Source organism: Sinohyriopsis cumingii, chromosome 8 (genome assembly GCF_028554795.1).
Source record: "Sinohyriopsis cumingii isolate HCF-2022 chromosome 8, ASM2855479v2, whole genome shotgun sequence".
Lineage (NCBI taxonomy): Eukaryota > Metazoa > Mollusca > Bivalvia > Unionida > Unionidae > Sinohyriopsis > Sinohyriopsis cumingii.
The window spans coordinates 69,800,757-69,917,176 of record NC_142968.1 but is presented as its reverse complement, the minus strand read 5'-3'; the positions used below and the strand labels follow the sequence as shown (position 1 = coordinate 69,917,176).

General features: G+C 37.9%; 1 protein-coding gene across 1 annotated transcript; it reads right to left on the bottom strand.

The window, feature by feature from the left end:
• Positions 1-824: 824 nt before the first annotated feature.
• LOC149793772 (uncharacterized) lies at positions 825-71,123 on the bottom strand. Its single transcript, XM_089967762.1, has 6 exons — positions 71,088-71,123; positions 69,188-69,391; positions 45,323-45,527; positions 42,560-42,721; positions 9,911-9,961; positions 825-7,548 (listed from the first exon to the last, which is right to left on the bottom strand). The coding sequence occupies exons 1-6, from the start codon at positions 71,101-71,103 to the stop codon at positions 7,506-7,508; spliced, it is 681 nt and encodes a 226-aa protein (XP_089823888.1). The 5' UTR covers positions 71,104-71,123; the 3' UTR covers positions 825-7,505.
• Between the last annotated feature and the right edge of the window lie 45,297 nt (positions 71,124-116,420).

The following is a 116,420-nucleotide window of genomic DNA, read 5'->3' as shown; positions in this document are numbered from 1 at the left end:
AGCTTAAAATTATGTGTACCCCATCTTTGCGAATAAAATAAAAGATTTAAGGAATCTAATCCCGAATATTCGATAGAAATATTCACCAGCCCCGTGTACCTGCATGTAATGACATATCCAGTTGCATGTTTTGTTATGTAATCAAATCGACGGAGGGAACAAATCAAAGACTACCCATTCATGAATAGAAGTTTCTCACTTGTAAAGGTGAGGTGAAAAAATAAATACTGACTGACGTAGCGTCAGATTTTAACGAAGTATAAATTACATTGAAACCGAATGAATAGTGAGCAGATCTGCTTCCTTGTCCTACTATTTCTTTCATTGGTACATACGGGTAATAACAATTAAGTAATCGCCTATTGAAAAACTGATGCTATGACAGGTACATGTTGAAAGAATATAAATGAGAATAGACGAGACGTTTGTTCTATCAGTGTATGTGGTATTTGTTTAAGGGAAAGATTGAAAACGAAACATGAAATATTATTATATTTGTTTATTTGTTTGATCCCCATTGCCATAGTAGTAATACTGAACGGCAATATTTGCGATATAAAGTCTATCAGTTCACAGTTCTGACTAGCGAACCATGGGAGGTAAATCGTGCAAGCTTGTCTTATTACCATTGCGGTGCCGATAAGTTGTGATGTGCCTGTCATGATTCGATTTATATAAAATTAATCAGAAAGTGCAAGGCGCCTAAATAAAGGGTCTGTGGCAACTGTCCCCTTGGACTATTGACCCTGGACAACTGACCCACTAGGACCACTGTGCCCAATCCATTTAAGAAGGTGTTCCGAAAGAAAAAGAAAACGCATCCGTATATCCATGGAGATATTTGGCTGTTCAACTTGCCAGCTTTATTTCAATAACATGTTCAAAGTGAACAAAACGTACGAACATTTTGCTTCAAAACACATTGTTAACAATGACATACACAATATTTTAAAACTTATGACTATGAAGACATTTAAATCCATCTCTTATGTGTCAGTTGCACTAACGAGATTGTCCTATGTCCTACATCAATTTATCAGGAAATGGGAAATAGTTCTTACACAAATTGTGGGTGCAAAGTGATTTATCGATAAGAGTATCAGCACGCGATGCCCACAACATTCATCAAGTGTCATGGCAACCAATCAAATTCTGTGTGAGTGTTAATGAGGTCATATTAATGTCTTGCATCAAACTACAAAATAAAAAGGGCAAGCATTGTGGCAGCAAACGGATTGGTCAGTCTGGGCATCTGGATATATATATATATATATATATATATATATATATATATATATATATATATATATATATATATCTTATTTTTTTTCTTCTTTCCAAGTTCAATATCAATCCCCAATCTTGAAATGGCTGATGTATAAATAGTCTGGAATGGTGTTGATATGCTAATAGACTTGCTGTACCATCATGATATAACTTAAAATATCCCTGAATAAATTCATAGAAATCCCGAAATAGCAAATTAGTTGTAATGTATTGATCCGCAGTTTATAATTCCAATGAATATCTTTTCTTTAAAAAAATACTCTCAACTAGTAACTGAAACACAATTAAAAGACTGATTTCACTACATATATTAAAATAGGAATGAATAATTCCAATATAAACAACTTTAATATAAAATAGAAGACATTATAAAAGGACCAGGATAAGGGTCAACGTTCATTTTCAAAGCATTATAAATGGGAAACAAGGTGAGGTCTTTAAATTAAATGTTAGTAAAGAACATAGCAATCAGGCAGATCACGAAGACTCGACGGGAAAGCTAATGTCCTAAACTCAAATCAAAGTAAATACATTTACGTACAAAATAGGTATCTTGCAGTATAATCTACAATCAAAGATACAAATTAGTTATATCATGTTGTTTACAAAACGACCCGAAGAATCTATAACCGTGAGCAAACGCCAAAACACAATACAAATTAAATATACATAGCACCATATAAAATGCGAGACTAAGCTGCGTTAAAGAGATTGGTCCGGGCAGAAGGAAGGACTATGGGACAGACAGATGGACTCGAGCGTTACTATATACCACTGCAACAGAGGTGGGGTATACATATAAAATACCCATTAAAAGAAAGGGGAGAAAATACAAATAGGATTTATGTTGGTGTTTTAGAAATCTGTGCAATGATTTGGTCTAAACTTCAAGTATCGAAAATGGCAAACCTTGGTCCACTTTATATAGGACGGGTTGTCAGCTCTTCCCTAAGTGTATATACTTTTCTAGCACGGAATCTTAGAATCATCTTCAAGTAACTTTAATAAAAATGTTGTATACTGTATACTGTGGACTTTAGAGCTAAAAATTAAATGCATTAACATTTTTCAGCAAATTTACATACCTTGGCAAATGCATTTTCAGCAAATTTACATATATTGACAATCTGGCACACGGAGCTAGGTGAAACGTATCTCTGCACCGATTTTAGTGCAATGAAATACTTAAACATTATAAGAAAATAAAACATTTTTACTAGTTCTTGCGCTTCATATTGCAGAATATTTAGAATTCTACTGCTTGAAGCTTTCTATATTTGATTACCATTAATTTTTTTACCACCACCCCCCAAAAAACACAACGTACATTTCTGCTTCTAAAATTACTATATGCGGAAACAAAACATTGTATAACCAATATGCATGGTAAAGTACTAGGCACAAGTAAGGACAATGGTCATCAAATATCACAGCAAGTTTCTTTTGTTAAAATAAATGGAACAACATACAGCAACCCGCATAAGATTAATAGAAATTGACTTGTAGAGATAACATAACCTCAGCTGACATGCGCAGAATGCATCAGGCGGTGTAAGACAACATTTCTTCTCTTCGTGGTTGTTGGTTCCCGGAATTCGTCCTAGTTGTTCTACCCTGTCCGCAGCCCTGTTTCACACACACACACACACACACACACACATATATATATATATATATATATATATATATATATATATATATATATATATATATATATATATATATATATATATATATATGTATGAAACCACAACGACCCCCTAACAACCACACCCCCGGATACAAGAAGAGGAGACAATATAGCCTGACGTGCCAAGTTTGGCAAATTTACACTTAGCCATAGAAGGGATTCATAGTAACAGACGGACGGACAGACAGTATAAATGATAACGTATGTGTACAGATGAAGTTAAACAACAACGATAACAAAATTAACAGTATTATGGTAAGCTTGCAAAAAGTCTTGTAGAAATCAACCAAGATTTGTTAAGTAAAATCGAGACTAGACCAGCACACAACGTACTAAGGCATCAACAGATAGCTAATTTTCTGTCCAGTTTATTATTTGATCTCTTAAAATTTTGTATTGAAATTAAAAGTATTTGTTTAATTGTCGTACGTGCTAAATAATCATTATTAAAACCATATAAGTTGTATTCCAATATGGCTGCAAATGACGTCATCAGAAATGTGAAGTTAAGTAAAAAAAATAGCAAGTGGATTGTTGAACTTGGGCAAACTCGAATAGAACGGTAACAATGTTATATGTAATTCAACCACTATAACAAAATATTTTTTGGACCTGATTGCAAATCACTTTCCTTTGTAACCGGTGCAACATTAAGTTCAAACTATTGAGAACCGTTTTCAGTTTAATCTGCATCATTAAGAAGCTTGATATATCTTGTAATGAAAAATACAGAACACGTAATAAAATGTTCAGGTCACAGAGTGAAGTTTGCACAACATATAGATCTTGTTATTTTATTTTTTGTACCACATCATAAAATAACAAGGACACATCAAATAATGTAAAATGAAAAATACACACCATAAAATAAAACACCCACATAACATAGTGAACACAACAAAAAGTTCATATAGTAGTCAATGGACATCAAATATTAACACAAATATACGTATTTAATTCACAGCTTATAATAGCAACAACACACGATACAATACGAAAAGCGCACTATATAGTAACAGCTGTATATCGTATATTAATAACGTACACATCGTGTAGCAAGACACACAGCATGTGATAAGAAATGCATATCATATCATAGGCATATCGTAATTAATGCACATCATATAATAAGAAATGCAAAGGTACTTTCAAAACCGCATGAATTGGAAACGGACCACTTAAGACAGATGTGGTATTACATATATACTAGCACCATCCATTTAAGTTATGTCTTCTATATTACCTTACATATTCAAAGCTCTTAAACTAAAAACATTCTACGATCATATCATATGTACAAAAGAATTACAAAATGACAAATATACATGGTTGAATTTGTTATTGCGCTGGAGAGCGATCGATCAATCGATCCATCGATCGAGAGAAAGAGAGTTATTGTATTTTCAAATATTATGGTTTATTGGATAGGAACGTTTACATCTTTTGCAGTCCCACAACACCCTAATAAAAATCAAACAACTGTGTAGCGTATCGAAAGAACAATTACATGTAAATCCAAAGATGGTTCTTAACAATTAAGCCTTTATTTAAAAAATGGACTCTTACACCTTTCCTCAAGGATACTCAGATATCACGAAAATGCAGCGACAAAATATTTGAAAGTATACGCGAAGCATGCCATTTTTAAACATTGGAACAAAGTCCTCACACATTGTTTTTAATTGCCTGTCAGGTACCAATGCTACAGTAAGGTAGCATAACATGCAACCTCTACCTAGCAAACCAAACAATACCAGAGTGAGTCTGCTTTGAGGTCGATGTTTCTCCTATTTCAAAGGACCTCAAGATAACAGTCCTTGTCCAGTGAAGGGTTGTCAATGCGTAAATACCACAAATAACCCCGTCCAATCATCTCATGATCACACAGTTACGAGACCCTAGTTTCTCACACGAAGGTGTTTCTTGTTTCACATTCATGTCACCCATCAATACGCAATTCCAAGCCGTACATGGTACTTCACGCTAACACCGACTCTCGATACTGAAATAAATATTAATCTAACAAAGTTATAAGCGGAAAAGTACATATACACAGCCAATACCCAATGCAAATGTCTGAACAAATTTTAAACACTCAGCATCATTATAGTCTCCGTGGCTTAGATTAATACAACTAGGTACTTTGGTTGCCAGTCATGTTTTGACAGATAAACAGGCAGTACACTTGCGTTAGAAGCAACATGCCACATGAGCATTTAAATGAATAGAAATAAGCAACATGAATCAATAGGAAGGGTCTCGGCCGATACCGCGTTTGTCACCCTGGTGTCAAGTCTGTGTGATGCAGTTGTACTGGCGAAATGTGCCTGGAAACCATAGTTTTACTGGCCTAAGGTGGCGTATATATAGTTTCTACGGCGGGAACTGCTGGCGGTACGGAAACCTAACGAAGAGAAACCATGCAGATGTGCAGTCGATATATATCTGGCAGGTTGTGAGATATGTGGTCTTGCATTGATTAGAGTAAAATTTATGTATAGAAGGGGCACATCGGGCTTTCTAATTTGGGACTGAAGTTGTATGGAAGTCTTTGGAAATTTGGGGCAAACTTCTAGCGGGAATCGCGCCAGGGTTTGACACGCCTCGGTTAAGTAAAGACCCCTAGCTTGTAACAATATGAAAGACTATTTAGTACATTGACAATGTAAATAAAGTGCTTTTTCCAGAATGACACAACGATAACAGGATCAGTTTGGTAAGTACATTGTTTGAACCACCAACCTACTTATTGTGAGCCCATAATCAAATCACTCAGCTACCGCGATGGTAAATATTATGGAAATATACAAATGGAAAAGGAAACTTCCAAGCATGCATACAGCTTTGAGCATACCACCACACACAATCCAGACTATGTATGGTAATATAATAATTAAAAAACAGCATATTCTTGTTTACCAACAAACAAGTTGTGACACAATAGTCATTGACGTAAAAAAATAAACCATACTATAATAAATCAAACAATATTGACACAAACTAATGCACGAAAAAAGAGTGACTGAATTTCTAATTGTAACTGGGATTTGAGAACCATTACATCTGGTACAGGTTAAGGTTCGGTTTGAATGAACACATTTGGTGTACTCGGATCTTTTCCTTGTCAGTTTTGTAAAATTTCATTGCTCTTGAATACGCGAATTGTGTAGGTAAAGCCAATAAGAACATGTGCTTTAAAGGCACATGTTTCTCCTGATAAAAAAAACAGTGACGTTTCCATATCATATTGGTCACTGGCACTAAACAAGCATTAACATATGTAGAGTACCAAGAAGTTCTATGGTATCGCGGGTCCTAAAGTTAGCAATCGGCAAATAAATAAATAAAGCGAAAGACTTTCATGATATTATATATGTCTATTTTTAGTTCTTTGTCCTATATTTAAATGCATTTAAGTTATATTTTTAGTCAGACGATTGCGGGAAGCGGTTGATAAACTGTTCCCATCTCGATTCCGCGTTAGGCAAGGTGCGTTACTCTGATATCGTGGTAATACCGAAAAAATATTTGTAAGATGGCATATACTTGTGCTAATGTTGGGAACTTGACGCACATGTTGCACAAAGTGTAAATTAACTTGAACAATAGATGATTCTTCCATTGCCCTCATCCTGCTATATGTTCCTTCCAAGTACAGAAATTTATCTGCGAAAATGAAATAACGCATCTGTAACTACCTTTGACAGGGAAGGGCGCCATGATTGTCGGTGAGACTGGGCCCAACAACAAGAGCATAGCAGTATATGCCGACCACAAACTATTTAAACAACTTCAACTGTTCCAACAAAAAGCAATAAATCGTTTACAACGATGTTTTAAAGTCAACATCTGTAGGTTCCGAAAGCCAGCGGAAAACAAGCACATTAACATGCTCCACCTTTTGACTCTCATATGCTACCGGAGATTTGATCTCTTAGTTCTTGACAAGTATGGTAATCATGTGATCAGACTCTTGCACGAAATCTTGGAACATTACCAGACGACAAATTGGTTAACCGATTTGTTACAGTGATATGGATTTTAAGAAGATATATATTCTATTTTAGAACATGAGGTATGGCCAATTTTCCAAACAGCGATATTCATCGGTACGTTTTTAAACTCGTGCAGTCGCCAGTAAGCCAGAGATTTTTTCGAAACCAACTGCAGCTGCAAAACTAGTAACTTTTGGTCATTCAGTATACATATGTACATAGATAAATACACAATAGGTGGTGCTATGCAGAAAAATACCTAAAACTTCAGAGCACCGCAAAACCATAGAACCCTTGATATCGTGGGAAGGTACAAGGCATTACATCTTCAAAGAAAGAGCTCTGATTTGTAATACACGGGATGACATGACATTATTTAATAAACCGAATGACGTTTACAATAACATGACATATAATGTATCGTTGACGCTGAGAATCAACCTAACTGACACCTTGATTTGTTTCCCAATTTGAAATAACTTCTCTGTGTCCGATACTGGTTTCATATGCATGCACCTGAACTGTTATCCCATTTATTTGACATAAGATGGCCGCGGAATCTTGAAATCCGGTTGTCTGTAAATACCAACAAAAGAAAAATTTAAAATAAGGAAAAGGAACATAATCCCATACTTAATACAATATATATATATATATATATATATGTATGTATGTATGTATATATATATATATATATATATATATATATATATATATATATATATATATATATATATATATATATATATATATATATATATGTATTCATGTATGTATGTATGTATGTATGCATGCATGCATGCATGCATGTACAACATTTTCACTGACTGTGCCACAAAAACACTAAATCATTTTATATCTAATGCATCAAAGTCCAGCTTCAACATTAATATTATCATCATACATAATATCAGTGGATAATTTACGTCCAATAATCTGAATCTATATTCAAATCCCAATTAATTTCTTACTGCCAAACGCAGAGTATTATATTCATCGGTTTGTTACTATCTGAATTATCGTTAGACTGGTATGATACACAAATACACAAATCACGCATTGTTGGACGTTAACTGGATCCGGATCTATGGAATCCAACCAGTCTTCTTAAAGGATTAACAACTTTAAACGTAATCGGAATACTTCTGTCTTTGAGGACAGAAATGATGTAAATTCACGTAAGCTCAAATGGATAAGACGGATGCACTTCAGAAATATTTTTATTCTCGGTTCTTTCCTGTATGATAAAGCTATTGATCTTCATAATGCTTGAATATTGTTATAAATATTATTTTATTTATATATGTTACTAGAAAATTGATATTAATATCTGAAACAAACATTCGAGGAACCATTGTGATGATTTGCTATTAAAGCGTTTTCTACTAATGTTTCAGGTACTACCATAGTGAAAAAGTATCCAGGGGATAAAACTCCTATCGGTTCTAATAATTTACCTAAATTTGTGTTGCCTCTCTTAATTTATAAACTTGTTCAAAAAAGACCAGGAATATATATACTTTCTAACATTAGTAACATCATACAATTTGTTACTATTATTAATAATAAAAATATATATTTCGTAAAAGAGAATGGTCCCTTCGCCCAATGCATTTTTGGGATAACATAATATGAAAACAAATATAGAATAATTATGGAATGTCATGTATAAAAAATCTCGCATAGTGATACAAAGATGCACAGTCAAAGAAAAGATAAGGTAGAACATATTGGACACGTAGGTCCTTCTGGAACCCATCAATGATTTTTCTAACGTCGGTTGCCAAATGGTTAGGGTCGTTAATATTCTTTTCTAATGGTGGTTGCCAAATGCGGTGGGGGTTTAATATCCTTGTCTAAAATGACCAAGTGATTGCACTATTCACTGAAAAGTGTAAAAAATATTTTTTAAAGCACCGTCTACCAACCGCCATCCAGGGACTCGGAATATCCACATATATACACATATATTTCAGAAGAATACGATTAAAGGAACATATATTTGATACGTCTCTAGAAATAACACAGACAAACGAGCCACAATAACAGATACCGATAAAATCAATCAAAAATATATACCTAACAAGTATTAATTATCGAAGACATTAAGCTCTAATAATGAGCTTTAACATCACGGAAGATGTAGGATAATATAATATTATGTATATATTAAGTTTTCCCATTCGTAATAATGAACTTGTTGACTCGTTTTGGGTGATTTTTCATTGGATGGTTTAGTATGGTGACTGAATACTGCGATGTAAGTCACGTGGAGTAAGTAGTGAAGTTTTGCAGGTATGGTTACATTTGCTTCTTACCGTCATAGTAGAGCTGTGTGGATTATATAATAATGAGAGAAATATGCAGTTATTTTTATTGCTAATTCTTGATTCTTATTTCTTGTGTTTTTCATTTTACATAAGTCTGCATATGTGTTTAATAGTGTGTTTAGATAAAATTCGAGAGGAACATGTATTTGGGTTATTCACTGGAATTACAAAGCGCTTATTTACTTTGGAATGAAATATTAATCTGCGATTATTGTGAATTTATTTAAAGGAGATTTTGACAATGTCATTGCGATAAATTAATACTCTTTGCACATCAGCACATTGTAGGACTTATAATTCATTCAAAACACCATTTGTTAGGGCTTGTTTAGAACATTCTAGGATTATAAGGGATTTAATTCATAATACTGTAAGCACCTGTTACATTTTCATTTCGTAACTTAAAGAATTAAACTATTTGTTAAGTTTTAAAAAACTGTTGGTTTTTGATTTAAAAAACTGTTGGTTTTTGATTTAAAATATTAATCACTTTTTACAAAATTATTTTTGTGCTTCTTTCTTTTACTTAGTTTAATACCATATTATCGTAACACAATTAAACAGCGAACAAGTGAAATACGTTAGCATTCTCTTGTATACGAACTTACATGTCGTTCCAATGAAAAGGGTCATAACGCGTGCCGCTGTGGCCACTGATTCTGTAATGGAATGTTTCGTTAGTCAAGTTAAAATCCCTTCCATATATAGAATAATGTACAAATATTAATGTGAAATATGCAAAGTATGATTCTGTTATAAAATTATTTGACTTTTAGTCCTGCTCTTTTTCTCCTTCTACAATGAATGTCATACAATGTGGATGTATGTCTCAATGCTATATTTGAAAAACATATATATATTTTTTTAAACGAGTAATAAGTACCCTATATATCTTGGTCCCTTAATTACGTAGTTCTGTGAGTTCGAAAAATGCTACCAGATAACATCTTCAAAATTAAAATAAATCCTAAAAGTCCCTAGATCTTATCACAATCTTTAATGTATGCAGAAATACAACATGAAATGAATACTAAAAGTCCCTGTATCTCAAAGTAATCTGTTGTGTATACAGAAATACCCTGACAAAAATTATTGAGTCCCTGTATCTCATGTCAATCTGTTGTGTATACAGAAATACAACAACAGCAACAACAGCAAAATAAGATGACAGGGAACTTTTCATGATTATAACTTCGCTTTGAGCGAAGTTTATGGATTATATTTAGTGACGTTTTGGCTGGAATTCAATATCTGGTATCAAATATGTTCATGGCTATGGGATACATATCCTGCATATATTTGTAAGATATGCTACTCCAACCTTGACTTTTAATTGGTTAGAATACTTCCCAGTAAGATCAAGAGTCGAGTAAAGTATTAGGTCTGCAGACAGGCTTTGGCAAATAAGTAGATGTTAAATGCCTATTTTGCCTCAGGTAACTTAGCGACTTCGGCCCCAACCCTTACAACCCCACACCGGGGGTGGCGTGGGGCTGAAATTGGAGCCATCTGAGATCTTTAAGAACCCTCTGCATTCTACAGGCATACACCCAATTAGAGGATTGGAACATGCACTATATATATATATATATATATATATATATATATATATATATATATATATATATATATATATATATATATATATATATATATATATTGTAAACACTTATGTGAGCACTAGTGCAAGGAAATTGTTTTGCCCTAACTTCTATGATTTAATAGCGATACGAAATATAGTGTCGGCATCGTCGTTAACTAGAGAGACGCAGCGAGGGCAAATATCCGCCTGCTATTGCTCAACCTTGCGTCTACCTGTGAGATCCTGCCTCATCTGGACGCAAAACGTATTTTGACATGTTTGAAAAGTACGCTCTAATTCTCGTCGAGCCTGAAATTCGGCAGGGTGCTGAAATAGACCTATCGGGCTCGGCAAATGAATACTCTTTGAAAATTATGTTTAATACGTCAACGGTTAGCTCAGTCTGTCTCTGTTCTGGCTGCGCGTCCAGCGTTGGCCCAGACTGAATTATGTACATGCAAATCCGGCGGAGTTTTAACTGAGCGGAACTGGCTTAAGAGATCAGTTAGCATATAGCGCGATCAATGAGTTATATTCGCTATCGCTTATCTGCTTACGCTGGAGCAGCTCGTTCAAATGCGTAATATCAAACATTGAGCTCCGCTATATCAAGCGTTATAATTATATTATTTTCTTGTCTAAATAGATTTTATTTTGTTGTGCTCACATTAAGCTTTATAACTATACTCTCTTTTCCGTTTTATTTGTTACCTTGACGGAAGCTCACAAATAACTTTGTTAAAATGTCTCTCTGGCTTTTTAAGTCTTTTCATGTCTCTTGTTGCATGTTTGCCATCACATCCATCATATGTTCTGGCTTCGGTGGCCCGAATCGCGAAGTCACCTGAGGCAAACGTTTCATTTCACATCTACAAAACCCTATATAAATTCGTCATCAAGAATAATGGTCTCACTAACCTGGACAAACGGATACTTAATTTCATACGACTGTTGTATCTCTAAAGCAATCAAATAGATAACAAGTAATCCTTGTGAGTGAGCAGGACAAATTTAGGCAAAGTGTGTACGTACACGTATATGGTAAATAATTAAGAAACACAGTCATACGTCAGTAATCATTAACAATTTGTCAATGTATAAAAAAGCCATCACAGCAAGCGAAAAGATATTTTGCTGTTCGCCTCTACCTAGTTTATATTCATGTTCATGTGTATGCAGAGGCGGCATTAGGAGTACGCGGGGCCTAGGGCCGACCATGACCGCGCAGGGCCAGAGTATCGGTAGCTCGATTGGTATGCTACTAAAACGCTGATTATGTTTAGACTAAATCAACGTTAGCGATTTGGCGGAGAATATAGCTTGACAAACTAATAAAGACGACCTTAGGCCTGAAGCGCGGGGCCCCCTCAAGAGCGGAGCCTGGGGCGGTCGCCCCACTTGTTACCCCCAAACGCCGTTCTTGTGTGCATGTATGCGTGCTTTCCCGTTGTTTGTTTCAGCTGGCAATAGCTTAAAATGTTTCGTCATTGTGACCATGGTAAATGATAAAACTTCCCCGTTGACGATTGGAATCATGTCATCCATTGTATAGTCTGTGTACGAGATATGGATATTCATCTATGTTGACGATATTCACTGTATGAATGGGGACAGTGCGATTAAACTCTGTCATACTGTCATATTGGGGACAGTGCGATTCAACTCTGTCATATATATCGTCAAAAGCGCACAAGAGATGAATATACATATCGCATACATGGACTATACAATGAATAGCATGATTCCAGTCGCCAGCGAGGCTCATACGTTACCATGGTCACACTAGCGAAAATATTTCAAATATTACCTGGTAGTGGAATATTAATTAAAAAACGACTATTCGGAGTTAATATCATAACATTCGCCAACCAAGCGTATATATATATATATATATATATATATATATATATATATATATATATATATATATATATACATATATATAGAGAGAGAGAGAGAGAGAGAGAGAGAGAGAGAGAGAGAGAGAGTTAAAATCACTATGAAACGTTTGTAATTTGCTTCATGAATGTGACGATATTAACTAAGAATAGTTATTTTTCAAACTAATTTGGTAATCTTTGTTATACAATGGCTAAATTAAAGACAAACAATATGGATGATCAAATTTCAACTGAACACATAGATTATTTCATATTTATAGAGACTATTATTTAATGTATTTTGCAGAGGCAGCTTCTGTATGTAAGAGTTTCTAAGGCATAAGTTTAACCATCAAGGAAAAGAACAGTTACTCTAGGTAACGCTCATTGCATCGTACTCATTTTCAAGGGATAGAAGGGAAGCTCCCTCTCTCGATCTGTGACTGATCTCAAGAGTGTAATTTAATGTAATATATCTTTACCGAATGTTATCTTTATATTGGAAATAATTTAATTAGTTTGTCATAATTTTAAATCAAGACCAATGTAATTCACTTTAGCTTCATTTTGCCCAAATTTTGTCTGATTTCACCATAAATTAAAATAAAAATTGCTATAAAATAGTATCATAAAATTACAACTTTTTGCAATAGCACGTAACCTAAAACGAGACAACAGTTTCCGTTGTCTATACTGGATCAATCAATTTCTCGGAGACTCGGTATGCAAAATCTATTTCCCTAAGTGATTTATGTAATCATTGTTTTATTTATTACAACTAAGAAATATACAAGTAGTGAAGTGGGGCACCCTACGTACAATGAAAATTAGCATTACAGGGACCTCTGGGCAAATCTACGTACAATGGAAATTTAACATGGCGAAAAATCGTGGGCAAATCTACGTACAAGGGGAATTAACATGGGAATAAATCGTGGGCCACTTTACGTACAAGGGGAATTTAACATGGGGAATAGAGTTTGGGCTTGTTTAGGGACAAGGGGAATTGAACATGGGATTTTTTTTTTTTTTAAAAATATTTTGAGAAAAAAGGGGTAGGCAATTGAAAAGTCATTCTCTTTTCGAGAAATATGGCTGGCCCTGAAAAGGGCCTTTGGGTTTATGTTAATGTATCCATTAACATAAAGGGCACCGCATTGGTCTTCTTCTTGTCCTTAGGCTGCGTCTCACTGTAGGACCGTAAATCAGGACTCTTTTGAGGCATCCTTGTCTTTCTACGTAGATCCTACGTATCCACAGACTGGTGTTTGTCCTGTGGACAACGGTCCACTTGGATCGGACATACATGGGTATGTCCGTCCGGAACATCATGGAAGACACAAGCGTAGAAGATTGCACATCGGTCCACATCTTGAAGCGACGAGAACAGGTGAATCAATGCACTGAACTGCGCTTATTTATAGGTAGAGGTAGGATTGAAACGGATTGAGTTCATTCACCAATCCAAACACGCGTTACAAAATTCAGTCAGCCCGCATCCAATCCGAAGAGAGTAGTCTGTGACGTCAGTTGGTCTATATAGATTCGCTAGCGCTTGTGTGCAGTCAATCTATGCGACAATGATTCAACATGACGGAAATTCAGAAAACGATCCATTGGGGTGCACCAACAGGGGAGACTGCCCAAGGGAACCCGGACTTACTTTCAGAAGAGGTGAATTGGGATTTTGTGGATTTTCTTTCCTCGCAAGAATTTGTTCCGGAACCTTCGTTACCTTCTTCATTACCGCAAGTGGAGAATTTTAGACAGAGACAGAAAGAAGAATTGGAGAAATTTATACAACGACAAAAGGAAGCGGAGCAAGCTTTTCTCCTACAGCAACAGCAGCAAGAAGAAGAGGAAAGAAAAAAACAACAGCAACAACAGCAAGAAGAAGTAGCAGCAAAGAAACAAGAGGGTGAAAATCAAACGGTCACGGTACTGTTGGACATTTTAGCGGAGTTAAGAAGTCTGAAACAAATGTATCAGACTTCTTTATTACGACCGAAGAGAATACGACCTTCCCGAGCTAAACACGTCCACCCTGTGACTAAGCCTACCGTACCACCCTTAGTGATTTCAACCCAATCATCATCATCATCATCAACGTTACGCAGTCCAGAAGTAGGCCTTGGCCGTGGCAAAGGCTTAAGGCAGTTAAAGTTGATTGCTTAAACTCACCCCTACACCAAAATAAAAAGGCCCTTTTCAGGGTCACCCACATTTCTCGAAAAGAAATACAATTTCAATTTGCCAATAACTCAAAAAAAACCCAAAAAAACCAAACAGTCCATTTTACCCCTAAAGTACGTGTCTTTGTATGAGTGCGTGAGTGTAGCTTCTTATTTTAAAATCAAAACTCAAAGACACTTACCTTATATCATTAATTTATTCTTTTATCCATTTTTACAATCCAATTCACAATTCACAACATAACACTTTAATATAAAGTTCATTGACTTCTTCTTTCTCCTTGTTTAGTCTCTCTTTTTTTTCAATTTCTTCACCTTCTTTTCCTCATTTTCTTCCCTTCTTCTTTTCTTCTCCTGTTTCTTTGCCTCTTGTAAATAGAATTGTCTTATTTCTTCCTCTTCTTCCTCTGAAGAATCCCTCTCTTCCTCTGAAGAATTCCTCTTTTCTTCTTTTGGTTAGTCTCTTCCATCGTTGTGCTCGGCTTGAGAGTGAAATGAATTGTGAAAGGACAAGACACACACCCTTTTATATACGCTGGTCTGCCATGACTATAAATTAGTCTATGGTGTTTAAACTTGAGTCATTTGACGTTTTTCACTCAAGATGAAACGATCCTATTCATTCGAGAAGAAAGAAGAAAGTAAGAGGCAGAAACGTGATCTATTGCCTCGTACCAGAGCTGAAATCTTGGCACAAATTCATGCCAGTGATTTTGAAGAGGACATGAGTGAACCAGAATCCGAACCCTCTAAACCAAGTTCACCACCCTTAGTCAACCCTGAAAAGTACTATTCCATTCGAGAGACGGAAAAGCGCTCCTCTAGAAAATTTAGAACCACGGCTTACACCTACACAGTGAAGTTTAAAGATTTCAAGGCTGACGTACCATTGGAGAAAGCAGAAGGGTTTATCACCGAGATGTGGGATTCTTTGCTCACCGCACTCAAGCGACAATGTCAACCCAAAGAAGACGATCGCTTGACACTATCCATAGATCACGACAGCTTGAAATCCCCTGTTTGGATCGAGTTTAGCAGACCCGCAGAACTAACCCCTTCCAAAGTCATGGACAAGATTCAACACGTACAACAATCTAATGATCAGTTTGACATCACCGATGGTAAAGCCACACTGAAAATGGCCCACGTCTCTCCTCCTCAAGGAACTGGACGCAAAAAGATGTTATTGGTGGACGATCTTCGCAACACCAAAACAAGTCTCGTCCGAATTAACAACACTCATGACCAGATGTGTTTAGCCCGTGCCATCGTGGTGGGACGAACCTATGCCAACAAGAACGACACGGTAGAATGGAAAAGAACCTGGAACACTATTCAACGTTCCTATCGAGCCAAACAACGAAACGAAGCAGAACTCCTGTTGCAACAAGCCGGCCTGTCCAAAGACACACCCTGTGGCATTCCTGAGATGCAAAAATTGCAAGATGTCCTAGCTCCACGCTACACCTTGAAAGTGCACCCTCAAGAAATGCGCGGGCCTCTGTTGTTTCGAGGCCAAGATTTTAAGGACGGAAAATACATTCGTGTTTATTATCACGATGACCATTTCGATACCATTACCAGTATCACCGGATTCCTGGGATACAGTTATTATTGTGAGAAATGTGATTATGGTTATAACAATCGAGAGCAACACAAGCATTGTGGAATGAAATGCCCAGGATGTTTGGCCTCTCCACCCTGTATGAGCGAAGAACCAGTGCCTTGTTCAACTTGTCTGCGCACGTTTGTCAGCCCTACCTGTTACCAACAACATTTGAAAACACAAGGTTCACAGAAGAAATGTGCTTGTCAACTCCTGAAATTGTGCCCTACCTGTGGACAAGGCATACTTACTAATAATGCCAAGGCACACGTATGTCGAGGAACGAAAAAATGTCACATTTGTCACCACATCGTGGACTTGGAATACCAGTGCTACGTGCAAAAATACCAACCCCCACCAGAGAAAGAGGACGGTTACAAGAAGAAAGGCAGTTTCATCTTTTTCGATTTCGAATGCATGCAAGAGACCGGTATTCACATTCCTAATTTCTGCGTGGCTCATCGAGCGTGCGAGAAGTGCATTCAAGAACCTATTTTCAGTCATTGCCCTCACTGCAGCAAGATTCCTGGAGGGCGTGAAAAAATCTTTCGGGGACCGAACACGTTAGCCGATTTTGCCCAATGGGTTTTAGACCCCATCGACAAGACGTGGAGCCAAGAGGACATCGAACGTTACGGAGATTGTCATCGTCATGCCACGGTGATGGCTCACAATTTCTCCGGATACGATGGACAGTTTCTTCTCAGATACTATACGGAACAAGGCACCGAGCGTCCTAAAGTGACTTTGAACGGAGCCAAAATCATTTTCATGCAAGTGGGACAAGTACAGTTTAAAGATTCGATGAGCTACTTGGCCATGCCTTTGAGTCGAATGCCTAAAACGTTTGGAATGACAGAAATGGCTAAAGGGTACTTTCCACACTTTTTCAATACGGAAGCCAATCAACACGCCGTTCTACCCCATTTACCTGAGGCTCACTATTACGACCCCGACAACATGCGTACCGAACAACGAGAAGCTTTCTACGCTTGGTACCAGGCTCACGCCTCGGACCCTTTCGACTTTCAGGAAGAAATGCTAAAGTATTGTCGTTCCGACGTGGACATTTTACGACGTTGCTGTGGAAAATTTCGAGAACTGTTCATGGAACACGGAGGGGTCGATCCTTTGAAAGAAGCTTGCACCATTGCCAAAGCGTGTTCCTTAGTGTATCGATAACGATTCATGCCTGAAAACACCGTGGCTGTCATGAGCCCTCAAACGACCCACTTTGTCAAACGTCAATACTCGGTCAAAGCCCTACGTTGGTTACATTACTTGTGCGACAAGGAAGACAAGTGGATTCAGCATGCCCGCAACGGAGAGGGTGAAAAGACCATCGGAATGTATTCGGTCGATGGCTGGGACTTAGAAAACCCCAAGATTGTGTACGAGTTTAACGGTTGCTTATTTCACGGATGTCCCGTCTGTTACCCTGATCGTAGCACTAAAAATCAGTTTTTGCAACGAACCATGGAAGACTTGTTCCAGGACACTTGTCAGCGACGCCTAAAGTTAGAACAGCAAGGATACCAAGTGGTGGAAATGTGGGAACACGAGTACGATCACCGTATGAAAACCGATCCCGAGTTTAAACGCCTCGTGGAAAGTTACCAGTTCATGGACCCGTTGAACCCGAGGGATAGTTTGTACGGAGGAAGGACCAATGCCACCTGTTTGCTGTACCAAGCCGACGAAGAGAAAGGAGAAGAAATCAAATATTTGGATGTGTGTTCGCTGTATCCCTACGTGTGCAAATATTATCACTTTCCTACAGGGCACCCGCAATTGCTGACGGAACACATCGACCTGGAAAACATTCGACAATACGAAGGCTTGATTAAGTGTAAAGTATTGCCTCCCACGAACCTGTACCATCCCGTGTTACCTCACCATTGCCAAGACAAATTGATGTTTCCCTTGTGCCGTACTTGTGCCGAAACGTGCAACCAAGACCAGCCTTGTCAGCACACCCAGGAAGAACGGGCCTTGACGGGAACCTGGGTCAGCGTAGAATTGTTCAAAGCTCTGGACATGGGATACCAACTGTTAGAAGTGTACGAAATTTGCCACTTTCCCAAGACACAACAGTACCACAAGGGTGATCCCAGTCAGAAAGGCATATTCGCTGACTACGTGGATGCCTTTTTGAAACTAAAACAAGAAGCCAGCGGCTATCCTTCCTGGTGTCACACTCCCCAAGACCAAATACAATTCAAAGAGAAATACTATGAACAAGAAGGCATCACTTTAGACCACATCGAGAAAAACGAAGGCAGGCGATCGTTTGCCAAAGTGATGTTAAATTGCTTGTGGGGTAAAATGGCACAACGCCCGTGTTTACCCAAGAAGGAATATTTGACAGAACCTTTCTGCTACTTCCAGATGATTCACGACAAAACCAAATACATGAAACACGTGGACGTCGTTCGAGAGGATTTGATCTTGGTCAATTACGAAGAAGATCTGGACTTTGTATAAGACGACCCTTTTGGAAATGTCATCATTGCGGCTTACGTGACACCTCATGCTCGCTTAAAATTGTACGAAGCTTTAGAACAGTTAGGGGAACGCGTCCTGTACTTTGACACGGACAGTTGCATTTACATCCATCACCCGAGTCAACAGCACCCTGACATCGAAGGAGACCGTTTAGGAGCCTGGACAGACGAGCATCCCGACGACAAGATTCTAAGTTTCGTCAGTGGCAGTTCCAAAAATTACGGCTACGAATACCGTGACAAACAAGGAGAAGTGCACACGACGTGCAAAGTGAAAGGACTGACTCTGAATCATCGTACCAGTCGTGTGGTCAACTTTGGGGTATTGAAAGAAGCCTTGCAATCGGGAGAGGATGGAAACTTTAAAGTGACCACCTACCAACCGAACAAGATTGTACGTTTACCCACTCACTACATCGTCAGTCGACCCTTGGAAAAAGTCTATCAAATCGTGTACCAGAAGCGAATGCGACTTCCCAACCACTTTACTTTGCCGTATGGACACGTTGGTATAAAACAATGGTTGTAAGAGGATAGTCACACGCTAGAAGGATGACTTCGCCACAGCAAGAATCGAGTGAGAAACCCGATGAGAACTCCAAGTTCAAACCATACCATTTTCCAGTCTTCTTACCTGACTATTGTGATTGTGCCCGTCGATTGGACACGTTTCAGAAATGGCCTACGGATAAGGAAGGATTACCTTCTTCGCATGTTTTAGCTAGAACAGGATTTGTCTACTTGGGACCTGATTCAGGATTGGGATACGAGGTACAGTGTTTCGCTTGCGGACTGAAGTTACGAATGGATCTATATATCTATAAAGATTCAGCTATTCTGGAACATACTCGATGGTGTCCGCATTGCCCTTACGTTTCTATGGCCTTTCCACCCATCACACTACGGTACAATGTTGACGGTACCTTAGAGACGGTACCTTCCGAAACAAGACGTAAAAAACGTAAAAAAGGAAAGATGTACAAGCTGGAGACTGTATTGCGACTAGTATAAAAAGGGGGCTATGGTCAAGATCGATAGTTCATTGTGACTACCAAGACCGAGCAAACAAGATGAATACTTTCAGAGAAACACAGAACAAGTTGTTTAGAAAGGCACAATTCAAGTGTGAGGCTTCGGAAGTGGAATGCGATTGTGAGCCTTGCGATGGGTACGATGCTGTACGTTGTGACCTTAGCGATGCCGTAAAGCATCATGGGAACTTTAGTGTCACTACCCCTATCATGGAAAGTGATGCTGTGCGTGTCAAACCTGAGGGATGCGAAAGCGATGCCGCTCGTCCTCTTGGACATTTTACTGGGTTTCGTTTTAAAGGGGAATGTTCACCTTCACGTCTACCCCCCTACGGATGTCATCCAGCCCTGAGCAAACTCCTGCCCATGTCACTCAACCCTCATCGAAACGAACCTGTGAAAGACGAATATTCGTTTCCTGTGCGTTTGTCGGAATACTGCGACTTTGAAAATCGTCTTCAATCGTTCAAAGGAAAATGGCCTAAGTATCTGGGAGGACCGACCCCCGAAGAATTAGCCAGAGCCGGATTTTTCTACTTGGGCGAAGGAGATAAAGTCAAGTGCTTCAGTTGCGGTGTGTCACTTCACCACTGGGAACCGCAAGATTCGGCCTACGTAGAACATGCTCGATGGTCACCGAATTGTCATTACTTACCCTTAGTGCGACCGAGACATTGAAGTAACTTCTTACCATAATCTGTTCATGGATACTTTACAAGAGAACATTTGTGCTTTGCCTGTGGAGTTGAGAGAACGCATTTATCGAGAGCTGGTCAAAATACAAGTGAAACGTAAGGAACAATTGCATCCGTTACGTCACCGGTGTTTGAACCACTGGTACCTGAATGCTCTACAAGGACTAATTGAGTTGAAACTGTTCCATTGGACAGACATTGATCAACGACCTCCTGGTTATAAAAAGGAATGGTTTGGTATTGACGATTCTATCTACTACATTGTAAACGTACTGCATCGAATTCCAGAGGAAGAGTTAACGAATTACCAACATCTTTCACGCAATGTCAACTTGGTGAAAGAGGAAACTTCTGAACGAAATGTAATGTGTAGTTTAGTGGTGAAACGATTTAGATTCGACAATGAATTAAAACCATGTTTGTGCAAACAGTACATTTCTTGTGTCAGACCAAAGAGGATTTAGTATGACCTATTCATGGATACTTTGCTAGAGAACATTCGTGCTTTGCCTGTGGAGTTGAGAGAACGCATTTACCGAGAGCTGGTCAAAATACAAGTGAAACGTAAAGAACAATTGCATCCGTTACGTCACCAGATCTTTAAGCACTGGTACCTGAATGGTATAAGAGAACTGATTCGTCAGAAATTGTTTCAGTGGTCAGACCTTGTTCAATACTTCCAGGCCCCCGATGATCCACGTGTTGATCATTTTGGTTACTTCGAGATTCACCTAGTACAACACATTGAGGAAGACAAGGTAAAGGATTACAGACATATTTTACGTGGAATCTACTTAGCGGAAGAGGAAACTTCTAAACGAAGTCTGACGTTTCGGTTACAGTATGCAACATTTAGATTCCCTACTGGAGAACGAAGATGTCTGGCTAGAAAGTACGTGTATTGTTTCCGAAACAAAGAGACTATAAAAACAGGCTGCCATGCCACGACTTTTATCGCATGTAATCCAACAGATTCCGTGGAAGGAACTCAATGACCATATTCAAACCGTGGATCATTACCATCGATTATTACAAGAACTGTATCCATTTAATTTGGGTCGACAAGTGGTGTGTGTCTTAGTGACTTGTTTTCTGGGATTTCGTTTACCAGCTGATTCTTTGTGGACTCTTTACGATCAGTACTTACCACCTCAATGGCCTTAAATGGTCACGAAAAACTCCTTTTGCTCAAAGCCTTGCGTTTTCATCTGGATACTTCTCGACCTCAACAGGAAAAAAAGATTCGTCAACTTTAACTACCCAAGACGTGTATGACGATGTGTGTGTAGCTTGTGACTTACATCCCCATTGGACAGATGTCCGTGCCTGGAAAGAATGGGATTTTGAGGCTTGGACCCAAGAAGTGGCCCAGTATGCACGAGAGTTGTTCAAGGAAAAAAGTTACTTTTCAACCCGTGTTAGTGACGGTGCCAGAAGAACCCGTCACCCAGGACGGGACTGTCGTGGAGAGGCCTGAAAGACCCTTTCGGGAGGACACTTGTGTGACCTTACCCCCTACTATAGAACTGGTTAGAACATTACCCAAAACATGTTGTACAGACACTTGTTTTTATTCCACGTTAATGGTTATCATGTGCCTTTTATCCTTGTACTTAAGCCTTTGGCTTTTATGTATTTTTGTCTTTCGTATTCATGTTTGAAAAAAACATTCAATAAACGTGTTCTGAAAAAAAGTATATAAACTCTTGTCTTGTTTGTTTTCGTGTCACATGTGACATTCCTCACACAATGGCTACCTCTGCTGTCTCTGCTCCCTCTTCCTCTACTGTCAAAGTCATCGACGAACACTTAGATCGTGCCAGTTGGGAGGCTTTGTATCTTCGCCATCCCTTTAACATGCTCATTGCTGGACCTAGCGGTTCAGGCAAAACCGAATTCGTCAAACGTTTGATCGAACATAAACATCATTTGATCGATCGACCCCCTCAACGGATCGTGTGGTGTTACAAAGAGTGGCAATCGGCGTACAGCCTCTTGCGAGAAAGTCAAGGCGATTCCATCGTGTTTGTGGAAGGCATTCCTAAAGAAGACGACGGCATCGTCTCTGACTCCCGTCAGACCCATTTGGTCATTTTTGACGACATGTTAGGAGAAGACGAAGAAGAAATTAAACTGTGGTTCACGCGCAAAGGGCATCACCGTAATGCCAGTGTCGTTTACATCCCTCAAAATTTGTTTCAACAAAGTAAAGCCCATCGCACCATCAGTCTCAATGCGCATTACGTGGTCTTGTTTAAAAGCCCTCGAGATAAATCGCAAGTGCAAGTCTTAGCCAAACAGTTAGGAACGCCTTGGCTGACTCAGGCGTACGACGATGCCACTCAAACGCCACATGCCTATTTACTCGTCGATTTGAAACCTACGACCCCCGAGGATTTGCGATTTCGTACCCACTTGTTTCACCACTGGTGCCAAGACGGAGGGCTTGTCCTGTACACGTCTCCGTCCTCGACTTCATTTCACTCCCCATAAAAAATCTATAAAAACCTCAGGCCCTTTTTCGTCTGTCTCACACACAGTGTGAACATGACGTCCCTTCAGTCGCATCTTCCCTTCAAATTGATTCGTGCCTTGTATGGCATCAGTCGAGAAAAAAATCCACAAATACGAGCTCGTGTCTTAGAAGCTAGTCTCAAAGAAGTCTTACGATGGTTCACGGTGACGGCACGTCAAATACTCCAAGGAATCATTCAGATTCCTCATTAAACCAAACGCTTTTTCGATCGAAACAAAGTCGCTTTGGTCCAACTGGCCGATCCCCGCATCGACACTCAAACCAAAAAACAAATCATTTTGAAACCTGGAGGGAGCGGTACTCTAGGAGGGGTCATCCTTCGCTCACTCTTAAGATGGGATCCTAATGCCCCCAAAGTTATCCCCAAGAAAAAAGTCCAACGAAGCCCCAAGAAGAAAAGAAAAAGACCAGGTCCCCAAGAAGAACTTCTTCAGTGGCGGGACCCTCCTCTGACCAGACACCACCCCGGAAAAAGAAAAGAAGCCCCAAGAAAAAGAAAAGTCCACAGAAGAAAACTAGTCGCAAGAGAGGCACTTCGGCCAGGACGCAACCTTACACTCGCAAACCACGATCTGCCACGGCAGTGACTGCGTCTCCGGCAGCCTCACGTTCATCCACTTCTCCATTAATGACACCAAGAACTGAAGAGTACTTAGAGACGTTGATCACACCAAGAACTTCTCCGTTAATGACCCCAAAAAGAACTTCCCCAGTGGCAGGACCCTCCAATTTAGTGGCAGTGGCTGCTGCTCACAAAGTACCTTCTCCCAAAATCAAAGTCCAAGAAAGATCGGGCATGTTACAAAGTTTACTGGATTTGTCCAAGCAAGAACTGGCTCGATTTAGTCCGTTGCGTACCCCTGCACGACGTGTCATGCCTGTCCTCAAACTGATACGACGTAAAGACAATCAGTGGCGACGCGTTCCAGTATAAAAATGGCCTGTGACCAAGTCGGGGGTATCAGTGTTTTTTGGTACTCCTGAAGACTCAAAGATGTCACCCTCCAGAAAACCCCAACGAAAGAAAAGGAAAGGACTCCCACCACGTTTAGTCAAACATGGAGACATGTTATCTATCCTGTCCAAAGCTTCTCCACCTCTACGAAAAAAACTCATTCAATCGGCCTCCAAAGAGGTCATCAATACCGTGTGTGAATGTTGTTTGAACGTCTTGAAAGGCACGATCCCTTTGTCCAAACACCAGAAACAATGTTTAAGCAAACATCGTCACGTTCTTCGCCAAATGGTTCAAAAGAAAATTCCCATTCGTCAAAAGAAGAAGATGTTGGTCCAACGTGGAGGCATTTTGCCTCTCTTGTTAGGCCCCATACTGAAAGCAGTCTTGGGAACCATGTTGGGAGGACTGGTGGGAGCAAGATAAAAAGGCCCTCGGAAGTCCCAAGATCTCAGAATCAACCCCTGACAACCCCATGGAAGGACGAAAACTAGCTTTAGTGCCTTACAAACGATGGATGGAATACCATCGGTGGCAAGAACAACGCACCCCGCATTTACCTCCCAATCCCAATTTGAGCGAGATGTCCCAGTTACAACACGAATTGCAGTCCTTGATGGATCGCCAAGATTTGTCCGAAACAGAAAAATCGCAAAAGTACGGTCAACTCTTGCAACGACTGCAACTCTTTCACCAGAAAGCTTTAGACGAAACAGCTCTACCCACTTTAAAAGATTTTAAGACCTTGATGAAAAGTCCAGCACCATCACCAGTACCAGTACCAGTACCACCAGTACCAGTGACCAAGACAGAAAAAGGAAAAGAAGAAGAAGAAGAAGGGTTTCAAACTCCACCAGAAAAAGTACGCAAGTTAACAACACCACCTACCTCCAGAATTGGATGGATTAAAAAGATGATGGCCACCCCTTCTTCATCACAAGAGAAAAAGAAAGTGAAGACAGAAGTGAAACAAGAACCAATATCCCCCGCTCAGACATCCTCCTCTTCAACACCTATTGCCGGTCGCACACGCAAAGCATTGCAATCCAAGAAAATACCCCAAGAGGAAAAGAGTAGCATCCTTCAAGAGTGGGTGTCTTATTAACACACCACTCAACACAAAAAAATAAATAAAAAATTGAAAAAGTCTTAGCCAGCATTTACTACGATCCCTCCCATCCTGCAGGTTACGCAGGAGTTCAAAAATTGTATCGTGCTGCTAAAACGCGACTGAAAAGTCTCCGTTTACCTCAAGTGCAACGATGGTTACAAGAACAAGCTACCTACACTTTACACAAGCCCATTCGACGCAAGTTTGCCAGAAGTCGCACCCGAGTGGAAGGCATCGATCATCAATGGCAAGCCGATTTAGCCGATGTCTCTCATTTGGCCAGCTACAATCGTGGCTACAAATATTTGTTTTGTGTCATCGACGTCTTTTCCAAATTTGCCTGGGTCGTGCCCTTGACTTCCAAATCGAGCAGCGAGTTAGTGCGAGCCCTGCAACGGGTGTTGAAACAAAGCGGTCGTCACCCTCTTCGATGGCAAACGGACAAAGGCACCGAATTTCTGAACCAAGCTTTCCAAAAAGAATTAAAGAAACGTGACATTCATTTTTTTACCACCGAGAATCCCGAAACCAAAGCCAGCATCGTGGAACGTTTTCAACGCACTTTGAAGGAACGCATGTGGAAATATTTTACGCATCACCACACTCTGAAGTACATCGACATCTTACCGCACCTGGTGCAAGCGTACAACCAATCTTACCATCGAAGCATCGGACGTGCCCCGCAAGAAGTGACTCCCGAGAACGAAGTGTTGGTGTTTGAGCGCCTGTTTGGTACGTCCCCGACGAGGGCTGTCCCCAAGAAAAGTGGAGAGTTGGCCGTAGGAGATTGGGTGCGCATTGGCAAAACCAAACGCACTTTCGACAAAGGTTACTTACCTAACTGGACGACCGAATTGTTTCGCGTCACTGGACGAGTGCATGGCCGTCATTCTGCCGTCTATAAATTGGAAGACATGAACGGAGAAGTGCTCAAAGGAACGTTTTATTTGCCCGAGTTACAACGTGTCACCAAAAAAGAAGACGACGTGTACGACATCGAAAGCATTCTCGAACGCAGAACCCGTAAAGTGGGCAAACGACGTGTTAAAGAAGTCAAAGTACGTTGGAAAGGATATCCACCCAGTTTTGATTCTTGGATCGACGCTTCGCAAGTCATCGACTATAAAAAGAAGTGACCATCATGCCCTTTCACACAGACGCAGCTACGTCGACCACTGCTTCACCTAGTTCTTCTGTGCAAGATTTACAAAAACAACCCTTGTGGGTGTGGTGCGGAGAACGTGTGCCTAAAACGCAAATCGTCTTTTTCTGCCAAATCTTCGTTGTGTATTGTGTCATCGGGGCAGCCATTGCCAATTTGAGTTTGCAACAAGGAGACAAACAATTGTGGACCATTTTATTGAGCAGTTGCATCGGTTACCTGCTTCCCAATCCCTCCCTGAAATTCTCCTCGAACGGGAACCACGGGAACTTTGTGTCCAGTGCCAGTGCCAGTCACCAGTCCAACCACAACCAGAACCCCATTTTGGGCGGAGACACGCCTCTGACGTCCAGTAACCCCTCGGACAGCCACAGAACTCTGGAATTATGAGTCACCAAAACCAATTTTACTTAACCTTACCCAGTGACAGTTCCATGGAGGTGTTTCCCAACAACACGTTGTGCTGTTACACGGCCAAATTACCTCAGGCCATCCCCTTAGATCACGAAGCCCATTGGGAAGTGGCTTTGGTAGAAATGATTCACCCAACACAAATCAAAAACATCACTGAAACTGAAAACACTTTTGACGTCGAAATTCTGGACCCAGCACTGCAGCAAAAGATGACGGGCAGTCCTCAACATAACTCACATCTTGCAAAGGACCTATTACCCCGCAGCAGTGACTCTTCTTCTCCTCCTCTTTTCGTTTATCGCTTTAAAATTAACCCAGGCCATTATTTTAGTGGTCAGCATCTGGTGGAAGCCATCGCTGACAAATTCTATGCAACCTTTGACAAAGTTCTGACCAAAGAAGGTAAACGTGTCACCATCGAGTACCACAAACTGTCTCACCGTCTACTGATCAAATTTGAAAGTGAGGAAAGAAGTATATGTATTAAATTTTGCCCTGAATTGTATGACATTTTGGGTGGAGACCTCAAAATGGTCACGGATACGGACACCAAAAAAATTAAAATGGCAGACATTGACAACGACATGCATTTTGCAAGGTATTTTCGTTACCCGGTAGAACTGAACCAAGGAGTGAATTTGATCTTCGTGTACTCCGATGTGGTGGAGTACAACGTGGTGGGACACACCTCCGTACCATTACTGGGTGTCATTCCTTTCAAAGTAAATTCTGCCACGGCCACTGACGAGGAAGGTGGGAACACTTACCACGTCCACCGCGAATTTGTCCATCCTCATTATTTACCCGTCAGCAAGTCGTATTTGGACACGGTCAACATTGCTATAAAAGGAGACCTGGGACAAAATATTCCATTCACCAAAGGAAAAGTCACGGTGAAACTCCATTTTCGAAAACGGTTTTCTCACGACTCGTAAGTCATGTATCCAGTGTACCGAGGGGTTGCTCGACAGCGAGGACACGGTTTAGGAGATATGTTAAAATCGGCTTTTCGTTCGGTGGCCCCGGTGTTGAAACAGATGGTGACACGCGGATTGCACGCTTTGAAAGATGCGGCACTGACGCAAGGCAAAGAATTTCTCCAAAATGTCATCATCGACAAACAAAACCCTAAAGAAGCCTTCATGAGGGCTGGCAAAAATGTCTTGCTGCAAACAGGTGAAGACCTTTTGGGCCGACGAGACACACCTATAAATGCCCTGCACGCTACCGAGTCAGGCATTCAGCAAGGACAAGGCAGAAAGAGACGACGAAGAAAACACCCTTTCACCAGACTTCAAGCTAGAAAGGCCAAGAAAAGAAGAACCGTTCGAGACTTAGACGTTTTCGATTATTGAGAAAGAACAGAACAAAATGATGCACCGAGAATCTTGCGCTTGTTCCAAGACGGAACTGGATCTGTTTGCCATGCCCCCCACCATGATGACGATGCAAGAATCCCAGTGGGTGGAATTTCACCCCGTCTCCTCATTGACCGATTCCGCTCCCATCGAGTTTGAAATCAAAGGACAACCCGAAGATTACATCGATCTGAATAGCAGTTACTTGTACTTGAAAGTCAAAGTTCTATATAAGGATAATGGTGAAGTAGCAGACACTGAGAATATAGCTCCCGTCAACAATTTCATGCATTCCTTGTTCAGCTCAGTGGACTTGTACTTAAACAACAAACTGGTTAGCAGCAGCATGGATACTTACCCTTACCGTGCCTACCTGGAAAATCTCTTGACGTACGGAATAGATGCCAAGAATACTCATCTCAATGCCTGTGTGCTATGGGAACCTGACGAAGCGAAGGCGTTTGAGGAAACAGATAAAGACAATGACGGCTTTGTGGAAAGACGAAGCAAAATCCTAGGTGGAAAGAGTTTAGAACTGATGGATTGTTTGCATTTGGACATGTGGTTGCAAGAGAAATATTTGCTGAACGGGGTCAATGTCCGCTTGAGACTGAATCGTAGCAGTGCCGCTTTCCATTTGTTGGCTGATACTGCTGCTGGCAATCCTAAAAGCAAAATAAAGGAGGCCAAACTCTACGTACGACGCGTGGAAGTGTTACCCAAAGTAGGTAACGAAATCAGTCAAACGTTGAGCAGAACGACCGCCAAGTATCCCATACGACGTGTGGAAGTGAAAACGTTCACCATTCCCAAGGGACAGCATTCTATGATCGAAGATCATCTGTTTCAAGGACAGTTAATCAAGCGTTTAATCCTTGGTATGGTCTCGAAATCAACCTCCAACGGAGCCTTCGCTGAAAATCCTTTCAACTTTAAACACTTCGACGTCAACAAAATCGAAGTCAGTCGCGATGGCAAGACTTTGTGTACCCGACCTTTCGAACCTGACTTTGATCCCACAAAAATGAATTACTTGAGATCGTACTTGTCCCTGTACGAAGCCACCGGCCAGTTAGGAACCAACACCAGTCACGGCATTACGTACGACGATTACGCAGGAGGCTATGCTTTGTGGGCTTTCGATTTCACTCCAGACCAAGGAAGCGACGAGGGACATTTCCACCCTATAAAATCTGGCCAGATTCGTGTGGAACTTCAGTTTGCAAAAGAACTACCAGCAACAGTGAACGTCATCCTGTATGCCGAATTCGATAATACCATAGAAATCAACAGTTTGAGAGAAGTCATTCTAGATTTTTAGAAGCCATGGAAGACTGTTATCCCTCTTTACCTAGTGGAGAAACTTTAAAGATGGAATGTGAGGAGACCGTGGAAAAAGAAGAAGAAGTGATCATGATGAAATCGAGATGGCCAGAACAAGAAGCCCATTTAGTCTCCTGTTTTGCCAAACACTTGGTCGAAAAAATGACAGAATTGATCAAGAAAAATTGCTATGGATGTCAAAACGCTCATCCCAGTCAAATTCAACACGATAAATGCCTGATGTTGAGTCAAGAAGAAAAATTGGACGAGTATCTGGACGAGGCTTGGAGTCTCATCTCGGACGAAGACGTGTTACACCAGTGGTATAAAGACTTGCGTGAACATTCTTGTCCACCATTAACCACTCAAGAGATCCATCGTATCGAAGCTCTCCTGAATCAGAGTGATGAGACGAAACGAAGAAACGGTTATTTGTCAGACATTTTCAAGCAAAAAGTCAGGATCGAATTGACGACTTATTATTACCTGTGAAGAAGAAAAAACAACACAAATGGATACCTGGGAACTTTATTACCTTTTGAACCACAGTTCGTATACGTCTTCTTGTAATCCTGTTGTCTGTGCTAAAGATGAACTCCCTCATCGCAAACCTAAAGACCATCTAGCTTACGTGATCAACACGGACGACAGTCATCTCCCAGGAACCCACTGGGTAGCCGTCTACTTTCCTCAAGAAGGATGTGTGGAATATTTCGATTCGTACGGATTGCCACCTTTGGAAGACGATATCATTGACTTTATGAGAAGAAATGCTCAGACCACCCGATTCAATAATGTGAAATTACAAGGCACAGATTCCTTGGTGTGTGGACAGTACTGTGTGTATTTTCTGCATCATCGCAGCCTAGGTTATTCCTTAGAACATTTAGTGACTCATTTTGATCCTCGTTCTTCTTCTAGAAACGATGTGAAAGTAGATCGATGGTTTTGTGACCATTATGCTTATCTTTTGTCTCAAGCTAGGAAACGTAGTGTCCATCAATGGCCTAATGATTTCCAACAGTGGAAATCACAATTTCATTCACAACGTTGTCAGCCCTGTTTAAAGTAGACTGTATTTGAAGAAAAAATGTTTGATGTTATCATGCTGGATTATTGTTTAAAATATGTTAGAGTTGTTGTTGGTTAGTGTTAAGTGATTTTTGAATAAAAAATGTTGTGTTTTGAAAAAAATGCCTTTGTGGTTTGTTTAGCTATAAGAATGTTGGATTCATGCTCTTTCATTTCTAAGTATCCCTCTCATGACACTCACTGAACGTTGCGACTCGAAATCCGTGTGGGGGATGTTTTCCTTCACGTCCGCGCTTTGACTTTAAGAACCGGGGGTTGTTTCCAGTCTAACCATCCATTGTCGACTCATCCTCCTACGAAGATGTGCTCCAAACTAGCTAAGCTCAACGAAGCCTACGTGAATTTGCATAGGGTCAGACACAGTCTGATACCGAAGCCAGAAGAAATAAGAATGTGAGAATGTTAAAAGTCACTGAAGACCTGATAGAAGAGCCTGGGGCATTTCAATCCAACTAAGAAACACGAGTGTGTGGTGTGACTATTCCCACTCATGTCTATTAGCCTTTCAGTCAGGTTGTTAAGGACTAGTTAGTCCTACACCTGAGTGGCTAAATTAAAAAGTACTCTTTGAGTACATAAAAGCCTGGGGGATGAGGCTCCTTTTCCTTCCCCCAGGAGTAATTAAAAATCACGCAGTGCGTGAATAAAAAAGTGGTACATGTTCAAAAGAACGAAAACCACTATAATCCAACTAACTAACTAACTCTTCAGAGAAGAAGTGAACAGGGAGAAAGAAGAATGGACAGAGAAGTACAGACTTCAGAGACAGCAGCAGCAGCAGCAACAGCAGCAACAACAACAACAGCAGCAGCAACCTGAACCTGACAGAGGCTTTGTCGATTGTCGTATCGACACCAAAGAGTTCTTCTTCTCTTTCCGAAGAAGCAGACCTATCGCCAGAAAGTCTATCCTCAGAGGACATCGCATTCTTAGAAACTAAAAAAAATTGCCATAGCAAACAAAAGAAACAGCCCTTTTCAGGGCTACCCCAATACTCTAGAAAAGAAATAACGATCCTTTGCCAATGTGTGTAGGTAGAGTAGTGTGAATATAAACGCTAACTCTTTTTCAAAAAATTTGAGGGTATGTGTTTGTGTATAAGATTGTGTGTTTGTAAATGCTCACGTACGTTGGTGTGGATAATAGATTAAGATCATGTTTTTTGGGCTGTTTGAGGTGTGGGAGAGTAGATTTGGGGGGTTGGATTGCTTTGCTTTGCGTATGTGGATAGTCGATTGAAGTGATTTATGAAAAAAAATTTTAGAACAGTAATGGGTAGCATAAAAAAGTGAGTGAGTGTTTCTTTTAGGTCCGCGCGTTGTTTTTTTCTGGTCATGATCTAGGTAAGATCAATTTTATGTTTTTAGGGGGATGTTTTCCATCACGTCCGCGCTTTCAGTATAAATTGAAACTCGCTCGTCAATCTAGCTACCCTTGTTGATTGATCAACACCACAAGAAGAATGAACACCAGAATTGTGAAACTGCTAGAACTCCAGATGCACCTGGAATATGCCAGGCGCATACTAAATGAACTGGCCGCGGAGGCCATTGTAGAAGAAGCAAGAATGAAAGAGGAGGAGGAGGAAAGAAGAAGAAAAGAAGAGGAGGAGAGAAGAAACAAAGAAGAGGAGAGAGGAAATTTCAGAATCCCAGAGACCGAAAATTGGGATTCTGAAGCCACATATCCCGCCTCTGCACTCCCAAGAAGAAAGGTGAAAGGAGACTGGGGAAGAAGATGCGTGTGTGGCGCCAGGCCAGGAAGGTGCCATCATTAAATAGGTGTATCTGGAGTTCAAAAAAAAAAAAAACCAACAGCCCTTTTCAGGGCTACCCAATACTCTAGAAAAGAAATAACGATCCATTTGCCAATGTGTGTAGGTAGAGTAGTGTGAATATAAACACTAACTCTTTTTTTTAAAAATGTGAGTGTATGTGTTTGTGTGTTTGTGTTTGTAAAGGTTCGCGTAAGTTTGTGTGAATAGTAGATTATGGGTTCCTTTATTGTTTCTTAGCGTATGTGGAGAGTTAGTTAGTTAGTTAGTTGGATTATAGTGGTTTTCGTTCTTTTGAACATGTACCACTTTTTTATTCACGCACTGCGTGATTTTTAATTACTCCTGGGGGAAGGAAAAGGAGCCTCATCCCCCAGGCTTTTATGTACTCAAAGAGTACTTTTAATTTAGCCACTCAGGTGTAGGACTAACTAGTCCTTAACAACCTGACTGAAAGGCTAATAGACATGAGTGGGAATAGTCACACCACACACTCGTGTTTCTTAGTTGGATTGAAATGCCCCAGGTGTCAAACCAAGCAGTATGTGACTCCCGCCACGATTGGTCGGCAGCGATGAGGTCACATTAGGACACCCGGTCTTGTGTCATTGACGAAGTGGCCCGCTTTTTTGATGTGGAGAGTATAGTTAGGGTTTTATTATATGAAATGAGAAAGTAGGGAGATGTTTTCCTTCACGTCCGCGCGATGTTCGGTCATGATCTAGCGAACAAACGTATATTTGAGCTCTGATATTGTTGAAAATTTTATTGAAATTACTTCGCAAATGGATACAGTTTTGTTATCGAATATTACACCATTTTGCTGAGAATGAATTATGTAAGGTTTCTGTGACTATTGTTTCAATATCGTTTAAATATATTCAGAATTACATAGATTGACAAACTAACGTTGTTTATTTTAGTGACGTCATTCCCATAACGTCAAGTTTGAAAACTATCTCTGAATTTGCTTGACTTGTTTACTGTTTAAAACCGGCTTGGTGTATAATTTTAAAATTTCTACTGAGTGCGGCCACCACCAACACCAATTAATATAGAAAAAAGGAACAGGACAACTTGTGCAAAGAAATAATGCTAAGAAGAGGAAACGATTAGCAACCCGGCAAGCCGTGAACAAAGGAAGTGCACAGATCTAAGGAACTCTCACAAAGGAACGATAGGAACACGCAGTAAGATAGTAATATATCAGACAAAGGAAATCCAGCCAAGCAGCCCGCCACGCAGCCATTTTGGATCATACCACCTCGTATAAAAGCTAAGTACTTTAGTACAAGGTAGGAAAATTACTAAGCCTGCGGGCAATTAAAACTCTATGCTGTTTACATCTCACTATAATATATTTTACCTTACTTGTACTAAATTCCGTATCTACTCAATTTGCCGCCTATTCTCTTAAACAGTCTCTAAGAAACATACTAGAACCGACTGGATTGAACCCACACATGATACAAGCACCAAATATCATTGTGTGATTTTCAATCATAGAGAATAAATTCGACAAATTACACAACTAACCACTACCTTTTTCTTATAATAACAACTCTAGCTGTTAGCACTGTTCCCGAAAACAGGCACTAGGAAACACACTGATACCACGCCTGGTCAGAATCTCACAAATTACAAGCACAAGCTAACCGCTGTGAGATTTTCCGATTCACGGAACGTAACAGAATCTCATCTCTCATTGTTTCTTCATAACCACAACCACTATTAACAACAATAAGTAACCTAAACCTTATTCAAAACCAAAGTAGGAATGTCTCAATCAATCACAAACAAACTTAACTTTAACACTAGAAAACAAATTCTGAGAAACAATAGGCTTGAAAAGGAAATGAAATCACATAAACCTCCCACCCCTATGACACCAAACCCGCAAATAATCACGGGGAAATTGGATCTCAGTGAAAACTCCAAGCACCTTGAACTTTGCGAGAAGAATCTCAACTTCTCATCCACTCCTGAAAGGAAAGATTTAACAACACCGCATCTAACCACCCCTGAGAGAAATGAACTAATTCAAATATCAGCAGCCGACTTAAGTATCAACTCAACTGTAAGTTTCAAAAACTTACTAGATCCATCGGCAAACAAGGACCTGGATGATACAATACCTATAGAAACACCAATATCGCCACTCCAAAAACAAGACCAGTCACCCACCCCCAAATACATGGTCATTGCACAATCCCCGGAAAAAAAACATATAGCCATGATAATAAGAAACCCACCGAAAATAGGGCCCAACTCATGTAACAAAGGAAAAACTACACCCAAAATGGGGCCCATGGTAACGATAACTCCACCCATTCATATCAGTAACAACAAACCGAAATATCATAACAGTCAGACCCCTGGACCATCAAAACCCTTAACTGAAGAACAATTACTCAGCAGCCGAAACAAAACACAAGCTAACCCAACCACTAAATCAAAACCTAACGTGTGGGATGGCAAGGGTAAAGGGAAGGGACCCATGTTTACCAAGAACAAACCTGCCCCCCAAAATAATTCAAACTCACACCCCCACAAAGAACCAAAGAAACAGGCCAAATTTTCATACCACCCCATAGAACACACACTTTATATCAGTAGCAACTCCAATAAACTGATAAACTTAACTGTTAACAGTCTCACACAGGCCCTCCTTAGGGTTCATCAAGGACAATTCAAAATATTTAGGCCAAACACAAGATACATAATAGTACACTGCAGCACTCGCAGTCAAATGGCCAAATTCCTAGAAATTGAAATTATTAACAACATTAGGGTTAACGTCGAAAGACACAAACAAATAGGGACAAAGAACATAATAACCAAAACACACAATAGCAACCAGACCCTCATGGCAATAAACAATAACACACGAACAAATGACTTAGCCACATACTCCCGCACGAACACCCCCACATTTAAAGCAGTTCTAAAACTCACAGGACAAAATAAAGGGATAAACAATGAAACCCTCACTGCCAAACTCAAAGACAGTGGTACCCCCATAAATAGGGCGTATTAACTCAAAAATCATTTAGGACAGGAAACCAATACAGCGATACTAGAATCAAATTCTCCACTCTCAACCATGATAAGACTAGATCACTCTGGGGCACGCCACCGCCTTGAGACATACATAAACAAACCCAGGTTCTGCAGCAACTGCCAACACTGGGGACATTTCTCTAACAGATGTAGATATACCCAACTATGCTACAAATGTGGGGGAAACCACAAAGATGTATGTTGTAGAACCACACCCAAATGTACCAACTGCAGGGGCCCGCACCTACCTAAATCCCACGAATGCCCCAACACTATCAAGGAATATCAAACCATAGATATCATGAACAACAAGCAAATCCCTTATCATGCGGCGAAAAAACTAACCCCCAGTAATAAAAATTACCACATCATGACCCCAAACAAACCAGCAACTGAAGCAACCACAGCCCAAACACCCAACCTACCAAGGTCAAACAAGGTCAAACAAGATCAAACAAGATTAAATAAACAAGATACATTCTTAATCAAATCCCACAAAGACTCACAACTCCACCCCGAAGAATCAGATAACACTAACACCAAAAACAAATCACTGTCAAACCCGACAATAGAAAAGTTACTCACAGAGATCAAAGCCGAACTTATCAACAACCACCACTACATCGTGGATAAAATAACACAGATAATAAGCATAATAAGCAAAATCGAATCAAATTTGAAGTTAACATAATAACCCTCAACACAAAAGAATCAATAAATGACCACCCCAATAATGGATTATACAACAAACCGGAACATTATAATATGGCAATGGAATGCTAGAGGCTTAATAAGTAATATCAGTGAACTCAAAGCCAAATTACAAAGCTTAGAACACAAACCAGATATTATATGCATTCAAGAAACAAAAATAACAAGTAGAACCAAACAAATACCCAAACTCCCAGGATATGCCCCAGGTCACTTCAAAAATCGAACCACGGGACAAGGAGGTGGGGGTTTAGCCATCTATATAGCAGATAACATCCCGAATGTAACAACAATAACCATAACACCAACCCCAGGTAGCAACGAAGCATTCGAAATTCAGTCCCTCATAATTCATACAGGCAAGGGTCAAATACAAATATTCAATATTTATGACCCAGGGGGAACATCAGGCACAGCTAACTTAATTACTTACAAACAAATAAATGATCACAAACGAGTAAATCAGATCGTCATCTGTGGAGATTTCAATGCCCATAACGAGCTATGGGGGGGGGGGGGGGGGCGGTGTGACGGACAAAAGAGGCAAATTGATTGAAGAATGGACCGCAGAATCTAACTTAGCCATTTTAAATGACGGTACAAAAACACGCCTTAACCCAGAAAACGGTCTCATGTCCGCCATCGACCTCACCATTTGCTCGCCATCAATAACCCAGGTTGCGGACTGGAGAGTGGATCAAACTGACCCCTTGGGCAGTGACCACTTTCCAGTAATAGTCACCCTGCAGATGACGGTCCAATACAACTCGCTAAAAAGAACCCCTAGATGGATATATTCAAAAGCAGATTGGACCTCATTTAATGAAACACTAAGCAAAATAGACACCAAAAACATAGAAAATGATAATATTAATAAATATTACGAAGACCTGATTGATACCATACTAAAGGCAGCCACCACTAACATACCCAAAACCAGTGGTAACCCACATAAACAAGGAGTCCCATGGTGGAATGATGAATGCAAACAAGCCATCACTGATAAGAAAAAAGCCCTCAATAAATTCAAACGCACTAAAAACTCTATTGATTTCACTATATATAAACAAAAGGAGAAAAACCTTAAAAACATAATTAAACAGGCAAAGGAATCAACTTGGCATAATTACTGCACGAATATCAATATCACAACTAGTACCAAACAAGTCTGGGATAAGATTAGATCAATTAGAGGAAAGACAACTAACACCACTCCAAAAATAGCTGGAGCCATTACTAACAAAGAAAAGGCTGACCGACTAGCTCAGCATTTCTCAGATATGAGTAGCAACACCAACCACACCCCAGCATTTCAATTACATAGGGACAAAGTAGAAAGAACCCATAGTAATCTCTTTAAAGACCTCGGTCCCAAAGTCTCGAACCTAAATAAAGACATTACAACTTACGAATGGGACCTAGCATTGAAAACCAAAAACGAAACTAGCCCAGGGGAAGATCAAATAGGATACACAATATACAAAAATATCCCAAATAACATTAAACAAACAATTATTAAATTACTAAACCAAATATGGACCTCAGGCAAACTACCCGATAAATGGAAACACGCAATAGTAATTCCAATACCCAAGCAAGGAAAAGACCCTAACGATATTAGCTCCTACAGACCCATTTCCCTAACAAACAACATTTGTAAGATCATGGAAACCATAGTCACCAACCGACTCAAACACCACCTAGAGAGCAATAATTTAATCTCCGATAATCAATGCGGATTTAGAAACAAAAGATCCACCACGGATCAACTAATACGATTAGAAACCGCAATTAAATTGGCGTTCAACTCCAAACGCAAAGCTGATAGGAATTTAATTGCAGTATTTATTGACCTCGAAAAGGCATTCGACCTTGTATGGACCAAAGGCTTATTAGCCAAACTCAACCACTAAGCCATCACAGGTCGAATGTTTAAATTCATTGAAAACTTCCTCGCTGACCGTAAAATATCAACCAGAGTCGGCGACACCTACTCTGAACCACACACAATTGAAAACGGTACACCACAAGGGAGCGTACTCAGCCCAACCCTTTTCAACATCATGATTAATGACTTGGACACCAACTTAACATCAAAACTAATTGAACTCTCACAATTTGCTGATGATAGTGGATTATGGAGAGCAGGAAACCCTTCCAACCACAAAGTAATCAGCGATATTCAAACAAGTTTAAACAAAATAGGGAAATGGGCTGATAAATGGGGTTTCAAAATATCCCATGAAAAAACCATAGCAGTATTATTCACCACCAAACGTAAATTACAAAATCAGTTTCCCAAACTCACCATCCAAAATCAAGAAATTAAATTCGTAAATGTAGCACGATTTTTTGGAATGCATTATGACTCCAAGCTAAACTGGGGACACCACATAAACGAACTAGTCAAAAGGTGTAATAAAGACCTTAACCTCCTTACAACCCTTAAAGGAACCACCTGGGGATCCAATCAAGAAACCTTACTAGCTTTATATAAATCGTTAATTAGATCTAAACTAGATTACGGATGCCAAATTTACAACTCGGCACCGCAAAATAACCTCAAAAAACTAGATAGCATACAAAGAAAGGCCCTAATTATTTGCACTGGTGCACTACCATCCACATCACTAGTGGAACTTCAAATCTTAACTGGAGAACTGCCGCTCCACCTTAGAAGACAAGAACTCACCCTCAGATATGCAGCCAGGCTAACAACACACCCCGACACACACCCCACCCGGCTAGCTATAAATAAATGCAACATACCTTTTAGAACTAAATTATCACAAAACATACCAGCAGGGAAATTAGTCCATCAATTAGTTGAACAACTTCCTATAGACAAACTCCAAGCAGAAATTGCAAATCACTATGACAAAGAACCATGGATAAATATCAACCCCACGGTTAACACCCTCATTACGAAATATGGCAATAAAAACGAACAGGTACTCAAACTAAACACAATCTGTACAGAAGAAATCAACTCAAAATATTGCAACTACATTAAGATTTACACTGATGGATCCAAAATTACAGAACCACCCAGAACAGCAGCAGCTTACGTAATCCCCGAACTTAACATTAAAGTAGGAAGAAGACTACCTAACCTCTGCTCTATACACACAGCTGAATTCTGGGCCATACTTGAAGCACTCAAATGGATCAAAGAGAACAAAATACCCCAAGCGGTAATAATAAGTGACTCGCTAAGCGTCATAAACTCAATACTTAATAACAACACCAAATCAAGAGAAAACTATCTTAGGCAAACCAATTTATTGTTAAAAATACTGAACAATAATAACTTACAAGTAGAATTTATGTGGATACCATCCCATATTAACATACCAGGTAACGATATGGCAGATATAACAGCTAAACAAAAACTAAACGAAACCACTCACATCAACCTAGATTATAGCATATGCGAACTCAATAGCATATCTAAAACCCTCATTGATAATAAATGGCAGGAATTATGGAACACAAGCACTCAAGGCAGGAAACTAAAAACCATCATTAAAGAAGTATGTAGAAATAGGAAACCACCCAAAACAAAAGGCAGTGAACAAAAATTCATAAATAGAATACTCACGGGCAAAACCAAGCTGGCTAACAGCTTCGGACAGTACATAGGACCACAACCACATAACCCTAACTGCTACCACTGCAGGGTCCCAGAAGACATAGAGCATATTTTTAACAACTGCCATACACTTGAAAAAGAAAGGGCTAAGTTTAAAGTTAAACAGCATAAAATTGGATCCCCTACAACATACCCAGAATTCTTGATGAACACAAACCCCAATATTAATCTAACATTCAAAAATATCATAAGTTTTATACACGAATCCAATCTACTCAAAAAAATATAAGAAAGTAAATCAAAGACCAGTTAAAAATATAACAAATCACTGTTTGGGAATTATGACGGCCGGCTCGGTCTCGTGGGTTCACAGACTGACACAGCCGTTCATAGCCCGAATAATAAAAACCAGTTAAGGACGAATATTACAAAATCACTGTTTGGGAATTATGACGGCCTGCTAGGTCTCGTAGGTTCACAAACTGACACAGCCGTTCATACCCCGAATAATAAAAACCAATTAAGGCCACAAAATATTAAAATAGGAAAATAGGAATTAATTAAAACAGGACTCCATAATAACATACAAACAACCATAAAAACAAGTTTTCATTCCAAACCAATAAGATAGGGAATCAAAATAAATAAGGAATTGATGAATAAAAAAAAAAAAAAAGAAAAAAAAAAAAAAAAAAAAATACTCCTAACCGTCTCCTTGTCTCTTAAACAACATCTGGCTGAACTTTTAAATCAAGCTTCCACAGCTATTTCTACTAACATACTCAGCCAAATCCAGGCAATGTTGGCAGACGACACTGAAGAATTTGAAACTTCCACGCTGGCAGCGGCCCTGGAAGTATCATCATCCAGCGGCGATGAAGCTGATGAACCTGCACCACCTAAACAGAGTGGAAAAAAGGAAGGCTCTGTCTACCGGAATATCGGACTGGGAAAGGCAATTGATGATATCAAAAAAGCGGGCCACTTCGTCAATGCCACAAGACCGGGTGTCCTAATGTGACCTCATCGCTGCCAACCAATCGTGGCGGGAGTCACATACTGCTTGGTTTGACACCTGGGGCATTTCAATCCAACTAAGAAACACGAGTGTGTGGTGTGACTATTCCCACTCATGTCTATTAGCCTTTCAGTCAGGTTGTTAAGGACTAGTTAGTCCTACACCTGAGTGGCTAAATTAAAAAGTACTCTTTGAGTACATAAAAGCCTGGGGGATGAGGCTCCTTTTCCTTCCCCCAGGAGTAATTAAAAATCACGCAGTGCGTGAATAAAAAAGTGGTACATGTTCAAAAGAACGAAAACCACTATAATCCAACTAACTAACTAACTAACTCAATTTTATGTTTTTAGGGGGATGTTTTCCATCACGTCCGCGCTTTCACTATAAGAACCCACCACGTTCGTCGTTGGAACCATTCTACGGAAAAACAGATACAAGATGGAAGTGTCGGCGTTGTTCAATGACTTAAGAAATGTTTACTTTTGGATGATGGATGGAGAGTACACTATTGAAAGGATAGAAAGAGAATGGAGGTTGAGAAAAAGTCTTGACTATGTCAATGAACTACAATTAGCGAGGAAGATGATAGAGGAGATGATAGAGGAAGAAGTTAAGAGATTGAGAGGATTGATTCAACCAGAGTATGGAAGAGTGGGGACTATAAAAGAGTCTATGGACAAAGTAAAAGCAGTGAGATGCTATTTAGAAGAGCTAGAGAAATGGTCAGAGTGGAAGTTCGTGAAAAGGGGCATTGAACAACTAAAGAAAGTGGAAGAAAAGATGAAAAAGGTAATAGAGGAAGAAGTGCAGAAAATTAAGGACAGGTGGGCAAAAGATAGAAAAGAACAAGAGAATAGAAAGAAAAAAGAAGAATACGAGAGACTGAACAATAACTGGATAAAAATCCAACAGAAGTTTCGAGCCATGGGTCACCCGGACTGGATACCGGAAAATGAAAAGAAGAAGAAAAAAGGAATTTGGGGAAAGATTAGGGGCTGGATGAGAAAATGGAGGAAATAGAAGAAGCAGAAGAAAGCCAAAGGCCCTTTTCAGGGCCAGCCATATTTCTCGAAAAGAGAATGACTTTTCAATTGCCTACCCCTTTTTTTTCAAAATTTTTTATAAAAAAAAAAAAAAAATCCCATGTTCAATTCCCCTTGTCCCTAAACAAGCCCAAACTCTATTCCCCATGTTAAATTCCCCTTGTACGTAAAGTGGCCCACGATTTATTCCCATGTTAATTCCCCTTGTACGTAGATTTGCCCACGATTTTTCGCCATGTTAAATTTCCATTGTACGTAGATTTGCCCAGAGGTCCCTGTAATGCTAATTTCCATTGTACGTAGGGTGCCCCACTTCACTACTTATACACTAAATCTCTTTAAAACAATTCAATACAAATATTTCTTTCTGTAAAGTTGCGCATATAAAATTTATAAATGTCCTCAGACCTGAATAAATTGTTTTCTTTCTTTCGATATCGTTCTCCACTGTTCATAATACCTATGCTAAAATTTGGATCAAGTTTTATGCATCAGTTACTTTGAATTGCCTTCTGATAATTCAAAGAAGTTAATTAACATATCTGTGTTAAATTCACATTATAACAAAAGCATGTAAATATGAGCATATATCTACATAAGAAAAGAACATATACTTACATTTCCAACCACTCGTCCAAACCTTCATCGATGTGCCTTGGTGGCTCTGCAAACCTGTTTTCCCAACTGAAGTCGTTTTGGTTACTTGTATACCCAGAATTATAATATACAGTACTTCCTGTCACGTGTTTAGGGCTGGTGCGATAATAGTCAGTATGCAAGCTAAAAGCGTAAAGTTAGCCATTAGATTAAACTAACAGAGTATGTATGCATGTAAGTATGTATGTATGTAGGTAGGTAGGTAGGTAGGTAGGTATGCATGTATGTATGTAGGTAGGTAATTAGGTAGGTAGGTAGGTAGGTAGGTATGAATGTATGTATGCAGGTAGGTAGGTTAGCCGTTTTACAGAACTGGCCAATGTATGGTGTTCAGTCAGCATTAACTCGGGTTTATTTCGTCCAAATTATTCCAAAGGAGAGAATGAAGGTTACAGGAGGGGTAGTCTACAGAGACGATGTAACTCGGCCTTTTTGCGATTAGTGGAGTACTAAAGGGGGAGGGGGTTCTAAGGGGCGGTCCGCCCCGGGTGATAACTAGAATGGGCTCTGGCATCGGGAGAGTTGAAATACCAGCACAACTTTTCAAACCAAATGAAATATTCGCCAAAGAAAAAGTTATTTCCTATTTGCTTATCACAGCACTGTGCGGTTGAAAAATCTGCTTGGAAACATAATACCAAAGGCTTACAAAAATGGTACATACAGCTGCCTCGCTTGGCGCTCAACATTTAGATAATAGTGTAACGAGTGGTCGACCTGGTGTCAGGATAATGTGACTGGGTGGGACATCATACTATATGTCTCCGACATCATGCTACATGTCTGCGACATGATACCCCAGTGCTAGGCATCACTATAATTTGCCACATTGCACACATCGTAGCGATATGACTGAAATATTGTTAAAGATACGTTAAAAATCCAACACACTCCTACACACACACACACACACCTACACACACCCACACCCACACCCCCACACACACACACATATACACTTTAAAATTATTTGTGGGGTGCTAAAGAAAGGATCCGCCCCGGATGCCAAATAATTTAGGTACGTCCCTTACTGCGATCATAGTCTGGTCAATCTGTAAGGCAGAGCTACATCAGCCTGATGGCGTTCAAACTGTCTGGCCAGTTTATACAGAGATAAAGTTACAGGCAGAAGCTCCTTCAGAATTACTTGCTGTTTGTTGGGTGCTTTTTTTTGGGGGGGGGGGGTGGGGGTGGGGGGTGGGGTGTGTGTGAACCAACATGTAGTGTTCAGCTTAAGTTTTACCGATGTTGGCCAAAACATGTTTAGAGGTGAAATCGTCGGGGTTGGGTGGGGTGGCCTTTCCCCTTTTTAGGGTCGACTATCGTTATAGGAAGGTTAGTCTGTGGAGCAGTGATAACTCGGATTTACTACGGTCAGTATCTGTGGCCAATCTGTAACAGAGATAACTCGGCCTTACTGTGTTCATAGTTTGTGGTCCAGATGTAAAGGAGAGATAACTCGGCCTTACTGCGATCATTGTGTGTGGCCAATCTGTAAAGGAGAGATAACTCGGCCTTACTGTGTTCATAGTGTGTGGCCAATCTGTGGAGGAATGAAGGTTACATAGTACCAGTCTATAAAGAAGACGATGTTGCAGAATGTCCGGTTTTCTCTGTATGAATATCTAACAGTAATATTTCTAACTTATTTTCATAGAACAAACCTCTGTTGCTATTAACATATACACATGTTGTTGCTTGTACAATAAGTGATCAGTTAAGAGTAATAACAACAACAACAAAACTCTCCGGTATTTTCGAAATAGAAAAACTGAAATGTTTTATGTTAAATTCATTCTTTTGAACAACGTTATCCAATCATTGCTACAATAACACGAAGTGCACATGAAGTGCCATACCAACTGAAAACAGTGACTGCTAATATACTCTTCGTACAAATTTAAGATTTTAATATTTTAACGTTTAAAAACCATCTTTAAGGAAAGACGGCAACAAATATATGTATCTTTGCTACTCATTTTATATGATATTATATGTGCAAATGGAGCATGGAAATTAAAGAATCAAAATGATTTGAAAGATATTCTTAACAGTGTGAAAAATCGGATTATTTTCTAACAAATATTATATTTGTTAGAAAATAATCCGATTTTTCACACTGTTAAGAATTTTATATATGGTTGTATGCGTAGGTGACCCCAAACCTTCTCCATACATATTATATCTGAAGAAAGAGATTAATGTTAACAAGTCCAAGGGAACGATTGACATTAACAAGTCCAAGGGATCGATTGACATTAACAAGTCCAAGGGAACGATTGACATTAACAAGTCCAAGGGAAAGATTGACATTAACAAGTCCAAGAGGGCAAATGATGTAAAAAAAATCCCCACCACAGAATAAAAAATGCTAATGACTATAAAACATGAAGGAAGTAATTTTGTTTCATTGCCGAATACCTGAGCTTCGTTTCAAATTACTCGTCAAATCCAATACCATACTATCGCCTCTTAAAACCAAGCATCATATTTCTAACGCCTTCATCATCAGTGAAGTCATACAAGGTTTATATATGCAATTACGACATAGGACCACTTTTTATATCTATCGACAGTACAGCTATTACTTTAGCCGGGCATTAGTTTGTGTTTACGCAGTTCAGTACGAATGTGCGAGCATCTGGAAAAACAGCAAATGAAATTGTATATGCAGGTTAGTTATCTAAGGATGGGTTCACCAAAAAATTAAGTAATGGTACTTACTGATCTACCTTTACTTTGTTCTTGTAACGTCGCTGCCTGTTCCGCCAAATAAGGCAGCAACAGAGAGTAAGAAGAGTGATCAGTGCGATAACGGCGATAATAATAACAATTATGATGAGAATATTCATCTGGTTATTGCCACTGAAAATATCGCTTGTTATCCTAGTGACGTTATTTGACGAGTTTCCGCTTGTTTGAGTATCCACTGAAAAGAAAAAGGTGTTATTTACCATGAAGTAACTATGGATATAAGTGACGATATAGCCAACAGTAAATTAAAAAGATTACACAATTCTCAGGTAAGATAATCTGACGTAATGGAATACAGGAATATAAAAGCAACCAACAACTAAACTTTCCTGAAGATGGTTTATATTCTAAAACTTGAACACCCGTATTTCGTTGACAAGTTAATGAAGTTAAAATCTAAATATTTTCTGGCAAAACGGTATCCAAAATTATCCATTAAACAAACGAAAAATCTTCCAAAAGATACATGTAGTGATCGCTGCATTACATAAACTTATAGTATTGTGTATAAACCTTAAAATCCTAGAATGTAATATTCATTTAAAAAATAAATACTTTAAAATCGTGAATGGATCATTGAAAACTAGTGCAATTTCTGAGTTTTATACTTTCCTCAGAGAGATAATAATTTGTGAAATATTATGCGGATATTTCTGGTACTTTAAAATGAAGCAAACCATAAACATTCAGTTACAACAGAACCTCAACTGTGATCTGATGTTTCTAATCATTGAACACTATAACAACCAAAATACGTATCGTCAGTGTAGCATGAAATGCGTACAAAGCATTTCAGTTTTGTATTCCCATGTTCATGTGTTGATTTGGTTTTTTTTTTTTCTTCAAATGGAACTTTCAACACATATTATGCCATAACATGAAGAAGCCATGGTAGCTAAAAGTCTTTCACGAGGCAACCGACCAGAGATCCATTTATTGGTCGATTAATTTTATATTTCGAAAACTAATTTTTAAAGAGCCAGTTAACATAGAGCTGACGCTAAAGTTGCTTGTTTTAAAAACATATGGAAACTATTTAAATTTTGACCAATGTGCACTGATCTTAAATTATGGATTTGTTCTGGCTTTTTTTATATCAATATCTATAGTGAAGCCCCCCCCCCCCACAGTAAATTTTAACGAGCAATGTCTGTATGTGTCTCCTGCTGAAACATTTTTCTTTTTAGCAAGCGATTGCATTAGCTCGATGAACGGCGAGGTTGCTGTCACAGATGCTACAACCAACATGATACACTCCACAAGAACAATATTGAGTAGTGGAGCTTTTTTCTTTTACCTGTAACGAATATAACTTTACACAGTTCCTATCCTTGTGTGATCATGCTGAATTAAAACATCAGTATTTAAAGCCTACAGAAAATTTCATTGTTATAAAATTTAATACGGGTTTTCATCAATTCGTTATGTTTATAACCACTGGACTCCTTTCTCAAATCTGTTTGCAAAATTAAACCTGTCTATCCCTTTATTACTTAACAATTTAAAATTTACAAACGTACAATAAATACTTATCTACACATAGGTGGTATAAAATGATTGCAATTAAGTTATCAATTTATTTGTTTCAAAGTTATTTTTGAATGTCGCATTAGTGGGAATAGTTGTTGTTGAGAAGCTACCGGCAAGCTTTCTCACATACCGATATTGGCTGAGCCCGAGACTCGAACCCACGCCGTCATCAGTGAGTTGCAGTGATCAGTAAGGGTGAGCACTTTAGGCCACTCAGACGCACTGCGCTCCTAGTGGGAAAGAAGTACACAAAATAACACATAACACACGTTAGAAAGAGGTAAAACAGAAGGGGAAGGGGAGATAATATATTTGTAACTTTGAGGCCAATCATACGAATCATGTCGAGAATTATAATGATAGCTGTCATTCAGAATACTTCGGCTATTCATTAAGGAAGCGTCAACCTGGAAAGGAAATAAATGCATCGAACTATTTTTTCATTTGTTACATCTCGGTCAATCCCAATGTATCTTTTTGCAAATAAGTTTTCTGAGATTTTTTCTGTACGTTGCATCGTCAGCATACATCCCAAGCATTGTTTTCTCGCAAAAATAGCTCAGGTGGTGCGAATGATTAGTGGAATTATAGAAAACTGCATACGAAGCAAACGAAATACTGTATGTGTTTAGGAAAAAGGAAAATCCGAAGGTGAAGACGATATGCCAAAGTAGAAACAATGAGTAAGGTTTGCCCATTGTGAAACATGTTAGAATAAACTTGTACATTTGTACATTGCTAATGCCATTGACCCCCCACCCACCCCAACAAAAAAAAAAAAAAATAAAGAAAGAAAAAAACGGAGCAAGCAGCGACGACCAGCCACACCCAGGATAAATTAAAAACGGTATTGAGACTTGAATGTTGAATAAAAAGTGTAAACGGATATAAAAGATAAGCCAACCTCATAATCAATGCCAATAACGCTTACCTTTTAGACATCGGATAGGTTTCGATTAACTTTTATGAGAATACTTGAACAGAAACTAAGCTGAATCTCGTAAACAAATCATGCAGTCCAGCTAATTAAAAGTTCTAAACAAAAATCCGCTAAATGTCAGTTGTTGAATAAATGCAAAGAAACATATATTTATGCGACGATAAAATATTACCCGTTTTATGGCAATACTACAAAACCTGATTTAAAAATGATAGTTAAACGATAGTTCAAAATATTCGCCCCATTTAATTTAATTGATTAAATATTTTTTAAACTAATATTATTTATTTATTTTTAAAAAATGTATTTTTTATTATTATTTATTTATTTATCTATTTATTATTCCTTGTTTATAGTGTTATAGAAGATGAATCCGTATTAAACAGCCATCAGTATAATCAAAACTTTAATTGTTTTAAAGTCTGAAGTAAAGAATTGATTAATAGATTTAATTTTAAAAAGACCAATACCTTTTTCATACGTTTATTGTTCAATTAAAAAAGTCACAGGTACTAAATTTTCTTTTCGCTTTGCTTATCATGCTCTAAACATGTCGATATATATCTGCCCCGCCCCCCTACAATGGGACATGAAAAAAACTCTATATTAAAAATACTTTAAGAAATAAAAGCGATGCATAATCTTATGATGACGGAAAGGGACGGAAAGGGACGAAAAGTAAGATGCAGGTCTGATGTCACGGATTCACCGTAAGTGAGATTATATTGTGGATTAATTAGTACAAATACTCAGCTCTTTTATCTAGTTAAATGTGTTATTAATGTTTTATTAACCTGCACAAAAAAATGTTTTGAAATAGCCGTTTTTAAACGAAATTCTGTAAGGAGAGCCATTGAGCGAAAGTGACGTTGTCATTTTAAACTGGGCATGTTCGATTCATTTTCCGAATAGCTTGCAGCAGATAATGTGTTTGCCTAAATTTGTTTCAACCAATTCTTTTAAAAGATACTACTGCAGGAATATCAACAGTACTATATATATATATATATATATATATATATATATATATATATATATATATATATATATATATATATATATATATATATATATATATAATGCATGTGTGAAAATCAGCTCCCTCCCCCTCCATAGGATATTGCCTACATTGGCCTTACAGTTAACTCTACATAAGGATACAATATGCGAACTAAAATGAAGGACATTAAGTCAATCACTGGACTGTAAACAAAAGTTGTAGTTCAAACTTAAGTTGCTGTTTCTGAAAAATAAGATCAGGGAATATAAACAATTATACTTTACATTCCATTGTTAGAACAATTTTCTGCCAGTTGCCTGCTTAAATTCTTTCTTCGTTAACATATTTGTGGACAAGAACCATCTGAGTGTCAGTGCTGTGTTCGCGCAATCAGTGGAGCGATTAATGAAAGTGTTAGGATCGGTCGGCCTGGTGTGAGGATAATGTGACTGGGTGGGTTATCATACTACATGTCTGCGACATGATGCCCCAGTGCAAGACGTAACTATAAACTGTCACACTGCAGACATCGTAGCGATATGACTGAAAATGTTTTAAAGCTACGTTAAAAAATCCAAATCACACACACACACACACACACACACACACACACACACACATATAAAGACGACCACGACCAATGCTACTGTAGCAAAATGTTCGGACAAGGTAAGCGATAATCCATGTAAGTGATAATGTAGGTAAGTGATAAACTAACTTTTATTCAAGTTCATACACAATTGACTATATACGTGGCGGTAACTAAAATGGGTGGAGGAAGATCCCGGGCAATGCATATGAGTCAAGCGCTAAAGGCAGCTAACGTTAAGTTTACCAATGCCAAAACTTTGGTCGTTATCGCAGACAGGAAACCAATCAGGTCTCACTGCATACCAGTTGTTAGTTATTACTGACGTTTAGAGAAACGGCTTGCAGTTCAATCCGACGTAACGTTATCTTACGTACTTTGCAATTATCCCATCAGTTTAGTAATATTGCAGATATTCCGCACTCTTGGGATTATATAAGTGTATAGCGAATTTGAGACGACCACCAGAACAACAGGAACCAGTAGCAACGACGGAGAACAAACCATTTCCCGGAGATGTCCATTTTTAAAAAAAGGGTTTGACTGAAAAAAAACCCCATGTTAATAACATTGATTCTGGAGCATCCATTTACGCAATAAAGCCTTGTAACGACCCATCTTTTTTCTCTAATTGGACCAAAAATGAAAATTCTATGCTTTGGCTGTGTCTAGATGTTTTTCGCTATTGGACTCTTATGTCCCTGCTGCTGTGTAGTGTGTGAGTAAGTAAATCATTTAATGGCATAAAATAATAATGTGTAACTGCATGCCAACTATGCAATCTTACACAGCTAGTTTAGCTCGAGAGCGATCAGAGACAATTAAAAAATATCTTCCAGTCCGTGATTCTGTCAAACAAATATTACAAGCTCATCAGGAGTCTCAGGTGGAATTTGCAGAAGGTGCAGAATAATTATTTAAATATGTCACTAAGGCTCACAGAAGGAGTTGCAAAGGCTACCAAAGATCTTCTTCCTATGTTGGAGCAAACCGCTGAAGAAACTAGAAAAATAGCAGAACGAACTATAAAAAAAACCCAAAAAGAGTCTACGAAAACATCCATGTGAAATAGCTGCTGCTCAACCAATGCGAGATATACTTAAGGATATTGACAAAGCTCGTGCTGAAATACGTGATATAAAGGATCGTATACCAGAATCAGAACTAAAACAAGCAAGAGTCAAAACTGAATTGAATGATAAAGGACTATATTGAATAAGGGCCATTTTCTGCCCCCTCTCCAAATGTCCTTATATTATGTATAAAGTACATATGAGGTGGTTAACAGTTATTTCTGATATCAGTTTTGTGTTCATGTGTCCGTTGCCATGGTTACAGGGTGTCAAAACACTATCAGAAAATACTTGATAGCAGTCATCTTTTCCATTTACTTCTCATAGATACTGCTTTTCCATGAGCTATTCACTCAGTTTCAAATTTGCAATATGCATTTTTATTATTATTTTAGAGGTTATAAAGCTGTATATATATCAAGTTTAGTTTCTAAAACTATTCCAAAATGGTCCATTGTTGACAAAAATAGAATATCGAACTTATACATCTACTGAAAACTTTCCAAAATACGTTGATAAAAAGGTACTTAATCATACAATACAAAAACTGTTCCTCAGTAAACTGTTCCTCAATAAAATATTGTTTAATATTATTAAATGATATTTAATATTATTAAATTATTTAAATGATTGTTTGATATTATTGAATATGACCGTAAAGGAGGCGTTAACAGGGGCCTATATGTTCACTTCTTCACCGAATACATGGGTTTCTTACCTTAAATGGAAGTGATAAGTGTTCTTTATGTATTTATGTACTTTTATCTTTATATTTTCATGCTATATAACACGTACACTACTGTGTTTCTATTTTTAGAAGAAAAAATCAATAAATTGTCTCCCACACCCCTTGAGGTAGTCTATAGTCAAACTGTAATCTAGTTATAAACTATATATTCATCCGTAAAGATATATGGACATTAATAAGACAAAAAATAAACTATTGGTTCAGCACTTTTAATGAACTTCTGAAATGTGAAATATGTTTTAGAACTAATGGTATTACAGAGTACAAGCAAGAAACAGACTATATGTTTTGTACTCTCTAGACCTTTTGCGTCTATTTTTAAACCAGCGCGGGAATGCTGCACTTCACTAACTGCATGCTGTTGTCTGTGAAATGAGAGGATGTACACGTTTATAAAGAACATGTACCTATAACGAACTAATGGAAACAATCATGTTATTATTCGTTTTGCAAATGCTATTTACCAGCACTTAAGAGTCCGCAAAGATGGTGATTTACATCGTGCAAGATTCGGGGATTCATGGAATGAAAGCAGCTTTAAAGAATTTTTAGGGACAAGTTTGCACATAAACTTCGATGAAAAACGAGTCAAAGTAAGTATTTTTCTACCTTTTCATCGTTTAAAATAACTATATACGACTATAATCTCCCTCTCTCCTCCTCCTCCTATGCACATGTAAGCATAGATTCAATTCTTTGTAGACTCAAAACTGGGGCCCTCGGTGGGGGCAATGAAGAAATTCAAAAACGTATAGAAACATTTTAACGAATAAAATAACGCTATATGAATATGTGTTCATATATACCATTAAAGGAAAGCTAGTCACATTATCTCATTGACTTTTATAAGTTTACAGTGGTTTCAAAGGCAATTTTTGTGCCAAAATATTGTAAGAACTATAATACGTGTAGGCCGAAGTGTTCTCCGTATTCCTACGCAAAAATATTGCGAATATCTCGCCGTAAGGCTTTTTATATAACTGGAGGTTCAGGGACGTGTTAAAAATAAATCTATGCAAGCAAGAGACGACGAAACAGCTGAAAAAAGAAATGCACTCACAAAACACACATTACCTAACGGTAGCAGTTAACCAAAACTAATAGCAAATTCGTTGCCATGGTTACAGGTTGTCAAAACACTTTAAAAAAAGACATGAAAAGTAGTCATCTTTTCCATTTACTTCTCACAGATACTGCTTTGTCAAGAACTATTCACTCAGTTTTAAATTTTGCAATATGCATTTTTATTATTTTTAGGTTATAAAGCTCTGCAAATAAAATTTTATTTCTAAAACTATTCCATATGGATTTATCTTAGACAAAATCATATATATTATAACGTATATGCCCACTATATACTACACCTAAATTACATTGACAAAAAAGGTACTTAACCATAAAATAATAAAAAAATATTCCAACATGAAATATTGATTAACATTATGTAACGATGTTTCATGTTATTGATTTATTTGAATTATTGTTTAATATTATTGAATGCTATTAATATATTTAGGCATTAACAGGGACCAGTATGTTCGCATTTTAATGTGAATGCCAAGCAATATATAATATGCCTTACACTAACACTTTTGTAATTTTTGCATACTTTTGTAAAACATGAATGGTAATGGATAAATGGGCCACCCAAACCACACCCCAAAAATGCATCTCACTGTTATGTTTTAGCTGTGACATCTATAATGGCGAGAACACACTTTATTAATATGTCAGTGAAGCACAATAGTATTTCAAATGAAATGCACTGAATAAATAATTTGTACCTAACGTTAGTAGTTAAACACAATTATTCACAAATCCTGATGCTTGTAACATCCACATCAATCCAACCACAACATTACATAATGAGAGTGATATACACCTGCTATCACAAGGGTGAGAAGATAAACTGTTTCTGTACTTGCCATTTAACCTTTGACCCCTCATAAAGACACCAAGGGAGGTGGCCACAAATTATACAGTAACACTATTTCCAATGCTTATTATACAGGCAACACATCACAAGAAACTTGGATGTAGTCAGCTACACCTTTGCCATTTTCTATAGACCGAACCAGTGCCATGACTGAGCAGTCATCAAAGGTAAAAAGTATTGAAAAACAAACTAGTCAGTAAAACATAAACATAAAAGTCAAAATAATTGAAGAGCATGTCTTAAAAATATACCTTATATTCATTTAAATGTGGAATGTATTATCATTCTCGCTTTCTCATTATCACCCAAATGACATGCCATAATAATATAAACATCTTGATATGGATGACAATTCAGATTATAAAAATATATTTTTACACACACACACACACACACACACACACACACACACACACACATATATAAACGGTACCAGATTATTATTGATGAGGGTATTGGTCGCGGTGTAGCAATCACTCCTCATTTGATTTACCGTTGTTATTTTCACATTCTAGAATAAATGATGCATCCTTAAGATGACAAGTTAGTGATTTTCTCTTTGTCAACTCATCGTTTTCTCATCTTTTGCAGCCCAGAAACCATATGACATTTGACGTATGCACAACACCGTACAACCCGAGCACCAACCTTGCAGGGTCAGTACCATCCTTTGATGAAATCCGTGTAATCGTTAGGCTTGTATTGGATCCACAGTGAATGTGTTTTCTTTCTGGAATGGCGAGACTGGATCTTTTGCATGTAACAGGCCTGGAAAATCCATGCATACCATAACATCATAAAGCCCCTCATCTGTGAGATGTTCATTTGTATAGCTTGGAGCCTGTTTGACTTGATAAATGCCCATACTGATGTAACGCAGGTAATCAACTGAGAGCCTGGGGAAATCAGTCAGTTCATCAGTGGATGCATCCATCTTAAAGTAGATATTGCGCTTATTTAGCAAGTTGTTCTCTTGAACCAGGATTTGAACACTGTTCGGTTCCTTTGCTTTTTCAACCATCCTTCTTGCGGTCTCAGCAGTTGATGGATCCATGTTGGCCAGGGGTGGTCAAAATTTATTCATTAATGCATAGATAATTCTAAGGAAATCACCTATATGAGGAACAAGTGTATTTGGCACTACTTTATCAAAAAACTTCCACTGTTTTACTTGTGCATCTACCATGTGTATTACGCAGTGTATTCAAGAAAGGAGACACTTCCAGGAATTTATCTCTTTTCAAGCCAGTAAGATGGAATTAGTCATCATCAGACAGGGAAGAAGGAACATCAAAGTTAAAATATGACTTTGTTTTAATTAACTCACGCACATTTTGTAAAAGTGAGGTAATGTCTGTTCTTGAAAAGTCTTCAAACTCTTTTGTTGCACCGATAGATTGTAAGGCTTCATTACTAAAGTATGAGTTTTCCAAATGAAATTTGCAACATCTACTGTATGAATTTATAAATATACCACACTCTACAAAAGACTGGGTAATGGCACAGATTGGGACATTAACAAGATGATTTCGATGCCCATGTGGTATTTTATATACAACACAACGTCTGTGTTCTTGGTGTTGATGGAATTTGTAGTTGAATTGTTTGTGCGCTTTTTAAAGCAGCACTTGAAGTAGTTGGTAGCTGAAAATCTGGATCATGGTGACTGACAGATTTCTGTAATATGTACTACGGCAACTAGAGCAAACAACATCATCTTGCATTACAGGCCTTTGCAATAATTCCTCTGTATGCTTTTCTAGAATGCCTGTAAGTACTTTTGTTCTAGCTGATGGTTTTACCCTTTTGTAGCACCAGAAACATTGATATGCTTTAGGCATTTCAGATTTGTGTAGAAATTAATTGAACATTTTGATTTTAGACCATTTAATAAACTGTCACATATGACATAAAGTCTTATATAACACTCATTTATGGTTACTTTTCATTATTTTGCAACTATTCACTTAGGCAATCATATTGATTATATATTGGTACTCGAAGCCTACAACTTCACCCACACAGTTCTTGTAGTGATGTAGCTTGAAACAGATTGTATGTAGAGTATATAAAAATAAACAACTTAGCTTAGTATGTATTAATTGTCATAATTCATGTTTTATATAATAGTTATATTGTGTAATCAGTTATGACGTATAACAGAGGCCAAAATTTTTTACTTCAAAATCACTTTGGTCTGAATATATTTTATGCTATATATGTTTTATGGTTAGTAAGTACCCCCTCCCCATTGTTTATTTCCCGTACAAAAAAAGGTATGTGGGCTACATTTTGTTATTAATTTACTACTGCTGTTATTATTTATTATTACTAGTAGTAGTATTAGTGATATTACTTTTATTCAAGCAAGTTATACTTTGAATAAAAGATTTTCACCTGAAAATTTTATGGCATTTTAGTTTTTTGTTTTATTATACCTGAATTAGTAAGTTTAGAAAGTTTTGAGGTGCTCATTTAATGAAATAAAGACATAATGTCATTGCAATAAATATGCAGTAATTAGATAAGTATATTGAACTAATAGGTATTTTGGCACAGAAGTAATGCAAATATTATTTTCAGTTACAAAATCATAATTAATTGGCTTCCATCGGGACTATGGACATTGTTCCCACTGTTTGGACAGTTTATAATTTTAGCAATTGTTAACTTTTTTAGCGATTGTTAAAAACATCATTAGTGTAGTAAGCAAGTTAAAAAAAATTATGTCATTCTTTAAACGATTATTCTTGTTATGGACGAGAGTATCAGAAAATATGATAAAAATTCAGTATGAAAAAATTGAATGTAAATATACTTGTATGAAAGTTATACTATCTAAATGTGGACGAATAACCGCTTCACAACATGGGTTCCACTACCATTTTTTTCTGAAGCTGACATGATTGGCCACCCTTGTAATGTTCGATTTTAGATGAATAACATATTGATAAAAATGTCACCTTGCCTGAAATAAAAATTAAATTGATTTTTCAATTGTGCATTACCGCTTCGGTGGCCTAGTGGTTAGAGCGTCCGCCTCGGATGCGGGAGGTCGTGGGTTCGATCCCCGGCCGAGTCATACCAAAGACTTACAAAAACGGTACTAACAGCTGCCTCGCTTGGCGCTCAGCATTAAGAGGTTAGTGTTAGGACTGGTCGGTCCGGTGTCAGGATAATGTGACTGGGTGGGACATCATGCTACATGTCTGCGGCATGATGCCCCAGTGCTAGACATCACTATAAACTGCCACATTGCAGACATCGTAGCGATATGACTGAAAAATTGTTAAAGCTACGTTAAAAATCAAAATCACATCACAAAAATCACATCAATTGTGCATTAGTTTTTGGTGGTTTTGCTGAGCTGTTTCCTAATTATTATTTCAAAATAAATTCACAGCTATTGATATTATAAATATTAATTCTTAAAAAGAAAAGAAAAAAAAAATTAACATTTGCAGCGTGCAGGATTTGAACTTGGTGCGATTGGTTTCCGGCATAACTGATCAACCGTTTGAGCTACTGGAACATTAGTAACGATATACGTATATCATGCATATGACAGTTTTTCCAAGCTGCTTTATAGAACAGCAGACTATTAGTAGCTGTTTGCACATTTAATGATAGAATTTTAAAGAATTGCTATTGTTACTATATGAACAAGGACACAGTTAACAATATTTAATGAAAAAGTAGGCAGGTTGTAAACGTTATTTCCAGCAGAAAATTGACAGATTCATTTAGATGACATGTACGGAATTGCGCTGTAATTATGAGTTAACAAACGGTATCGTGATGGAACTGAAGAAAAACCCTTGTTATTAATGTATAAAATAAATATATATGTACTTACCATATTATTTAAAGCATCCTTTCGCCAACAATTGGCAACGTAAATATACAATTACATTTAATGATTAATCCACTTAGTCTTTGTTTATATATAGTTCCAAATGCGCCTTCAGCGCCTCTTCGAAAAATCTTGTTTCCAATGCAATTTAGATAGAGTGAAGAAAAAAAAAAGAATGGATAACATTATTTTTATAAAATCTCAATCGTTATTATTCCCGGAATTTTTCTAATATAATAATGAAGGAAATAATATAGCGCACTCTAGAAATGCGGGTCTAATTGCTCACGCGTAGCGATACTTCGGCAGGTACGGTGCAACAGGGAAAACAACGACATTGACACATAGGCAGCAAAATTCAAGAATTTTTTAATTTTTAGTGATTAGCGCAAACATGAACACATGAGTTATCACGAGAACCTAAAAATTTTAATAAAAATTAATCAATCAGTGTAGATACCTTGTCTGATCAAGCCTGCGCTTATATCTTATTTCTAGTTTCAAGTTGCTCAAATGTAGCATTTTCTCTTAAATTTCCCATACCAAACCATGTTCAAAGGTGGTATTTTGGTATGAAAAAGAAATTTATGTGCATATTTAATGCAGAATAGGTTGATTCATACATCGAATAATACAATAAGGCACAGAGTTGTGATATTTACAAGAATTTTTTTTTCCCCCCATAAAAACGGGGGCAGAAAATGGCCCTTATTCAATATAGTCCTTTAACGAAGAGCATATTTCCTTCATGAAAGATGTTAACGTGGTAATACAACTCCGTTGAAAACCACAATCATATCACCAAGCTCAACGAATCCTGAATTTAACGTCAATTTTCCAACTGCAGCGAAACAAATAGCACTTGCACAATTACAAGTATATTATAGTTGGAGAAATATTAGGTCAAAATCGTTTGGTGGATTACCAGCAAAAGATGCACTGGCATTTTCGTATGAAAATATACCCGGTGTAACAACAGACTGGCAAGTTGTTAGTATTCCCACAGGAAATAATCAAATCGAAAAAATCAACGATGAATTCCAACGCAGAAATAAAAAATCTAAGATAATCTAAAATTGCTTTCACTATTCACGAACCAACATTATCAGTGGCGAAATAAATATATTCATTAGATTATTCAGTCGATATATATATATATATATATATATATATATATATATATATATATATATATATATATATATATCGAAATAAATATATTCGTTAGATTATTCAGTCTATATATATATATATATATATATATATATATATATATATATATATATATATATATATATATATATATATATATATATATATATCGTTAATCCGAACCGTATTATGATGGCCTGAAATAACAACTGTTTATCAAGGACCACTAGAACCTCAACGTGTAGATTTCTCCACAGACGAGAAAATATTTTTGAAGCTTCCAGAATATCGAGGAAAAAATCCGTGGACATCACATGTTATTATGATTAGATATCATGCTTCTGATGGTGAATTAATTCCTGAAATAGTTGAACACATATATACCCATGACGATAAAATGAATCCGATCGTCGATGAAAAATTTATCAAATTATATTTAGACCCGTTAGATCTGAGTTTAGAGAGTCGATCAGCAAACTACAAAATTTACTTTCCAACGCTACACAACAGAACAATGATGATTTCAAATAACAGATCACTTAAACAATACAAGATATACAGCAAGTTAGACCAGACCTTAATTATATCAATAAAACTGTCATTGTAAATATGGTTCGCCTTGGTGATGAATTTGTTGATAATTATACAAAAGCCCGTTATTTCTCAATCATTATAAAATAACCGAAGAACAATTATTATCATTAAAATTTACTGGATTTAGCAGCGAAGAACTAAACAATTTAGTCAACGATCTTATAATAAACAAATGTAAAATATTATTATTATAACAGTAATTATATACCTTCCCTATCAACGATAAAGGTACAAGAAAAATTAAATAACTACTCTATCACAATAGTTTACTTAGACATACATATATATTTTATGATATGGGAAAGTATAAAAAATTATTATTATTATTATAGTAACTGTACACTTTCCCTATCCAAGATATACTCCTCGGAATGAATAAATAACTGCTCTATCATAACATATAACTTTGATACACATATATATATTATGACTGGTGGTTTTGCTACAATATTTACCCTTCAAGATTTTGAAATGAGGGTTGTTTTCTTCGATAAATTTGAATAAAATGGTGAACACACGAGTACTTTTGACTGATTTTACATCAACTTTGTATGACAAAAACAACATAATTAATTAGTTATAACATGAAAGAAGAAAAAATCTGCAGCACTGATGTTGATTTTTGCGTGTGCAAATGTAACGAGTTAATTATCAAACGCAGTAAAACGATATCCACTATCTTTTTTTTTTTTTAAATGCCAAGGAAGATCTGCCGTCGGTAGCGTATGTTACCAGACATGGCTTAATATCGAACTATTTAGCGGCCGCGTATATTGACTGAAAATTAATTTCGTCGATTTCATCTACTGCAAAGACTGGTCTGTTATTTTTTCTTAAATGTACCAGTTTTGCCATAATTACAACTCTTAATTTAGATATAGCATAATCTCTTGGATTTTAATTAATATAATCAATTACAAAACCTTTTCCTATTAGTCCATTAAAGGATTCATAAATAAATTTGTGAGAAAGGTAATTATTTCTAGTCCTGAGCACAAGATAACCAGAATTAATAATAAAACCAATTTGTCATTTTAATCTACAATTTCTAATAATTACATCACAAGACGCTTCATATTCCTTAATTATTGGGTGTTTTACATATTCTTTTTCCATTGCTATGATAACATGTGGAACCAATTAAGAACCATTTACATTTACTTGTTTAGCTCGGTCATTATAATAATATAAAAAAATGTATTAATTAGATGTTACTTGTTTAAATATTATATGAATAAATCTTTTTTATTTGAACTAGACGATGTTGTTTACATATTTGATCTTGATCGAATAAATCAATTGTCGATATTAAAGGTATTAGATAAATCAACGGATAAACATTTTATTGATCGTATTGGCTTTGCCAAGAAAGTATTTCTCGACGATGGTGCAACTCATGTATGGTCAACGTTTAGAGTTATACACGACGTTGGTAAAGGTATTATTGATGCAGCAATGACGATGATCGAGCAGCGAGAATTATTAATTATCTCGATAATCGAACGTATTTTTTGAGAATAAATTAATTGTATCGTTACCTGCAGAGGAAGGCGATGATTAGAGTATACGTTATACACGTGATCCCGTCCTTTATAACGGAGATTCTATTAGGTTGAATAAAAAATCCGGACCAGGAAACTGACTGAAATTGATAGGCCGTATTATGAACGAGCATATCCTGTAACTGCGGTTATTTATGCAATATATCAAATAAATGAAGATCTTAATTCTTGTAATTTAATGCCGATGAGATTTTGCTCAAAAAGTTAGAAAAGAATGATTTATGTTGCTGAACGAATTACATAGCATTTTACAAATGCGATATGTGGAAACAGTGTTACGGATTTACAACGTCTAAAAATAAATGAGTGGGCAATATCAGTTAAATATACAGGAGCAACAATAAATGGTGTTGCTGCATTGGGAAAATACTAACATTTTAAATAATGGTAAGAACAATAACTGGAGAAATTTTGAACGTGTCGAAATATAAATTGAAAGGAGCTCCAATAAATATTATCGATCATGATGCGCATGTGTGGACTTCAGCGGTGACAATATTTCCACCAATTCGAACTGTTAATTTCTATAGCGGTGATATGTTTGATTTTGTCAGAAATATCAGTAAAAGCGATCATGTGTATGTGTGGCTGTTCCAAGTTCCGTTGATGGAAACTATGATCAGTTTATACGACGTAATGGAGATATTTATCGCACATAATCTCTCCACGATTAAATGAAAAATCTTGCATTGAAATATACACTTGATAATGTTAAAGTTGAGCAATTACCGAGTAACCGTTTTACAGTTTTGTCAGTTGGTACTTACTTTGCTCAGAAGGAACATTTATGGAAACCAACGCGATTTGAATTTCTTAAAGATGTTCAGCGCTGTTGTATCGAATACGGGCATGGCGGATTATGGAACACCAAATATGATTATAAAGATGTTTTTTTTTTTTCAATTGATATGGTTGCATGTTTTCCTGGATATTTTCTCGGAATAGGATAATGTTCTGAGTATTTTAATAGATTTGGATATCCACCAAACAAGCTGACCAGAATTGCATTACACGGAACATAACCAGGTTTTGACTTGACTGGATTTGCACGAATTAAATCATTTCATTTTGCCAAAAATCGTCATCTGATTTGTTAAGTCTGGTTTGGCAAACATTTTTTCTGACAATAGGTGATCACCAATAGTTTTTTTAACGTTATATGCTTGATTCAGAAATATTTGAATCAGCAACTGTAGACTAATGAATTATATCATATAGTTCGCAGAAACATGTTTGGTTGCCACAACAACAAAAAATATTCTGATGATGAAAATCCTGACGAGATTGACTATGAAAACAAACTAGCAAAAGGTCTTGGCAGAATATTAATTGATACATTTACGCATGGAGAATCGTATAATCATAAACGACATTGTACAAGATTAATTATAGATGATGCTGAACAAGATTGTATAATTGCTGATACAACAAAGAGAAATACATTTACAAATCGAAGTAATACTTATTTATCAGATATAACTAAATTAAGTAAAATTGATATTTCTACTGATGGTGAGTCACCGAAGTTTACTCATTTAAGATCTACAATGTTGGCGTATGTTTCGGTAAATGTTTTATCGATGATAAACATATTTGCTGATACCGCAGTTACATTCTCCACGGATTCTATTTATATCAATAAAAAATAAAGGATTGTTGGAATAGTTACGTATCAGCGCTAATGCATCGTGAGGAGAATGGAAAATAAAACAAGAAATGATACTTAGTTATTCTGAATCTGCAGACGTTGAAATTTGAAATAAAAAATATTTAACGCGAAAATGATCAAATATTGAACTGTCATCTGCACTATCTGTATTTGATCCTGTGGCCAGACATTGATCCGTTTATCTACACGGACCATGTAGTTCTGGTAAAACAAGGCGTGCGATTGAATTATTTCGTTGAAACTTTGTTAATATGGTTATGTGAACTCCAGCTCATCAACCTGCCAGAGAAAGGAAAGAGCGAGGAATAAAATATCATACTTATCATTGTAATGTTTGGATGAAAAGGAGACATATGGACTCCTAACGAATGGTAAAAACTATATTCCAAAGATTATTATTTGGGACAAAATATGTACGGTGTCACTGGAAACATTAAAAATATTTCTTGATTGGTTGTTGAGAAAAGCTACAGCTGTAATAATGTGCGGCAATCACAGTCAACCGCCACCTTTTGTTGGACCATCTCCGCATGAATGGTTGAGAAATTTCATTGATTATTATGAAGACATAAATGATGATTATAGAGCGCTTGATAAATATTAAAAGAGCTTAAAACATTAATTAGACTACAACCAAATAATACTCAGTGCGAAGTAATACGTACAGTAATTCCAGAAACTAAAATGAATGATTTCTGGAATATGTGGAAACCAGCTGATGTAATAGTTGCAAGTAGACAAATAGTTCGTGAAACACTTCAACAACAATTATATTTGTTAACTAAAGAAAAGTGTAGGGAATTACCAATGCCGTTGTGTTATCGACCAGCAGATACTCGACGGGAAGATATCGACTGTGAATTCCAGGTTCCGGTGATAAACAAAGTCTTGTGTTATATGATGTTATTTTAGTTCCTATCAATGTTGTTGAAAGTGCATTAGCAATAGAAAAACACCATGGACGCTAGGATACGCCAAAAATATTCATTCGTCACAAGGATTAACTATTTCGGGTACTAATATATGGAGTGTTGGTGATCGTATTGAGTGGTCAAGTTTAGTTTTTCTCGCAGTGTATCGAGTCAGAAGAATATTTCAGCTGCTGAGGGTTATTATAGACTTCACAGAAAATAATAATAAAACTCAGGAAACCATTACCGGCAACAACAACGGAGTTGATGGAGATGATATAATAAGAAACAAATTAAAAATAGTGCGACAAAAATAAACGTGACTTTGATTACGATGCTGAATTCATCGTGACATTGAAACAACGACAGATTAATGATTGTGCGAGCTGTAACACAGTAATGTTGTCTCAATATTCAAATGACAATCCCAGACAGTTTATCGTAGACAGATCGTTTAGTAGTCTTGGTCACATACTCGAAAATGTAATGCTGATCTGTCTTGAATGTAATCGACGTCGAGCGGCGCCAGTTCACAAATGTGATTTCGGTGGTAATTGTGTATCCTCAGGAATTACTTGCAATTATTCATGTACAAATCCACGATAAGGAGCAGTTGATTCTAATCTGTAGATTGCAGGTCAGCCTGTGGATCTTAAATTGCTGGAAATGTTATGTGTCGTCATACTTCAAATTAAAGCAGTTGTTCTTTTTTTTAACTACCTTCTAGTTCACCAGGTCCATATAAATATCTTACAGTCACATTACCTAGTACTGGTTGTTTTGATAAGGATTCATGTTGTTGTATTAGTATATGATTTTTGTGATCGCATTAATGGGTTTCATGGAGATTGCACGCGTAATTTCATTATTTAACGCCGCTTTTACACTTGGTAGTCTTGCAACGTATTCACGAGATCTGTTGTACTTTGTTCTGGGGTATTTCCTGCGCATACTGATATCCTAATAACCGCTCAGGAAGTGTTCGATTAAATCGTTCAACAATCGCCTGATAATGATGGATTGCGGAATGTCCTAGTCTAATTTTGACGTTATGTTTTTACATTAGAGATGACACTGCACCAAGAACGTCCTTTCCAGGATCAACATGTAGCAACTGTGGCCATCGTAGCCCACCACGTTGATAAATTCGTTCAAGCGCAGATGAAACTTCAGTTGTTGCTTTAGTCGATAGTGGTTCTGCTTTTTATACCTACCTGTACTATCATCGACAGTCAACGCGTATTTGTATTTGCGTGATTGTCGTCTACCGGTTTTAATAGTATCGTGTGGTAAAATTAAAATATCCGCTTGATGAACTTTATTGGGAGCGCTGACATGAACATGTGCATAATGAATTTGTTTAGGTGGTGGCAAATAAACTTGCCATATTGCCTGTCGTGCTAACTAATTTCTAGCAACAGAAAGTATAACATTTGCTGCCTCAGCAAGTTTACTAATCGTTGATCTATCCCTCCAATATTATTTTGGGCTATAATAAATAGATTCCTTTATTTTAATAATCGGTTGATTATTTACCGGCCTCTAATACTACTTTACCGTTCATCGCAGAATTTACAAGGAAGATAGGATGTTTTTCTCTGAGAGATGTTTTTGGGGTGGAATTTAATGAGTGAATCACCTTCACATCTGCAATATGTCGTTGTTGTAAATCCTTATTTGTATACGCCACAACATGAACGTGGCACGCTTGCTCAATCGCATTTATTGGACACTCTCCAGGTCTTGGTTGGTCTCGTTCGTCAAGTCGGATATCAAGTCGGGTTCCAGCACCACATTAATTATATCCTGTAAGATGTTTTTTTTCCACTGGGTATTTAGCTCATGAAGTAATTTTCCTAATGAAGCAGCGACATGTTTTCCTTGACTTGTCAAGGCAGATAAATGTATTCTTTTTGTACCACATTTCACACACTTGCCTTCAAGTGCACGCATTTTTGTTTGTTTGTTATTATTGTTGTTAATCCACTGGTGGGTGGATGCTCTGCATCGAACACAATATAAATCGATATTATTTATTATATTTGTACAATATGGATGTCATTGATTTTTCAGCGACTCGAAAGCAAGAGCCAGTCAAACATTATTTAAGCGGTACCAAATTTTATCAGAGCAATTATAATAGGTCCGTCTGGATCTGGTAAAACGCAATTATTACTTAATCTGCTAATGAGATGGTTCAAGTGGGATAAATTATATTTAGTGGTACCATCCACAAATGATCAGCGATGCTACGATGTACTAAAACATTTTTATGACAATGCAAACTTGTTGAGTGAAAATGGTGACGATATTGTTGATTTTATCACCGATAGTGATGACGGTCTCGATGGATTTATTAATAATCTAGTAGTGTATGATGATTAAATGCTGGACAAACAATCAAATACAGCTAGAATATTTTTCAGAGGCAGACAGAAAAATACCGATGTTATATATGTTATTCACAAATACCAAAAGTGATCAGAGATAACTGTAATATTTCAGTTGTGTTTAACGGAGTTGATATACATACTCTGTGAAATATTCATCAGAGTTGGTTGTTGTTGTGGGGTTTAACGCCATTTTTCAGCACAAGGTAGGCTATACATGGCGGCCAGCATTAATGGTGGAGGAAGAACCGGTGAAAACATCAGAAAGAACCATCGACCCACGAGAAGCTATTGGCAAGCTTTCCACATACCCATACTGGCCGAACCCGAGACTCAAACCCTTGCATACAGAGGTGAGATGGCAGTGATCCGTAACGAAGAGCGTTTTAGACCACTCGGCCACTCGCGGCCCCCCTAGTAGAGTTGGTGTTTAGGAGATATGCACATGATTAAATTTAGAAAATTTGTTTAAAAAGCGCAATCTACCTCACACGGATTGATTACAATAAATATACATGATGTTCGGTCACGGTATCGTGTAGGTCTTGATAAAAAGAATTGATTAAATAACATCAACAGGCACGGTGTGACCACAAAAAGGTGTCCATTAAAGAAAATAATCTAGACGCACTCAATTCATAGAATTTTCATTTTTCATTTTTGGTCCAATTACAGAAAAAAGATGGGCCATTGCCAGGCTTTATTGCGTAAATGGATACTCCATGATTAATGTTATTAATATTTTTCTTCAAATTTTAGTTGAATCCTTTCTTTTGCAAAATGGACACTCTATGAAATGGTCTATGCGCCGTCCCTGCTGCTGGAAACGCTCGTCACAAAAGGCTTCATGACATCGTGTCATATTTGTCAGCGGAATTGTCAAAAACGTGAAATCTGGTGCACGGTAATTTCTCTGTAACATAAATTTGCTTTGTAAAATAGTTATAAAAGTACAGTGTTAAATTTAAAAGCTTCCAAGCGGACACCAATGAGTTGGACTAATAACTGTGCTCCCAGGCGACAATAACAAGGAAATGATATGAAACAAAAGCGAATGATTTGTATATATTGATCTGCAAATGTTACGGTGCGCTTTTGGGGAAAAGGTAATAAGAACTGTCCATACCACGTTAGTGTACGAGTTCATTGAATCCCTACTGTATTCAAATAGTACAAACTTGGATGTTTGGTGTTTCTTGTTAAACAGTCATACAGACAGGGGTGACGGTTTTTGTATGTCTAACAGCCATTTGGATTATCTTACAATCTTCTCTTAATTTCCACCTGACTAGGGCCGGACTTACGTCTTTTGGGGCCCTGAGCACAGCCAACACAGGGGCCCATAGCTATCAGGCCATGTCCATAGATGTGGTTAGAGTACGTATAAAGAACACTCCCTGTGAAATCAGACGATAATATACGGGGCCCCTTGAGCCCCGGGGTCCCTGTCTATGAAATTAGACGATACTATACTGGGCTCCCTAATCCTTGGGGCCCCTGGCAACTTTGCCCACTCTGCCTTATGGATCATCCGGCCCTGCACTTTACTTTAAATAAGGTTTGTTGCAAATTCGACGACCTTTGAAAAACGTTTTGAGCAGCGCTGATACCAATCATTTCTCATCATGGAAGGACGTTACCATATTGTTAAAATGAACTGACAGATCCGACATACACTATTGGCACATTCATAAATTGTAACTAATATGAATCAGTCATCTATATGCGTGTACCAACCTTCGAAACTGTTAGAATGTCCTGTATCGGATGAAATGGGTTTGTTACAAGTAGTAGAGCTTGCTGAAATAGGGCATTGTTCATATCAGATGAAATGGTTCTATGATACGTTGTTGTGATCGCTAAAATAGGGCATTGTACGTAACAAATTATTATTAAATTACTGTCCAATAACTTACTCAGATTGGGATGCACAATTTGTAGTACCTTAGCTTTCCAAGTTACCTGAGATACCTGCCGTTCTTTACACCTAAATTAAAATGATCTGGTTTGTAAATTGTGGGGTATGATTCATTACATAAATTTATAATTTATAATTTATTCAAGGAATGAGTTTATATTGCATTCGTAACTTTTAACCGAGCTTCGTTAATCAGGCGATTGCGTTTAGAAGACCAATTGTCCATATACGTTTCTTATTTAATGTAATCTAGACAAACGTCGTCATCTGAATAAATTGTCGTTAAAGGATATCCCCCCATAAAATTCAAAGAAAATTGGCAAATTATATTGGGCCATTTTTTATACTTGAATATATACATAACAATTATATATAATTATCTGATCACCCTTCTTTAAACAGATTAACAACTTAAGCAAAGGAAATTAGCTGACAAATTACAGATGAGGAATATATCTACTGATGGAATGAAGAGTTAAATTAATTTACTTGAAGACATTTTATTACCTAAAAAGCACAGTGGAAGAAAGCAGCGAGTGACGTCGTTAGTGTAATTTTCTTTATGTTTTGTTAGAGAGATACCGGGCTCTTTTTGACAAATTCAGTTAAATGCGGATTTAGAAAATGGAAACAGACATGAACACAAAGTGGTGGGGATAACTAATTTATTTTTAAAGAGGGACAGACCTTGAGATTATTGTTTTAAAAATATTCGGACCACTTACATTGCTAAACATATTCCTTATAGCCATCATAGCCAATATAAGAAGCAGAACCTTGCCAAAATCAATTAACGCAAATTAAGAGGGGTAATGTAAGATATATATGCGGGAGACGAATGTAAGATAGTTTGTGCTATACGGAATCAAATACTATAGATGGTGTCATTTTGGAAAGTTTGTCTTTCTTAAAAAAGCTTTTGATTTGACGTTTTGGCATTAACCACAGATTAAACAATAACAATGGAATGCTATAATTTATAATAAAATAAAAACATATATTGTCCAAAACGGTTTGTTGATATGTTAATATTATGGGCCCAAACACGTTGTTCCCAATCTAAACATCTTCGTAAGAAAATCAGACTTCCGGAATTGCATTCGGAAAAGATATTATCCTTAAATTTTGATATTAGCGAAGATAAAGCCAGTAAACGAGATGAAACATTCCTGAAGAAGAAATTGATCCATGTGATATACATCGATAATTGTAGGTTTAGTATATGCCTTTTTCTTGATCAATATATATATATATATATATCATCTCAGGCTTGTATATACTTTTGCGGGGGAAAAATCAGGAATGCAGTAAAACAAGTCCTGTAAACGGAACCTAGAGAAATATTAGAATGTTAGGATTTTTAACATCTGCGCGACCACTAGGTGACACAACCCACCACCCGCGTTTTGAAACAAAAATCACTAGTCGGGCGTCATTTTATACCAGGTCTGTTTGTTCCAACAATATGATAACCAATCAGTTGCTTCGCATGCTTTGAGGTCACAATAATCAATAGTCAACAGATGTACACAAAGCTATTAAACTTGCGTGTATTTTTTTGGGAGGTCGCTGTTTCGAGCCCCGGCCGAGTCATACCTAAGGCTTTTAAAAATACTACTTACGGCTGTCTCGCTAGACGCTCATCATTAGGAGGTTAGTGTTAGGACAGGTAGTCGGTCTGGTGTCAGGATAAAGTGACCGGGTGGGACATCATGTTACATATTTGTGGGACGATGCAAAAGTGCTAGACATCACTTTAAACTGCCACACTGCAGATATCGTAGCGATATGACTGAGAAATTGATAAACTTACCTTAAAAATCCAAATCACACATATTCATATAATTTTGTTTCAATCAAAAACCTGTTTGTAGGTAATGTATGGCACTTGTATTGTCTTGCGTAAAAATAATGTACATGATGTAGTGGAAATTACACAATGGAATCAATATCCCTCAATTTCGACTTACGCTTGCAAGCAGGGATTGTGGTATTCCATCTCCCCGTACTCAGACACTCGATGTACTTGTTTCCAATAAGCTTGTATCCATCAACGCAGGACACAGTTATCTTTGTACCAACAGACCGGTTGAAGACGTTTGGGATGAGTTCAGCAATATTTTGAATTGTTATAAACGATGTGTTTGCAGTAATCGTGGTAAACTCGGGACATTCTGCAAATATTACAAATGAAAAGAAAAAAGTCAAGCATATTCCTTCCTTTGTGTGATTTGTTAATAAATGCTTAATGTTAATGAGCAGGCAAAGGATAAGAAAGACACGAGAGAGCTGACGGCATGTTGGGATATAAGTTGTCTCAATACTCAACTTAAAGTATTTTATTACGAAATTGGCACATTAATTATTTTCTGTAACATATACAACACTGGCACTATAAATAATAATATTGAGGACTTTGTATAACGCCTAATCTTTAGAAGCTCTAAGCGCTTTACATTAGACAACACCTATAAGATAAAAAAATATATAATAATATTATTGCAAAAACGAACACCATGAAATTAGAAAAACATCAAAAAATAAAAAGCATGCTGAGAATATTTAAGTTAGGAAACATTATTAGGTCTTTAAGTTTGATCTTGCAGTCGAAATAAGTGAGTTTTGAGAGCCCTATTGAATGTGATCACTGTGTCATTGCGTCTAAGTTCAGTGGGGAATTCATTCCACGTTGCTGGGCCCTGGTATGCAAAAGAACGCTGTCCATATGACTTTGCTTTCATAGTGAGAATAATGAGTATACTATTGTCAGAAGAGGAGCGTAAGTATATTGAGGGTGTGTACACATGGGTGAGGTCGGATAGGTATGTTTCACTAGAGTCCGACAGTGAAACGTAGCACAGAGAACAAATTTTGTGTTTGATTCTGGATCTAATGTATAGCCAGTGTAGGGTACAGAGCGGCGGGATGTGTGCTCTGATCGTGGTACTCAAAGTATGATCCAAGCAGCTGTGTTTTAAACTTTTTGAAGTTTCTAGAGTAGATACTGAGATGAACCAGACAGAACTGAGTTACAAAGGGGATACTCTGTATGCAACGTCTGTAAATGGTTTGCTGTAGTTTACTGCTCACAAACGTTTACACGCGTGAATCACGTGTAGAAAAATAACAGTATATGCACGTGGCTGTCAGAAAAGTACAAATTACTTGTTTTAATTAAATTTTGTTTCTACATGTCTGTTTAGAGCAATATTTAGTATGATATTTCTGTTAATTTTTTTCTAACGAATGTATGACTTTTACATCAAATGTGTGGCATCGCTATGAAAAATAACGGACTTTGACGAGAATTATTTGTAGCGTACATTGCACAGCATTGCACATAATGCTGAATTACTTTTCATGCGTATTAACAGAACATTTCATAGCAACATTTTATAAGTTTGTAAAGCCATCGCATGGTTTCTTTCCGATTATAAATCCTACCCTAGTAGTCCTACACATATGCGTAGTACGTCCGGTTGCATTTATTTATCGATACTTTTTAAAATCATCCACACATGCGTAGTGGCAGAAAATATAAAGACGATCAAGTGAATGTTTAATCTAAACTGTCAGATACATTCAGCAAAGAGATATCTCACAAACCGAATTCATTCCGACGTACAGTAAATGAAGACATAACAATTGGAGCATGGTACCCGCTCAGTAAGCCTAACCAATAAACAAGGCAGAAGGGCGAGATTTTAATACTTTGAACTAAATCTTATTGTTTGTTTATCGTAAACCGTATACACGTTTCTAAATTTTTGCAAAGGGTTGAACTACTAGGGGAATACACTGGTCAACTTTTATGATTTTTGTTTTACATAATCAATCTTTCTTTTTCTCCAGCAATGCAAGCAGCGTTACCTGTAGTGGCCACCATCCTCTGAAATCTTGTACGGAAGGATGCTTTCTTTATCTGAAAATATATACACAGTCCTCTTACACATTGCATACAAACACATATATGACTGTTTAATTATGTGGTAAATATCACAGTTCTGCATTATAAGTGAAGTGTTGTTACCAAGTTAGATACATGCAATGCGCAGTTAAATTTACCAGGAATATACAAAGTGTCTAACGAAATATACCAGTCAAAAAGCTCGATGTTAGACTCGTCACCGGTTGTTTCGTTACAATAGGTTGACAGTAACTATTAAATAAATATGAGTTGCATGGAAATCAGAGAAATACATGATCTCTTACAAGATTTTCGATGCAATTTTAAACAGAAAGCGCATTTTAATCCTACCGCATCATCGCCTCATTTACCGTTCTATAAATTAGAATTTGTATTTTATTAAATAATGTGAAAATTATTCACCTCTTCCACTTGCTATTACTTCGTAAAGAAGCTCTTACCTGATTTGAAAATGGTATCCAATTTCCAAGACATAAAGAGAAATAAAACTATTTAAAAAACGCAATTTAAACTATATTTCATCATAAACAATGCGAACATGGAAGTTTGTATCTTTACACATTGGTTTTAAGGACCAGCGATTAAAACGTTAATAATTTATATCCATATTTATTAATAAGTTGATCAATTCGTCCGTCAATTGATCTCTAATTGACATCACAAGCCCCTTAAAATACTTTCCCCTAAATACGGTTAAAACACGTGAACAAGGAGCAGCCATAACGCTGATTACATTTATGAATTCTTTAAATAACATGATATAGAATTGCTTGTTTTATTTACTTTTTAAAGTTAAAGCTTACCATGTTCACATACGTGGTTCAATCTATTAAAAGATGCGACCTCACTGAACATGGTCGAGTACACAACATATTGGTATAGCGTATTTTAGTCGCACATTTGTTACGTTACAAGCTGATGTGTTGTAAACCAATAATCACAATAAAGTCAAAACGGCTAGCTACCCTATTTAATAAATGCAGAATGTCATAATATTAACGAAATGTGAAGTGCCTAAATTCATTTTCTTTCTTTCTTTCTTTCTTTCTTTCTTTCTTTTGCAACTCTTGTAATTTCACACGTCAAAGCAGCGAATTTAGTATATGTGTATCTTGCATTTTTTTTAGATCCTTATTACTAAGAATACTATGTCAGCGCACAAAAATAAACAATCTTAAAAACATTAGCTGAAGGAGTGCAAACCACGTATGCGTCAAAGTTTTGGTTGCATTATACGTGTAGCAACAACAATGCAACCACTTCCACTACAACTACTACTACTAAAGAATTGTTGATGGGGTAAGTAATACTAGAACAAATAGAAGATTCTTGGTAGTTAGGTAGATCGTTCAGCGTTATTTCCACCGTTATGTGATTAATAACAAACACAGATGGAACACATCAACATAAACTGAAATATATGGAAATGAAGAATATGTAAGTTACCAGTATACACATAAAGCATCAATAGATGTACACACAACAAATAAGACCAATCTGAATACAACTGTAATGTTATGTGGTTTCTTCGTTCCTTAGTTGCAAAGTGAGGGATTGTTCAGGCCATTAAGTCTCCCACTGAAGGGAGAATTGAGACATGGTCATCCCTTACCCCAGTGGCTCCCAGCTTTATTGGCCCTAACTTAAAAAAAAAATTCTGAGCATCACGACACCATTTCCACGTTTTGATACGTTTTACCATCCTCAAAATAATCCTGTCGACCCCCACGACCCTCTAGAACGTCGTCGCGACCCTTATTTTTGTCGAGAACTTGGGGTTGGGAACAACTGCCCTACCTGGTACGTGGCCTTACTATGGACAAACGATGGGTAGAATCAAAAGTGATGTTTGTATGTGCCAGACACTTGTTATATATTCCTTAACTTGTTGGCGTTATCTATAGATAACTCATTCGTACATTTGTCTCTTTATTTTGCTTGCTGGATAACTCTGTGATACACATGATAATACTTATAATTTCTATCTGACATAGTTGATACTTAGTTGATACATTGTGTTTCAGTCTTTTATTTGATCTGTTTGATCTTAATGCTTGATATGGGGTTCGATACAGCTGCTCAATCCGTATGTTCGTATCACACACACACAGATTCAAACTATTTGGTTTCGCACTCTACTAGCATTGACTACACATCTTCGATTAGGTTATTGTATAACGTGTATACAAAATATGAATATTTTATTTTAGCTGATGTTAATTTGATCAGCTAATTATTTACGGGGTACATCGCATAACTTGGTAAATGACTTACCATCTGAATTCATGGACGGTCGGTGTGTGTGTGTGTGTGTGTGTGTGTGTGTGCTGGAATTTTCGTTCAAGCCAGGATGCTTTTACTCTTTAACTTCCGTATAATTTATTTTTACCTGGGTTCAAATCCAGACCTAGTCATACCTAAGACTTATAAGAATGGTACTAACAGCTGCCTCGCTAGGGGCTCATCATTAAGAGGTTAGTGTTAGGACGGGTGTCCGGATAATGTAACTGTGTGGGGACATCGTGCTACATGTCTGCGGCATGATGCCCCAGTGCTAGACATCGCTATAAACTGTCACACTGCAGACATCGTGGCTGTACGATTAAAAAATATTAAAGCTACGCTAAAGAATCCAACTCTCTCTCACACACACACACATTTATTTTTTACCATCTAATATAATCAATATAATGTATTCCTTTGTTTCCATAAATCAGAGGAAATATATTTTTCAGATTAATTCAAGGATAGAATGTTTTTTTTTCTTCTTTAAAAGATCCAAGGATCTAATGCTATCTCACCTCATAATATGAAACTTAATGATATACGCTAATGTCTCTACTCAGTGCAGGTGGCATGGGTGGGATACATTTTCGGTTCAGTAACCATGTCTTTATGTGATCCTTTCCACTGGCTCATCGAAAACACAAATTTATTGACGCATGAACTAAATGATATTTTGTAGAGTAGCTAATGAACGGATCAAATGTTGTTCTAACGTAACACGTCAACTCTTTAATGCTTTGAAATCTAGCAGAAATTAATCAACCATAAATCACAATACTTATAAAATGGTTGAATTAGTCGATTGGATAAAAGGTACATATATTACAGATTGACCTAGTAATCAACATTGTATGGATATTACCTTGTCGATATTGAATACAATATCCAACAATAATGTTCTAATACGACTTATATGGACATTGTACTGGCCTGTACAGTGTCACTTTTCATATAGATTCGTCCTTTACCACATCTCTGAACATAGATGTCGAACTGTTCGGTCGAAATTATCGGTTAAGGTTATCATGTTACATGCCTGTTTAAAACATTGTACAGGATAATCAAGGCCGTCAACGTTCAAATATGTTACATATAGATTTTCTTCCTAAATTGGTGTGCAATTTATTTTTCACATTTGTCGAAGTTTACATGTAGCTGGCACTACATAGATGAATTTATGCGGAGGTGCCGTAAAGCACTATTTCATACATACATAAAGCAACTTTGAAAGAATCTATTACACAGTGTATGTATCCAGGTATTTTACAGGTAAACGTAATCTGGTCCAATATTTCATCACACACATATATGTGGAGATAATTTCTGGTATTAAAACAGTTAACGAGTTTTGACTGTAACCTATTTTGTACATTGCCGTTTTATGTAATACTGCAGTTGTAATGAGGTAATATGAAAAGGTTTTTAATATATTTTTAGAAACTTTGAATAAAATTTCATCAGCATTTAAATAATATAACAAGAAAAATAAAATAGGTTTAGGGATCATTTCGAATTTATACACGTATCTATGTGTTCGCCATATTTTGGTTGGAGGTAGGTAACTTACCCTCATATTAGGGTGCAGCATATACCCCGACTTATTACCATTAAATGTAAATGTAATCGGGTCATTCCTATTACATCCATTTCAGTATACACAAATATAGTCTCAGTCTAGATTTAGAGCATTTTTCCTTTCTCCTTTTGATGGTAATTTATACATTGTTAGTAGAGATTTAAAGGTGATAGTTTATTCTTTTAAAGTGGAGAATTACGGCATAGATATCTGTATGTATTTTGGTGACAGAGCACAGTGAGTAATTAGGCAGTGATGATGATCCGGTAGTGACACCTGTAACCCAATGAACGGTGCTTTGTTTATAGTCCAGCCTCTCCAAAAAATGCCGGATAACGCATGACAAGAATCTCACTGTGAGTTCATCTGTGAAGGTACATTAGAATTCGATATGATCCATTATCATCTAGAAAACAATGGAAAGTTCGGTACTGTGGAGAATACATGGTAAATTAATTGTTTTACAAAGTTTAAATTGGTATTAAAAGTTTATTATTGATGGCAGACACGTGCAAATTCGAAAGGATGTGTATATTGACTTTAAAATAGAAAAATGAAATTAAAAGGTTTAATATTTACATTAAAAAGGTAAATGGTTAACAAATCATTGCATTTCCCCCCTCCTACAAGCAAAAATGTTTTGTGTTTATACTGAATTTTAGTAATTATTATAAGCATGTGTAATCATACACCGTATCCAAGCTGCAAGGATGAATATTTGTCAAATTCTGCCAGAGAAAATAAATATATTTGAATATCAGAATGAATCATTTTTCAAAACCTACGAAGACATATTTCCGTTTGATCTTGTGCGTTTAGGTCCTTCACACTATTTATTATGGGTCTAAGCAGTAAATGCGTATGTCTTTCATGGGGTAATTATATCAATAACACATATCTACCTGTATGCCTTTCAGTAATTGCCTGTAATTAGTCATATGGTACTTGTTGATAGGACAAAGATGAAAATTCTCTAGTAGACCCTACTCAGGTTGTCTACTAAATCATTGTTAAGCTGTCAGAGAATGAAAAGTGCCAAAATAAATATGGTTCAAAGGGATGTAAGAAGAAATCAAAATAAAGTAAGCTGAACTCAAAATGCATTCCATTTTATTGTTCAGTTTTGTTAAGACATTGCTTGACACAGTGCAGCATTGTGGTCTAAGCTGATATAATGGGATTACTATGGGATATTATGGGATTTCTATGGGATATTATGGGATTTATAACGAGCCTTTATGCACTATTAATTACAAATAATAATCGTTAACTGACACTCGACAGATTACACCAGAAATATTCAAACAGATTGTTTGAAATTAAATTTGTACAACTGATGTTGGGGCCCCGAGTGGCCGAGTGGTCTAAAGCGCTCTCTGTTCCGGATCACTGCCATCTCACCTCTGTCTGCGTGGGTTCGAGTCCAAGGCTTGGCTAGCGTGGGTACGTGGGAAAGCCTGCCAGTAGCTTCTCGTGTTTTGGTGGTTCTTCCCTGGGTTTTCCAGGGTTCTTCCTCCACCAGTTATACTGGCCGTCATGTATAGCCTATCTTGTGCTGAAAAATGGCGTTAAACCCTAGAACAAGAACAACAACAACTGATGTTAACATGGTTACATTCGAACATGAGCAAATATCCATATACTTTAGAATGTTTGGGATAAGAAGTTCACATTCATTACGTCATATAGGATCACACTGTACCTGTAGTTAATACGTAAGGCACGTCTCTGACTGTATGCACTTAAAATATCCCAAATTGTTATTTTCGTCATGAATATGCTTATGTATAGTAACAATTTAATTTAGGACCTTGGCAGAAGGCGGTATTGTAGCATCGGATGGATCACATTCCAGTGAATCATTCACCTTAATAATTGTTAACAGACACTCTTAAAAAACACTAAAAATGTTCTAACATGTCATTTGAATTATGTTTGCTCATTTGATCTTAATAAGTACATTGTACGTGTCCCGCGTATGCAAATGTCAATCCTTATATACAAGTTTTGGGTATCAGCATTTCACGTTTAGTTGATGATATAGGATCCATTGGTACTATTCTGTGATCAATGTGAGCTATCTTGCTTCACTACCCCTGGGGAAAATGCTATCAGTTGTATAGATTCAAACTACTTTTTGTTTTAAATACCATTCAGTATTCAACTTTGCTGTCAAAAAAAATTGATCCAAATATGCCAGGTAACCTATGACAAGAACGTCAACATAAGTTCATTTTATGCAGATACTTTTGAATAAGATATGATTTATTATCACTTGGATAAAACGGAATGTTCACTGCCACAAGTAAATGTAGAGGATGTGTAGTAAAATTAATTGTGAACCAAGTCCAAATAACGTCAATGTCAAACCTTTGCATGATTAAGATGACGTCCGGTTAGTACAAAATTAAAATTCCGGATCTCATCTAGTAACACATGGATCAGGTTTGATAGTAACGATGGAAACGTTCTGGTAAAGAAGATTGTTCTGTCTTTTGATTGGAATATTTCAAAATAAAAATGATGGACGCCCAGCGGAAATTGGGACTATCACGGGGCCCTGATTAATATAGCTGAATCATCGCTGAAACTATTGGGCTGGTTTGAATATCATCTTTCAATAGGACGCACAAGGTTAGAATAAAATGGATGTACTTCAGACTAACACCATATCAGGGGTCTATACATGTACCACTGTTATTATTAATGTATGTGAATGATTGTGTCACTAATATTCCGTTCTGTCTACGACTACATGCTGATAGCACTTTGTAACCGATAACTGTTAAGAAGCCACCCCTGCTGAAAGAATTTTGAGTGATAACCTCTATAAAATCAGTTTGTGGGTTAACCAAATGTTAGAAGATTGTATATCAAACAAAACGGAAACAGTGGCCATATCCAGAGAAATTGAAAATAAACATGATCAAACAATTTTACTGTTATTAAGAATGTCGTTTGTCCTAAACACTGCATTAAAAATATTTGTCACAAACACAGGATGAAATCCTATCTTGGAATATTCATACTAGTATACTAAAAAATTCAGCCTCAATATACTGGTCATTTGCCCAATACCTTATTAATTTAGTTTGAAGTTTATAATTCAAACATGATAGTAAACCATTAAAACTTCTTTACTTCAACATTACATCGCATCTTTTATAGCATCAGAATGTCATATAGCATAACATCACCAATTTTAAAAAGATGATATTGAAAACCTACAAGATGAAGCAGGCAAAATCTTGTGTGGCGTAAGAAAATCTGTCAAATGCTAGAATGTTGGAAGAAAAAACTGGGAAAAGACTCACTGCAAGACACTACAAACACAGAATTATATTATTTTATCTTAACCTTTAACAAACCATGAATTATGGATTCCTACCGGCCTTTGTTTCCCCATGTACCCAGCAGGTACCAAATAGACAACTTTGCTAAGATGAATGTATACCAAAATATGTTGGTTCCCATGTTTAATAATGTTGTTACTGAGGAAAGAGATCTAAATACGCGCGTGCGTGTGTGTATGTGTATGTCATTTGGATTTTCAACATAGCTTTAATAATTGTTCAGTCATATCGCTACGATGTCTGCAGTGTGGCAGTTTATAGTGATGTCTAGCACTGGGGCATCATGCCGCTGGCATGTAGCATGATGTCCCACCCTGTCACATGATCCTGACACCAGGCCGACCATTCCTAAAACTAACCTCTTATCAGCAGCAGGGGGGGCGAATCCGACATTTTGTCCAATCGTTATTTTGCTTAATTAGTACTTTCTGCACTCAGCGGATCCGGTGTCGTCAGCGCCTGGTAAAAAAAAAACGACGTCGTCGTCGAGGGGATCGTCCGGACGTCATTTGGTTTAATTAATACCTTCTGCGCGCCGATCCCAGCGTCGTCAGCGTCCGGTAAGCACATCGACGACCGCGTCGATGTCATCGCCCCCCCTGCTGCTATGATCTTACAAACAGAGTGATCACTAACTCCTCCTCTTGTAGATCAATTAGGTTATTTGACTGATCGGTAATTCTAAAATTAATTCTCGTTAAAAACCGATCATGGCATCGCATATAGACCGGATTAATCGGACTCTCAACGATTAAAAATCCCGGAGGGGCTGTTGGTGAAAATGAATAAAGGATATATCCCTGTTGAGCCTGATTTGATTGCTTGGTATCCACCTGGTAACTCCCTTCGATAACATCACATACTAGATTGATTGCTATCACCGATGCGATATTTACGTTGTACGGGGCAATATGCCTACCATCATCTCCGTTATCGTGTCTGAGGATATAAGTTGATGGGGGGGGGGCGTCCGCGGGTGGATTCTTAGGCCATCCTAGTATGGTTCTTATTGAACTGTTATAAATATCAACCATATACCCCGGTGTGCTTATTTCAATCGTCGACGATAACGTCGGTTCATGAACCGTAATAGCGATTTTTGATTCTTTTCCTGTGATCGATTTTATCCTGCGTTGAAATTCTTTATTGATTTGCTCTATTTGGTATGACCCAGTTGGTATTGTAACCTCCTCCCAGTTTGGGGTCCCATCGGGTTTATTTGTCCGTGCAAAAACCAGCGAGTTATTAGGTTGTTGTCCGTTAAATGCGTTCGCTCGAATATTAGGCCAACTGTGATATATTCGCAATTTTGCCAGCGCTATTTCCTTCACTGGAACCGGCGACGGGAAGTTCACACTGAATTCGGGTTTCGTTGACGTTATCGATATCATATTTGTTTGTACCGGAGTGGTGTTCTCCGCGATCCGTTGAAGCAACTGAAACCCTTCGGGGTTCAGCGACATTATTATTATTCGTTGTCTTTAGTGTCTAATTTCAGCAACCAGGTGGTTCCGGCTTCCAGTTAAAAATCCTCGATTTTTGACATCGCGGAGCTATACAACTGGACCATCGTGGAGAATTCAACATCGGATACGAACAAATTATCAATCGATAATGAGATCAACCCGGATAATTTCGAGTATGCGTCGGATACTATTTGATGTTTTACTGTATACTCGTTGAGTTTTTTCTGAAAACACGATGATATCTTTCTAGTGATTGCGTTGGCGACTCCAGCAACTGTTGTCATCGCGGAGACAGCGATTGGAACAGCGATCGGGGCTATCGTGGTCACCGTGGATAAAATAACACCGGTGCCAGCTACTATACTCGACACCGAGTACACGACCGCGTCGATGGCGGTTATTTTACGACGGTATTTTTTTATTTTTGCACGGTATTGTTCGGAAAGCGTTTTTAAGTTCGCGGAGAATTCTTTTGCGGTATCGAATCGATATTGATGTGACGTCGGTGATACCTCTGGTTCAATTACCTTGGTGGTCATTTTTATTTTAAAAGAGCTAGTGTTTTTAATTACTTAGATCCACTACAAATTCCGCATACCATGTGATGTTTGCCCTAAATAGACTGCTATCAACGGCTTTAATTATAAACCGTTCGATTGTATCCTTGTCGATGATTGTTGATATTGTATTGTTAAACCCGGATGAACTCGGCGATGATATACTGAACTGCATCGCCGAAATCAATGTCAACCGATAAATACCCTTAACAATTGCGGTGACATCTATTGCATTACGCGTAGGAGTCCAATCGAATGATCCGTATTGAACCGTGTATACGCCACTGCCGATGATCCCATGAGGTGTTTTCATTTTTTCGAGTTGCTCTGTCATTCTAGGTAGTCTGTCCTTAATCGCTTCAACATCAGTTTTGATTGTTTTTATTTCCCCTCCATACGCGTCTACATTTTTTTTGTTCGCTTCAATATTAGTTTCGAGTTGCTCTGTTATTCTCGGTAGCCCGTCTTTAATCGCTTCAACATCAGTTCTGATTATTTCTATTCTCCGCAAATTCGCGTCCATATTATTCTTGTTTGCTGCAACATTAGTTTTGATTGTTTCTATTTCCCGTGTAGTCTCGGTCATACTTTTTTTGTTCGCTGCAACATCAAGTTTGATTGTTCCTATTTCATATGTATGCACGTCTATACCTTTTTTATTCGCTGCAACATCAGTTTTAATTAATCCTATTCCCCGCCAATACGCGTCTACATTTTTTTTGTTCGCTTCAATATCAGTTTTGATTGTTCCTATTTCCTGTGTATGCGCGTCTACACCCTTTTTGTTCGCTTCAATATCAGTTTTGATTGTTCCTATTTCCTGTGTATGCGCGCTCATATTATTTATGATCATTGTAACATCAGTTTTGATTGTTTCTATTTTCCGTCCATGCGAGTCTACATTATTTATGATCGTTGCAACATTAGCGCCGATTATTTCTATTTCCCGTTCATGCGCGTCTACACTCCTTTTGTTTGTTGCAACATCAGTTTTGATTGTTTTTATTTCCTGTCCATACGCAGTGATATCATTTATAGTTGTTGTAATCTCATCCAGCTTGGTATTTTTTTTACCAAAGAATTTATCAAAGTTGTCATCGATCCTGTTAACATTTTTTCGCAACGTGTAAAATTGGCCCGACAGCGTTGCAAAATCCAAAATAGTATTCCTTATTGTTGTAATATTCGGTTCGGTTACCGTCGGGGTCCCGAAAAAACTAGCGGTAGTGAGCTGTATATCGGTGATAGATTTTTTCACCTCGGTGGCAGATTTTGTCACCTGCGCGTCGAGTTCGGTCACCGATCTATCCAACCTTATAAAACCGTCTTTGACTAATGTTACCGCCGATATATGTTCACCCGGTTTGAGTCGTCCGTCGCCGGTATACAACGCGATAGTGTCCTCGGCGGCATCACGCTGTCGTGTTAAAACATCATCCAGCGACACATTACTGGATTTCAATTTACCCTGGCGGTCTTGAAATACGACTATTTCACCTGGGTCAACACTGGTTAAATTCAACGTATCGGCGATTTCATCCTCGATTAGTTTTTTTATGTCATCGGTGGCGAGCGTTTCCGTGGATTCCTTCAGCGCCAAAACCGGTCGTCCCCAAATATCAATCATCGTTATTGTAAAAAAAAACGGCGTTTCTAATTAACCCGCCGGGCCTCTACGACCCCACTAGTGTATTCGTTTATAACTACATGAGGTGGTTCTCGCGATGATGAAATCGCCGCGAGTACGTTCAATGCCTCACGGCCACATATCGGTGGGTCACTTAATCGCTGTGTTGGCAACGTGGAATAAAACGCCCGGGCTGAACACGCCCGGATATACCGCATGAACTCTTTCGGCGGGGCTAACCCGTATGAATCAAAATAGACGATTGCACGCGGATCAATCGCGTATGCAACCCAATGAGTTCCCGCTCCGGAGGACCCATCGAGGTTAATTATGCCTGTTTCAATATTCCTTGGTGCCGCCGGTAATTGATCCCTCATAAAAACACCTCTGAAGTTTTTTATCGCTAGCGCGTTTGCGGCGTCTATTAAATCAAAATTAGACATGGGGGTCATAGACTCTTGCGTTAATAAACGGTCCCCGGTAGTCTTAGACCCTTTCCCGAATACCATGAATACGGGGTTCCCGGTAGTCTTAGACCCTTTCCGGCCACGGGTCGTTTTTTTTTGTAGCCTTTCCCGGTTGCCTTCTTTAATGCCATTCCCGCCGCGGTACCAACGGCCCCCAACACCGCCGCCTTAGCCACTGCTGGTGCGGCCACGGCAATCAACGCTGGAATCGCAGCTAACAGCGGAAATATCCCACCGGTCTTTTCCATGTTTTTAATTGCTGCGGCTGAAAAATCTATTTGAACTCCCTTTTTATTCTTCATCGCATCATTGAAATGTTTTATTTGACGCGCCGTCAACGATATCTTATGATTACCACCCGCCATCTGCGACGGCTTCAGCGTTATTGTGGTTCCGCATTGTTTAGCCGACTTTGATCGTAATTTCTTGACTTGACCATCAGTCAACTCTACACTGACGACACTATACGACATTTATTGTAAACGCGTTTGTGTTTTCAATTACATGTTTTCCACTGGCGCATCAACGATTCTCATTCGTCCACCAACACCTTCTAGCAGCATTGATTTATCGCTGAGAATGACAGCAACCGCTCTATAGTTAACATTACCCGGGGCTATATGAGCTCGGAAGTGTATATCAACGACGGATTGTCTCGTTAAATCAAGATGTTCCAGCGAAAAATAATAAATCGGATACAGGTTTTTAAAATCAAGTTGTGATATTTGCAAACCAGTGTCGACGTTTTGATCACGACCCATATACGACAGCAATCGATGATACACACGTGCGATATGGTTGTCGCCGTAATTAAGCTGTATATCCTCGGATGGTTCCTGTTGTCCGTTTATTCTCAGCGAAACATCCCTGACTCCTAATTGATCAAATATCATATGGCTGCGTTCTTGACTGCCCAATCGTTCCCTATTCTGTAGCGCTATGAATATATGACGCGGGGCTGAAACACCCTGTTTTGATGCTAGGTGCCATGTAAACGTATCGGCGACGTTATCCTCTTTAGCATCAGTTGTTACCGCTAGCCAACTCAACAACGATTTTCCTCCCTGTTCCATAAATGCTAACAATCGTGCTTCCGTGGTAACTGATGGAGTCAGCACCGGCATCCACAATGCCATTTTAGTTAAAATGACTTTACCGGCAGCGACGCCAGCAGCATGCCATATTGCATTGTTATCATCGCCCCTTCGCGTCAGGGCAATTGTATGCTTAGCCCCATAGATGACTTTTCTAACATTTCTGCAGAATCCAAATATGTGATGGAGTGGAATCGCGCATGAAAACTTTCGGCGTGGTCCTTGCAACATTCCTACTCGTGCTGCGAATCCCATATTGTAATTATCGTTAAGACTTTTTGTAACAGTGAAATCAGCGTCCGGTTTTGCTCTGCGGTCTGGATTGGCTGCTTCAGCCTGATCACCTGCGATATCTTTTTTCGCCAGCACGTTGATGTACTGAAGATGATCAGCGCTATTAGCGGTGTCCTTCGCAAACATCATAGATGGGCCCGCCGATCTTGTATAATCATCCGAGTATCTCGCTAACCCAATTATCGTCGTTGCAACATCAACCTCGCGTTCTATTGATTCAATTTCTCGCCCGTCAATAAGATATCTGGCGCTCTCAAATAACGCCATGATACCGTTGTTGACGAAGCCAACTCGAACACGATGGTCATCTGCGTATGGTGCATTATCGGCGGCATTTGTCACGAGTTCTCTCTCAATTTCGATAAACGCTTCACACGGCAGAAAGTATTTACTGGTATCTTGGACTTGAAGTTCAATTCGCGATCGTAGGTCAGGTTGCGCTGCATAATAAGAATAATATTGATAATCGCGGACAGAATCATCCCTGCGCACTGGGGCATCCATATCAAACGCGGGATCAGCGGTTCGCGCAAACATTTTATTATTATTCATGTTGATGTTTTCAATTGAAATCCATCAACGTCGTTTTCGTCGTAGACCACTTCCCGCTATCGCGTTCATGAGCGCGTTGGTTGCCGCATCGGCGGATGGCGAAGTCGCCATTGGCGGAGTCGTCGCCAACGACTCTAGTTTTTCTTCCACGGCGTTATTTATTACTTTACTGACATTTGCAGGCATCACTGTCGTTGATGGCATCACCGGTGGTTTCTGTTTTCTTTTTCTCACCAATGACATTAGTTTATCTCGCGCGGCTGAAAGCGCCTTTCCGGCAACATCTCCAATAGCACTAATACCCTTATCACGAATAACATCAATAGCCTTCATTCCTAATTGTTTGGCTAACGGCGCTACTTTTGGGGCCATTCTTGTAAATAACCCCGCAATGGTGCTACCGAGACCATCTCCATAGTACGCGCGGTAAACAGGCAATCGCGAGTTTACCACGTAGACGAGTACTGGTTTATCGTGGTTGTAGTGTATGATCATCTTTATTATAAAAACACCGGTTTTTCAATTAGTGATTGTGATCACCAGTGATTGATCACCCCCTTCCCACCGCCGTGTGGAAAACCGGAATAAATTTTATCAAAATTTCCTGGGGTTTTTGCCCTCGATAAAAATCCGGTTTTTTTCCGGTTTTTTCTTGATTTTTGGTCATTTTTTGTTGCCTATAGTCGTTTTTTTTCGATTTTTCAGCAAAAACATCGATTTTCTCTAAATGATTTCCTGGGGTTTTTGCCCTCAAAAAACGGTCAAAATTGACGCGGATTTACAATATTATATAATTTTGCAAACGGTTGACATGTGTGGCGGGTTAGTTTTGTAAAACATTTTTTACTCTGACCAGTTTCCATCGATGGAGGAACTGTCATAGTTCTTATGAATAATTATTTTGACATTTCCTCCTGTGGAAAACCGGAATAAATTTTATCAAAATTTCCTGGGGTTTTTGCCCTTGATAAAAATCCGGTTTTTTTTCCGGTTTTTTCTTGATTTTTAGTCATTTTTGGTCATTTTTTTGTTGCCTATAGTCGTTTTTTTTCGATTTTTCAGCAAAAACATCGATTTTCTCTAAATGATTTCCTGGGGTTTTTGCCCTCAAAAACCAACCAAAAACGGTCAAAAAATGGCAAAAAACGGTCAAAAAACGACCAAAAACGGTCAAAAAACGACCAAAAACGGCAGAATTAACAAAAACGATAATTTTTTTAATCATCCACGAGTTCGTCTATGAGCGTTCGATACGCACTAACGTCCATGATACCGCCCGTAAATAACCGCTTGCAAATATCAGCGGCCTCATTGATTATTTCCGGAGAGTTATTTCCGGCTCGTTTTCCTCCGATTAGTACCTCTAGCCGTGATATATCACTGAGAACACTGTTAGGACAGGTAACGCCGTAGGATTCTTTGCCAACAGAGTATCCTTTTCCTTTCTTTTGTTTTACCCTTTTTTCAACTTTCTTGTGGAATGCTTCGTAATCGGGACCACCACCACGTGGTATTTCGTCCCTGTGTATCCTCGCTAAATGCACCATTCTTGTCCAATCCTTTAACGACTTTATATTTTTCTCGTAACCGCCATTGATATGCTCCTTATCTCGTATGCTCTTAGCAAAATTGGAGACAGTAAAATCAATTAATTCTTCCTCCCCCTTGCTGAAGCCTCTAATTTGATCCCTTGTGCTCTTCTTAAGTACATTACGGGGTATACTCCTCTCTTTTTCTTCTTCTGGTATTTCTTCTTCCGGTATTTCTTCTTCTGGTATTTCTTCTTCTGGTTCTCTTGCGGTGGCGCCTAGTTCTTCCTCGTCGGCCATTGTAACATAAGGTTCTTGTGGTTCGGTTATAGCGAGTGGTGGTGGCCTCCGTGTTGCAGCAGCCGCTATTTTTGCAGGGAGTGTTTCTAAAGACCTTTTTGTTTGTTCGGTCTGAGCCGCTATCTTTTCAAGCGCATCGAGGACGGGTACAGTTGCCGCCGTAACATCTTTGGTCGCTTTAGTTACCGGGGCAAAGAGTTGTTCGCTTCCAACAGTAAAATCGGTTTGTAGTTGCTGCCGCGTTTGAAGTTGCTCTCGGACCCTGTCTCGTAACGGTATGAACTTTTTAAGCGCCGCTAGCCGCTCTCTGGCTAGCCGAGTAGTAAGTGATTCGCCTACCATTATTGCAATTGCGAAGCAATTTCTAATTTCTCGCCGGAGTTTTCGTCTATAATCCTTCTAATGTTTTTGATCTTGCTAGAAATCTCCCGGCGTCGTTCATAAACACGTCCGAGTTTTTTTCGTATTATTTCAACGGCAGTAAATAGTCCAATGAATGCATTTGCGTCATTGTGGTACAAGTTTTCATTAATCGTATGTTGTAATCGTTTTACAAAAAAGTACTCGCGGGCCAGGGTAAAACGTCCCCGTTTTGATTGCTCGTTAATAATTTCATAATCGGATAATATTTTTTCACTGTCGAGACCATCTGATAATTCAATTCCTTGATTTTTTAATTTTGAAATCTCGGCTAATATATTATTGATGTCTTCGATATTCATTATTTCTATAAAACATCTTGTTTTTAAATAAAAAAAAATGAAAACCCCGCGTATCAATTCCGAAGGTGTTTAATAATTCGTTTTCTTCCGGAATGGACAATTTATTGTCATGGCGACTTCGTCAGCGCCATAGGCGCCGGTGACTTCGTATCTACATATGAAAATCGAATTCTATGCCCGGTCTTTTTTGAGATTGCTGTTTGATATACTCGTTCTGCTACTTTTCGTATTGAGGCGATACAAATGTCAAAGTATCTACTGGCTTCATTCATCGACTGAAATATTTTTTCCTCGTGAGTTGTTGTATCAAATGACTTTACGGGTTTTGCTTTCTTTGGGTATTTACCGGTTTGGCCTTTTTTGGTATTTTGACTCTGCGATACAGCTTGCAAGTTTATAAGAGAATTATCAGTCTTATTATTATTAATATGATCAATCACAAGTCCATTTTCGATTAATCCGTTGAATACCTCAAATACCGCCCTATGAACATGGTACTTCTTCTTTCCGGCACCAAACACCAGATACCCCTGATTACTTACGGTACCAACCGGCTTCTTCAGTTTGCGGTTTCTAACAATGCCGTCGCGAGATGCCTCGTAATTGACGAGCACAGGATGCGGCTGAAATTCTTGGTCCATTTGTATAATAATACTATTTGTCTAATTTATTATTTGGTTTAATTATAAATCTTTCAACGTAGTCTTGGGGGGTTTTGATGACGAAGTCGGCGGTGGGGTCAATGACGGCGTTTTTAATTCGCTTGTCATAATAGCGTTTTAGTTCCCTGTATCGCTTTCCGCCACAATTGATACACAACTGCGATTTTCCTCTTACACCGACGTGGCAAACCAAGCACGGGAGGGGACCAAGAGAACCATTACGAACGCTTTGTAAATGGTACCCGCAGAATTCACCTCTACATGATTTATTGCACGGGGTTGTCGACCCAATCATCAACCATTTGCAGTGATTCATTATACTATATTCTTTCATTTAAATACTTGTTTTAATTATATGGATGAGTTCGAGAGATTAGCAGCAATTAAGCCCCGGAAAAATATTAAGTTCAATTTCGATAGAGTCCTCAAGGACACACCAAAAGCGTTAATAAACGATAGAACCCTGTTGAGTAAAATACGCGATTGTATCGATGAATTCAAGCGTGATGGTGCATCTCATAGTTGGTCAACATTTCGAATTGATGGCGTTGTTGATGCTACCATGAACGACAACCGCGCAGCAACGATAATATCACAACTTGACGGTAAAAGGTATTTCTTCAGAGTAAAATTCATTGTCCGGGTGGAATCAGGTGATTGGATCATACGTGATAAATTTGAACCAGTTCTCAGCGAAAAGAAAACAGTCATTGTTAGCCGCGACTCCAAGCCGGGGTTGTTAACCGGAATTGACAGACCATACTATGAACGAGCGTATCCTGAAACAGCAGTTGTTTATGGAATATACCCGTTAAATAAGAAACCTGATATCGGAAAACTAGCGCCGATGAAACAGTCAACGGGGATAAATTGTGTAGCAGAACGAGTAACAGAGCATTTTACAAATGCGTGTCGAGGAAACAAGTTGACTGATTTACGACGTAGCAAAATCAACCGGTGGGAGGAGACAGTGCGCGAGCGTGGAGCAACCATCAGCGACATAGCGAGATTAGAAACGTCGTTGAGATTTCCAATAACCGTTACAACGATAACCGGTGAAGTATTATACGAATCGAAGTACAAATCAAATGGATCCCCAATCAAAATTATTGATCATAACGAACACGCGTGGACGCCCGCGATCACAGTGTTTCCACGGGATAGAACGGTAAAGTATATCCCGGGGGAATTCCTGGAAGAGAACGGGTTTCTCGCGGAGAGGAAACTATTTGATGCTATCGCTTATTTGTGTAAAAACGACCCTGTATCAGTGTGGTTACTTCGCAGCGCTGATACCTTTGATCAGTTTGTAAGACCAAACGGCGAATTATATCGCACTGAAGCGTTTCACAACAGGATGAAAAAAACCGCCATAGAATTTGAAGAGCATGATGAACAACTGCTAACAAATTGTTTTACGATTCCATCGGTTGCGGCTCATGTTGCAGCGAGGAAAAATGCGTGGAGTCCAACACGCAAGGAATTTCTACCGGATGTACAATCCAGTTGTTTGGAATACTATCACGGTGGACTATGGAACACTGAATACAACCGCGACGCTATGATTTCCGTTGATATGGTTGCCTGTTATCCAGCGAGTTTTCTCGGGTATGGATCCGCCGCTGAGTATTTCAAACGATTTGGACACCCCAGACATGAAATGACTCGTGTTGCTATTAATGGACCACTGCCTGATTTTGATTTAACCGGATTCGCTCGCATAGTATCATTTGAGTTCGCGGCAGGACTTCATCGCTGTTGCTATATTTGGATCGGTAGACACATGGCTGAAAAGAAGTGGTTGCCAATAGCGCTGCTACGGTACATGATTGATTGTAGCATGCTTGTATCGTTGATTGTCAGTGACGCGATTATATCATACCGAGCGCAGACTGAAGTCTGGTTACCAGAACCGGAGCGTCTAGATAGCATAATTGACGAGTCCAAAAAACACATCGATGCCGACGAGGAATATATCATCGAATGGTCCAGGAGGATATTCAACCAACGAAACCGCGAGGCAAAAGATCTCGGTAGAAGAATAATCGGTAAGTTCACACAAGGTGGAAAAAACTGCGATTACAAACGATATTGCTCACGGCTGATTATAGATGACGCAGAATATGATTTCGTAATCAAGGACGCAGTGGCGAAAAATAGATACGTGAACTGCGAAACAGCTTTCTTGTCCAATGGAACAAGGTTGGGTACAGTTGTTACCTACAGCGACGGAGACAGCCCGGCATACCCGCATTTGAGGGCGTCTATGCTGGGTTACGCCGCTATCAATTTATTCTCGATGATAAATAGATTCCCCGACACCGCGGTTAGAGTAGCCGTTGATTCGTTTTATGTTGACGTAGCGTATAAGGAAAACGTAGCCGAGTTTACTAGTCCGGACGAGAGTTGGGGTACATGGAGAATTAAAAATGAAATACGACGCGATTATTCCCCGTCAGCAGATGTCACCGTTGAGAACAATTACCTACGTGGTGATAAATTGTCAGAATGGTCTAATGCACCATCGTGTTCTGATCCAATTTGTAGACACAAGACGGTTTATTTAAGCGGCTGTGGCGGGTCAGGAAAGACGACTCGGGCAATTGAATTATTTCGAACGCGGGCAAGTATAATCGTGCTTACACCGACCCATAGACTAGCGCGAGAGATAAAACAACGAAATGTTGACGCCGTTACTTATCACAGCTTTTTTCGATACAGCGGTGGCGAGTGGACTCCTGATCGAATGGGTGAAAAATTTATTCCTGAAGTTATCATCTGGGATGAGATATGTACTGTTTCGTTAGACGTTTTACAAATGTTTCTTGATTGGTTGCTGCGCGCGAATACAGCGGTGATCATGTGTGGCGACCATGGCCAACCACCACCATTTGTCGGCGAGGGTCCACATGATTGGTTGAGCGGGTTCGTGGACTATTATGAAGAAACCGATACTGATTACCGGGCACTTGATGAACAACTGCGCGGGGTTAAAAAATTAATCAGATTACAGCCGGATAGAATTCAATGTGAAATAATCCGCGAGGTGATTCCGGAAACGCCGTTAAATGAATTCTGGGAAACATGGAGACCAAACGATTTGATTGTAGCGAGTAGAAAGATAGTCAGGGACACACTTCAGCGGAAGTTGTTTACGTTGCATAAGGAAAAGTTTCCAACGCGTCCAGTGCCGTTATGTTATAGACCCGCGGATACACGGCGGCAGAACATTGAAGTTGAAATCCCGGGCCGGACAGAAAAACAAATTCTCGTGCTGAATGATATTGTGCTCGTTGATATCAGCGTCGTCGAGGACGCGCTACGTGCTGATAAATCCTCGTGGACGCTAGGATACGCAACAACAATACATTCCTCGCAGGGACTAACCATCACGGACACAATTGTTTGGATAGTTGATAATCGCATCGAATGGTCAAATCTAGTCTATCTTGCAGTGTCCAGAGTACGAAGGATAAATCAGCTTCGAAGAATTGTTATTGACGAAGCCAGTGACGAAGCCGGTGACGGGGTCATCGATGCAAGCATCATTGATAGAAAACTCTCGGGTTACCGCCAACAGGATAAAAAAAAAACAGCGGCGTTTTGATATTGATGCCGAATTAATAATTGCGTTACGACAACAACAGAATAATCACTGCGCGAGTTGTAATTGTATAATGAGTTGGCGCTATTCGGATAAAGACGCTCGCCAATTTACCGTGGACAGGATCGATAACAGTCTTGGTCATGTCAAAAACAATGTGAGATTGACCTGTCTTGAGTGCAATAGACGCAACGGCGCTAGTTAAGACCACGCGGGGGTAATTGAGTATCGTCAGGTATCACTTGTAGTTGCTCGCGTGTAAATCCGCGCTGAGGAGCAGTTGAATCCAGTCTGTAGATCGGTGGTCTACCAGTTGATCGTGTTATCGTTGATATGTTATGTGTGGTAACACTCCAGATAGGATCAGTAGCTCTTTTTTTACCGCCTTCAAGCTCTCCTGGTTCATATAGATATCTCACGGTGACATTGCCGAGAATCGGCTTGGAAACGCTATTTATTTTTGATTTTCCGGGTATATACTCGTATTTAATCGCGTCGCTGGGCTTCATGTTGATTGCTCGGGTAATCTCGTTATTTAACGCTGCAATTACACCTGGCAACCTTTTGACCCATTCACGAGATCGTTTTTCTTGGATGAATTCCTTCGCGTATTGATATCCAAATAACCGTTCAGCAAGAGTCCGATTGAATCGTTCAACAATTGCCTGATCACGATGTAGCGCAGTATGACCTCGTCGTATCGCGACGCTATGATGTTTCAGCGTTGATAGAACAGCGCCGCGAAATTCACTACCGGGATCAACTTGTAATAGATTTGGCCAGCGCAGAGGGCCTCTTTGATAAATTCTTTCAAACGCAGCGGCTACTTCAGTTGCTGACTTTGTTTTTAACGGCTCCGCTTGTTTGTATCGACTCGCAACATCAACTACGGTTAGCGCGTATTTGTAACCGTTGTCATGCGGCAAAAATAGTATATCAGCCTGATGAACTTCATTAGGTACGCTGACATCAAAGCGCGAGAAGTTGATTTGTTTAGGCGGTGGTAGATAGATTTGCCATATAGCCTGTTTGGATAACCAATTAGCCGCAGTGGCCTTTGTTACTTTTGCAGCGCTTGCAAGCTTACCAATTGCGGCCTTCCCCTTCCAGTATCCTCTCGGAGAATAATAGATGGATTCCATGTTGTTATTATAAACGCTAGCGTTTTCAATTACCAGCGCGAGAAGCTCCGCTTCCAATCATTAATTTACCTTTCATAGCCGATTTTACCAACCATGAGGCCAATTTTTCTTTGACGGATTTATCGGGAATAGCATTTAACGCGTGAATTAATTTTACGTCCGCGATATGACGCTGTTGCAGATCGCTACTTTTGTAAGCAACATCATGAGCATGACACGCCTTATCGATAGCATTTATTGGATACTCACCGGGTTTGGGCTGATTTTGATCATCGAGTCTGATATCTAATCGTGTTCCGGGGCCACAGTAGCTATATCCTGGGAGGTGCTTTTCTCCTGGATACTTTGCCCACGGTGTTCCGGGGAGTTTTGATAACCCGGTTGCAATATCACCTCCTCGCTTTTTTTTAAAACATCCCCGGGTTTAATAGAAATAAATCTAAATTTCTTTGTACCGCATTGTGCACACTTGCCAGTAAGCGCCGATCTGTTATTTCTTGTTGTAACGGTTGTCATATCATTTGTGCCAGTACGCACTCTACACTTCACACAATATAGATCCATAATTTATGTATAGAGACATGAATATAATTGACTTTTCAGCGACTAAAACAAGAGAACCAGTTAAGCATGTTGCAGCGTTACCAAACTCGATCCGGATGATTATCATCGGACCATCTGGATCCGGCAAGACGCAATTGTTACTCAATTTAATAATGAGATGGATGAAGTGGGATAAGTTGTATTTGGTTGCTCCTAGCGTAGATGATCAACGATGCTACGAGGTGTTGAAAGATTTCAACGAGAATGCATCAGCGATCGCTAAAAAAAATGTTATTGAGTTTATTACAGATATCAATGATGCACCAGGTATCGATGATATTGATGGCGACGTTAACAATCTAGTCGTGTACGATGATGTTATGTTAGACAATCAAAAAAACCCAGCTAGGATATTTTCCAGAGGCAGGCATAAAAACACTGACGTGATATATGTCACTCAACGATACACTCAGATTCCAAAAGTAATCAGAGACAACTGCAATATTCTTGCTGTATTCAACGGCGTTGATACACACACGCTACGAAATATTTGGCAGACATGGTGCGGCGGTGACATGGACTTCAATGTTTTTCGAAACTTTTTTAGTCATGCTCAGTCGACCCCACATGGATTCGTAACGATAAATTTACATGATCCTCGGACACGATATCGTATCGGACTTGACCAAATATTCGGTTAGTTGTAAATAATTTTCATTGTAAATAACCACTTAGCAGCAGGGGGGGCCGATGACATCGACGCGGTCGTCGATGTGCTTACCGGACGCTGACGACGCTGGGGATCGACGCGCAGAAGGTATTAATTAAACCAAATGACGTCCGGACGATCCCCTCGACGACGACGTCGTTTTTTTTTTACCAGGCGCTGACGACACCGGATCCGCTGAGTGCAGAAAGTACTAATTAAGCAAAATAACGATTGGACAAAATGTCGGATTCGCCCCCCCCCCCCTGCTGCTTTATCTACATACGATTAAGATTGCTACTCAAATCTCATTATATCATTTCTGATTTTATTTTTGTATTTTCTATAAATGTTCTGAAAATAAATACTATTCATACTAACAAACACTCTCCTATGTTTATAATCGTGCGCAATATAGAGCTGGCAACGCACACGTAAACGGTATGTCAGTGGTATGATGCCCCAGTACTAGACATGGCTTTAAACTACCTCACTGCATATATCATAGAGATATGACTGGAAAATTGTTAAAGCTATGTTAAAAATCGAAATCTCACACTCATACACTTAAGCGGTAGAACAAAAACTTCATTGATGGAAAGCTTTGCACATTGCACAAGAACATATTAGTGGGAGAAATGAAATATATGACTAGGTTTTAAAATATAAGCTGGCGGACCTCCATCTGGTCGACTGACGTCATATCAAGAGTAGCACTAAGCAAGCTAGGTAGCTAGAATCTGTCCTACTTGCTTTCATAGCACAATGATAACCAAAGATTCAGAACAATAAGTACATCATACAGTTATGTTCATATATACACATTGTAATAAGTGCTTCCGTGTGTAAATCTCTCTCTCTCTCTCTCTCTCTCTCTCTCTGTGGGTGGGTGGGTGGCTGGGTGTGTTTCTGAGCGAAAGGCATATATGGTAAACTAGTTGTCCATGTGTATTTGCATTTATATGTCTCTTTTTTCTACATATTAAATATTAAGGAGCTGCAGAAACAGCGTCGGTCTATTTCATCTTTCACGTGTTATTGTTCAGCTCTTATTGTAATGTACAATTTGGTAAGGACTGTTGCTTATAAAGGGACATACGGTATCTCCAGTATATCGAACTTGTAATCGAAAGGTTTTGTATTCGACTTCCGTCCAGGATAGCCGAGGGCACCTGCCTTAGCATGTTCTGGACAAAGTTCTTATCTCCCTTTCCTAGGCTTGGTAACGCCCATTATGAGCTGACAGCATTTGTAAAAGCCAACAAACAGCCACAAGTTTCTTTCAAAAGCCAAGGCTGCTGTTAGTACCAATTTTGCAAGTCTTTGAAGAAAATATATAAGGGCTAGTAAGTGAATAATGAATTGCAATAGTGAACGACGGAACATAAAGGGAAAAGTTCAAATTTAGAAAACATATAACATATGTATTTACCATACCGGTGGCCTAGTGGTTAGAGCCTCCCCCCCCCCTCGGATGCCCGGAGGTCGCGGTTTCGAACCCCGGGCGAGTCATACAAAAGACTTATAAAAATGGTACTACCAGCTGGCACACTATGCGCTCAGCATTAAGAGGTTACTGTAAGGACTGGTCGGCCTGGTGTCTGGAAAATGTGACTGGGTGGGACATGATGCTAGATGTCTGCAGCATGATGCCATAGTGCTAGACTTCAATATCAACTGTCACACTGCAGACATAGTAGATACATTACAGAAAATGTATTTAAACTACATTAAAAATCCAAATCACACACACACACACACACACACACACACACACACGCGTATGTTCTCGCGTACAGTCTGGTTCAACTGGAAATCTACCCAGATCTGCCATCATATAATGCGCCGGTAGATATGGGCCTGTGCCGCTTGTTGTGAGTAATTAGGAGAACAATCAATATAGACCTTGGTATGCCGGCGCATTATGCTACGGCATATCAGAATATTTGCTGTTGGCAGTGTGACTCAACGTGTAAGAGAGTATATACTATTGCAGCAGTTTTAAGCATACACATGAAATCTAAAACACGTGGGTAAAGGAAGGTAATTAACATGCTTGCGAGAAAGAAAACAAAAACGAATAAAAAAAAAACAACACACATCACAAACCCAACTGAAGCAGGAATGTTTTACCTTAAATAAAGCTATAATATTCAAATTGGCGGTGGTGTATCGTTCGAGATTTACAGAGCTATACCAGGTCTCCCCGTTTACAAAAACTCTTACAAACAAAATCCTGTCAAACACAACTTTTATCTGAACAAGTAATAGGGTGATATTGTCAATGACACATTTGATATGTGTATAGCATAGCACTCAACAAATCTCTGCCATTGTAAATAAGTAAAGTCTGTGTTTTAAATTAATTACTGATGGCTTAGTAATCAACACATCACTGTCATTGTTGAATTAGTTCCCGCAATTAGTTATAATGACTTACTTGGGTTTGTTAATCCTTATTGTAACTACCAATCACCTTGACCGATATAGTTGTCTACTAAGTCATTAAGGACCCCGTGTGGCCGAGTGGTCTAAATATAACGACATGCATATAACTGATATTCTTTTGTAATATTAGTTGATGGATAATCACAACACCAATCTTCCAAAGTTAACAGATAAACAGGTTTCCGAAAGATAGTTCAATAGCAGCTGATAATGCCGTCCTAGACACAGTATATAATATGGACTGGAATAGCGAATACGTTTCACATACCTCTAGCTTTTTCGTGGTTCCAGTATTACAGCACAATTCCGAATGACGTAGATGGTAAGTCTCAATCGACAAGGAAGCACGCGGCAACAACCAGTTGTTCTTAGCAACGCATCAGCTAAGCTACAATCGACGAGAATGATGGAACAATCAGCCAAGCGAAGCTGAAAGGTTATGTGGGTAATTTGCATATACCTGTAGTTCATGTTTCTGCCTGTCTTTTATTGACAGGGAAAAAAAATTTATAGTATAGTTATATACTTCGAAAGATCACGCGATACATAACGTTTTATTGACGTTTTTAAACAGACAAATTGATGTAATCAATGAAAAGGCAGACAAGGCCACGGTTGCACAAAACCTTTGCAAATTTCACCTCAGAATGGGACTTAGAAATGTCTTGCTTATGGTACTTAGGGCAATATCATTAATGATGTACAAATGGTGTAAAGGATGCGAATTCAATTTGGGTTTTAAAGTTTAACACAAATAAATCGTTTGCTCTTTAAAAAGATTTGAGGATTTCCTTAACCGTTTTAAAATCTTCAGAATTTATACAGCGACAAAGAAAGATCATATCCTTAAGTCCTCATATTTGTGTAGGCCATACCTAGGCCGTCCTTGTCAATACGTAATTCCATAATAAGACCTTTCTGTCTCTTCAGGAAAATTTAATTTAATTAAATTTTAAGGAAAATTTAAGCCTTTATGATCGTTTTTCAGTCCTTGAAGCTCACATAATGTTTTATGAAAACAACATAATTCATATTAGACATTTATTGGTAGGCTGACCTAAAGTATGAAGTATGGAGCATTATTTAGACTTATCGACATCAGTTCGAAATCCTAGTGAGCGCATTTTTAACTCTTTCGTCTTTAATTTTTGAAATTACATTGTGGAACTAGACTTTCTTTTAAACTCTCGCATCTCATTCTTACTTCTCCATCACATGTCCATGGTAATTGAACATATTTAAAGCCAAATTATAAATTGAGGGGGCCCCGAGTGGCCGAGTGGTCTAAAGCGCTCTTCGTTACGGATCACTGCCATCTCACCTCTGTCTGCGGCGGTTCGAGTCTAAGATTCAGCCAATGTGGGCATGTGAGAGAGCTTGCCAGTAGCTTCTCGTGGGTCGGTGGTTCTTTCCGGGGTTTTCCGGGTTCTTCCTCCACCATTAATACTGGCCGCCATGTATAGCCTATCGTGCTGAAAAATGGCGTTAAACCCCACAACAACAACAACAACAACAATAAATTGAGAATAAAATATGAAGAAAATTGTCGGTAGTTATTGTTGTGCAATTCCGACCGATTTCGTCATCGCTTTCGTAGAAATATGTGTTTCTCTTAAATACGAAAAAAAGAAATATATGGATTTTAGAAGTATCAGTCATTCAGAGATTATCAAATATTTTTTACTAATTAAAAGCTGATCCATAAAACATTGAAAAAATCGGGAAATAATCTGTAATACGCGTGGACATATAAAGGTTTTGAGGTGTCTGAGGTAAATAGGACCGAAAGGCCTTACGTATTGGAAGGGAAGGCCTAAAGTAAGGCCTACAGAATATGTGGACATATGGCTATGGCCAAATTGACCTTTGGGTTAAGACGATCTGGAGATATGGCAGTCGTATATATCCAATGGAAAATATGCGTGCATGGGCGAAACAGTACGGGCTGGAGTGCAGGGGATACGTCAGGATTTGGGGGTGGGTGGGTGGGTCTAAAATCCCCAGTTATAATAGACAGGGTTGTAGGATTTAATTATTTTTATGCGAGGTGGGGGTTGGTGGGTAATCAAAATTTGTAGTTGCGCCACTTATACATGCACATGGAAATGTTTACAAACCCATACTTAATATATGAGTCGTTCTTCTCTATCTTGCAAATATATCTATATCTATATCTAGTATATGCACGCCTCTCTTTGTCAGGAATTCCACATATTAATACATTTCTGCTTAAAATATTGGCAAGACATTTAACACCCTAAATTAACTCTCTCTTATTTATTTGTTATATATCAAAACATTTGGCCTTGTTTGCATTTAGGCATATGATGTTTAGAAAGACTATGTAGCCGTGAATCTGTATTCTTTTTCCCCATGCCTGCCTCATTGTGTGCATAGCAGATGTGTCAGCTGGTCGATATATTGATATTTAGTACATTTTTTTCAGTGCACTGAATGTCCACCAAACTTCAATTGAAACACGATCCAAGAGGACATATTCATTTAGCATGGAAGACAGCAAAATGGCCATTAATAAAATAACAACTCATCAATGTAAGCCAACAGGGAGAAGAGCCCAATTACAATTTTGAGAAAGAAATAACCGTTCGCCGAACCATTATGTATGTGTTTTATATCAATGCGGTAATAGAACGGGTTTAGTAACATATCCCTTTCCTTGTGAAATGTGTGACACATAACAAATAATGGTATTAGCCCCCGATGTAATTTGTATCACAATGATTACATTTTCTTTCCTCAAACAGTGTATAGACCCAACGACCGATTTAAGCAGGGAGTCTGTGATTAGAATTACTGAAATTCATCAATGGCAAGTACTCATTCTTACGTACAACTAATAATCGATTTTACATATACAGGTCTTCTTTTAAACAATGCCAAAATATAATTGTCTTTTAAGGTTTCTAATATCGTTATTTTTGTTCCTTTTGGATTATTCATACATTGATAATAGGGGAGGTCTGATGTCCCTCACAACCGTTATATGAGTGTGCTTTATGTTATTCATTCATTTATAAGTATTAACGTTAGCATTGGGTCTCGTAAAAATGTATTTGATAAAGAAGTCAAGAGAGTTTGTTCCATTTACCATTAATACCGGACATCCAAAATCCACTCATTCGTGATATGATAATTATATAAATAAGTTTCGTTCGTAGTTATGATAAAAGCATATAAGTAGCTGTGCTGTTCCACAGATTTATATTTCTAAGAAATTCGGTATGGAAATCTTCAAAAATTGTAATACCTTCAAATCTTCATACCTGACACCTGTATAGCAAAGTGGGTAATAGACTATCATCGGAAGAATGCAATTGCAGGTCAGTATGAAAATTGAAGTGTCTTATTTTTTCCTGCAAAGTAGATGCAGAGCCTTTTTCGCTTAACAATCGTTTGATTTTAGAAACAAATTACACAAAAATTCAGCACATATTTCTATTAGATTTTCGCTAATTGTAAATCAATATTCATCATTTCGTGTGCCAAAAGTCACGTTCTTACATATGTATACATCTGCGATGTGTCGACACCCTAGCCTAGGGCAGTTTGTTAGCTAGCCGAGTATAAAAATTTGTTCTGATGCATATCGCCGTCTTAAGGTGGGTAAGGCGTTAGATGTTAATAATATAATTTGTGATATTGTATTAATACGTGTGTTTGAAAATAAGATATAAAAAAAATCAATCTTTGCTAACGATAAAGAATAAGATTTCATTCAAAGCTTGATCCACAAACCAAAAATGCAACACCAACACGTGGTGTTTATGATCTGTTGTTGATGCAGTAACCAAAAAGAGACCGATAAGTAAACACAGCTTGGTAAACAATTGAACGGATACAAATAAGTGTTCTTGATCTAAAATGGCGGACTGTCAAATGTTTCAATGCATGTCAGTGATTTTAAAGTGACTAGTGACTAGATGATAACTGTGAAGTATATAGATAAAGTCAATATTCACAAGTCTTCCAGTTGCGAGTATAAATTGATCATTACAAAGATTCCACCTTTCATTGTTCTTGATGATGTTGATGAAATGAGGGTGCTATATTATTTAGGCAAGAAAAAGAAACTTGACAAGTCTCTTGCTCTAGTGAAACCGTCTTACAGAAAAAGAAAATAACAGTAGGATGGTGCTAAATGTACACGAACGTTTCAGTGATCGATGGACCGAAATGGTAACACCAACACGAAATAAAAGGTTCGAACAACCTCGTCTGTTTGTACGATTGGATGACCGAGAATTTGCGAATGAAAAATAGTTCAAAACAGTTGCAGGTTCTCGCTCAATCGTTACTTCGTAAACAGCCGATTGTTTTGAATTCCAGTTATTGATATTAATTAGAAGTAAGACCTCTAAGATACGATTTAGTGCATGTAATAGTATACCCGAGTACGTTGTAAGCAAGCGTATTATTATTTAGTTTATAGGCTGATAACGAGCTGATAGATGGGTCCTTCATAACTGGATGTGTTATTCAAATGAATAAATGATGATGATCATGGTGTGTGTGTGTGCGTTTGTGTGATTTGGATTTTAACGTATCTATAACTATTTTTCGTTCATTTCGCGTAAATGTCTGCATTGTGGCAGTTTATAGTGATGTATAGCACTGGGGCATCGTGAGGCAGACACGTAGCATCATGTCCTACTTATTCATATTATTTAACACCAGGTTGACTAGTCTTAATATTAACATCTTACGGATGATGATGACGATGACGATGCTGCTGCTGATTATTATTATTATTATTATTATTACAAAACTCTCACAGAAAAGGAAATCGTTTGCCCTTGACTTTGAAGATAATCTTGTTTAAATGAGAAGTTAAGTGTAGCCACATACCGTACATCACGTTTTAGCCTCATATTTTGCCTTAAACGCAAATAAATTCGAAAATATGAACAAAAGACTCCTTCATATATTTTCACCTCTAAAATATAAACAAGATATGTACGCAAATAACACACTGCTATTTGTGTTAATATATGAGGTCTGAGGTAAACATTTAGTGATGCTTCGACATTATATCGCAATAGTCATGGAAATATTACGGTCTCTATCTTTTATATATTACTCTGCTATCTTTCAACTTAACTCTTAGCAAATCTGATATCGAGGTTCCACGAGATTGATGGTCATACGGCACAATTACATATACTGTTAATGTAATATGACTCTCCACAGACAGCTGTACCATACTGGACCTGTCATCACTTTGTCCATCAGTTTGCTTACACTGACCATAGCCATGTCATGCATTACTTTTCTTCAGTACAAACTGAGGAGAGCGAGCTCATGCTAATGCAACTAGAGGCACAGTATGACGTGGTTTGTTAAGCGATCCTTTCTGTGTGCTGTTATATTTGCTTACATGTAAATTATGCTTTCTTCTTCTGACTTTTTTATGTCATCTAGTGTAAAATGATTTTGATTTTGTCTGATAAACTTGTACTTTATCTGAGTGGGAAAAGGTTGGAAGAGACAGATAATACAGAGTGAAAGAACTTATCTTAGTGTTTGAATAATACAGAGGAATAAGAACGTTTTCACAAATGACATGTACACATGTCTATAAATGATATAATTGCTATATAATTTGACAGGTTTCACTGAATATAAACTCTGTATACTGAACATAAACTCTGTATAAGCACCGACAAGAATACCCACTTTGAGTGCATATAACGATTTCGGGAGGGCTTGTCGGACAACGTAATGGCAAATGCCACTGAGGAGTTTGAAGAAACACATGGTGTGAAGCAAGACCTCAGTCCATCCTTGGCAAGTCTAATGTCAAACTTGTTCACTGCTCATGTATCCATTTTATTATACTTGCCCTAATCGGTCAATGTGAAGCAAGAATTGTTGTTGTTGTTGATGATGATGATGACAACGATGATGACTACGATTAAACTTGAGCTTTCTTATGACTCTGATAATAATTTTAGCCTTGACAAGAAGTCAGCTCATAACCGTTGGCTTTATATTTACCTGTCTACCTGATGTAGACCTATGATTGAAATTAAAGAGGCCACATGTATTCAATTTGCGGAGGAGAGAATGTGTTACTGCTACTGCAGACGCTGTACACAGTGTTTGTATTATATCCTTATATCTTTACGAAGGACCACATAAACCAATCTACATTGAACATTTCTTTTTGGTCTATGAACGATAGCAGAGTAACCTGCTATATTGTGTTTGCACAGAAATACGTTAAAATGGGTTAGATTTGGGGAGTCCAACCCATACAATCTCACACGATGTTTACTTTAATATAGGGAACGTTGATCTCAAATAACTCACAAAGTATTTCCTGTTTTTCACTTGAATGTTTCAATTAGCTTTTAACTTTGTTTATTAAATATGCAAATAATAAAGCTAAAATTTAATGTTTAAGTGGCTTTGAATACATAGTGGTACTATCATTTAATCATCCGGTAAACCATTTTAAGAGTCTTAAGGTTTAAATTATAATATAGAACTGTTCAACGATACAACATAAATCATACATATTTTCTTATGATCTATCCTTCTTGTTTGAACGTGAGCAGAAATTGCGCTGTAGACAAACAAAATCAATTTATATTCACAACCCAATTAAAATGTAATCCGCGTCATTCGATAATAAATCGGGGAAAACGATGTCTGACTTGCAAATAAGCCAGAATATTCAGTGTCTAGTTCTTCTTTAGCGTGTTAAAATGGACTTAATTTTATGGCCAATTTGGGCAAAGATACTAAAGACTCATGGGCTGAGCTAAATAATTTATATTGTAATATATAGCAGCCTAATGGTCCGTCAAGCCTTCAAAGGAAACAGTTTCCCAGCAACCATGTTTAGTCTTTTGAATTCTGAAGGTTGTATAAATATTTTATTCACTGTAACATCTGCAAATATATATTGGAAAGGACGTCGCTTGCTTGTATTTTTAATCCTATTCCTCTCCCCGTAGATCCACCGAGGAACGAGACAAAGAGATCCTGTACCCCCTCGACCCCCACATACATAGAACTGTACCAAACAAATTTGACGTTTGTGCGTAGCTGTGCGGCAATTTATCTTTTTGTTTCTTGTTTTATTGCATGAAACTTGATTTAGTCTCGCGAGAATAAAATCCTTTTAATAAATAATCGAACGGTTCGAAGGGATGAATATGAAATTTTCTGATTGAATTTGTTTATATTTTATTTTCCCCTCCAATAAATAATAGTCCTTATGACTACAAATTATCAATTATCCAACTACAACATCTTTGCTAAAACATTGTTGAAATGTTTTCAAGTCAAATGCATTGGGTACACTACATACAACAGTTGGCAAAAGGCAAACCACATTCTATGAAAACCCTGTTTTTATATAATACATTCATGCATCATTTTATTTAATACCGTTTAGTTACTTAGCATAGTCTTACATTTGTTCTTCCTAATATACATTTAATCTTTAAAGGTGCCACTGGCGACGTGGAAATAAATGGGAACCAAGGGCCAAAAGGTTTGACAGGATCATCAGGACACAACGGGAACAAGGGATCTCCAGGTATAGGCAACCGCCGATTATTATTATTATTATTATTATTATTTATTCTGCTGTACTTTTTCTTTAATTTTGTATATCGTTTTGTTGAATCATACACAGACATATCGGTTTCTCGCTATAGCCAAAGACTTCAGGTCCAGATTAGTTTAGAGAGGTGAATATTGTAGAAATGTATTTGTTAAATTGCCTTCTACGGTACTATTTCTAAGATCGGAGAAGGTGAACAATTAAAATTTAAATAGCTCAGAGCCCCCAGGCGGAAATGCCGTCGGTCTAGGTGCATAAAAGGCTCAAGTTGAAAGGTATAATAATTTAATAAAATATATCAAACGTATTCAACTATTTCATCGACAATATGCTCAATCGCAGTTTCTTTCGAATAAATGCAAACAATGACCTGATCAGAGTTGACAATTAATATCATCATATGAAATTAAAATCTTAAGTGAATGTGTTTCCCTTCGGTGTTGATTCTGTTATTCATCTATCCGCCTCTTGTTTCTCTTTTGGTCCTTCCGATACCCTTCACTACCTGCTTTTCTAGCACTTCTAGATCCGTCCTTTCGACACTTCATGTACTCTCTTCCACGTTTACTCTCACCAACCATATCATCACACACCCTCCACCAGAACAATGGCGAACAAACAACCAGGCCAACCCACGCACCCACACCCAAACACTCCAAATGCGCCTTTCCCACAAAACTGCGCCACAATAACAACACTAACGATTTCCAACACACGCACACATGTTAATTTCTCGAGATAGTAAACTGTCATCATCAACAACTATCATATGCATTATCTACCCTAACTAATTATAAAAGACACATACAAATACCAAATTATATAAACAAAACTAACTCACAATCTATATTTTCTTACACCTACAAATGAAGTACATGTTCTAACGCAGTTCACTAATAAATTCAGTTATACGTCATGATGCAAATTACACAATCCAACTATCTACATACGTCAATCTTCCATGGCAGCGATTCGCCATACGCTACGTCACGATATGTTGATAATGCAGCTATACATGGAAAATTCCATTTCTAATAAATTAAATGTACACAATAACGTATCAATCTTGCAACACCTAGTAATGAAAATGAGACAATTTCGGGCTTAGATAAATTACCTCAAGTTTCCTTTGTTCGCCATCCAAACTTACAATTTCACTAGAATTCCTACCCGCTGTTTAACGAGCGAACAACTTTGGCAACCGGTGAATAATCTAATGTCACCCACCTTCTATATGATCCACATGTAGCGACATCTAAACATGTACTAACGGAAAAATGGACTTAGTCCGAAAAAATTGCTTATTGAGACTCAGCCCTAGATTGGAATCTCTCGGTTTCGATTGGATACGGTCTGGTCTTTCGAAAACTGCCCTGGTGTAATTTATCACTAACCTGTGGCTCTCAGATTTCCGGTCCGAAAAACCCGACTTTGCTCCAAGCCGGTCGTCACATCACTGACTAAGTGCAAAACAAGCAACGGAGTCTCTAACTTGTCGTAGTTTTCACTTTGAATTTAACATTGATCGGGTCGTTGCGTAATGATAATCCAACAGACATACATTTTCCTTGTTTCCATAATAGGTCTGAAGTCGTAATCTTACATAATGCATATTGACATTATTCCTGGTGCTCTTGCTACAAATTAACTATAAGAAAATATGTGTATAGATGAAGCATGACGTATCAGCAAATTGTCTGCATCTGTCTATATTTACGCGATTTCTGTCATTCAAACCTGGTGTTTGTAAAATCCGGATTGGTTCGGTTGAACTGGTATTTTTGATGGCAAGTAGTGTAATGTCTTGCCCAAGAACACCGTACTGGAGTGGCCGATCTCTGTTAATCCATTGCTGAAAATTGAACCTGCGTCCATCTAGTCACGAGTTTAACACCATAAACACTGATCAACAATGACATTTGGAAAGTCCTCGGCCTTTTCTGTGGCATGCTTGGAAATATCTTGAGGGCCATTTTGAATTGTCCTCAAGCTTACAACGAATAACCTCATGACGCCATAAGTACTAAATGACATGTCATCACTGACATAAACGTAAGGAATAGTTTCAGGTTATTGACATCGAATTCAGTTTGTTTCAGTACTAAGACTCAGAATTAAAAGTGAATTTATTTCATGGAGAATCTATTCTTAGCATCTAGTCGAATTTTCCTCCGCCAATCAGTGACCAATATGGAAACAATCACTACGCGTTTATTCTAGCTTCAATCGGCAACCCTATGCCATCTCTGTCAAATCGAAAAATGTCTCGGATCTTACTGCGATTCTTGGATTGCTCGTCGTGGAGAACAGACGTGTTTTGTGTGTGCTCAGATCTACATTAGCTATAGTGGCACGTATCGAAATGATGCGAGCAAAGCATACTGTCTAGTGAGAAGGCAAGTGTTTTTTGTTTTGGTATTATTATATATTTTTTCTGTAAATTCATTAACTGTGGTTTTGTTGTGCACGTTTCCAGTTGGGAAACTTTGCACTATTGTTTTGTTAGTTTTGCCATTTGTGTTTATTTTGTTTATATTAACTTTGTTGGACGGTCAGCCAAAGGTAGGTTTGAGAAGTACTCAACTCAGCTCAAGGGGATTAGTGCTACTCTATTTCAAGAGACTTACTATAACACGACCGCCCTAGTATTGAAATTACAATAACTTTATATAAATTGAATCTTTATACAGTGGTGTGGTACCTGTTTTTTCAAGGAATTATGTTATATGAACTTTAATCGAGAGATTTAGCCTTTGTCTTACTACAATGGAAATCATGGAGGAAAGAAATGTAATGACAAGATCTAAACTGGACCAGTACTTCAGAACTGGTGTAGAAGATAGACGACTACTTGTACACATCCACCAGGATGTCAGACTTTGGATTTTGAAGGAGCCGCACAAGCACCAAGACAAGCAGAAATACTGATGGCATTGCATGTCATGGGTGTGGAGATCGGGAAGATAGATGTGCTTCAAAATGGAGGACTGAACAAATATGTGATATACACAAAAGATCGAACTCCGTTATTAGAAATGACGGAAATAGAAATAAAAGGGATGAGAGCAGTGGTAAAGGAGACAGAACCCTTTACAAGGAATATCGAGCCAAAGTTAACAGAGATTCATATAGTGAGGCTTCCATTCGAAGTGGATACAGATCAACTTGTTCTAAAAGTTGAAAAGAAATTTGGAGCGACGGTCGTAACCCACAAGATAGCAACAATTTGGGGTTTTGCGCCAATCAAATCCGGAAACAGAAATATTTATGTGCAAAAAGAAGATGCAATTAAAATACCCCTTTTTTCTGTGTCATGGGGTTCAAACTCAGAAGTTGGCATAGAGGAGCAGAGCAAGATCGGAGATGCCACAGATGTTTTCAAACAGGACGTGAACCACGTGATTGCCCAGGCGTAGAACAAACAGCGCAAGGCACAACCAACAGGGATACGTACGCAAGTAGGTTGGCAGCTGCACCACTAAATCGTAACATGCAAGAACCCGATCCGATACTAAAACTCATAAAAGAAGTCAGAACTGAAAAAGAGCAAAATAAGAAAGTAACGGCAAGCTCACTCACGGATATGAACTTAACAGAAATAAGGGAAGAAGAACAATCGACACTGGAGTGGCAAAATGTACTTAGCCCAAACAAATCGGGACCTTCAAAAACCCCAAACAACAAAGAGGGACTAACGTTGACAAATAGGTACGGATGCTTATCAGAGGAAGAGGAACAGGATAACCATACTGGGAATGACTTAATGACCTAACATCCACGCCCATACCAAAGTTGAGAATAAAAAGAAAAGCAGCCACAGGACCGGAATCACCCCAGGAGGGCGAAACAGGAAGAAATGAAGATTATACAATAGAAGAAAGGAAAAATGTGTCAGAGAGGAAGGAAACAATAACCAAAAAGAAAAGGGAGGAAACAATCGAAGAAGAAACAATGGAAACAGAAACAGAAAATGAAACTAAATTTGAACAGGAAAATGACAAAGAAACTGGAAATGATGATGATTATGAAACAGGACGTGAATACGAGAGTGAGACGGATGAAACGCAAAGAAAAGAAATGGAAGATAATACGACAGAGAACAAGACTGAACAAGCAAGCAAAGGAAATACAAATTCAACAGAAGAAACCCCACCCACCCTTTTGACCGGGGGGGGGGGGACTCTGAAACCAGTGCCCCCGTTGAATAAAAATCTAAAACATTATTATGAATAAAAATCAAAATAAAATCAAGTGGCAACCATAAATGCGGCAACCTGGAGGCAACCAGAAATGGAAGGAACGAACTTCCACGTATACTCAATAAATGTAAATGGAATAAATATAGAAAAACTTGCCAAATTCAATAAAGGCATAAATTTTGATATTCTTTTTTTTTTTTACAAGAAACCCATAATGGTTTTAAAAATGATGTGATATCTTTTTGTGAAAGTCACTTAAATGGAATTCTGTTGAAAAATGACTTTGAGGGGAATGATGTGAAAAGGGGTGTGTCAACAATAATTAAAAATAAACCAGGAATCCAATGGGAGAGAATAGAAGAGGGTAAAGATTTTAAAGGGAGACTACTACATGTCAAAATTGGGAAAATACATTTTATTAACCTCTATATGCCGTGCAACAAATATCCAAGACAGGAATTTATTAGAAATCTATCAAAATATCTAGAAAGATATACAATGGAAGACGTAATATTAGGAGGGGACTATAACTGGGTAGGGGATAATATAGATAGGGAGGGGGAACTAACAACCAATGATATAAGATTTAAGATAGAAATGGAAAACTTCATAAATAGGCATACATTTAAAGATGTATACCGACAGTTAAATATACTTAGGAAACAATATAATTATGAATATAAAATAAACAAAGGGAGTAGAATGTATAAATTCTTGTGTACAAACTTTAACAAAGAAACACACAAAGAGGCTGGAATTACTGATTTTAAGATCTCTGATCACAAACTTATATACATGACAGTAAATTTTAAAGCTAAAAATAACTGGGGAAAAGGGGGCTGGAAATTTAACAATAAGTTATTGGAGGATCCCAATTTTATAAACGAAATTAAAAATGAATTTAAAAGGTTTATTGAAAGAGGAAACATGGATATTATTAGAGAATGGGATAAATTTAAATTAAAAATAAAAAGTATAGCTATTGAAACTTCAAATATCAGAAGTAAAAAACTTAAAATGGAGAAAGAGGAAATTGAACGGCAGTTAAAGAGGGAAAACACAGCAGATATGAAAAAAATAAACTAAACGATAGACTAAACAAAATAATAGACGAAAACATCAGGGGTAAAGAAATGAGAGCGGGAAAATTCATACATATATACAGAAAAGCGGAAGGGCTGTATAAGCGAGAAGAGATTAGGAGGAGGGGGAGAAAAAATTATGGAGACCTTGAAAATTAATGGGGAAAAAACTACTGATAAAAATAAAATGCTCAAATACATTGAGGAATACTACACCCAAATATATACATCTCAAAAAATTGAAGACTGCAAAATTGATGACTATCTAAAAAATATTCAGTGCGAGAGGATATCATCAGCACATAAAGACTTATGTGATGAGTTCATCTCGCAAAAATAAATAGTGGAAAGTATTCGAAGCCTCACCAAAGGAAAATCCCCAGGTGGAGATGGACTCACCACGGACTTCTATGCGAAATTCTATGGTGAGTTGTCGCTCATCTTAGAATGGTTGTATAAAAATATTTTACATAGAAATGATGTCATGACAGAGAGTATGAAGGAAGGGATAATAACACTACTGTATAAAGGAAAGGGGGATATGGAAGATCTTAAAAATTGGAGGCCCATCTCCCTCCTAAATACGGACTATAAAATACTAAGCAAAATTTTAGCGAATAGGATAAAAAAGGAAATTGGGAAAATAATAAATATAAATCAAACATGTGGTCCCAAAGGCAGAGACATACAAAATAATATATTAAGTATAAAAACAATATGAACATATAAATGATAGTGGACAAAAAGCTGCTATGGTACATTTTGACCAAGAAAAAGCCTTTGATGGATTAGAACACAACTATATACAAAAAGTCTTAGAGAAATTTGGCTTTGGAAACAGATTTCAAATATGGACCAAAATCCTGTACAGAAAAAATAACTTCAAGAGTGCAGGTGAATGGAGCAAAGACGGGTAAATTTGATATTAAAAGATTGGTAAGGCAAGGCTGCCCACTATCTATGCTATTATATGTAATAGCGATTGAAATACTAAGCAAGAGCATTAAACTAAATAAAGATATTGAAAGTATTAAAATACCGAATATAAAAGAAGTGAAAATGTTACAACACGCCGACGATTGTACAAACTTTATAAAGGATCATAACTCCTTTAAACACCTGATCCAAGAATTCGACAGATTTAGCAAAGCATCAGGATCACAGATTAATCACGACAAAACGGAAATACTCAAAATAGGAAACTGGAGAGGTAACCACCCAGGTTTACCCCACATTTAATCAAGAAAAGGGTCAAAGTTTTGGGAGTCAATTTTGGAGAAAATGAAGAGAAGGAAAACTGCAGACAAATAAGAGAAGCAATCGAACAGAATGTGAAAATCTGGGCACTAACGCCATTATGCTAATGGAGAGAGTACAAGTAGCGAAAACATACATGTACGCCCATATTAATTATATCTTAAAATCTATAGATATTAGTAACAAAGCATTAAGCACAATAGATAATAATATAATAGACTACATTTGGGATTTTAAACTTCATTATATTAATAAAGAAACACTATATAAAGCTAAAGAAAGGGGAGGGGTAGGACTCCCAACCCTATACTACTTAAAGCCGGCAATATTTTAAATAGATTTAAGAGGCTAAGAGTAGAACCAAAGAGTCCATGGGAAGGTATTTACATATACCGTTATGGATTCTCCATAAGAAATAGGGACGATATTTACAAAAATAATAAGTTAATAAAACAATTAGAAATTCCAAGAAAATTCAAAAACATTAAAGATTTATTAATAAAATATAGAGATAAAAAAGAACTATGGAATAAAGAAGAAACTTTAACATATAACTGGATAAGGGAGGACGTAACAAAAAATATTAAAAGCACAGCAGAAAAAGAAAATTTATACGTTAACTGGGACAGAGCATGGGGGCACTGGATGAAACTAGGCTCCCTTAAAATTCAAAGCCTCTGCTTTAAATACATGCACAATACATGGTTGACAGGAGAGGCTGCAGTGAGACGGCGCATGGTCAGAGTACCGCCAAAATGTCCACTGTGTAAAAGAGGCCCGTTTTCTAAATTCCATGTGATAATACAATGTGAAAAAACAAAAAAACAAAAAAAATAGGGACAAGGTAATAGCTGAAATAAACAAAACAGATAAATATAAACAACAAAGCATTTTATATCTTGATGGGAATTTTACTAAAAATACGCTATATAAAATTACTGACTATATCGTTACAACAATGATGACCTGTGGCCAAATAATAGTCATAGGAAAATAAACTAGAGTGAGAGGCAATGTAATGATAACTACCAATGGTAGTTACCCCAATGGGACATTGCTCCTGCCTACTCTTGATAAATAATAGTAGAACGTATACCTCTCCATTTCTACTTAAGCAAATGTATATTGAATACTAATACCTTTCTTTTATCTTTGAGAATTATAGGACAGAGACCTACACTCACATGGAGCTAGGAAGGAAGGAACAGACATGCGACATGGAAAAGTAGACATACAACACAATAGAAACCAATCTATACTAACACCTATACTGTCACTCAACTGTATAGGAAATACAATTTTTGGCAACCCTTTTCGGAAACATAATAAATAAATAAAGGTAGCCAAGTTCGAGAGAGTGAAGTAAAAAAAATAAATATGGAGCTCTCTCGAACACAGCTGACCTCAGCAGAATATAGATTTGCGAAGAACGACACACACATAGCACACACTAAAACAATAGTTTTTTTTTCCCTCAAAATGTTATTACACCGTTACTTCGCCCAAAATTCAAAATTCTTATTCTAAAAACTTGGAAATATAAATATATACAAAATCTAGAAGATCCATGTTATAAGGATCGCAGGACAACTGGGGAAGAATTCGATATAGACGGCTGTCCCAACACGAACACAACTATAGCACGAACAAACATATAGCACATTCACACATAGCAAACACGGGACGTAAGCGACCTTTAGCCAAGGTAACAAAGATACTAGGAGAGGGACTCCGAGTCAGGTGATCGAAACCGACTCGGAAGAACAATCCTGTAGAATACACTAGGAAATAAATACCCCGTCAAAAATTCATTTAAAATTTTTGATCGAAATTCTGTTTAAATTAAAAAACAAAGCAACATATCTGGGGGACTCAGTGAAACATAAAAACACTTTTATTCTTTGGCTAGGTGTGTGTGTGTGGGGGGGGGGGCATCTGTCTGGTGCCCCTCCCCCCCAAAAAAGGATGTTACTCGTCGCCACCGAGAACTTTATTCTGAACAATTTCATTCGCATGTAAAAAGTCCTCTTTGCGATCGAAACCTATGTTGTGCACTCCGCCAGAATCGAATCACCTAACAGATCAAATTGATGCGTATTCCTAAAACCACTTTCGAGGTTATTTCACGACCTGACGGAATATGTCAAGTCGTTTTCAACAAGACAGAGAGAGAGAGAGAGAGAGAGAGAGAGAACATGTTGCAACGTCTTACAGACTCAGATCGCAAGTCGTTTTCAAGACGTGTAAGTTATTTAGCTCCAATCGGAATGAGCGTGTCTCGCCAAAACTGAAAATTAGCCATCTCATTTATAAATTCAGTATTAAATCAATACCCTTAGGAAATCCTCTATTTATGGAGTAGCCAGATCTATAAAAGCCAATATATTCTTTGATCGAATTTATGATGTTAGCAGTCAGACGAGTATATGAACTAACATATTTGAGCGCATACGCTTCTTCACTTATAGAGGCGTGTAAGAGAGAGAGAGAGAGAGAGAGAGAGAGAGAGAGAGAGAGATAGAGAGCATTGCTCATCAGACAATTATTAAAACAAATGTTTCTTTGAAAGTTACAATAAGCTTTTTATTTAACTGTTAGAACGTCAATTGCTGCTTGTTGTAACGATAGACTTGGCACGTGATCCGTTTAAACATTCGGCGTATTTTTCAAAGGAATTAAAAGAAATGATCGGTTAAACATGACATATAAAAATTCCGATTCTTGGATCTTCGTTTTATTTGAGATGTCAAAACGTCCTATCATGCTTATTAGTTGAGTTCATGACCTGATAATCGCATTACCTGATAATCCGATAAACTTTATGCCGATGCCAAATCCTAATAAATCATATGTTAATCTAAATTACCTTCGATGATGCAGTCAGATTAAAGTTCTTGTCATAGGTTATTTTGTACCTTTGCTGAGAGATTGGACTGTAAACAAAGCAACGATAAACGAATGCGTTTCAAATTCAAAAACGACAAAAGGCGATAAGTTAATAAAAAATACAGTTCTTGGGAGGCTCTACCTTACAAAGCAATGGTGCTAATCTCTCTAAAGAAGACCTAAGCCATGCCTTTAAAGTACTCTGTATCATTGTTGCAGTAAGAACTAATCACTTATGGCAGGTAAATTGGACATGTCTTAATGAGACCTTATTATCTTGGACTGACTACCCGAGAGCTTTAAAACTAATCAATCTCTCCCCCGCCCCCGAACCAAATACCAAGCTCGACCCGAAAAGATCTAACATTATAAAATTACTCTTATAGATCAGTAAGGTGTAGGTAAATGAAGTCAAAATCTGCTAGATATTGAGATTTGAAAATGACATTAAGAGTGCAAGCACGGGACATAATTAAACATGAAATAGTGAAACTTAGAAATGTGAAGCAATGAGCATGTGTTAGTTCAATGCCTCTTTACTCACCGTGCACAGTCAACACAATGAAATAACACAACATAAATCGAATGCCTATGTAATAAGTATAAATAATTGTCTCTAAATCAATATCAAGAATACCTCAATCTAAGACTTGTATCACAACCAAAACCAGAGAGGAAAACAGCTCTAAATAAAAACTGCCTACATTCGTAGATAATGAACTGGTAGTAATAACTGTTACCAAAATTCATACGAAATGTCTTACCGATTGATTTCCACTCTTGTCTGAATAAGCCCTTCCACATCAAACCCAACCTCGACAAACACCATAAACAAACTCCACAACCTATAGAAACCACAGAACCTAATCCGAAGATAGCTCGTTTTGTTCGTCAATTGGGATGAATCGGATAGTGTTCCTGAAACGTGGTTCAGATGAAATCGAATTTAAATTTGGTTGATGGACGTTAATGTGCGTTTCATTAGAAAAGTAGACACGGTGTTCTACAATTCAGAAGATGTGGTAGAGTTACCTGTCTGAGAAATAGCAATGAAGTGCACTGCTCGGGGTTAATCAGTTTGCTAAACGTTAACGTTTCGACCTAAATCGATACTTTTGGTAAGTATTATCGTAACCATGCTTAAATTGAAAAGAAATAAACGTTTATCGAAGCTCTTAGCAGATTTAAACTTGTGATGAAAGAGGCTTTAACCAGAAGGAGCACGATTGACCTTTGCTGTCATTGCTGTTGAATTCAGAACTCTTAAAAGTGGATTGATTTTTGGGGGTAGGGGATACAATATTCTTAATAAACAAAGTAGTACGAAGACTACGGTCTGTTCCTAAACGTATATTTGATAAATAACGAGGCCATTAAGTATATTCAACCAAAGAATTGTAATATAAAATGAAAGAAGCTTTTATTCCTTATTTTGTATATAATTTCCTTAATAAATCAAGTGTGTAGGTTTCATATGCGCAGTGACACAGTATATCGTATTGTGGTAAGTTCATCTTTGTAAATAAAATTCAAAATCGGTGCTTCATAGACACGTCTTAGATCAAGCTAGTTTACTGTCGAGTAGAGGAAATGTAAAGTGTAGGAAAAGTAACTCACTGTCAGGAGTACGAATTAGTTTTTAGCATAAATTTTTCAGAATATTATGTATATTTGTACGCTACGTTAAAACTTGTGACTAGCAGCACAGGTCGATTCTTGTACTATGTAGAAGTCATGTAATTAAATAATAGAAATTTAAAATAAGCAAGTTAAATGACAAATTAAAATTAAATTAAAATTAAATTAACTGACAAAGTAAAATCATAAATAATTGTATTCCTTTAAAGCTCATTAATATTATGCCATATTTAAAATGAATAATTTATGAGCATTGTGTCTATTATACGGAACATCAAACCTATTTTCTTTGTAATAAAAGGATTTACAAATAATATATGTAGGAAGTAATGTGTACTGCATATTGAATTGCATAAAAGAGTTCTTAAGTTATCTGACAATAACCTTAAAAATGTATAAAAGACAAAACACCTGTGTATAACGTTTTCTTGCTAACATTGATTAGCATAAATAAAACGAATATTAAAGTATGGGCCACAATTGTGTAGTAGTTACGGGGGTTTAGGGCTCAAGCAGAAGTAGGAGACCATGTTCTATTTGTGATTTGTGTGATTTGGATTTTAACGTAGCTATTAACAATTATTCAGTCATATCACTACGATGTCTGCAATGTTGCAGTTTTTAGTGATGTCTAGCATTGGGGTATCATGCCGCAGACATGTAACATGATGTCCCACCCAGTCACATTATCCTGACAACAGGCCGACTAGTCCTAACACTAACCTCTTATCTAAATACGATATGATTGCTACTCAAACAACGGTATCTCATGTGCTGATTTTAATTGTGTATTTTCTATGAAAGTTCTGAAAATAAATACTATTTATACCAACAAGTACTCTCCTATGTTTGTAATCGTGGGCAATATAAAGCTGGCAACGTACGCTTAAACGGTATGACAGCGGTATGGTGCCCCTGTGCTAGACATCGCTTTAAACTGCCTCACTGCAGACACAGTAGCGATATGATTGGAAAATTGTTAAAGCTAGATTAAAAATCGAAATCTCACACTCATACACTTAAGCGGTAGAACAAAAACTTAATTCATGGATAGCTTTGCACATTGCACAAGAACTTATTAGTGGGGGAAATGAAGTATATGACTAGGTTCTAAAATATAAGCTGGCGGACCTCCATCTGGTCGACTGACGTCATATCAAAAGTAGTACTAAGCTACCTATGTAGCTAAAATCTGTCCTACTTGCTTTCACAGCACAATGATAACCAAAGATTCTGAACAATAAGTGCATCCTACCATTATATTCATATATAAACATTGTTATTAGTACTTCCGTTTGTGTGTCTGTGTGTGTGTGTGTGTGTGTTTCTGCGAGAAATGCATAAGGTAAACTAGTTTTCCATGTTTATTTGCATTGCTATGTCTATTATAAAAAACTGCAAAAACATCGTCGGTCTATTTCAGCATTCACGTCCTATTTTTCAACCCTTAGTGTGATATACAATCTGGTAAGGACTGTTCCTTATAAAGGGATATATGGTACCTCTAGTACTTGAACATCGAACTTGTAATCAAACGGTTTTGTATTCGACTTCGGCCTAGAGTAGCCCAGGGCTAAGTTCTTATCTCCCTTTCCTATGCATGGAAACGCCAATTATGAGCTGAAAGTGTTTGTAAAAGTCAACAACCAGCAACGAGTTTCTTTCAAAACTGCAGACACATTTTTCATAAA

Coding starts and splice junctions, on each gene's coding strand:
- LOC149793772 (XM_089967762.1), bottom strand. Junction 45,528..69,187: donor CACAATCCCTGCTTGCAAGC/GTAAGTCGAAAT, acceptor TTTTCTTTTCAG/TGGATACTCAAACAAGCGGA. Junction 42,722..45,322: donor AACAAAGTAAAGGTAGATCA/GTAAGTACCATT, acceptor TTACGCTTTTAG/CTTGCATACTGACTATTATC.